Raw genomic sequence first — 112403 nt, forward strand, 5'->3', positions numbered from 1 at the left:
GTGTGACATTAGCCAATGCACACCTGTCTTATTGTCACATTGAGATTTCACAACTTAAAATGGTAATTTTATATTTTAGCTTGTAATGTATTCAACTGGAGCAGAGGAGTGAGTTGTTCAAGCAGTATGTGTGCTTTTTTGGTCAAAGTGTCAAAGCTTGAGGCAGAAGTTCCCCACATGTGGTGATCTATGACCATATTTCCCAAGCACAGTTCTAACCATAACCATTGCAAGCTAAAAGGCAAAACTGGTCCTGGATCAGCCTTGCTGACAGCTTTTTTTTCATGGATCAATATTAAAAACGTGTTTGTTTTTTTGCAGGAGAGACGATTGCACATGTATGTGGTTTACTGTCAGAACAAACCCAGGTCTGAGTATGTTGTGGCTGAATATGACGCTTACTTTGAGGTAAAGATATTTTTTATTTATTTATTTTTTAAACCAACACTCAACTCACAGAACAATGCAAATACATACTCATATAATTCCCCAATTAAATCACTGGGAAACATGTTTTAGAAGACACCAAGGGCTGTTCTCTGAAAAAGTAATTATTTAACTTTGTATGTAATGCATGTCTTTCTGAGGTCTGAGAAGTTTGATTTCTGTGAAGTGCTAGTATGTGTGTGAAAATGAACCCCAGGGAAAGTGTTCAGTTGGACACACCAAGCGAACAGCCCACGCAAGGCAGCCCACCCATAAATGCTTTGGAATGGCTATCCGAACATTCCAGAATCTTTCCCTGGGCTTGATTTTTTCATATAACAACATTTGCCTTCTAACACTTCGTAAATATTACATTGTATTGATGTCTCTTTATTGGAATTAATTTTAGTTCATAATTCCCTTCACAGGAAGTGCAGCAGGAAATAAACTCAAGGATGACCATTAGCGACTATCTGATCAAACCCATCCAGAGAATAACCAAGTACCAGCTGCTCCTCAAGGTAAACTGCCATGTCCTGATCTGACTGACAGAGTGGGTTTGTGGGGTTTAGGTTGTGGTTTAGGAATAGTTAGGAATAGTTTAGCCATAGTTTGGCTGAATTGCTTCAGAATCACCCAACTGTATAAGCTATGAATGATATGCAAACCTGAAAAGCCGAGGATGTCACCTGGTAACCAGATCAATGGAAAATACCAGTGTAGATTGTTGTGTGATCTCACGGGGACAACATATTGGGATACAGGCTACATGTGGTGTGTCTTGTGTTTCTAAGGACTTCCTGAAGTACAGCTCAAAGGCTGGTATGGACTGCCAGGACATTGAGGTGAGAAACTGGACATTTTCTGTGTTTGTACTATGTATTTGCATTTGTAATTGAATGGTGCTGGTGTCTCTGGACTCGTATCAGTGCATTGTCATACTAAATTGAGTCGCTGAAAGTTAATTGTGTTGATATTCACATGTTGAAGTGAGGTGTTATTTTGCAGAAAGCGGTTGATTTGATGTTCCTGGTGCCAAAGAGATGCAATGACATGATGAATCTGGGCCGCCTGCAAGGCTACGAGGTACAGTACTGCATGGGAGTCAGTGTGTGAGTCACTGTGCAGGAGTCAGTGTGTGAGTCACTGCACAGGAGTCAGTGTGTGAGGCACTGCACAGGAGTCAGGGTGTGAGGCACTGCACAGGAGTCAGTGTGTGAGTCACTGTGCAGGAGTCAGTGTGTGAGGCACTGCCCTGGAGTCAGTGCGTGAGTCACTGTGCAGGAGTCAGGGTGTGAGGCACTGCACAGGAGTCAGTGTGTGAGTCACTGTGCAGGAGTCAGTGTGTGAGGCACTGCCCTGGAGTCAGTGCGTGAGTCACTGTGCAGGAGTCAGGGTGTGAGGCACTGCCCTGGAGTCAGTGCGTGAGTCACTGTGCAGGAGTCAGGGTGTGAGGCACTGCACAGGAGTCAGTGCGTGAGTCACTGTGCAGGAGTCAGGGTGTGAGGCACTGCCCTGGAGTCAGTGCGTGAGTCACTGTGCAGGAGTCAGGGTGTGAGGCACTGCCCTGGAGTCAGTGCGTGAGTCACTGTGCAGGAGTCAGGGTGTGAGGCACTGCCCTGGAGTCAGTGCGTGAGTCACTGTGCAGGAGTCAGGGTGTGAGGCACTGCCCTGGAGTCAGTGCGTGAGTCACTGTGCAGGAGTCAGTGTTACAGTAGTACACAGTGGGAATCTGTTCTTAGAGATATACCATGCCTTCAGTGTATCTGCATGTGGATTTGATTACATGCAAGGACGTATTTACACTCACAGAGAGAAAGGACATATTTACTTTATTTACTGATTAACTTCATTCTTTGGTGTCGAGACAGAGAGGGGAACGATCCCTTTTATTCTTCAGTACTGAGAGTGAGAGAGAGAGAGTGTGAAAGAGCAAGAGGGACAATGTATTTGATGTTTTATTCTAGGTATACTCCTCAGTGTAGCGATGCAGAGAGAGGACTAATTCGGTTTTTTCTCCTGCTCTGAGAGCGGCAGACAAAGAGACAGAACCTGTTGAGCATTTTGTTCTTGTTAGTTTGGAGGTTCAGACAGTGCAGTCTGACCCAGTCTGTGCTCCGCTCCGCAGGGAAAGCTGACCAGCCAGGGCAAGCTGCTGCAGCAGGACACCTTCTTTGTCACCGAGCAGGACTCATCTGTCCTGTCACGCAGCAAGGAGCGCAGGGTCTTCCTCTTCGAGCAGATCGTCATCTTCAGCGAGCTGCTTCGCAAGGGCTCGTCCACACCTGGGTACCAGTTCAAAAAGAGCATCAAGGTATGCTGTGCACCTGGCTTACAGCAAACGCAGCCTGCACTGCTGTGATTGACAGCACGCTGGTGGTGAAACCCGATTGGTCAGGGTGCACAGTGGAGACTGAGCACACTATGTCATACATTTCAGAATCATTTAGTCAGCAAGGGTTAGAGTGGCAGGACGCTGATCAGGATGCCAGTACTGGCATTCTTTTGGTTGGTTATTGGCAGATATTTGTATGCAGACTGATAAGGTCACTCTTAAAGATCACCTTGAGGTGTTTCCTCAAACATTTCCAGGACTCAACCTTATATTCTCAATGTTCTCAACCTTATTTTCATTACAGTACTCATATAAGTCTAGCTTGAAGTAAAACGTATATTCTGTGAAGTATCCATTCATACTTGGAAATACAACCCAGGACGAATTTTTGGTGGGACACACTTAATTACACATCAATTAAATTCCCTTGACCACACTGGCTGTAATGCACCAACCAGACAAATTTTTCCCAGAATTCCCATGGGCTTGTGTTTATTGATTTGGCTGTTTGTGTGGGCCTGCAGGTGAGCTACCTGAGCATGGACCCCAATGTGGACAACGACCCCTGTAAGTTCGTGCTGTACTGCCGCGGCTCGTCTGAGCGCTTCACCCTGCAGGCTGCCAACCAGGAAATCAAGCAGGTGTGGGTGCGAGACATCCATGAGGTGCTGGAGGCCCAGAGCAACTTCCTCTCAGGTACAAAAAAGGGACTGTGTGGTGCAGGGGTCAGGGGCGGTGATGTAAAGTGGCTCAACAAGAAGATAACGTGAGATGCACAAGCTGAATGAGCAGTGGGAATTCCTCTGTATCCAGCCTGTGGTCATTGGAGACCTCAGCTCTCTGGTGATTTTAGCATAGACCTCCCTGGCTGTGACTCTGATCGAAGGCATTGTGTTGTGCTGGGCTTCCATCCACAGCTCTGCAGTCTCCGATCGAGTACCAGAAGAAGGAGACATCTCTGACCCGAAACCCGTCCGGCAGCGGCCGCCCCCCCCAGTCCAACAGCCGGCCCCATTCCTCCAGCTCCGGAGGGGCGGAAAAGCCCCCCCACTCAGGCCGCGCCTCCACGCCCCTCAAGCTAACTACCTCCAACGGCAGCCCCTGCTACGACCCCCAGAAACACGGCGAGCGATACCAGGCTGCCGGGGTGAGTCCGGGGGCGTCCCCCTAGGGTGACCACTTTAGTAGCAAATCACACCATTAGTGGCGATGCACCACAGAATACGCTTCTGAAGGTGTGTTATTATCAGCAGCGACGCACCACAGAATACGCTTCTGAAGGTGTGTTATTATCAGCAGCGACGCACCACAGAATACGCTTCTGAAGGTGTGTTATTATCAGCAGCGACGCACCGCAGAACACGCTTCTGAAGGTGTGTTATTATCAGCAGCGACGCACCGCAGAACACGCTTCTGAAAGTGTGTTATTATCAGCAGCGACGCACCACAGAACACGCTTCTGAAAGAGTGTTATTATCAGCAGTGACGCACCGCAGAACACGCTTCTGAAAGTGTGTTATTTTCGCAGCAACACCGCAGAACACGCTTCTGAAAGTGTGTAATTATCAGCAGTGACGCACCGCAGAACACGCTTCTGAAAGTGTGTTATTTTCGCAGCAACACCGCAGAACACGCTTCTGAAAGTGTGTAATTATCAGCAGTGATGCAGCACAGAACGCACTTCTGAAAGAGTGTTATTATCAGCAGCGACACACCGGAGAACACGCTTCTGAAGGTGTGTTATTATTAGCGTCAACGCACCACAGAACGCACTTCTGAAGGTGTGTTATTATTAGCGGTGACGCTGCCCCAGTTCCGCCCGTTCAATGTGAGACCGGGCCGCTGCTGTTCTCACTCGCTCATGGCCTTCAACCCTCGCAATTGTGCCACCGCCCCTGCTGCTGTGCAATGAATCACCTTGTCAAAATAAGAGCCGCTCAAGGAGCTTCTCAGTAACCCAGATACTTTTATTTTTAAACATCCTAGACTTATTTCCTTGGCCTGCTGTCAAGTGCAGCAAAGGTGGCTGGGGCGTTTATGTCCTTTCTCCTTCACCTGTTGTAGGCTGCTGAAGGATGCAGCCTTAATTTACCTGGGCAAATTAAAGGTGCCAGGTAGCACTCAAAAGAAATTGTACCAGTGTAGTTAGCATATCAAGCCATATCCTACGTACAAAGCTACTGAGTGTTTCAGCAAAATGTAGGTGAGTATAGAGGAAGGATCCCAGATGGATACTGTGTCTAACTGTGGGAATCAAGCCTGTCATGCAGGATGTGAGGCAGGGTGGAGACACCCAAAAACAGTGAAGGGAGGAGGGGGCACTTCCTCCTGCAGTCATGTGACCCTCGCTCTTCCTGTCGGCCCTGCAGCACGACGAGGCTGGCTGCAACGGCATGTCGTCGGCGGTGATGGTGACGCAGGACTACAGCGCGCTGAAGGAAAACGAGGTGTGCGTGAGCCAGGGGGAGGTGGTGCAGGTCCTGGCCACCAATCAGCAGAGCATGTGCCTGGTGTACCGTCCCGCCAGCAGCCGCTCCCCCGCGGCCGAGGGCTGGGTGCCAGGGCACGTGCTGGCCCCCCTCTCCAAACCGCTCGCCGACGCCGCCGAGGCCAACGTCAAGTAAGCGTCCCGCGGCCCCCGGCCCCGCCCCCCACAGCTCTGATTGGATCGAGAGAGACGCTGCACGCCGCCCCCTGCTGGCTCAACCCCTCCATGGGAGAAACCGAGTGGGTCCGAGCGCAGGGGAAGTCTCCGTAGACAGATCTTTTTGTGAATATGTGTAAAAAAAAAAAGAAGAAATAATTACTAAATAAATGACGTACATAAAAAGGCCGATAGTGCCATGGTGGCCTGTTCATGTAGAGAAAAGGAGAGACTGATCTCACGTCACTGCGGGACTGGCCGCACCAGACGCTCATTTCCGCTTCCTGCGTTTCTCATACCTTCTGTTCCTTTACACCTTTGGCAAAAAAAAAAGAATCGAAGAGGCTTTGTGACGATCCAAGGCCTATTTCTTCACATGGAGAAAATCTGTTATTGTCTATGGCAATTTGTTTGTACAGCTTGTATTTTTCTTTATTTTGATTTTATCTTGAAGGAATTGATTTTTTATTTGGCGTTATCAAATATGTTGGCAGTTTACTGTAAAAATTGTTTTCTGTTTGTTTAATATACTCTTTCCAGTACATTCCTGTACAAAGTCTTTTGCACTATTTAAGAAAACTCATATTAATGAAGTCAGGTTGTGCAATATAATGATAGTCACAATGTTCATCATTGTACTTGTAATGTAACTAATGATTTTAAATGTATTATTTTAAATATGTCAAATACATTTTTTTGGACATGAGCATGATTTAAGAAGAAGATGACAAAGTAAGTTGAACTTGTTCTGCTTGAGAAAAAATGACCAAGACAATGTTAACTGTGGTGGATAGTACTAGAGCAGTTAGGCAGCTTTCCCCCAAAATATTCGCAAGCGTTTTTAACTTTGGACACATCTAATAAACTGCTCTACTCTTATTTTAAATGGAGTAATTAAGAATCATCAGATCCATTGAAGTCATCCTGGAGTAACGTTGATTTGGATTTGTGAATCTCTAGGTGTTGAAATTAATGCTATTTCTCATTATCTGTATCTGCAATAGTTATGCTTTTTAGAGTGTATTGTTGCAGATGAAGTATTCCCCCATGAGACTAAGTTTAAAAGTAGTTATGTACATTTTCATTGTGGCTGAGCATTCACTTCCTTTAATGATGAAGCATTTCTAAATTGTGGACATTAAAGTTGATCATTTCTCCTCATGGAAATATGGTAGTGTTGTATCTTTTTGTATATGTAGTATGCAAAAGACTCTTTGCATGGTTATTTTTGAATCATCAAGCTGAAATGTTTTTTTTATTATTATTTTATTTCAAAAGTTTCCATTTCTCTTGGCTGTGTTGCAGTTTGTCCACTTATTTTGTGTCACTGACTGCACCAGTCTTCCATGGAGGGTGTTTGTCTGTCAGGGGGGTTCATTTATGTATGAACTGAATGCTCTTGGCTTCCGTCTGATTGGGAGTTTGAGTGTTGGGGTAATGTGTTTGACTGTGGGGTTGCTGAGTGTTGAGGTTATGTGTTTGATTGTGATGACATTGAGTGTTGGGGTAATGTGTTTGACTGTGTGGTTGCTGAGTGTTGGGGTAATGTGTTTGACTGTGTGGTTGCTGAGTGTTGGGGTAATGTGTTTGACTGTGTGGTTGCTGAGTGTTGGGGTAATGTGTTTGATTGTAACTGAGTGTTTGAGTTTCCTTTGCCTTAAGCCCGATTTTCCATGATGGCATAACAAATCTGTAGCTGAATCTACAGTTCAGACGAGGTTCACCTGGTGTTTTCCGGGTTCTCAGGAAAAAGTGTTAGTGTTTATATCATTCCTCTATTTAATGGTTTCTCAATAATGTTTTCTTAATGGTTTTTCAATTTGATTCAAGGTTTGTGGAATTTTCTACGATGTAACGTGAGATGTTTTTAGTTTTTTTTAATTACCTTTTTGTAAATTGATTTTGGTTTGAAAAAAAATGAACGGTCTCTCCTCCCTCCCCTTTCGCAGTGACCCAACAAACAACAGAAATCTCTCATGGCTTGTCCTGCTCAGAAACATTCCTGCTACATCACATTACAGCAGGGGCTCTTACCCAGAGCACTTACACAGCTTACAGGCTCTGTCTGACACAGCTGGGCGTTTGATGAGGCAGGGCAGGTTAGCAGTGGCACTGCAGGGAGAGGAACAGGGTTACCCCCGGGCCAGGAGCCCTGCTCCTAACCCCCTACACCACACTGCTGCCTGAGAAAGCCCAGGGAAGCTCAGCAGTAACGGGACTGTACTCCACCTGCCTCTCACCTGTATGCACAAACCCACAGAGAGAGAACTCAAATCCTGGATTTGCTTCACCTTCAGGTGATTATGGCATAATCCACTGAGCTGTGCTGGGTCAGAGCCAGTCTGTGTGTTTCTGGGTGGCAGTTTTAGCAGGATTATCAAGTCCCACTAAATTACTGTTTTTACACTTTTTACAATTTTATCGACTCACTGATCTTCAGTATAGAAGCATATGAGGTTTTTAAAATAAGTTATATTGATTTAAGTATGGTGTTATAATCTTAGTGTACATGCAATATACAAATCTCTCTTGAGGGAGCATAAGTAATTTCATGACTAATTGATTATTTAAATTTTACATTACTCTGATTGATCAGGTGTGGTATATTACTCTGATTGATCAGGTGTGGTATATTACTCTGATTGATCAGGTGTGGTATATTATTCTGATTGATCAGGTGTGGTATATTATTCTGATTGATCAGGTGTGGTATATTACTCTGATTGATCAGGTGTGGTATTTCTGGGCACCACATTGTCTGCATGTGGTGCCCTTTACATTTACAGCGTAATAATTGCTAATAAAAAAACGATGAATCATTTGTGATGTAAGATGCAGTGTAAGATATATAGAAACCGTAGAGATAGCAGCCATGGTAAGAGGGAAGATAACTGTGGAATCACCAATCCATGTGTTATATTCTTAAAAACAACCTGAAAGCTGGTCCTTGTAGTATTTTAGATCATTTTTAATCAAAGCCTGGTCCTCCAGTGGGTGTTTCTAGGCCTTTGATGTTTTCAAGCTCCTGTCTCCACTGTACTGCTTTTATTCTTCATGTCATGAGTCAGTGGTTCCCAAGCAACTGTTGTCAGGTGAATTCCTCTTAATTTCACACCTTCAGCACAGTCCTCCAATCAAATCTGACCACATGGTTAGAACATGGAGAGAGGGGGATAAGTCATTGTGAATTCATTGTTGTTCAGACCTTCTCTCTTGACACACTTGCAAAGTGCACAACACAAATCATTTCTCAAAAAGTGCCTTTCTCACAAAGTGCCTATCTATATACCGTACGATTCTTTACCCTTGTGATGACCTCTGACCTCCAGCAGGGGGCCAAAGCTCCAGTTGTAAGAAGCCTGCTTCTGCTTTCTCTTACCCTTAACCGACAGGAGTCTAACAGCTCAGAGGACTCGCACTGCAATGAAATGGACATCAAAGCAAGCCTGGAGTTAGTAATGTGTGCCATCCCATAATCCATGCTGCCCATGAGTGTGCCAGCCATAAGGGACCTGCTGAGGTCTGAATGCTGTCCCAGAGTTTTTATCTTCAGGCTCTCTGTAGAACCTCTGCTGTACGTCCGACCCTGCTGATCAGATCACTGGATGAAACTTTCCTGAGTAAAACTGGCGATGATGATGATTCTCACTGTGCCAGTATTGCACCTTACAGCTGTCATTAAATGTGTATGTATAACTGGAGCATGTTTCATTTTAAAGTTTCTGAAACCATTCAAGAAGAACAGCATTTGAAAAGGAACCACATGGGCAGTGTTTAGTTGGACATTGTAAGCATTCTTGGAGAGGCCCTTTCCTATAACATCCATGAGCACAGTAATCCAGACAGCCTCCCGTTGCCAACTGGAACCGGATAAATCAGGAAGGAAGGAAGGACGTACAAAGGATGGAAATAATGCAGGAGCTGAGTGACTGGCTATAACACTGAATATCTTCAGCTCTTACATCACGCTGGCAACACTGATATCAGTGTGAGCCCTTAGGAAGACATTAATATACCCTACTTGTATATCCTAATTAATGTATCCAAGTCAAAATGATTTTTATATCCTCAGCGATTTGGTTCGTTTGCAGATGCAAACGTCGCTGCCAGCATTTTAGTTGTTGGCTGATTAACACCATGCCAGAGAGAAAATCAGGGGTCCTTCAGGGATTTCCTGAATTAGAGGCAGGGATGCATGAATCATGAATCATTCATGAGCAGCAGACCTGTTTTTACCTGCTCTGAGGAAGCGCCCATCTTCTGATTGAGTGAAGGTGAAAAAGGTGCATGTCTGGCAAAAGAACCTGAACGATGTGAGAATGACAGCTTGCTTACCTGCTCGTTTATAGGGCTGTGATCTACTCTCCACTTTAGAGGTGCAGCTTTAGAGAGCCATAAAAACATTTATCAGCAACCTTTGAAAACTAGTCATGTTTAACTTTTTTTTTTTTTTCTTTCCCTGAAACCAGTTGAAGGTTTTCATGGACGGACGCTGTTTTGGTGGCACTCAGGTGTCAGGTGTTTGCCATTGGGCAGCTTCTGCTGTGGCGTCCAAGCTGGCAGTAGAGCAGGACACTAACAGCTGGTGTTGATTTGTGGTTTCAGTCTCACAAATACCACACAGGAGGAGAAAAACACTCTGCTGTCCTGAAGAAAATGTTCAGCCCAAATATATTCATGAATAAACGTAAAAACAAATCTCGCGTTCACAATATGCTGTCTGCTTGTCACACAACTTCCACTGAACTCTAATTGGTATGGCACCGTTAATAACTCCTTTATAATTTTATAATGATTTTATTTGGGCAAAGCAACCCATTGAAACCTAACAGCCGGTGTTGGTGGCGTCATGGAAATGACATTGTGTTCATTTTAGAGCTCTGCATGCTTATATGAGGAATAAAGCTGTTATTTGCCTCCATATTGAGATTTGAAAACAGACTCATAAGTATCTCTGTCCTCTTTTAGAGCAGCAGCTGAAGAGGAGTTCTCTTAATTAGCATTCATAACGCATTTTTTTATCCTTTTGGCAGTCCCTTGGTGCTATGCAATGTGCATAATGTTTATGTAATGTAATGTTAATGTAATGTATAACTCGTGTTACACTGAGAATCTGGGCATGTACACATTGTTTGTGCTACGTTAGACCTACTGTAGTGAATCCATGTGATCAATGTGGAACATTACTGCTATCTAGTGTCCGCATTGGTCATAAACGGTCCATTAAGTTTACGGATTGATTCACTAAAGGTTGGACATTAGGCCCTAATTAATCTGACTACACATAAGCTACCCTGTAGGCTGCTCTCCTAACTGACACTGGGCTGTCAAGCATCTGTCAGCTGGACTTCCTCAGTTAGATCTTGTTAGATAAATTCTCTTAGATATCTACAGTTAGATCAGTTAGATGCTTACAGCTCTTGCGAAATAGGACTTTCAAGTTTGTTTCAAACGTATTTGTAGCAATATGCCAGTGTAACTTTCTCCAAAAACATTTTGAATGTTTGCAGTGCTGATGTATTTGAGGTTCTTCCACATGTTGAAGCCTCGTTGACACAAGATTGAGATAAATTAATGTTTGATTCCACCATTATCATCTGAGTCTAATATGCATTCATTTGTTTCCATTTTGCATTTTACACAAGAAAGTAACATTATAAGCTCAATGTAATGTTATGAAAATTCAATTGTAATACTTCAAAAAAACCCTGCAATGTCATGAATTTCAGAATTTCCTCAAATGTTTAAGTGTGCTGTGGCATGAGCAGACACTGTGGTGTGTTCTACCATCTAGTGGTAAAAAGAAGGTACTGTCCTTACTTTGGGGATCAGCTCATTCGGAGAGCAAATTAACAACAGATTCTGAAGGACTCTAAATAAAATAAATGAAGGGTTCAGTGCGGCTTAATCACACATGTTTTGAATGCTTTCCCTCGCGAATGCGCCACTGGTCCTGTGTTGCTAATTCTGCACTTACCAAGCATCACTCTAAGAGGACCAACTCAGGACCTGGGAGTAAACAACAGGTGCCTGTCTGGGTGTTCTGTGGGAAACGCTGCTGCTCGAGTGGCTCCATCAGACACTGCAGAGGAATAATGATAATAAATTATTTTCATAAAGGAATCCTCTAAATTCTGTTCTCCTCTGTGGGAGGTCCATAACCCATTGGACAGACAAAAACCGGACAAGATCTTAATCTGAACAGAAATCACCAGTTTAAAGCTGACTGTAGTCACTGCAGCCGGCACTAGAATCCAGGCTGGGAGTCAACAGAGAGGAGCTGATGAACTTGTTGCTTTAACTGGGGCAGGGATGGAGATGCAGGAACAGCGTGTTCTAAGGAGCAGGTAGCTGGCAGGAGGGGGGCAGCACAGAGTCAGGGAGGCTCGTGAGTTTCTGCGAAGCAGTGAGCAGATTGTGGCCTTGGGGCCAATCACGGTTTAAACCAGGTCGACAGTTTCACCGGAGAGGAGCCACAGCAAGCGCCCTGTCATTGTAAACCAAGACGCGGCGATCGCTCTGGTGATCCGAACCCACCGCCACGCTGTGGGACCGGCCGGAGATAACAGGCTCCAGGGCAGGTCCGCGGAGGCAGGAGCTCAGGCAGAGAGGAGGAAACTGCAGGAAATCAGTAACAGCACCAAACATTAATGAGAGAAAGCTCACTGTAATCAAACATTAACGAGAGAAAGCTCACTGTAATCAAACATTAACGAGAGAAAGCTCACTGTAATCAAACATTAACGAGAGAAAGCTCACTGTAATCAAATATTAACGACAGAAAGCTCACTGTAATCAAACATTAACGAGAGAAAGCTCACTGTAATCACACGTTAACGAGAGAAAGCTCACTGTAATCAAACATTAACGAGAGAAAGCTCACTGTAATCACACAGTAACGAGAGGAAGCTCACTGTAATCACACCATCCCCGAGGACCACACACCATCTCCAGGGAAACTCATTATCTTCTTCATGGGATGTCTGTAATCTCCTACCTTTGTTGCCATTTTTTGCATAGTCTCTGAAGTATAAACTCTACAAACAGCTGTAGAAGGCTGGAGAGTAATTAAAGACCAGTCCTACAGACAGACTGATGGTCTTCCCAGCTGGAGAACATCTGCTCTTCAAATGTCGTAAAAATATATGATTTAACAACATACATATTTCATGTTAATTATTCCTTCAATGCCAAATAGCAGGTATATGTTTCAATCAACTTTCTATTCTACTGTGTATTCACATAGAGGATCCAGCTGTATGTATGAGGGCCAATGGATGTTAAATCATTAAGAAAGTATCTTAGCACTGTATTTCAGTAATGATCACTTAAAAATGTGTATAGGTCCCACTGGATGTCCACACTTGTAGAACTGCCCTTCGAGACATAAAGAAAACAGGCACATAACTTGGCTAGGCCAAAACACACGATTTGAGGATTGACTTTGATTTTATTTGACACGCTTCCTACTGTAACGCATGGCAAGTTACTCCTTTAATATAGACCGCTAAACATTGTTACTTCTTTTTAGAATATTCAGTTTAGCAGCTGCTCACATCCCCTTCCATCCCTCGGAAGTTTATTTTTAATATGGTGTCTTGAATTACTACTCACTACGGTGGCAGCGCTCTAAGGCAATTAAAAAGCACCCCTGCCTCAAATTCAATATTGAAAGATGGTGCCAGAGCAGTTTGCTGTAGGCTGAAGCTCGGTGTGCTGCTGTCCTGTAGCTTTCAACGCCAGGTCATATACAGAACACAAGGTTCAATTGCCAATCACCAATGGAGCCTTCACCTACAGAGGAAAATTGTTACTGTGTCAATTTATAAATGTTTTGTCTGATAAATTTGCTAGTAACGTGTTTTTTGTATCTTAAACGGAGTAAAAGTGATGAACTGCTTCAGCATGCTGAATTTCAGCCTGCCGCATGCTGCACTTTTGTTTAAAAATGTGCTCTGAGAAGCTTTTTAAAAATATGTTGTGAACACAATTACAAAGCCATTTCACCCAGTGAGAGCTTTTAAATCAATTTAGCATACAAGCTGCCATCTAAATAGGAAACAGCTTTAAATCAATTTCAATTGAAAGAGTGTTTGCTAAAATACAGCAATCGCTGTGAGCAACAATAGTTTAAAAAAGCAAAAGATAATTTCTGTACGAAACAAGTGTAGCATTGAGGTTGCTATGCCTGCATTGATCCAAACACCGGGCCGATTGAACTGCCCTGGGCACACCTGGGCCTGGCAGGACCTGCAGACATTGGTGGACCAGAATGCTCAGCACAGACCAACATGCCGACCCCTGAACGCACAGCTGTGAGAACGCTCGCTGTGCCTGTGGAACTGACTGCCGGGCCTTTCAGCTACAATATTGATTGTAATTCATCATTGTTTGCAGTGTTTTCTCAGTAGCACATGTATATGCATGACTCTGATTCACAGGCTTGAAATCATACAGTAATGAGCCTGGCTGTGCAAAGTAAACCTGTGCTGATTGTCTATTGTCTTGGTGAACCCATTGTTAATCCAACAATGAGATTGCGCTGTTGTCTGGTAAATTGACCAAAAAAAAATTCTTGCAGTGAATTAAATAATCATCAAAGGCATTCTCCTGATTGAAGTGCAAATGTTCAATTATTGGCCATGCTTGCAAACTGCTGCTTTGGGTTGCTGTGGAATGAACATACTTGTATACTAAAGGATAAGCAGTATGCATTATGAGCATCACATCACCTCACGAGGAAGGCTGCTTTAACATGAACCTATGCATACATGTTTAAAAATCCTTTCTTAGACCCCATGGGAGGCTGTCCGTTAGTTACTGACTGTTTAATTAAGTGCTTGTTACAGGCAGAAGTATTTCTCTCTGATCTTTTGGCAAAGAATCTCTGAAGAATATTTATCTGCGGCAGAATTCTGAGGTGAGTTTGCAAAACCGTACGTCACATTTCACGAAGGCTTTCAGAATGATGAGTTCAGAGGGTGGACGAGCACAGCCCAACCCGTCCACCTCACTTCCCGCCACAGGCGTGAGCTCACAGCCACTGCCTCAAAGCCTCCAAGTACCACTGATGGGAGGTAAGAGGTTTTGAGTCCAGAAATTTTCCATTTTTTCTTGTGACTGTATAAGTTCTCTGCTGTATGCGGTCCACACTGTTTGTGCAGTAAGGTGTGTATAGAGTAGTTGCCCCACCTTCCTTCAGTGGCTGTAGCTCCAGAGTGAGGCAGATCCTCCATTATTTTTCCTTGCTCTGTGTGTGTGTATACCATGCAATCTAAGCAGGGAGTGAGCCACAAGCTTCATGACCTCAGAGCCAGAGCCACAGTCGGCTTCATGAGCTCTGTGACACTCTCTCCACTGAAACGATCAGAAAGCCAGGGGGGGAGCAGTTCTGTGCCTCCAGAGCACGAGACCTACTTTACACTTTGTTGAGGTTACAGGTTTGCATCCTCAGCAGACCTGGATTCTGGAAATAGGCTATTGTCTGGTCTCAGTTTGGCAGGGGAACTGAAGCGTGAGGTACTGTCTAGACCGCAGATATTGGCCAAATGTGCCTAAACTGAAACATGCTGAAATATCAGTAACATCTCACAACATTGATGAATATACATACCAGAGGTAGGAACAGTCAGAGAGCAGGAAACCAGTCATTCAGAGTTAAACATTTATTCATTTAAAGATAAGTTAAAGATTTGTCACGGTCATGGCCTGCCTCTGCTGTAATATGTAGTGAGGAGAATTTAGCTTTGCAAGAGTGGTTAATAGAAAGATGGAAATATATTGAAAGATATAGAAAGATATTGCAGGATGTGGGTAAGACTGCGATGGAAGAAAGTAGGCAGAAGGTGGCAGCAAATCCAGTTTTGTTGTATCGGCTCAACAATCCCAAACGAAGCAGACGAACCGGAAAGGGAAGTTTTACCATTTTCAATTTGAACTCAATTTCCCACAGTCCTCCGCGTGTGACTGCCGCCTGCTTTAGAAATTTGGGAGGAGGCTACAAAGTGCTGCGGTCTCCATCGTGGAGGCTGACGTTAGAAAGTAAACGAGATGGAAAATATAGATGACTTAATCATAAAGTTGTACGAAGTCCAAGCTGTTAAATTTGGGACGTTCAAGCTGAAGAGCGGAATAATTTCGCCGATTTATTTTGATCTCAGGGTGATCGTTTCTCATCCGTCGCTTTTGAATCAGGTAAACACGTGTTTTGCGATCTGCGCGTCACCTCGTTTCGCTTGGTTTGCAGGTACAGTTGTTGCTCTCGTTCACTCCTAGGCAAAGCGACATACGCCTGTACATCCTAACAAGGTGGTTAGCAAGTAGTATGAAGGCATATCAGCATGTAGATAAGCCCATGTGTTTCATATGCAGCTAGTACTAGGTACTCTATCAAAGGCAACGACCATGCACAGTCGAACTAGATAGCTAGTTAGCGAACGTCAGCTGTCTAGGCAGCTAGGATTATCAAAGGCTTACTAGCGGTATCAGTGGCCAGCCCGTTAGCTATAAAATTTTTATAGTATAGTATATAAAGTTTTGCTCGTCTCTTAGGTAAACTCAGGGCTGTCAGCTCTCACGCATTCACTGTTACAGAGCACGCTTAGACCTTGAAAACAAACTTCAGCGATGCGTGAGTGTCATGGTGAATTCCTTACAGTTTGCAACTTAAACAGCAGAAATTGCGGGACGACAGTAATCATTAACGCATCATCGTAACCTTTCCGCAGGTATCCAGCCTCCTGTTCCAGTGTGCCCAGGATGCGGGGGTGCAGTTCGACACGGTGTGCGGCGTCCCATACACGGCTCTGCCGCTGGCCACGATCATCTGCTCCAGGCATGAGCTGCCAATGCTCATTCGGAGGAAGGAGGCCAAAGATTACGGTGTGAACCCGGTCCCTCTTGTAAATAAGTAGTCCAGCTTGTGTGGTTTCCAGGTCCAGATTACTTCTGGCCCGTGTTGTGTAGGTTGTATCTGCATACAAGTATCACGGTGTTTGGTTTCACAGTCATGGTAGCAGGTCTGCTTTACTACCAAACAGTGAAATTGTAGTTATTGGGAATAGTAAATTATAGATAAGCTATAGGTTAAGTCCGTGTTTCCCAACCCTGCTCCTGGAGGCACACTGTCCTGCATATCTTCTATGTATCCTTCGTGCTTGATTAAATCAGGTGTGCTCAGCTAATCAAAAGTGCCACTGATGAGTTCAGTCAGGTAGGTAGAGCAGGGATAGATAGAAGATATGCAGGACGGTGTGCCTTCAGGAGCAGGGTTGGGAAACGCTGGGTTAAGTTGTGGGTCTTGCTATCATCATGAATGTCATGTTGCTGGTTTCCGCGGTAATGCAGGAACGAAGCGGCTGGTGGAGGGGACGGTGAGGCAGGGGGACAGGTGCCTGGTGATCGAGGACGTGGTGACAAGCGGCAGCAGCGTGCTGGAGACGGCGGAGGTGCTGCAGAGGGAGGGTCTGAGTGTGACGGACGCGGTGGTGCTGATGGACCGGGAACAGGGGGGCCGGGAGCGACTGGCCCGGGAGGGGGTCACCCTGCACTCCGTCGTCTCCATCTCCAAGCTGCTGGAGGTTCTGACGGCTGCGGGACGCATCGAGGCGGACACGGCGGAGAGCGTACGCGCTTTCGTACGGGAGAACAGCACACTGGCGTCCCCGCGGCAGAACGGCTCGCCGGCGGCCAAGCGGGCGTGTGCACAGCTGAGCTACACGGCACGGGCGGAGCTCCCGGAGACGCACCCCCTGGCCGCGCGCCTCCTCCGGCTGATGGAGGAGAAGAGGAGCAACCTGTGCGTGTCGGCGGACGTGACGGACAGCGCGGAGCTGCTGCAGCTGGCCGACGCCCTGGGCCCTCTCGTCTGCCTGCTGAAGACGCACGTCGACGTCCTGCGGGACTTCACCCCCGACGTCGCTGACACGCTCACCGCGCTCGCCGCCAAACACCGCTTCCTCATCTTTGAGGACCGCAAGTTTGCCGACATCGGAAACACAGTCAAGCACCAGTACGAGGGTGAGTGAGTGCGGAGGGGTTACAGTCTAAGGGCATGTTAACGCCTCAGCGCTGCTGTGTGGTACAGAAACACGCTTTCCCTCAGCGACACTCCTTGTTGATGCTGCGGTTTGTGTCTTATAGGGGGGCTGTACCGGATATCCTCCTGGTCCCACATCGTTAATGCCCACGCCGTACCTGGCCCAGGTGTGGTGCAGGGGCTCCGTGACGTGGGCAGGCCCCTGGATCGGGGGTGTCTGCTCATCGCCCAGATGAGCTCCAAGGGCTCCTTAGCAACAGGAGACTACACCCAGGCTGTGGTAAGTGCTGTGCAATGAGAGTGAGGGCTGTTTACGCCTGGTACATGCTCCTTGCTGCCTGTGTCGTCTTTATCATCAGTCACTCCAGCGCACTGAGGTTTGCTAAACTGTGCAGTATTTGCAGTGCTCTTATCAAAGGGCGTTTCACCATATCGTGTGTCATGGGTTCATGCGGCCCTGCGTCTCGGCTGAGTGGCTTGTTTGTGAGAGGTCTGTGTTTGTGGGTTTCTGTTTTGCAGGTGAGGATGGCGGAAGAGCACTCGGACTTTGTGTTTGGGTTCATCTCAGGCCAGAAGATAAGCAGTAAACCTCAGTTTGTGCACATGACCCCGGGTGTGCAGATGCAGTCAGGCGGTGGGTGCACACTCCTCTTAACAGCACACTGATGAGTTAAACACACTTTTCTCTCACACAGAGAACAGTGCTGGAGCAGCTATACAAACAGATACTTATTCTTCATCAGTCAATGACAGATAACTGAACAAACACGAACACTTTATCTAAGTTAGGCTGCATTGGCGACAATGTTCATGTGCCTCAGAAATGACTTGGAAGATGTCAGTGTGTCCTTGTGTTGAGAAAACAGAGTTATCATGACATGCAGTGGTCACAAGGTTGTGGTGTATCACAGCTTTGATACAGAGAATATCCCACCTTCTGGAAATCTCAACACTTGAGAGAGAAGCGTGTGTCACTGCAAACCTGTTTCTGGACCCTTTCCTCTGTAGATGATCACTGTTCATCAGCAAGTGGCATTGTACAGAGAGATTTCTGCTCAGCTTAGTGCAAGGTTTTATACTGAGTACAGCCTTTTGCCATTTTTAATTTATGTATTTGTTTCAATGGCCAAATATGATCGAATTTGTTTTATTGTTGTTGTAAATGGGATGATGACAAATACGCTAGAGAGTGAGTAGTAATTAGTATTAAAATACATTTTAATCATTATTGTTTTTTTTATTTTTTTCCAGTTAGTAAGTTTACCATCATGGGTGTCATGCATTATATAACATAATAGAGTGAATAGTATTTTATGTTGCTCATCTATCAGATGTAATATTTTGAAGCACCATAAGAGGGTACTATTTATCAAGAAATTCAGTTGCAAAGCAGAGGTGCTGTTTTTTTATTTTATTTTAATGGACACACGTTCTGCCACCATGTACACAATAATTTCTTTCTTATGCTGCAGGAGATGACCTGGGCCAGCAGTATTCCACCCCCAGTGATGTGATTGGACGAAAAGGCTCTGATGTCATCATTGTGGGACGGGGAATTCTGGCAGCCGCAGACAGAGTGAAAGCTGCTGAGCAGTACAGACAGGCTGGCTGGGAGGCCTATCTGAACAGGCTGTCAGCGCCCTGCCAGTGAAGCCGCATGAGTTTACCGGTTTAATCTGGTTTAATGATTCCCTCCACTCAGTGACCTGGCCCATTCCACAGAGGGCAGCTGACACAACACCTCTGTCCTTTGCTCCTTTGCTTTTTGCCTTTGAACACGCTTCACTCCCTCTGCTGGTAACTGCAACAAATTTCAGTTTCATCCCTCCAGATAATTACTTCTTGTTTTAATGGTTGTATTAAAAAGATGTTTAAAATGAAATCTCTGCAAAACTACTAGTTGAGATTTTTTGTGACTTAAGAAAGATATGATACTGTCCAAATAAAATGGGAACATGGGAAAGATTAACTATTGATGTTTACATTTTTATAATATGCCAACAGTTTTGGGACCAAATACAAAATCACAGGAGGTTTATTGGTCAGTAAGGTTGGATGTTGCAGGGTGAAAGAATGCACTTCAGACTGTGGGTGGCAGATAGGGAGTTTTTCTCTTCATGAGAATATACATACTGTTCATGTAAACTGTGTAGTGTATAGGCTCTAGTTGCAACAGGATTCAGATTTGTTTTTAATCAAAGTCTGCTCATAGACGGTAAGATATGTCTCCATGACACTGATTAATACATTGGGGGTTGATTTGAGCAGAACGGTTATAGGATATGTCAAAGCAGATTGTGATGAATGGAAGAGGTTTACTGAAAGGCTTAACCCACTGCCCCCCCCCCCCCCATGCACCCCCTACCTGCATTGTCTCATCACTCCCATTGCAGGATAACCTGTATTTGATCACCATATTGGTCTCTCCCCCTGACAATGCTCAGTGTGACTCTCATTCAGTGTAATACTGAACAACAATGTAACTCACTCCGTCCCCCTCAGACCCCCTCTGCCTCCAGCTCACCTGTCAGTCTCCGTCCTGCCTGGGCTGTTGTTGGTTACTCCCTACTTGTATTATCCAATCATGCTGGGAGAATCTGAAAGCTCCAGGCTGATTGGTGCGAGGTTGCATGGGACACGCCCACTCTGAGAAAGCCCTCTGCAGTCTCCACCCCTACCTCAGAACATGCTCAGCCTTAGATTAATAATCAACGGGTTTAGATTCTCACCTAAAATCCTCATTGGCTGAAAATTATATATAATAAGTATAAATGTAGTAGCAATAATATTATTGATTTAATAATGATAATAATTTAATATGTTTAAGCCTTTGTTTATATACCCCACCTACCTGTATTTCGCTTACTTGCACGTTTCCCCGCCAGGGGGCGAGAAAGGGCCAGTTTGTGGGAAAAGGGTTGCAGAAAAATGATTTTCAGTACGGTGAAGAGTGGAAATGAAGCTGTAGCGCGTGAACAGACCGGATTTGGTCAGAAACCGGTCATTGAGCTGTCTTGGGGGGCTCATTACATCGGTAAATTTGAGCTTAGTCATTTATGTGAGGCGAGTTATTTTGCAATACTGGACGGTGGGATGTTATACTCCTGGCTTCAGCATCGGTAAAAAGGTCAATGTGGCATTAATACACCAGTGTGAATATAGCACTATATTGGTATAAAATCCAAACGTTCTGGAAAAGAAACACACAGCGAACAACTCATTTACTTTAAATTTTGTTTATTCCAAAATTGTTAAAAGTGTTAAAAAGTGTCCAAAAGTGTTAAAAGCTGTGCGTGAGCATCAAACTGTTTGTCATAAAAATCATGTTTTGTGCCATAATTCGACCCTAGTTGAGTCAAAGATGACTTGAATTTATGTCATTGTTCAACCGTTTAAACCGCACACAAATATAGTTTTTCATAACCTTTCTCGATAGTCAAATTCAGTACCTTGTAAACTCGTAACTATGTACCTGGTTTTGCTAATCTAGGGCAAAACAGTGTGACACTTTTGTAACAAACCATTTTTCACGGCATATGGAAATATGTGTGTAAATGAGCTGGAGGTCGCTGGAAAGACTGAGCAGGCGTCTGCTTCTGACTCCTTCAGTGCGGCCACATCCTCCCCTGCCCCGATCCTCTCACTTTCTGAACCGGCCCCCGGCCGCGGAGACCGGCCCATCCCGCACCGAGCGGACAGGTTTTGCATATCCAAGCAAGGTGGCGGGCTCACCGCCTCCCCTCGCCCAACCCACGTCGTTCCTGTGTCAATATTGGATCAGAGAAAACGCACCGGGCGACAGGTGTACACTACAGGATCCTGTCTTTAAATCCTACCTTTAAAAAAAAGATAAATGGAGGGGGTAGCTATTTATACGCCCAGTATAAAAACACGTCATTATCAGTCCAGGTTCAGTCCGCCTTCAAAGGTTTAGGGGAAAGGCGACGTATCTCGTCACCTGTGAGGTCCTCTCCATCGTCTTATGATAGCCGCTGCAGGTAAGTGTCCTTAATGAATAAACATCTGTGGTTTGCATCTGGAATATTATGAAATCTACTATAAAACTGAGTATATGTCTAGTTTTTAAGTGGCCACAATAAACCATACCATGCCAATAATTCTACTTTATTAATTTGGTTTTAGGCACGGACGGAACGCACCCGGGATACAGTGGACTTGGATGAAACAATTTGAGTACCTGTATCAAGCTTTCCTGAAGACGCGGTAAATTAAGAGGCGTGTAAGAAGAATTAAGAAATGCCATTTAGAACGGATGTAACTTCAGATCTGCTCTGTGCTTGCCTCACGTTGAGCCTCACGTACAATACCTGAAGATGAAGTTTTGTTCGTTCGGCTCGCGTTAAGCAGGTACAGATTTGCAACAAATCTGAAAACGGGCATGATGGAAACTTTTAAACATGAACAAATTACTTTTATTGGCTCACATGGTTTCCATTAATGTACAATCGCCGCTGGTAACACGCATTTGAACTACATCTTTAAAAACTTCATGTAAAGATACACTTACAGTATGTCACATTGTATTTAAAAATATATAACAGCCATTTACACAAACACGTTGCTATTTGTTTAGCGACTCATGCTAAAAATAAAGACATACATTTTTAAACAACAAAAGGTGACAATGTATATTTTCTGTTCAAGATCAACTATGATTAACTACGATGTGTAAAATAGGTTAAATGTTCTCTTTTATGCTTTTGTGTATTTCAAGTGGTGTTTATGTAGGCTTCAGGTTCTATTACATGAGGAAGTCAAACAACATCTTGTTGGCACCATATGGAAAACGTATTCAGTAAGCTGCCAAAATATTTTAGAAGATATGTTATGTTCAATTGTCAACAGCGTTTTTTGTGAAGCAACAGGAACACATCAATATCTGCACTAACATTTTTCATGGAGGACCATATCTCATTCGCTGCGACCCACATAAATATGAGCAGTTATTTAGCAGACGTCTTTGAAAAGGTATTTTTGCGTATTTTTGAGCTAATTCTACAAACTGTTTCAAAACGCCGACATTTTCAGACAGGTGTGACGGTTGCGGACACGGTTTCAGAAACGGTAGCGAAGGACATGATGAAAGGCACTCTCCTCTGTGAGGAGGAGGACACGCATTGTTCGCTTAATGAACACGGCAGTCCCAACATAAACGCTTGTATTGATTTGTAAATGTGTACATTGAACCCTCACAGTCCAAGACGGCCTTACGTTGCCATGAGAACCTGCATCCAGCAGTTTATGGCGTCACTTAATTCCCAGCGAACACCAGGACCACTAGACTTAATGAGCCTTTGGTGGAACAACGAGACACAGATACACAGCTTTGCTGCCGAGGGCCCTTCCCCGCTTCGCTTTACACCAAGTCAGGGGTCAATGAGTCAGGGCAAAAATTTCACCAAGCAAATGGCAAAAAAAGAAAAAAATTCAACATATAAATCAATATATCTGTTTTATTATTCGACATACAAGTCATGAATTGTTCCTGTTTAAAACACAGACCACGTGTGAAGCTGTCTAGGCGTGACGCCTTACTAACCTTTCCCTATAATCTGTGCCAAAACCGATCCTGCGCACATGATCAATGGTCCGGCGTGAATGGAAGGCTCTTACACCCACAGCAGTAGGCCCATGATGCATTTCATTTCCCCATCAGTTACAGCAGCTCCGTTTTTAACGGTCCACTCCGTCCTTTGGTACAATAGGAAGGCCTCTCCCCAGGGCCTCTCTTCACAAAGTCAAAACCAAAACATTTTTAGAAGCCATGTTCTATCCGTTCCAGTCCATCAAAAATGAGTGGTAATTCTGGGTAACATGCAAAAAGTGTCATGGGATGAACACGTCACAGGATAATACTGAATGAAAGACTGACAGCTCATTGTCTAACATTCCAGGTGACACCAGTTAGCATATATTTGCATACAAGAAAGACTGGTTTTGCAGGCACAAATCCAGACATGTTTCTTCCATCCACGCAACAAAGAAATGTGATGTTATACTTCATTTCTGTAGAAGTTGTAGATTTTTAATTAGAATCTGATATTCTTCGTTTTCACAAAAAGTGCAGGAGACGTGAGGGCAGCGGGGAGGGTGCTGTTGAATGATGCGTCTCTCGGCGGTGTGTTTGTTTGCCACGCCGTTATGTGACTGGATAAAGATGTCACGGCCTGTATCCTGGACACATCCATAACTGCCAGAACCACAGTAATTCTCTGCTCACTCCCGTTTTACTGAAATACACAGCGATACAGACGATCTGTAAATGCGAGGACGCTGACTTCAAGTATGTTGCAGTAGTGGAGTTTTCTAAGGTATGTTTGCAGTCGCTCAGGATGATCAGTGATAAGTTAATTATATCTCCTCGGCGTTAGTAAGAGCCAGCACACGCAGTGCGGAAATATAAACATTGATATGTGTAACGGTGGCATGTTAGGTCAACTGCAAACCGGAAAAAGCAACCTTTGGGGTTGAAACACTTTCTCTTCGCTAAGGCTTTGTCTTTGAGATTGACGTAACTTCCCTAATTTATATATCCGATTTTATTCAGAAAAACACTGAAAATCATGGTATAAAAATCATCCTTTTTATCTAACATGGAGAAGGCAGAGCGTTAGTTCTATCTGCTATCTGTTGAATAGTAAAAACTGGGCATTATATTGACAGACAGACGAAAACATGTGATCTGATTAGAGCGCGGAAGCTCCGTGATAGGTTACTCTTCTCCCGCATGCCGGTTACGTCTTCCTCCAGTCTGCTGGGTAAATTGACAATCGCTGCACTTGGGCCGTACGCCGAGTCAGACACTTGTCAAAAGGTTAGTAATGAAATATGCAAATCCCCGGCGGTGCGCGCTCGCTGCGCATTGTGTGCCGGCCGTGACTGCGCTCAGAAGAGGGGCGAAGGGCACCTGGAGCACTAATTTAAGCCTCAGGTAAATCCTCACCTGTGCCTCGCACCACGACGTAAATGTTCCAGAGAACAGATGCTGCCTGCCAGAGCCGTCATCGCCCATTCAGACTCGTCCTTCACGGGATTAGTTTCTATGGCAGCGGCAAACACGTGGAACAAGACATTTCGCCGTCCATTCACTGACTATTCAAATACCACGTCCCGGTGTTAAACGCGAAAACATTAAGAGCCCGCAGACGTGCGTGCTGGCAGCGGCGCTAGCACCAAACGAGGCATGTTCTAATGTGCTCTGTGTGTTTGCTCAAACGAAATGACCTGGGCATGTCTTTCTGAGCCATAACGGGTCCAGTCAGCTCCTTACAGCATTAGGCTACATAAAACAAATTAAAGAGTTTTGGAAAAAACGGAATGTAATGAATGAATGAAATGGAACAGTATTATTTGTTGATGAGTATGAGAGGAAGAGCGACAGGCTGAATGGGGTTTGTGTGCTGGTTTGGACTGAAAACGCTTTTGGAAGACTCGTAAAGTTCAGTTAAGTGTGCGCCCTAGACTTTGCATGAAAGTAGATGGGATCACAGCCACACGCAGATGAGAAATTTACAAGTGAAATGGATGTAACTGTTGTTAAGGTTGCAGGGCGCTGCAGTTCCGTCCTGTCCGTTACCGTTAGACTCAGAGATGTAGCAGAAGTCGGACGTTTTTAATCTAAAAAACGCTCTTCTTTTAATCATGTGAGACAGCAGGTGGTTTGTGAAGCTCCTGTGAACGTGGCATTTTGTGATTAGAGTAGACACCTGACCTGCTTTTCACAGCCCTGCCATCAGCACCTGACGACATACTGATGTTTATGCAGCGTTTCAGAGTAAGTGCAGAACAAGCAGGCAGAGAGAGACCTGCAACCATGGAGAAGCAGGATTCTGAGAACGAGTATGTCTGACACACCCATACACACACACACACACACACACACACACACACATCAATACACAGACCAGCATACACACACACACACACACACACACACAAACATCAATACACAGACCAGCATACACACACACACACACACATATATACAGACCAACAGACATGCACGCATACACACATGTGCACACACACACACACACACATACACAGACACACACACACACACACACACACACACACACACACACACACACACACACACACACACACACACGCACGCACGCATGCACACAGGCACACACATATGCAGACACACATGAAAAGGAACACATGTTTATTTTTTGAGCTCTGGCGGTTTTAGCTGCTGAAATCCTGCTGCATTTACCATTGCTCTGGAGATGGGCTGATGAACAGGGGCAATATGGTCTGTAACAATATAAGACTGCAGGCGGGGAGCAGGACAAACAGATGTGCAAACAGCTTTGTTTGCTCTGGGTGCAGATGGGTGCTGATAGGACGCTCCGTACAGAGCTTTCACCAGCGGCAGCCCCCACCAGCTGCTGCATAAAGACAAACACCGTGGCTGCTCGCTGTAATGCTACAGTATACCCGCCGAGGAGAAGGCAGCTCGCCGTAATGCTACAGTATACCCGCCGAGGAGAAGTCAGGCATACTGTAGCATTACACCGTGGCTGCTCGCCGTAATGCTACAGAGTTTACCCGCCGAGGAGAAGGCTGCTCGCCGTAATGCTACAGTATACCCGCCGAGGAGGTGTCAGGCCCGACCTGACAGCAACACACATGCTGGCTGATGCTTATCTGGGATAGATATCTTTCAAAATATCATTTATTATCAGAATACTGAGATGTCCTGTGTGTGTGTGTGTGTGTGTGTGTACAGTGTTACATTACTGTGTTACAGTTTTACATTATGTTTGTGGCTTTGGAAATGCTACCACTGTGGTTAAACAGGTTACAGTTTTGTCCATTCATACAGCTGGGTATTTACTGAGGCAGGTGTGGGTTAGGTACCTTGCCCAGGGGTACAACAACAGTGTACAGATTCCTCACAGTTCTCCTGTAGGGAGTCAAACCAACAGCCTTTCAGTTACAAGGCCTGCTACTTTCCACTGCGCCACCTGCTTCCTATGGTCGTACCAGAACTGAATTGAACTGAAATGATATTAAAAGTTCCAAACACTGAATAGCATATAAACACGAGTGAATATTGTACGTATGTAAACACTGGACTGTAGTTTTTCATCTCTACGCTTCGCTGAGGGAACAGCCCCTTCAGCCCAAACGTTCAGGAAGAATCAGATAAACTCTGAAAGGAAGAGCTGCCATCCCCCTGCAGCTGAAGAGGCCTTTGTGATGTGTCTGAGGAAGTGATAAAGATTCAAAGCAGAGCCATGAGCGAGGAGTGATGGGGGGGTGAGGGGGGGTTATGCAAATGAGCTGAATTTCCCTGTAAAATGAGGAGTCAGGTGACGTGTGCTGGAGATGGATCCAGGCATTTGAATGGAGAACCAAGGCCATTAGGAGAGCTCTGTGAGACTCCGCCTCCCACCTGGTCACCAGGGGTGACCCATCATAGGGTGCATGGGAGAGCACAGAGGCATACAGGCAGAAGCTACAGAGCAAACTCCAGCAAAACAACGTGTGGGATGTGTGGTCAGGAATGAAGAAGATTACAGGCTTCAAGGTGAAGGGGATCAGGCTGAGGGAAGCCAATGAGTTGAACATGTTCTTCAACAGGTTCAGCACAGGACCCTCAGCTGCCTCCTCCCCTGCACCCAGCCACACAGACCCCACACCCTCCCTGCACCCAGCCACACAGACCCCACACCCTCCCTGCACCCAGCCACACAGACCCCACACCCTCCCTGCACCCAGCCACACAGACCCCACACCCTCCCTGCACCCAGCCACACAGACCCCACACCCTCCCTGCCCCCTCAGCTGCATTCCTCTCACACCCCCCCGGTGATCAAGACCACGGACTCACACTGTGCCTCTCCTCACCCCCCAACCCCCACCAGGGCCCCATCAACACCTCCCCCCACGTCAAGAAACACTGAGCCCCCCTCTGCCTCCCACACCCACCTGTCTGTTTCCAGCACTCAGGTGAAGAGGCAGCTGCAGAGAGTGCGCCAGAGCGAGGCTGCAGGTGGGGGTGGTGGAGGGCTACCTGTGCGTTCACCTGGACAACAGACTGGACTGGAAACGTAACACTGAGGCTGTCTACAGGAAGGGACGGAGCAGACTCTGCTTCTTGAGGAAGCTTAGGTCCTTTAATGTGTGCAGCAAGATGTTGCGTATCTTTCACCAGTCTGTTGTGGCAAGTGCAGTTTTCTTTGCAGCCATCTGTTGGGGCAGCAGCATCAGAGCCGGCGACTCTAAGAAACCGAACAAACTGATAAAGAAGGCGGGCTCTGTGCTGGGGACTGCTCTGGAGCCCCTAGAATTGGTTGTGGAGAGGAGGATGTTGCACAAGGTGCTCAGCATATTGGACAGCACTACACACCCCCTACACAACCTACTGGTCAGACAACAGAGTGTCTTCAGTCGGAGGCTCCTTCAGCTCCACTGCAATAAGGACCGTTACAGGAGGTCATTCCTGCCCACCGCAGTAGCCATCTACAACAACTCCCCTCTGTGCCAGGAGAGCAGACTCCTCCACTCAGTGGCAATTTGCACAATGCACATTTTAGTTTTAATTTGCACATTCTATTTTTATTCTATTTGTTTATTTGTTTACATATATATATATATATATATATATATATATATATATATATATATATATATATATATATATATATATATATATATAATTCTGTGTTCTGTCTCTAATCTACCTCATTGAGTGTGTTTCTGTAAGTTATGTGTATTGCTACTGTAACACTGGAATTTCCCCTTGGGGATAAATAAAGTGCTCTATCTGTCCATCTATCTATGGGCGGAGCCGCACAGGTGGCAGCAGGACGGGGTCACCCTGGGTCCCCCAACATCCTCAGAGGGGTGATAGGTGAGTCTAGGAGAGACGAGACAGGGCCAGTGGTCTGAAATCTGCTTTACCAACCTGCTGTCTGCGATGGTCACACAGGTACTGTCATCCGGGAAACAGAACCAAGCAACAGACAGGTTCATTAGCCACACAGTACCTGCAGCTGGAAGACAGGTGGTCCTATCTTCCTCAAACCACAAACAGCTCACAGCAGGTAGAGGTGCAACGGCAGCTAACACACCAAACAAAAGATGCACCAACACAATCAACCCAACCCAGGGCAAACGCGTGTGTCTGGCCTTACTGTAGGGCTGCCTCCTACACCGACAGACACACAACGCCCTCTCTCACCTCCCTATGGCCAGCACGTGACACAGCCCCTGGTTACATTCACATGTGTTTAAGTCTAACAGCATTTCAACAACAATCAACATCATAATAAGAGTTACATTTCAACTATTACTTAACAATGGTTTCAAAGCGCTGTAAGTGAAGAGGGGGTGTAGCACCTGCCTAGGTGACAAAAAATCCACACCACACATCGGCTGAGCTGGATCTGACCGGATTTATCTGGCCAGCTCTGTTGGGGGATGATTGAATAGCCAGAATGAAAGGTCATGATGAGGAACTTGGCCAGGACACTGTGCAACCCATTACTCTCTCTTCTATGTATGGGATCTTAATGTCTACGAGTTGCTGTTAAAAGCAGAGTAACATTCATCATTCAAAATGTATTCATACTGTTTTCATCTGCCAGTGTAGTAAGCCATTGCACCACAAGATGGCGCTTGAGACATCTATTAGAGTTCACATGGTAGTTTCACAGTGTATTGTTATCCTGCTGATCAACAGATCCAGCCACAAAGAAACATAAAAGAGGTAACATAATAGGACTTTATTTTGCAGTTAAATTCCTTCCGATTTAACAAAGGCCTCAGCCACTCGTACTGTGTCATTTGTGGGTAAATGGAATTGACTGAAGCCAGAAAATTCCTCACTCCGAGTTGTGTTCAGCCTGTAGGATTACTGTCACACCATCCATGCCCTGTCAGAGAGACATCAGAGCAGAGCTGCCTCTCATGACTATCTCTCCTCTGTGCTGTGATTGTACCCTGTACACAGCATTCTCCAGAGTGACCTACTGTACGAACAGTTTCGATTTGACATTCAATCCTTTCCTTATTCCTGTAGTATTTCTGAGTATGTTTCAGCGTTGCTGTAGGCCACTCTGTATTCCACTTTTATACCGAATGCCGTTATGTTTGTATGTAGGAGTTATGATGCGCTACAGGAGGGGGTAACGGATGCTCAGACAGGATCCTCTATGTCCTGTATGTAACACTGTGTCATGCTACTGCATTTGTACTCTTAGTAACTGACTCTGGATAAGAGCGTCTGCTAAATGACAAAATGTAAATGTAAAAGTATGAAGTTGGATATATCCTGAGACCTAGGAACCTTTAACTAAGAACCTTTCTATAGGGGCAGCTCACCTGGGTTTAAACCTGCAACCACCAGACCATTCTGCCATCATTATGGCAAAGGTGCACCATTTATATTCATGTGGAGAAAATGGATAAACCTCTAAAGGTGATTCAAAAATGATTGATACTCCCACCCCCTCCCCCACGAACAGCCCAAAAGCATGGAATACGACTCAGAGAGATAAGCTCAGCACAGAAGACTGCAGTGATGGACTGACAAAAGCAGAATCCACAGAATTATCTAAATCAAAGCCAGAGAGGCCGGCTCTGCCACTCATGCTGGTAAGAGTCTGTTTACTGCGGGGCTGTGGCCTCCAGGCCAGCTGGGTGTAGAGGCCTGCCATGGGTGTTAGACAGAGGAAGTGGCAGAAAACGGCATTGAACAGGCAATGCAGAGGAATCAGAGGCTTGAGCAGACAGCACAGGATTGAACTTGTCTCTTAACTTAAAAAACTTTTATTTTTTAGAAGGACAGTTAGGTTCGTAGTGCTTACATATGAATCTGAACCACCTGCATACATTTGCATCTATTTAATCGTTGCCGTGAACTCACGTCGGCTGTTTTTGGCAGGAGTTCCCTCTCGCTGTGGCGTGCTGTGGGAGTCGGCCGAGGCGCGCGGATGAATGTTTTGTCGGAGGCGGCGTCTGCCCTGTGGGCCCGGCAGAAAGGCCCTTGGAGTCCGCCTCTGGGGTTAATCTCCCAGAATGTCGCCATTATCTCCCTGTACCAATCAAACTGTTGTGTCAGTCTGTTGCCATTGTGGGGGGCTGCCCGTGGAGCGTGGGGCGCGGGCCATCGTTTCGATGAGTCAGTGAAACTGATCCCCCCGACAATGGGCCCCGCGAGCGGCCACAAAGGCACGGCTAATGCCCTTTCAGCTGGCTGCTGCTGAGTGTGCAGACCTTGTGCAAATTCTGCAGTAAACGAGGGGCCCGGCACTATAAAAACGCCAGCAAGCGGCTGGTCTCCGACATTGATTTTACTGGATCTGTCCCACTTCAGTACGTAAGTATCGTTCTGCCGCAGTGACAGTGTGAGCATCTGATTCCTGTGCACTGAGTACGACACCAGAAACCCACGTCAAAGCGGGGAGGGTTCCGCAGCGCTTAGCAGTGGCTAATCGCGCTCCGACCGTTTGATTGGAGAGCTCGTTCAGTATGAAATCGGGGCGTTCACCGTGCCCAGGAATCGATCTTCACTCCGTGAGCTTGGCCGTTTTTTTCCTCGCAAACTTCGCAATTTAAGTCTGCTGTTCCTCTCACCCCCCACCCCATCCTCCTCCCCCCGCCCCCCCCCCCCGGCAGTAGCGAGAACAGTGGCCGCCGCAACCATGAACCCGCAACAGATGGAACAGATGGGCCAGATGGGGAAGTTTCGAATCACGGTCTGGGAGGAGGAGAACTTCCAGGGCAAACGCTGCGAGTTCATGCTGGAGTGTCCCAACATCATGGAGAGGGGCTTCCGCAAGATCCGCTCCGTCAAGGTGGAGTGTGGCCCGTAAGTCTCCGCCCGGGTTCGAACCCCTCCGGGGGCAGTGCCGGTGTGCTGGGGTCAGGGTTTGGGCTGTGGACTCCTGAACAGGAGGTGGTAGGTTTAAGTTCCCTGCGGGACTCTGCTCAGCTGTGACAGATCAGTGCATTTCAGCAGAATGGTGCCAATAGGAGTATGCCTACAATGAAAAAATATCCCTGGATGACCTCTGATGTGATATAACAAGTAAGCTATGAATATAATATGATCACATATTTATATAATTAATACCATGCAATTGCATGGGTATATCATCTGAATAAGCCTGGAAAGATCTCTGTAATTTTTTTAGCTTCAGTCGTTAAGAACTAAAACTATTTTCATAGGATATCGAAGAAAGGTTTAGTCCAGAAAAAAACAAAGGCACTCATATTAATTTCAGTCAAACTCTATTTAGAGTGATCATTTCATAATGTAGTAAGTGTATTTACTTACTTTATAATCATATAAAGTAAGTAAATACACTTGCATTTTAAACAGGTGCTGTGCTTTAACGTGCTCCTCAGTTACATAGGACTGTGTGCTGGTGCAGGGATGTAACCGCTGTGCATGCTGGGATTGCGTGAATGGTTAGCGCAGAGTCAGTGGGGGATTAGCGGGGATCTGCCTGCTATTCAGGCCCAGAATCCCCTGGTAGTGTGCGTTGGAAAGGCCCTGCGCCTGACCTGCCCAGCAGCGGGAGACTAATGACCTGATAATGGCTCTTTAGAGCACGCTGAAAGGCAGAGCATGTGATGTTTGCTTTAGCCATTGTACTCTGAACCGTGCCACTCTCCTCCACAGCCTTCTGTCTCTGCTGTTTACCATTTCATCTTGACATCTCTCTCTCTCCCTTTTGCTCTCTCTCTATCTTTCTATTTCTCTCTATATATGTTTCTCTCTCCTTCACACTCTCTCTACCACTCACTCACTCTATCTCTCTCTTGCTCCCTCTCTCCTCTTCTCCCCCCCCCCCTCTCTCTCCCTCTCTCACCCCCTCTCTCACCCTCTCTCTCTCACCCTCTCTCTCTCTCTCTCTCCCTCTCTCTCTCTTAGCTGGGTGGGGTATGAGTACCCTGAGTTCCAGGGGCAGCAGTTTATCCTGGAGAAGGGCGACTATCCGTGCTACGAAGCCTGGAGCGGTAACTGCGGCTACAGAACTGAGCACATGCTCTCCTTCAGACCAATCAAATGTGCTGTAAGTCACCCCTCAGACCAATCAAATGTGCTGTAAGTCACCCTTCAGACCAATCAAATGTGCTGTAAGTCACCCCTCAGACCAATCAAATGTGCTGTAAGTTGCTGTCAGCTGAAAAAATTTTTTTTTTCATTTTTATTGTGGAAATCCTTTAACAAATACATGAAGGAACCTCTTCTCTGATCTGCCCTGCACTGTGGGACACCCTGTGCTCTCACCTCATTGACTCAGCTTCAGCTGGTATTTGGCACAGTGCCTTCTCTGATCCAACCGCCAAATCTAAAGAAAACTATTTTCTTTTTGTTACTGATGACTCCCAAACATGACAAGGGGCAGAGGGTGTGGCGGTTTCTCTGTCAAACGTGTGACATCATGTGAGTGTGCTCACTGACCCGGGCTTTCCGTGCCTCCTCCCCACCCCTCCACAGAACCACAGTGACAGCAAGGTGACTCTGTATGAGTGCCAAGACTTCCAGGGACGCAAGTTCGAAATGTGCGACGACTACCCCTCCTTGCAGGCCATGGGCTGGTGTAACAAGGAGGTTCCTTCCATCAAAGTCAATTCCGGAGCGTAAGTCAAACCTTCATGTGACCGTCCTGCCGGTGACACCTTTCGCTAATCACAAATATCCACACTTTTGACCCCGTGGATAACAGATGAACCACCCATACTGACATGCCCAATGGCTCTCTGCAGGGTCATTGTATAATACACCTGGCCCAGCAGTAGGCTTAACATTTAATCAGTTTCTGATATGACTCACCTCAGAGCACAGTACACAGTATATGGGTCAATTGCCAAATATTTGTCGTGCACGGGGCTCATGAGATTGTCCTGTCAGATTGATCGTATTGCCTGAATTAACAGAATAGTGACAGTGGTTTTAATTAAAACATCTGTCTTTTGTGTGTGTAAAGTATTTCATGAATTTCCTGCAATGCCATTAAAAAAGGATGGTGCCAAAAAGTGCAGCCCGCTGCTCATTGGTGGACTTTTCTGAGTGAAAAATAACCCTGCCCCTCTCTTCACAGCTGGGTAGCCTACCAGTTCCCCGGTTACCGTGGATACCAGTACATCCTGGAGCGAGACAGACACCAAGGAGAGTACAGAAACTACAATGAGTACGGCACCCAGGCCCACACCAATCAGATCCAATCCATGCGCAGAATTCAGCACTAAGTCCAACCTGATTTCTCCCCTCACGGTCATCATGTACCTAACATGGTATAACATGTATTAAAATAGGCAATAAAGGCTTTATTCAAACTATGGAAAAGAGTGCTTGTGGCCATTCCTTGCTTTCGATAAGTCCCTCCCGAGCTCAAGACACGGACCTGCCAAACGAATGTTGCCGTGAGAGCTGGCAAATAAAAAAAAAAAGAAAGAAAGAAAGAAAAAAAAAACCTGCCGCAACTGCTCGTACTGTTGCCCCCACACCAGTTAATCAAGTCAAAGCGATTTCTAAACCAAAACGAACCAACATGCCAACTATCTGGAATATTCTAGCTTTGAGTATCCGTACAGAGTCTATTCTTTGTATCTAGTGACAAAGAGAGGTTGCATTGTTGGTAAGTTCATTACCATGAGAAAATTTAAACTTAATCAGCATTTTGTTCATGTTAGGAATAGGATGTATATTGTTCCTGTCAGATTGTACTTTATTACCAATAAACAAGAGCACGAGATCACTGTTGCTAGTGTTTCTACCCTTTGTTATTACAATGTTATATATGCTTTGTGCATTCCAATCCTAACTTAGGGGTGGAGCAGTACTGTAGACTGCATTTCAACAGTGTCATTTTATGTCTAAACATTAGAGTCATTAGACAGATATTGAGTGGTCGAGGAAGCTCTTCACTGATTCTATGAATTTTTATTATTTCACTTCACTGAAAAAATCTAAATCTCTCTTTAAATAGAACCATGACAATTTCTCCTATAATCTCTTAGAAGGAAAATGTATCTTAAAATTTAAAGCATTTCAATATATAATTTGATATAAAATTCTGAGAATCTATTGCAAAAACAAATTTAATGATTTAGCCTGATGTAATAAACCTGTACCTGCATGTTAATTAATTCACATCAGTCAGTTTTTTGTGCTCATAAAGTTTATTATATTTCCTGCCCGTGGTATTCAGTTTTTTGATGAAAGCATTGTTCCTATTTGAGACGACCACAGAGTCATTCCGTCTGAGTATATGAAGGCCTCCCCCACTCAGAATCTATTTACATTCATATTGTTTCAGACTCAGGATCACGCATACCCACTCACCTGCGACTTCTGATGTAGCCTAATAAAGAAATCAGGCACAACAGTCGCAGACCTATGGGTGGAATACGTTGGAGGATGTGCCAGGTTGCGGTTTGGCATGTTTTCGTCCAATGAGCTGTCCACGGTTCTGAACCACCCAAATGTTGGCTTCAGGATTGTGAGTTGAGTAGGGAATCCGGTTGTCACGAGTATACCTACCTATTCATTATTTGTCAATATTTATTTAACTCTTTAAGGCTCATTTAAACTGTTGGAGCTCATAGCGATGTGGTCGTTAATATGGTTATGGAATGCCCCCCCCCCCCCCCCGTCCTAGGCTGATCAGAAACATAAATTACTGGACCCTTGTCAGGTGGTTCCCTGAGATGAAAGCACGTGGCGTGTATAGAGTGCTGCTGCATTGGTTGCGTTCAGGCGGCCGCAGGTGTGTTCGCGTTGGAGCGCGTTAGTTTAACATCCTGCTCTGAATCCGTGTCCTGGTTCGCGTGGAGAGGAAGTGTTCTCTCCGCGTGTATTCCCCCTGCACACGCATGCATCGAGTCCGGCATCAGCCACAGCAAAGAACTTGCAAAAAACACGTTCCCACACCCTGTCCAGGATCTCCTGATAAATGTTCAACTATACACACCTTTCACAAATAGACTCTTCTAACCCGACAGATTAAAACGGCTGCACAGAACAGGAGCTGTTTGACATACTGCAACTGCACCGATCGGGCGGCATGGAGGAGAATGTACTATTCTTGGTATGATTTGAAGCCACAAAAAGGTAAGTTCGGTAATCTAACTACAGACAATTGTTAACATAGTTATTTTTTAAGATCGAATCCATGGTTTTCAAAGAGTTTAAAATGCCTGCAAATGTTTTTGCTGGTTCAAATATTTTTGACGAGAGGTATATTTTCCGGTCAGTGGGTGGTGGTCTCTATTAGCGTGTAACTGAGCATCACGGGAGTGAAAAAGCTTCGTCAGTCTATTGACAGTACCCTGAATCACTGGCAATTCCGTGACAACTTTAACTCAGCTTCTCAGAATAAAAACGCAAATGGAAAATAGCTATTGATCATTGAGAGAATCAATACTGCAATCGTGGTAAATACAGTTACAGCTCAATATGCTGTTCCCTGAAGGTACAGAGGAGGCACGGACACATTTAGGAATTTAAAAAAGTAAAATTATAAAGTTAAGATAAAAGCAAAGACCAGAATGTTGGGAGGAGCAAAATGGAAAGAAACAATGAAACTAGTCCTCTATTTTTGGTCATTTTTCAGTTATAGTTTCACTGAGTAGGCCCATGTCTTAAAATTAAAGCAAATTAAAGCACAAATATGACGTCAAACATAACCTGAAAACTGTCGTGCTTTCTAGGCTTGTTTTAAGTTGCCTGCGCTATGTTTAAAAACACAGGCAGCTAAAGCAAGTCTGGGACGCAGGAGACGACCGCAGCACGACGGACGCAGCGGTATGGGAGGATCTTAGCATGACAAGACGAACCCGCGCCTCCTTTGTTGTTGGCGGAAGTACGAGTGAAAATTAACACATTTTTTAAAATCAGATAAAAAAAAACTTTCTGAATTAATGTAAAAATTCTGTGAATGCTATTCGGACCGCACTGTTTATTTCAATTTTAACTCAGTACCGGTTCCAAGATTATGAGAAATAATCACGCTCATTTATTCCCTAGTGCCCAGTACAACCGATAAGAGTGAGTTTCATAATATTTAAAGAGAAATCATATCACTCCTCGGCCTTATCTTCTCCGCTCCCTTTATCTCGCCCGGCTGGGAACAGGAAGACCGATGAAGAAATATTACCAGTAGAAATATCATAACAGATGCTTTATTTTAATATCGCCTTGATGTATAAAAAAACAGACTATTCTGGCAAATTCTCAGGGATGCAGAACACACATGACTTGATTAATCAACATTGTAATTACAGCAGTGTGAAGCAAAAAAAAAAGATGTCATCCTCGGAAGAAAATTGTAAAAACTAGTAAATTTGCCCACCCATAGACTCAATGCAAAACAACACAGGGCGCAATCTATGTTTGAAGTTAATGAATAAAATCATTTTTTCCAGACACGGTGCGGTGGTTTATTTCCTGGTGCTGCTATATATGAGGTTTGTGTCTTTTGGCATTATTTTAATTATGATTTGTTTTTCAAATATTAAAAATATTACATCTTTATAATAGAAAGGATAAAACGATAGCTTTGTTTTTAATCCTTTTAAAACTTTATTTTTTGTTTATTTTATTTTTGGTGTAATCCTGCAGACTGACGTGCAGCGCATCGAAGTCAAGCCGGATCACCTGCATGACGTCCTTCGAATAGCGCCGCTGATTGGTTAAAGATGCGGACCGTTGAGTTGTGATATTCTTTTCATTTACGAAATTGATGTTAATAAAATTTTTTATTATTTCAGCGACGATTTCCCCGCAAGAGAGTAACGCTACGAGACCTTATCTAAAAATAATGGAAACAATTAAAATAGTAATAGTAATTTTTATATACATGCTCTAACTTAATATTAATGTAACCATTAATATACTTAATATAACTTGATATTAATTGAAACAGAAATACCAGAAACACAGTCAGACGTTGGAAAAATGAAATTAAGAAGACAAGACTGGATCGTGAGGTGGAGGAAACGAACGGAGGTTATGAGCGTACAGACGGAAGGCCTGGCGTACCTGCTGCTGGACTGGCCTCTGTAGGTGAAACTGTAAATACCTCACTTCCTCTTCAAATGCCAAAACCACATTTTATATTTATGAAAATCAAAAAATATATTTTTATCAGTCAACAACAAAATTATAATACTCTACCCTCAAGTTATGAAGTTAAGTTTTTAAATCTTGAATGATCTGGCTGCAGAATCTGTAAACACTCTGTTCTGAAAGCCAAACCGCAGACAGGTGAGACAGAAGGGCCGGAAGGAGCATCACCTGCCGGGGTAAGAACACAGGAATCCCTGCTGCATCACACCATATTCTACCAGGGTCTCAAATATATTGCAGTATTTGCTTTTCTGCTTCTGTTCTGTCAGTTTTACTTTCTATAGAACTTCCCCTCACAGAGGCAAATAACATCTATCATCTATATATCTACGTGTATATACACACACGCACACACACACACACACACACACACAGTACCTCTGATTAGCATTAGTTATATATAGGGTAATTTATCAGAGGCACTGAACTCAGTGTTTTAGAGTAGCATTGGAAATCTGTCTCTTTAAAAGTTAATAGAGAATTTCAGCTTTGCAACAGCAGAGAAAAAAAGCATGAGAATGCAACAATTCCCTGGCCCTGATTTGCTGGCCAATCAACTGAGCATTGGTTGGGGGCGGGGCTCTTTGCTTTTTAAATTCCTTCCCATGGCCTCATTTTTGTGTGTATTGATGGATATGACAGAGAGGGAGCATGGTTTAGCAACAGCACTGCTACAGGGAAGCTGAAAGCTAAAGAATTGTGTAGAATATGGGCTATGGGAGTAGGTTTTGCTGGGAAGGGTTGGCACCTGTAGGAGGGGCTCATTAGTGCTGCTGCCCCACCCTAAGGAGGGCTCTGGGCAGGCAGCAGAAGCCCACAGCCCTGATGTGCTGATCCAGCTGATGAAAGGCGGGGTGGATGGTCAACTAGCCTTTACCACGGAGTAATGCCTCTACAACTGCGGATGTGAGCTTGTGCTACACATGGGTGTTTAATGGTGAAGGCTCAGAGCTGATAAATGCCGCCTGTAGTGTTTACAGGCACAGTTAACTTAATATAGCCAGTGTGCTAAGGGTACTTTATATCTGGAATGTGTTTAGACAGAAGTCCACATTTGAAGAAGCAGCTCTCCCTTGTGCCTGAACTGGAGGTGATTCTAAAGTTAAGCACAATGGCATGGAACTGAGGCCTATTTCTTGGTTACATGATTTGGTCTGACTTATCCAGTTTGGTTTCTTGGTTTCTGTGTCCTTCCAAAAGCTTTTAAAGAAAGTTCATTTGATGGGGTTTGATATTGCTCACAAATCCAAAGGTGAAGCACACCTATGAGTTGAGGCAGCTCTTAAGTATTTTTTTCTTAAATAACATGGCATTCTACATGTGGATGCAAAAATGAAGCAAGGTTACAAATGGCAAAATTGAAATTTTCATGACTCTTTAAAGTTAAGAGAAAGCATCTGAGTAACGGTGCATGTAAAATCATTTTTACTTGAATAACATGTTTCAGAGGCCCCAAACTGAAGAGTGAATGACTTTTCTTTCTTGATCAGGAAGTGCATGTCAAAAAGTTCAAATATAAAATTGAATTCAGATGTACATTTGGCTAGGATAAATGACTGAACGCAGACAAGCTCCTGTCATTATAATTAGTTGGCAGTGATCATGATGAACTGAATGAAAAATGGGTATGGGAGATTTTATATATATACTTATATATATATAAGTTGTGAGCATTTATATGGTTTACTCTCATTCAGTTACTTAACACTGCCATGGCAACACATATTACACTCATTAGGAGCAGTAAGATCATAGACAGGGGACAACCAGAAACATGCTTACTGACCATCTAACTAAAGAACGGTGCTAAAAATTGAATATTAGTTTCACTGTTGACGATTCCTGACAACAGTTCTTTGATCATTTTAATTTTACAAATTCAGAAGGGTAACACCTTTCATCATTGAAATGTACTTTTGGTTCCTAAAAATGACCTGTAAGTCATATTAGATTACATCAGGTTTTATTCAGGGTTTGGAATATCAGATGAAGACTCTTCAATATGGAGCCAAAGTCAGCTTCCGCCTCCTAAACCTAAAAATGACTAACAAACATTTTAGAAGGAGAACGTAAAAACGTTTCACTCATACAGCGTCTAAACCTCAGGCTGACTTTTATTTTTGCTGCATCTGAAAAATTTGTCATCTAGTGAAACTTTTCTGTGTGGGGTCATGTTGTTTCTTATCAGATATGGCAGCATGCCAGATCGAACACAAATTTTAATTTCATTGTCGGCAGCTGTGTGTTAAATTGGTAGTTCAATTGTTGCAATGACAAAAGGACAGCTGCAGTGACCTGTTCCATGGATCAGAGACAAAGGATTGCCAGCATTATGCATGAGGGTGTGGCATAACTGCAATATAGAGGACAAAAAACATGCCCAGGGTCTGACTCACATAGCTGGTATATATTAATAATTTATATCAGAACAGGAACACAATCCAATTGACCAATTATATTAACTTTTATGGATTCTGAATTTTTTGTGTTATATTTTATTGAACCATTTCCTAAATTATTTACTCTGTTTATCTGTGTGTGTGTGGCCTAACCCATGGTACAATATATGGGTATAGCAGCTTGGCGAACATTAGCCTGGTAGCTAACAATACTGTATATTAGCTTGTACAGATCACCTTGATTTATCTAGCTTGTTCACCAAAATAAATCTGTCCTTTTATAAATTCTGACTCTGTGCCTCATTTCAAGTCTTCGGTTGAGAACTGCCCATCTAGCCAGCTGTGTGAAGTGACGAGCTGTAGGTGACGCACAGGTACGCCAGCTCTCACCTGCCCGGTTGATGTGCATGGCGGAGCAGCTGCTCTGAATGTGTGATAGAGCAATACATAGCAGGAAGGTTCATTTTTATTATCATTCAGAAAAATTATGTAAGCACATTGGAAAAAAAGATAAATCATCATTTTTATTAGTGACAAGCAAAGATGTCAACCTCACCTGAAAATCAAAATGAACCTGGAAATAGCTGAGAGGTTATAAATGTTTCTACAGTGTTCTAAAATGTTTTTTTTTCCTTACTGTGAAGTGTCTACATACATATCTCTGAATTACTGAGAACAGCTACTCTATGTGGAAAGTCATGCCATTCATTACAGGAAGTTGGCAATTGGCTCATCAGAGCTATTCTCCCCCTGCTCACTCCACTAAATATAGGTACATTTACATTTTTGACTATAATAGCAAACAGCTATTATAAATGTTAAACATTTTTCACAGACACATTCTGCAAGTTCAGTGTGGCATTTAGCACCAGTACACAATCTGACCATGAATATACACTTCTGAAACAAATTACGCATGCCCCCCCTCCCTGCTCTACGATATTCAGATTTATAATATTTACTTGGAATATTTGGATGGTTCGTTTTTTTGATGAAATGGAAAATGTTTTTATGGAGACAAATGTTCAGTCCTCAAATACTTATAGAAGGCCTTAAAAGGCTTCCAGAGCTCTGATGTTTAGGCTGATAATTAGGCTGAAAATAATGCAGCATTTTCATCATGTTTTCCTGCACAGTACAACTGATTCATACCAATAGCTAGCACCCACCCTTTTGAAAGGAAAAGGGGTAGGAGTGACAGGCCCTCCCCATTTGCTGAACTGGCTTATCTACAAACATATTAAACAATAGAAAGCATCAACTGCACCCCTACAAATGGTAATCATAAAAAACCTACACAGTAGTAAGGTAGGCCTCAGAACATGGCTGCCATTTTCAGGAATCCAGTTTATCTGAAACAGGGGAACTCACTCTGGAGAGACCAGTATGACATTAGTTGTGAGATTTGCTTTGTGCATGACTTTCATAGGGTTTAAGATTACACATTAAATCAAATACTGTTCAGAACAGGTCAGAATGTGGTTAATTCCCCAAACCTGTCCTTTACTGTAGGATCATTACCTCAAAACACCATGAAATCATAGCAAAAATCAATGCATTCAAATAATCCTACATAAAGTCATGAGGATGGAGCCGTTGCAGCGAGGGTCTTTGAGTTGGCTATAAGGGACGCTGCCACAATTATTCTGCCATCACTGATGCGTTCAGTGCGGCTCTGAGGTGCCAGTGGCGTCAGTGCTGTAAGAAACATTTCACGCATCCACCAACGACGTAGTATTTCCTCAGCATATGGTCTCAAGTCAATAACATCGTTTCACTTTGGTGGCGCATGATAACCAGCCGTAAATGCAAGGCCTGGAGATGCAGTTTAATTGTTTTGTAAGATGCACTGAAGCATGATTCTGAAGGTAAATATTTTACTCCATATATAGGTGCCGGAAGATTTTGTTTGCGAAGAGTTAAAAAGGCGGAAAACTAAGCGGATCTGCGCGGGTTTCCATGTCAAACACTCCAATTCTCCATAGAAACTCCGATCTTAACGCGTAAACTTTATTAAACCCCGATGGAGGGTTGATAAGGCGGAATTTCTATCGGAACCTTATTATTGTGAGGACAGGGCAGGATGACAGAGGTAAATTGCTCTTTTAATTAAAGCAATGCACCAAAGGAAATTGCTGTCTGAATATTGTCTCAGAGATGGGGCTAGTGACTGTTGCCTGGAAACTTCAATCTGTTTCACATTTATTCCAGATCATACTGCTGAGATAAACTTTAATAAAAATCGCGCCCCGGAATGAAAGTCGGCCCTTTCTGATCAAACAGCCACAATGAAACCGAACTGCGGAGGAAACCTTATGTTTAACATGTATCTCTCAGGTAGACGTCTCGTTTTGTCTATTTAAAATTGGGTATATTACTCTAAATGGCTGTATAACCAAAGGAAAAAGCTGTAGCCTTCGGTTGACAGTGGCAGCGCACCGACGATCGCATTGCTTTTTCAACCTGCCATTGGAACACCTCTCGTCTTTTGTCGGAAATCGGATTTCCTTTTTCCTGAACGCGTTTCCTGGCTTCACCGGTGAAGCGCGGGAGAAAAACGGAAAATGCATTATAACACCGGCTCGAGGAGCGAAACTGTAATGCGCTGCCACGATGCATTTGAACATTTAAATCGCATATTGCGTACTTTTGAACTGAAGAGGACGAAATAACACCTGCGTCACTTTACAGATATTAGCCTATTTAATCCTTACATTCATAATTACGCATTATCCATTATAAACTTGGACAAAAATTAATTCTGAACATAGAGTGCAATATTTATGAGACAGCAACCAAGAAATGTAGCTAGTTATTAATACTTGTTTTGGCTCTGTATGATGAATTGTTTTAGACCAGAAATTGTAATATGAAGTCATCATCAAAATGACTTAAAAACAAATTTTCTTTTCAGATCCAACAGAAAATTTTTTGAAAGAGGGAAAAGGTTCGTCATGGAATCCTATTAACACCGGGGTACAGAAAGGTAAGATGGAATTTTATTTATATTAAAATATAACACCTTGAAATGTTATACCCTAATGTGGCGGCAGTAAATCGCTTTTAATTCCACCGGCACAGACAGCAGAGGGTTCATAATTTTATTAAGTGTTTGACGTTTAATTTTGAACATTTCAAATTATTTTAGGCAAATTCACTGAATGTATTAAAATGAATAGTAATGAATCATAATAGTAAATCTTACTAGCCCATTGTCAGTAATATAAATGTGCGATATACACATCACTGCATCTTCAGCAGCTATAGAAGCTGCTCCAAATTCTATTTTTAATATAATGTCCACTATCGTCGAGATACATTATATGAAATTATTTTAGTCTAAATCATCTAATTTTGCAATCTAATAATAATAATAATAATAATAATAATAATAATAAATAATAATAATAATAATTTTAAATAAAGTACTGTTGAGAATACGAAACAGCCAACAATTCAGATGCCTAATAAACGAAAATATTCATATAATTCTAATATTCAATATTATTCGGAACCTGAAAATTATTTATATGATTATAACTTGTAGCACCAAATATGTCTCTGCAAAAAGTGCCATGCAGAAATTCCATTCCTCTGCCTTCCTTAATTTTAAAGTTCCTAGTGTAATTTCATATTCTACCTGCAGTTTGGCCGATAGCGGCATTCTTGCACATCTATCACTATAGGATATCCCGTTTGATTTCCATTTTTCATCATGGTTCAGGGACTTTTTTGATGAGACTTTATGGTTCTGATTCTGAACTAAATTGTAGTCGTGTGATTACATTTTTATTGGTAGTTATTTACGTCACGTCACGTATCCATTGTTGTTTTCTTACGGAATGGGAGATTTATATCCATGTGATAATAATACCAAGGAATTAATATCAATTCATTATGGAGATTATTTTCATATATTTCAATGAGAAATTGAGCTGAATATGGCACGGATATTTCAGATTTGTGAACTACTTTAAATTTCAATCAAAACAATTTTTGCGTTGTATGTTTGAAATTGTTAATCCCATGAAGTCTTTTCCAGTAGGCCTACAACTGACTCCGATAAAACGACATTTTTGCTTTAGAACATTATGCGTTTGATAAAACATGATTATGAGTAGTACTTAAATTTCCATGTACAAGGGATGTTGCCACACAACAAATATACCGCAAATGTCATACTGTTATAAACTAGCTTCAATTATAACGTTAATTCATTTCCAAGAAGACGACTCGATGTCCATGTTTCCCCCCGTAACGCAATCTAGGCAGCGGTCAAATTCAGCTCTGGCAGTTTCTGCTCGAACTCCTGTCCGACAGCTCCAACATGACCTGCATCGCCTGGGAAGGAACTAACGGGGAATTCAAGCTCATTGACCCCGACGAGGTGGCCCGGCGATGGGGCGAGCGGAAAAGCAAACCCAACATGAACTACGACAAACTGAGCCGCGCTCTGCGCTACTACTACGACAAAAACATCATGACCAAGGTCCACGGAAAGCGTTATGCCTACAAGTTCGATTTCCACGGCCTCGCCCAGGTGTGTCAACCCTCATCTACCGAACACGCTCTTTATAAATTTCAGAGCAATTTCGCTCCCATCCCGTTTTCGGGGATATCAAAGCTCAACCTTGTGGCGCCCGGCGTCGGTCCCTCCGGGTTCTCGTACTGGCCCGGCTCCCCTCCCACCCTCTACCACGGCCACAACCTGCAACCCCCGGGCCCGTTTGGAGCCGTGTCTGCATCGCACATCAGCTGCGTCAACAACATCAACAATTTGAATAACATAAATAACCCGTACAACTGAACTGCTCAGTCGGCTTTGTGCATATAACGGCGACTTAAAGAAAGCTATAACAATTGTTACGTGCTGTGCTTTGATCTCATATGATAATACAGCCTTAAATTCAGTAGATCCTTTGGCAATCTCCACAAAGGGGACATTCCGCTTTAAAGATCTACATCTTCCATTCCTTTTCCAATGTTCGAACGCAACTGTGGGCGATACACGCGAATAATTATAAATGTTAAAATAATACATTCTGACGTTACAGTTATTACGCATTCTAAGATGCACAATGGATTATTTTTGCTGTCAACTTGATAAATACCAAGAGGGCCATAGCTACCGTGTTTAAAAAGCAAAATGATACTCAGATGACAGACGAGCGGTAACGTGTGCTCGCTGCGCCCTCTGGTGATATGATATGAGGGTTTAGGAATCTGTGGACAATAATTGAACGTCTTAGGGTTCTAATTGCAATATGTTAACGATAAACAAGAGCACCCTTTAAAATGCCAGCTTATTACTGTGTTCATTTTTACGGCAGCGTAGTGTCGATTGTAACGGGTTGCCATTTGAAGTAAATTTGTCTGAATTTGAAGAAAGGCAGTGTTTTTTATGTTTCCTCTGATGTCTGACATGAATATTGGCAGGTTGGAGAGTAATCTAGGATCGTCAGACCTTGGCTTCTGTAACACAATGACCATATTATCTGTATCCACAGACAAGTTTTTTTTTGCATGCAAAGACAAATCTATCTTGTGCTATTTATTTGCAGTAACGAAAGTCACGTTTGTATTTACTGCTGGGATGCACTGGAAATAAAATAAACCTCTGGATTACCCCCACCATCAAACTGCAGACAAATAATTAAAATTTTGAGGTAAAAATATGTTAAAATTGACACACTTAATTTTGCACATTACTAATTTTTTCATTGCTCACAAAAGCAATGCAGTGTTATCATACATGATATTGAATAGAAATGATAATTAATATATTTTCCTATATTTAAAATGTGTACGTCATTATACATGTAAATATTTGCCATTTCATATGTGTAAATGCATGCATGCATTGTGTAATGTGTATCACCACTATAAATGATAATTATGCATATAGTTACATATGGAAGTGGCATTTGTAATGTATGACATCATTTGGCCATCCTACATGTTCTGTTCTTCATTAGACATTGTATTTGACTGTACATATTCCTTTCCAAACGGGAGGTTATCAATGTGGCGGCAGCGGTGTGTGTTCCTAGAACAGAAAAATAGCCTGTGGATCACTTGAATGTGTATACCTGTGTTCCTGTGTGACAAAATATTATAGCTCCTGTTTTGATTTTTTTTTTTGGTATTATTGGATTTAAAAGCGTTTATATTGATTTTTGTGAATGTGCATACGTAACCCTCAGTTTTTTTTTTTACTGCAGTGCATTTTATACAAGAGTGAGCTGTCCTCCTTTTTGTGTGCAATGTAGTACAGTGTGTTTGTTGTAAAATGTCATTCTGCAATCATGAAATCATTAAATTTTGGTTTAAATCAAACAGCTGCTACAATAATAACACAAAAGCATTCAGAGGATAGGTCATTCAGCCCCTTTAGGTCAGTCATTTCGCCTGTAGTCTAGGCTGGAGAGTAACAGCACTTCACTATGAGTTCTGAGAAGCTGTTCCATGTTGTTAACTCTGCATAAGTTCCTGCTGTCGCTGTGAAATTTTACCTGTAACTAGCTTCCAGCTACACCTGTGCATGTGACCCTTGGGACCTGCTTTCCTGGCCTCACCCATGAACCACCCTCCCAGCGTCAGATCACCAGCAGTAAACAGCATGTATTAGGGCATAACTCTCAAACACTGAAACGCTGAACTGTCCGATTGCAGAAGTTCTCTCTCCACAGATGCTGAAATGAACATGCAGAGGGAAATCCTGGTGCTAGACAGCTAGCTGGCTCATGAAAGCAACATACGGCATTTTTTATTAGTATTCCAGTAATATGAAATATAAGCTTAATATCAAGTCAAGCTGCAAAAACAGCAACCTTAGAGCTAAGGAGTTTGCAGAGGTGCTAGTTATCCAGCTATGAAGGTGTTATGAAGATTGAGTATATTTTCATCAATGGGCATTTTAACAGGTGAAGACAATGTAACTCAAGTAGGTTTGAGCAGTTGCCTTTGAGTACCTGCCCCTGAGCTGTAGTGTGAGATAAAGATATCAGATATTTGGCTGATTCTAATATACTTTATTGAAACAACATTACATGCAAAAATGTCACAAACTGTCCATATCAAGTAAAGAAATTGCAGGTGAGATAGATATAGGAGACAGGGCCTTTGCTACGCAAACAGTGTGTAATCCAGGATGTCAGATTTCCCTTATTCGTAAGATATCTGGCTACAACCCCAATGGTTCGGGGTGATTTGTAAAATATTGCTTCGAATATGGTGGGCTCATTGTCCCTTTGATGTGCAAGTAAATGGAACTTTGATAATCTTAATTTCAACTCTGATCAGGATAAGAATGGTATAAACACGCGTGTGCTTTAAAGTGATTTTTGTTTTTGTTTTCCCAGAATACTGTATTTCCTTTTCTGATTTTGCGTTGTCTGTGCTCACACTGATATTAGTGCTCATGTGTGAGTGAATATTATGTATGTAAAACGTGTCTGAAGATTCTGTGTGTCCGTGTATGTATCCTTTCATATCTGACTTTGTCAGGTGTGCTGGGTGAATTTCCTGTATGCATGGTTTAACGCTTCTAATATGTGTGAGATGTGTGAGTGGGAGTTAAATCTTAAGATCGATTATGTCCATGAAAACAAGGCTGACGTGCTTGCTGGGCTCGGCCGGGGGGAGAGTGTGACGGCAGTGGGGTGCGTCACAGGGCTGGCTTAAACTCTTCTGATCATTGTGGTGACCGTCGATGTGCAGTAGTTGTATTGATGTATGGTTCACACTTATCAACTGTAACAGAATGACTCACTGGCTGTGGTGTTGAGATTTCATATGTGACCTGGTTCCTGACCCCATCATAATGTTTACACTCCAGCATCTGGAAACTCTGTGTAACCATAGTGATTTAGCCAAGCAATGGTGAGCAGATAGCCATCTCTAATACAAAAATTCAAGACTGTGTTTCTTTTCAAGGAATTGCCTCAGTTTTGTAGCAGGGAATCCGTGTCTCTGTGCCTGGTATATGACAGATTACCACACCCAGATGAACAGGAGAATGCCTGCCTTTGCGTTATCGTGAATGTAAGGAGTAAAACAGCACACATGAAAAGGAGGTTTAGTTCATCTTTGTCCTGTCGTTCCACATGCTGTCTCCATGCTGATGGCATGTCTGCTGCTTCAGTCCAGGAAATTTGTGTTCATATTTTTCACAAACACCTGCAACCGGTTTCTATACCGGTTGGCTGCCTAGTGGCTCTCCTCTGTACTTTTTCAGCAGTGTTGATGTCCTTCTAAAGCATGGTGACCAGAACTGCACCTGGAACTCTGACCAAGGCACTGTACCACATTGACGTAATCTGCTTTGATTTATGCCCAGCACGTTTTGCTGTGCATCCCAGAATCCTCTCTGCCTTTTTACTGCTGTAGCAGTTAAAACAACAGTTGACTGTCACCTGTAAACTCATCTCCAGAGTGGAGATCATTCCTTTATTTTCACATAAAATATACTCAAATGGATTTGATATTCAATTTACGGTTTATACTGAAGCCCACTTTCGCATTCCTGTAAGATTTATGCTTAAAACATATATGGGCATGACTACAAAAATGATCTAATATAGATTTAACTTGATTTGTACATTGATACAGGCTTTACATGTTTGTTCTTGTTCGTTTATCGTTCTCCGTGGGAGTAAATTCTCAGAATATATTACGCCAGACGGGGGCACTGTTTCCCTAAAAGTCTTATTTCCTGGTCGTGACGCAGAGCCATTGAATGGGCATATAGTTCCGTGAGAACATACTGCCGGTTACTGTTTCAAGTGCTCAGTCGTTACGGGCTGCTGGATGGTCATTAATTCGTCTCTGTCCCTGAAAAACAACAGAGCATGACCTTCCTCTGCAGCTCTGTTACAGAAGCCCCGCCGATGCTACTATCGGCAATACGACCGCTTTCCCTGTTGAAGCCACGAAAATGATGTGCTACATATTAGTGGAGCTAATGCTTTGTTTGTACAATTCAGGTAATCTACTTATTCGTTATTACCACATTATTTTTTCAGAATGGCAAGTGTGCGATTGCGGGATACTGTCCACTTTATTCTATCAAACTTAAAGTGCCATAATCTACTCTACCCAGATATGCAGTAGATATACGATACATGCAAACATCAACATGAAAAAATTAAAACATCAAAAAGAGAAAATGACAGTTCCATCCCCAGCATAATAGATAATTATAGTTCATAGATAAATGTGATTATAGCAGACTGCCTTTCTGCAGTTCGGCACGACTCAGCCTGGTGTTTGACGAAGGCCCCAGCGTCCGGCACGGCTGTCCGGCGAGCTGCCTGTGGAGAGAGCGGGCAGACCGAAATGCACACAGCGGAGGCGCGCAGCGCTGTCTGCGGGTTTGACGTGGTCCCAGAGGTGAGGAGCGTCTCCAGCTCTGCTCAGGGCTCCGAGGAGCCGGATCAGACCAGATCAGCGTGTGTGACCCGCATCTCAATGAGGTCCCCGGGGCTGGGATCGTCCATCCACACCAGCGCTGGGCTAGAGAGCCCTTCCTCTAGAGGGTGCCAGTCAGCAGCAGCATTGGAACAGCAAGGCCTTTGCATTCAGGGAGAGCAAGGTTTAACAAACACATTAAATATTAACACACCAAATTAGTTTTTGACTGCATTTAGATTTGCACCTCAAATCACTCACAGCATGATGCTTACAGCTTTTGTTTTCTCTTCTGAAGTGAGGTAATGCAAAATCAGTATTACTTAGATTGAAGATCACAGACCAGCTCAGCTAGACTCCGTTTGTTTGATTTCAGTTATTTCCAATGTGTTAAAATATTAAAAGGTTAAACATGCCACTTGTTAACAATATATCTCATATTCTGATGCAAAAGGGTATACTATTGCCACTCATGAGAGATAGAAATGGTACACCTTATCAACAAAACCCCTCATATGTTGGATACATTTTCATCCTGAGGTGACATGGTAAATAATGGCCCGTTCTGTGCTGTGATTTGTCCTGATTCCAGCTCCTTTGTGTGCTGGTGATAAGCAGTGATACAGCACACACAGCTCACCCTCCTTCTGCTGTGATATCAGTGATCTAGTTCTTTCACAGTGGCACCACTGGCTGCCATGGCAACGCTCCCCTGACCTTTCCCAGAGGAGACAGGCTGAGATTAGCGCAGGTAAATTCATCTCTGATGACAGCTGTCAGTCACCACGACAGGGCGACGGAAACCAACATGAGGTAAAGGTCAATGATTTAGATTACACTGCAGATTGCTCTCTGGGGAGTCCTTTCTAATCAATGACACTATTAATAATATTGTAAAACTGAATCTCACAGCACAGGAGGTGTGAGGTTTGGAGATGTCTTGACAGAGTGAGTCATCAGATTTGCCTTTTATAAGGTGATAATGTTGAGAAGCATGAATTTTTCAGGGTTTATTGATCTATTCTGGCAGAGCCAGCCCAGGCAGACAGGAGCAAAGCAGTGTCTGTGTATCTGGATCTCTGTGTATGGATGGAAGGCACACTCGCTGCTGTGCTATGCTCACACACGTCCACTGGGGCCATGTTTCAATTAATGAGATTAGTTTCAGTAGCTTTAAAATTTGCCTTATTGAGCTTTCATTTCTGTGCAAAAGAAAAGCAGCATTGCTGCACCCCAGTGCCTCACAATAGGAGAACTAGAACATTCATTATTTATAGAAAATGATTTCAGATGCACAGTAACGATAAGAAAAAAGGCCCATTAATGTGCCCTTGCTTAAGACACAAAGGCAGGTGGTAGAGAAAAATCTGGCTGTTTCTCACAACAGTCTGACTCCGTTCAGTAACAATTAAAGTGCTTAGTGGCTGTAGTACTGCCATACTGTAATACTATAGTACCTTTAAGCCTGGACTACTGTAATACTGTAGTACTTTAATGGCAGTACTCTAGGGCAGGGACCTGAAAGTGTTGTAGTTATCTGACATGGTCCAAAGAGAGTATATCAGCTGAGCCGTAAGATGTGCAGAATTGCCATTGGCCATCAGGAGACAAACAGTAATACTGTGGCAGTGTAGGGAGGAAAAAATCTCACTCAAAGACAACATTGCGCAAAGAAATTGAGAAAGATCTATCGTTGTGTACAATGCACCACACCAATATAACTGTGTTTATTGGAAAAAATGACAAGAATGGAACGTGTGGAGCAAACTCAAGGATCTGGGTTGCAAGGCTTATGCAGCATCTCTGATGTGTGCCCCTGTACAGCAATAATATGTAGATCATTGCTGCCTATACAGAATGAGGTAAAGATGTATGGTCACTAGAGTTACCGTAGTTACTGTAGAATTTCGATGTCCTTGGCACTTCACTTCTTCTTCCCTTCTCAGAGTCGTGGTGCTTTTAGCCAGCGTCAGCATATTACATCAAACACAAAGCATGTCGTTTTTTCTCATTTAGGCTTGACATAAAGTGACACATTGGAAATGCTGCTGAATGTTGAACTGCATTATAGTGTCCCAAGAAACTGGCCAGCACTGCTGTGGCCAACAGTCACTGTAAGAGTCTCTGCCATGTGGTCTTCCCGAACTGTTTCTCAGCAGCAAGGCAAAGGCTACACACACTTTTTTACCTGTCAGGTGCTACACACAGGCTACATGTCTCTCAGCAAGCTATCAGATCAAAGTAATGCTAGAAGATTTATGCCTCAAGTCAGAATCTGGGCTTTAACATGTTTCTACACAAAGATGACAAGTCAGAATCGCAGTATGCTCTAACACAATACAGTTTTGTTCAAACGCATACAGAAGGTAGTATAAAAATGGGGAGGGAGCGTACAATAACTTTCGTAAAAAATCCGCAAATATCGCACTGGGACACTTCATAGCAGTAAAGACAGAAAATAAGTTATGTTTAAAACGACATTTTATCACCGGTATGAAAGAAAAAAATCAACACCTCATGAACATATTGGTCTCAAAGCCCCGATACGAATCTGAACATTGTTTCTGAAAGCTTTCTCCCCTCATGAGGTGTTGCAGAATTTATATTCCTAAACACATACACAATCCGTGATTGGTTCCCTCTAGGCTCCTCCGTCTCCAACAAGCGCCCTCTGACTCCGCGCCAGTTACGCCGGAGAAACGCCGTCACCCGTGGACAGTTGCGTAATTAAAACGAAGAGACGCAATTTCTCGGGAGGAAGCGCTTACTCCTACGATGACACCCTGCCTCTCATTACGGCTGTTGTGCTATGCAATACGCGCTGCGCTAGCGATGGATACCGAATTAATCATAAACCCCAATGAGTCGTCGGTTCTGACTAAAACGATTTGTAACGCCCAGATAAAGCTAAAATGCACTCTACACAATGAAGTAGCCTAGACTCAGTACTGTAAAGAATATGTTACAAGTCCCAGCATAGATCAGTACAGTGAGATCAGCACATCATTGCATAGGCTATTTCGTGTATTACATAAGTTAGGAGAACTGTATACTCTACTCAATGAGCTACATTTCTCTTAGGCAGAAATGAGTCAATAATTCAAAGCTGGCAACAGCACAGACTATCTACAGTAGTGTATATAGCAGGGCAGAGTGAACAGACACTTCAGTTTCACAGCAATGAGTCATTCTGTTCAGAGGCCAGCAGCATCTCGCTGGTTAAGCAGCAGAGCTAAGCTGTGCATTATCCTTGCTAATAGGAACTCATCTACCCTCATCTTGCATAACGTGCATGTAGGCGGGATTGGCTTTGTCTGAGTTGATGCTGAGGGAATGTGATATAAATACTCTGGGAGAATGAGCAGAAAGCACATTCCTTTATTTACTGCTGGTGCAACCTTTCAGTGACTCCATCTGCTGCGCCATGTTCTGTGCGTTCTCCTTGCCTGATGGAGCCATATGGGATGGTATAATTATTTTGTGAGAATCATCATTTCTTTTAATTTAAAATGTATGAGGTAATGAAACATGACAATACGTGATATGCTGCCCTTGTACTCTACCGTCTTACTAAAACTGCTAAATGCCAGTGGTTTGATACGACCACAGTAAATTCCCTCTTACTGATCTCAAAGCTTAGACTCACCTGATCGATTATACAAGAACACGGCAGCTCAAAAGCAGAAGAAGAACTTTTCAAAATAATAGTGGTGCCCAGCGGTGGTGGGCTGTGGTGGTGTGTGCTGTGAAATGATAGTGTAACTGACTTTGTCTCCTCCCAAGCAGGCAGCGGGTTGCAGGTTCTAAGCCATGTTCAGCATTTATTAACATTTATTTACATCCATGTCTTGACCTGCCCACATGGGAGCTGCGCTCTTTTCTTACACAAAAGACATAACCTCTTAAAACCACACTTAAAGAACATCTCAGAATCACTTCTAAAACTACAAAACTCAGGAAAGTGTTTTAGCTATAGACCTTCATCAAAACAGATAGACTGTGTCAAGGTTGCTCTTGCAGCTCTGTAACTCTGACTAACTAAGAAGTGAAGTGCTTGCCTATTGTATTATGCCATTTTTACCACATGTAACATTGCACTCAGAGTTTGGTTTGATTTTTTACATGGTATCAGAATGAACATTCCTGTAATGTAAGAGTCCCTGATCTTTAGGACTTGCCCGCCAGTGACATCATGTGTTCAGACACACCCTCCTGATAAGAGCCTCTCCCATTCATTCAGGCCTCCAAAAAGTGTCACCATTCTACACAAGGTGTCTGATTGGTTATTGTCCTGTCAGTCATACATACCTCCAGGAAAGGCCGGGGATAAGCCCAGACAAAGGAAATAAATCTGTTTTGACTGGACCATGACTCAGAATGGTTATCGTATGACAGTCATAATCAATGCCTGTCCTGTGTCAGAGTCTTAACCATTGTGATATAACATCCCAAACTGAAATTACGTAATTATTCTTTGACCGAGACGTGAATATGCTGAACTGTGTATTACTCTGCTGGATAGACTTTATTAAAACATTTACAAAGAAAATGTGTGGAAATAACCCAGGTCCTGACTGCAGGATGCAGTGAAACTCATGCACACTGTACAGCACCTGCCACAGGTGCAGTCCCCTCTGTCGCGGAAGAGCAGAAGAGAGCAGAGGAGGACAACCTTAATGAGGCCAGAAGAGCCCGTATTAAAGCCGACCTTACTTTCCCCCCTCATCCCCCAGCTGGGACTGGTGCAGGGAGGCCTGGATCTTCCTCAGACGGGACACCAGCCAGTTTATCATGTCCCTGTCTGCCAGGAACAGTAAGGATTAACGAATGGAAACCCAGCTATACATACTATACAGGACAGCCCGAATGTGGCACCCCGTCAGGATTACCAATGACTAATGATAAAAATAAAACTCTCAGAAGGTAAGGGATGGTTGCAAAATTAACCAAAGAGAGTGGTGTTTAGATTTGTGTTTGGAAGAGAGGGTGAATTACACTGATCTGTTGAATTACAGTTCAAAGACAAAAGATGCAAGTAGGTCACTGACTGATCAAGGAACCCAGGAAGAGTAATCACTCAGATCAAACAATCAGGAAGTATTCAGGCAACATGAAAACTCTGAGTGAAGTTTCATGAAATCAATGGCCAACAATGGCGATAACCATTTATGAGCTTGTTTTCCTTGCATTTATTAAAAATCCTAGCGGGGTGTCAGTTTTGTGTGTCTCTGTTCTCAGTGCAAGTTGTGCAACAGAATTAGAGCCATCACAATAGGCGTACAGGCATGGACGTACACAGTCCTGGTCTGGAAAGCCGAATGTACAATAACGCCTCGGTGGGGTTGGGCCAGCCTGGCTAATGGGCCCCGGATGTGTCTCCAGGAGGGCAGTAAAATGCACTCAGGGGCTCAAGTGTCATTTGGGGAGTCGCCCTGGGGCTCACTGCTCTGGATCCGTCTGAGTGATCGAATGACTCACTCCTGGTCAATGGGCTGCGGTAAGTAGGCCATTCTGCGAGCTCAGTCACAGCACACCTACCGCGGCTCCAAAAATAACCAAACACCAGCGAGGCGGCACCGCGGAGGAGACGCCTGCAACGAGGGGCTCCTTTTCAACCATATTCATCACATTCGACCCACATATGTTTTAATCCGAGGCTGTTCTCTTTTATTCAGAAAATAAGATTGTTTTTCACTTCTCCTCCGCTGGAAAATTTAGGCGTTACTTAGTTGCTCCCGTTTTCATAAATCACACAAATACGACAGAAGTTCTGTAACTGCTCACAATGCAATCTGAGAAACCTGTCAAAAACACAACAAAATAAAAGACAAACCACAAGGCTAGAGGACTGAATTCACGTTTGTTGTTTTTATAGCTTAATTAATAATTTAGGTCAATCATAGCACGTCATTTACAAATGCAAGTCTTTGTAGCGTACTGACGGTATCTGTTGCCTGTTACACTGCATTCTGATTTTACAAGGATATTGGGAAAAACATAAGTTTTTGTGAGCACATTTCAGGTTTTATGTGTGTTGTCTTCACTACCTCTGTAGAATAACTGCTTCTCTTTCTCTGTGAATTGAGGAAACTGGTCCAGAGATGCATTTACCAATTCCTTGGAGTGCTGGTTCTGAACCCAAATGAGTCCCAGGTGGGTTTGCAATGGGTCGAAGAGAGAGAAAAAAGCATCCATCATCCACCTGTGCACCAGAAAAGTATGCTGGCATGCAATTATGTTTCTGTCTCTTAAAACTACAGAAATATTCTAATCAAGCAATATGTGAACAAAAAAATTATTATAAGAGGTGTGTGCATCTATTATTCTGAAAACCATCTTAGAGCTACTTAAATGCAGGTTTGACTTGATGCTTGCTCTCCACATACTTAAGAGTAGTCTGATGGTAATGAGAAGCCAGTAAACTTTTGTTGTGTACGAGCCATTACCCTATAGTAATAACATTTCTGACTCACTGACTGAGCTAAACATGTAACTCTCACTGGTGGCTGCCAGCATATGCTAAGGGAAAGGTCTCTGTAGCCTCTGTTCACAGCTCTGAGCAGAGGCTTGCTAGCCCTGCTGGTCGCTAACAGTTTGATCTCCCACCTGGAATAAACCACCCATTGCTGCCTGGGGATAATGTGATTACCAGACCTGCATATAGCAAGAGCTGAGTGTCTTATAGTCAAGCTGGTAGCCACTGCTGAAAATAATCTTGTAGGGCAGATTAGTCAATGGTTATTTTAAGTGAAAAACAAAGAGCTGTAATCCTTCCTGGTCTGTTCCAGATTCCCTGCAGTCTCTGGGATGAACTTTGCTGTGCTTTTCATGTAGGCCATGCTGATCCCACGCTGGCCTGTAGACCTTTACTAGCCCTTTGAGAGTGTAGCTGTTCGTTGCTTACCACAGTAAGGGGAGATTTCATATTCACCAGGAGCAGAAGGGGAGCCCCACTGCAGTCCGGGTGTGGTGCAGCATGCTGAATGAAAGCTGATTACATGACAAGCTGTTGATTTTTTTCCAACTATCAATAGGTTTGCTGGACATCCGCTTGGAAATTTTGGCCATTTAAACAGAGCTAATTGGTTAAAATGTCAATGCGCGCCGTCAAAAGTTAAAATATGTCCACAAACATATCCGTAAATGAGGACAATATAAAATGCAGAATAAAAACCTGTGCACTATTTCATGAAGGCTAAAACTTTGTGTATTTTTTAGAAAATGAAGCAACCCCTTCCATTTCCTCAGTGAAGCTGGCTTCCATGACTTCTTTCTGAAATGGCTCAGGGAGACAAAGGTCTCGTTCTGATCCCGTATGACTCTCGGCCAGGTAAAAGGCTGTGACTGAGGTGTGCACAAACTGCATGAGAAGGAGAACGAAGCTACATCATCAGAGCTGTTGTTTAGTAAAGAATGATTTCAGCTTTACAGGCTGTTTAGGTGGCAGGAATCTGAAAGCATTCCCCATTGTCCACAGAGAATCATTTAAAGCATCTTAACACCTCCAGCCTTCCAGCAGCTTCTGATCCACAGTGTAAGATCTGCTTGCTGAGGAGAGCATGGCTGGGTTTTATTTTAATGTGACTAGCCCAACCCGCATGGTTTACTTTTCCCAAAGAGCACATTACTGGTCTGCTCTTCAATTCAACCTGTAGGGAAGAAAAGACCTTTTTGATGAAAGTTGCTCTTTTTATTACCTGTTCATATGTGAAATTGGTTGTGTGGCTCTGTCTAATTTTGGTAGAAAACAAAATGTACAAATTTTAATTTGTTCCTCTCCTAAATAATTTTTGTATTATCCTTTTTGTATGAATTTATGAATGTATGAATGAACCTGTAGCCTGTAACTGCATATTTTATATTTATCACTCTACATTTGTTTCATGTTTGTAACCATATAAAATGTGGCACCACTGGCTTTCTGACGGCTGCCGCTTTGTGGAAGACTGTCTCCTAATTCCTGGTAGAAAACTGGCGGCATTGTGCTCCTCTCCTCCTTTCAAGTATTCGTAAGCTCCACTACTGAAGAGATCCATCTTAGTCATCTTGGCCGTAGCCTCACCTGTAGTCATACCCATTTTTCTGCAACCAGATTTGGTGACCCATGACTATCGGTGGGACACTGTATATATACTGTACATGAGGCTCCTGTTATGACATCACTGGAGTGTGCAGAGTTAGTTTCACATAAGGACATAAGCCTGTGTGTGTGTGGGATCACATGTATGTTAAAATGTCTTTAATATCTGCTGTGCAGAAGAGTCCTGGCATATTAAATACCACTGTTGTGCTCTTCTGTCATCTTTGCTCCAGTTTGAAGTAATCCTTAACACTTTTGGAAACTTGCCATTATACATTAACAAACATTACAGCTTCTTCTTTCTACAGCATCTCTGCATCCCCCCCCCCCTTTGCCTTTTGCATCCTGCTGCTGATGTTGTCTCCATAACAACCACACTCTATGATATCCCTCTCAAGGCCTGGACTGCTGATGTAACCAATGCCTGTGCTTGGAAATATATCTACACCCTAATGTTGAGAATTATGACAAAATCTAATGCTTTACTTGACCTGAACATTAGTTCTGCAGAAAATCTTTGTGTTTTCTTTCTCCTTCTCTCAACATTTCTGCAAAACCATCCTCCTCATCAGATATAAATACAACGGTATAGTTCACGTTCTACCTTTTTTCCTTCAAGAAAATAGAAAATATTCACTAACTGTGTATACAGGATGAATTTAACTCATTTCGTGATCATACGACAGCTGGTCTCCAACATTGTCTCGGTTTACTCAGAGGTTTCAGCTTACAGAACTGCAGTATTGCACGATCCAGTATATCTGGCCCACGCTCGATGTGGATGATACTTTGTTGAAAGTGTATCAGTTGCCATGGAGACGAGAAGAATGCGCATGCAGTCTTGGATTAGAAATTCCTATGACCCAGCAGTCGGGCTCCGCAGCCTTCCGTCAGAATGACATTTCTAACAGACTGCACCAAATTCCAGCCAATCAACTATAAGAACACTCGGGACCACGTGCTTGATTCACAAATTCTGGGGGATTTCTTAATTCAAGCCTACTGCTCGGTGCGTAGGTAATCGTTTATTCCGTCCACGGCGATGACTCATACAACAGATTCGATTCAGAATTTGCGCAATTATTTAGCTTTCCTAATGCTGAAAATAATAATAAAAAACACTCTCTTTAACAAATCTGGATTTCACAATAACTGGAAATAAAGACAATGACAATGCAATGACAAACGCACCAGCATCTCCTTGGGCGAGGTGTAAGAATGCTTAAGGTTTTTAATACTACATTCAGAAACAGGCCTCCTCAGCGACGTAACTCGCCTGCATTTACATCCTTTTACAATTTCCAATCATGCATCATACATGTGAGAAATACCTTTTGGAGCTTTTGCAGATATGAACGTGACGACGTTAAAGATGTTACCATTGTGAAAACGTCGCCAAAAACATTATTACAATCTCATCAAAGCACAGGAGTTCAAAGCGCCGATTATTTTTTCAGCACCAAGGCTAGCGACCAAGAACCGGAGAGAATAAACGTTCCAAGGGCAATCATGACAATAACCACAAGATACACGAATTCCTGTTGTGTTCAATTTTATTGATCCACCAGTTGGTTTTACGTTTACCTTTAAATCTGAACATTGTTCACAATTGACAGTACACCAATGTACCTGCGTATATGTGTGAAAAAATCAGAAATGACTGCGCTACATGTTTTTCCTCAAGTGAAAATATTTGCTCTAAAATGCTATGCTTAGACACAGTGTACAAAAACCGTGTGTGGTGAAACAGCGTTACAATAAAACTCCCAGCAGATAGATTCGGCTGTACATTCGACTGCCCAACAAAAGTGAAAGGAAACGCAACCAATTTTTGTCGATTTAATTAAAGGATTAAGGTTAAAAGAGCATGACCTTTTGTCGTTTTAAGCACTTGCGTATAGTCTGACATAACGACACAAATCTTTTCTCTCCGCCTGTTTCACAACTTCACGTGTTAAAATTTGCTGTTGAACTTTACTAACACATAAACAGCGCTGGAAACCTTCCAGAAAGCGCCTCACATTGAACGATTCTTCATGTTAAGACTGCCGTAATTGGTGACTACGGAAAAGGAGAAACGACCGTCAAAGTTTATCTCCCTTTACTGACGTTTAATAAATTATAAAACAGCAGCACGGTTCTAAAATTAATGAAATATCATGAGGTTCAAGATTTCATTGTACTATCACGCGAGGGAAACTGCCAGCTTTGCCAGGTGATGTACACCGAGGGAGCAGATGCGGTATTCACATTCAACAAAAACCAGTTGCATTGGCTGTCTTTAGTTCCTTTTTTTTTCAACAAAAAATAAAAAATGGAAAATCATTTAAAATGCAAATACAGGGATTCGAATAAAATTCGTGTTCATGTATTTAGTTTTAAATATACGATATAAAACAATACGTTTTATACTATAACAATTGGCACATAAGACGGTAGAGTTACTTTTTTCTGTCGCTGTAAATGTATACATTCAAAGTTGAAATAGATATCGAGGTTCCACACACTACATGTGCAAACTGTCTGTTGAAGGCCAGCACCTTGGATAGCTCCACGCTCAGTGTCCTAACGCCACAGCTCCTTAGGCCTTAGTCCTCGAAATCTAAATATCTAAATAAATTACCTAAACATTGGCAAATTAGCTAACATAATCATTTCGCCATTGTGACCCTGCTCCACCCAACCCTTTTAAAAGCTACAAGGAAAGAACAATTAGAATACTTTAGGCATGCATTTAGACTAATGGACTGCCCCTTAATCGAACCCTAATGTACTGTGATTCACAGTAGCACGTGATATTATTTTACACTGTAACGACACGAGACATATCTTATCGGTAAAAGGGACATCCAAAGTCTGCTTTGATTCACCGGCTATAGTGCATGTTACCTTTAATGTTCACACCTGGACCCTACATTCAACCACCCTTTCACAACGGGTGATGAGATACATCCATCCGTTTGTCTTAACGGTCCAGATTATTTGTCCATTTGCCGTTCGTGTCCCTTGACTCCCCTTCGTTTTTGAGATCTTGGAATACCTCGGTGAAGAAATGCGGGTCTGAATTGATCTGCAGCATTTTGGCACTCATTTTATCAATGACTTTTAGAGATCGCTCCCAGAAGAGATCCTTGTTGGTTTCTACAAGAAAGGGTTTCAGTGGATAGGAAATCTCGTTACCCATGTACGAGTAAGCCAAGTAGAGGCAGGTCAGGAAGGTGGCTTGAAGTTCGTATTCGCTGTCGATGTCGTCGGTCACCGCTTCTTTGCACAGCAGGTAAACGAACACCAGGTTAGCGGGTGTAATGAATCCTTGGTCCTGCCAGCCCTGAATCAGCAGAGACCGGTCCACGTTTCGGAACCATAGGATGATCTCGTTGGGGCTTAACTCCTTGAGTTTAAAGCACCTCCGACATATGAATTCGCTCAGACAGCGCAACAGCTCCCCGGTTGACGCCTGCACAATAACCCGTCTTGGGGAAAGGAGAGAGCGGCTGCTAGGTTGTTTTTTGACCGATACGAGCTGTTTTCCGTTCTGTGAGACATTCTGGGTTTGACTGGAATGCAGGCTCTGGGTTGGAACCGTCGGCACCGGTACCGCGAGCGGCACTGCCTTCTGATCCCGATGAGACCCCTTCCGGTCGGCACCAGACTGCTGTGATTTCTTTAGATTTTCATTATTTAGCTTCTCGACTGGGTTGTTGCTGGTCTGCGTCGGCGGGGGGTTCGGGTTAACCTTCTTCGTGCTCTTTTTCTTGGCCGAAGCGGCCACCAGTCTCTTCCAGGTGAGCGCTGATATTATTACGGAATGTCGTTTAAGGCTTTTCTCCGGTTTGCCATTCGCCACCTGCGCCTTCTCCGTCTTCTCATCCAGGATGGCCGCCTTCCTTGATGTTGGAGATATTGACAGTGCCGTACCCATCTCTACCGCGTATGAACAGCCGACGGCCTTGAGGAATGCTGTGTCTTGCCTTGCCTCCCGGAGACTGTGCTGGTATGAGGCTTCCGAATCAGAGCCGCAGATTCAGTTCCATTGGTGGCGTTGGTGGACCACTGGGTTGGCAGTGGGGAGACGCTGCGAGGAATAGGACAGAAGTCAGTGGGTTGAAATTCCAGCAAACGGCGTGAAGCCCACACACTGCCGCTCCTTCCGCAGCGACCGGTTACTCCCGCAGCTCCAGACAGCGAGAGTGATGGGCAGGACTGCGAGGTTCCCAGACATGCAGCAGCAACGGGGATAAACCTGCAAAGCAGGGATTAGCCGTCCCTGCCGGAGTCAACCAATCCGAAGACAGTACAGGCAGATTGATAGCTCGGCGAACCAATCGAGAATGACTATAGTGACCCTGTCTTCATTTGATGGCAGGCCAGTTTTAGACAGTAAATAGCCCGATACAGTTTTCTATTTCCAGAGGATGCCTCCATTATATAAATCGCAATATTATTATTATTTTAAAAATCACAGAAGTATTTATGAACAATTTCAATATCGAATTATTATCTATAGAAATGTGACTGGTTTTCATTATAGCGAGGATAGAAAACCAGCGGCCCGAGCGCGTGCATGCATTTTGTGTGCTCGTTTGTTTTATGGGTATTAAAACAAAACCGTTTATCATTTCCGCTTTGTTTCAATACGTAGCCGTTCACTAGCATTTTATGAAATACTCTAATTATCGTCATCCTTTGTAACGTTAATGTGGGGTTCCAGGTGCCGTGTTGATGGACGTATGTCAGCAAAATGAGGGGAGCAAGCGTACTTGTCAAAGTTGTCTTATATAAAAATATTGTGTCGCAGTTGTAGCGTTCTATAATGCATACGTTGATTATGATGTTAATTCCAACCTTTTCATTAGAACTGTGTCGTTGAGATACAACTTGAAATTGCCCCCAATTTATTCCAGGCCAACCAAAACGAAAAGATACGTGTAAATGAATAAATTCATTAGCGGGAGCTTTGAATTTTGAAACGTTCCCGTTTCAGAGCTGTCTTTAATGATCACATTGTAGATCACAGATGCTGATGTGGTCTCGAAATGAAAGTGTCAATAACCAAATGGTTTTTTACTTCTGGCACGATGGTATTGCGCACGGTGACTGACATGTTTTATAAAATGTAAATGTATAAAAATAGCGATTCAAATCATTACCGAGCAATGATCACGCTTAATGGATAGTAGTTCTATTGACATTAAGTGTACAATCTATTGCAGCTTTAATTGTTTTAAGCTGCAGTACTTTTAATTGTATTCAATTAGGTTTCCAATTCACCAGAAATGTTTACTGACCGAACTGTAGTTTATAATGGATGTAACGTTAACGTGACTGTAAAACGCATAACAACATCACGGAATACCGGAGCATTTATCGGCCGTTACAGTGAAAAGGCGCACGTCCCTGCAGTGGAACTCCAAATCCAATTAATGAACAGGACTTTTTTCGACTTGGCAACGGGCTGCATGGTTACATGACTCGTGCTTAATGTTTCCATCCAGGAGTTCAGAATGGAAACTCACGTGTGTACAACCCAGTTTCCGTGCGAATGATCTGTGTGCTTTATATGGGCAGGGTAGTGGAACGTTTTTTCCAAGTTATTTTATGTAACATTTAATTCACACTTTATTTAACCAAGAAGGTCAATTTGGATATTGGGGTGACAGCTTGGGGAATTTAAGTGGGCAGGAAATGTAAGGATAGCCTCGCCAATTAGCTGTGAGATCAGCTTATTTGCTTAGTCAGCCTCGTTATCTAAAGCAACATAAATTACTGACAATGTTCATGGCAGTACACTTTTTACAGCTATTTTTTTTACTGATGAAAAGTGAAATCTCTTGTAAAATACTAAAGTAATGTCTCTCCTGGAAAACAGAACCTTCAAGTTCAGAGTCCACAGCCCCGAAGTCTACTGCACAGTGACTGTAGGCCTACCCCACACAGTACAGTACCACTCTGAGGATGGATAAGGCTCTGTGTTCAGTTTATTTCAAATATATCTCTCGGAGGTTTTTTTGTTTGAATGAGTTGAAGAGGTAGGCTTGTACTATAATAGGACTATATGTTTTCACTTCTGTATTCTCCAATATTAATGTCTCATGGAAATGGGCGGACAGGCAGTCAAGAATACTGATCATTTTTGAATAGACAGTTCTGGTGATGGAAAATTAGGAAAGATTTCTTTTGTTTAGAGGACAACACTCAGTGTATTCAGCCTTCAGTCACACCAATTCATTGTAATGAACTGCTCATATTCACGGTGCAATGTTTGTCCTGCCAATGCCGCCTCGAGGAGAGAATAGAAAAGTCAGGATGGCGTATATTTAGCAGCATGCAGACTTTAGCTCTCATTAAGGCTTCGTCTTCTCCTCTGTCCTTTTCTCGGGGAGCTAGCAGGCCTGTCTGTCTGGCCAAGTGCAGGCCCGTGCTGTGAGCCCATCTGTGAGAAACTGACTGACCGGCTGCCAGTGGTGGAGAGGGCAGCTCGCGTAACCCACACCGGAGCCTCCCCCAGCGCCAGCGCCGAGGAGCTCTGTGCTGTTTGTTCCCGGAAGGGGTATGTTGTTACTAAACATTGCACAGCACAAGGGAACAAAGTGGTAAATTACTGGGAAGTGTTGCACGGCTGCTCTTCCTGCAATGTAACACCCTGCGGTGATATCCGATCGATATTATTGACAACGGGAGGCACGATCGACCGCTTCCCTTAAAAAGGAGGGAAACCAGGCCCTTTCCTGAGCCCCCATGGAGAAGCCAGAGAGCATCCCTCCATAAAGCATTCTTACTCTTAACAGCAGAGGATCTCTGATGTGTCTGCTCCCGTTCCGTGGAGTAAAATGGAGAGCATGTTTTTCCCAGTTATGAATATGCAAATCACGTTTCACAGAGAAGCTCTAATCTCCGCAGGGCCAGGCGGAACCTGGTGTTCTGCTGCCACTGATAATTGGTGAGAAGTCCTGCCTGCTCACGGGATCACAGCGTGCAGATGGAGGGGGGGCGACGGGGGGGGGGGAGATCTCACACCGCACCTGTGCTCCAGGCTGATAGGGGCTCTCATTACGGCTGGAACCCCGCTTGTTGGGAGAACGACATCTCAGGATTGATTCCACATTCTGAAAGATTACCCACAATGCATGCCTCATTAATACACGATTCAGTTTATAAACGATCAGGACATGGAAATGTATGTCATGTCACATGTAAATGTTTACAAGCAGTGTCACAGATTGAGACAAGTGTAAAAGCACAATCACTCACAGGCCTCTTAATGTACTGCCACGCTAGTCTCTGAAACTACCTATATGAGCATACGTAAGCTCACTGTATGTATTGCAGTTAGTATGTCATGGATTTTTTTTTGTTCTGTATATGAGACAATACTGATCTGATGTATGGCATATTGATAGTTTATCCATGAAGTGATACTTTCACCTACTATTAATATTCAGATGCAGTGACATTTATAGAAGTATACCTCATACAAAGTCATACATTAGAACCTTTAGCTGAACATGGGTCAGTCTATTATTTGGAAACAATGTATTTCTAATGGAACATTTTGTTTTCCTGAATGTATATTCCAAATGATTGAGATAAGAGTAGGGGGTTTTTGCCTTCACTTTGGTTGAAACAGAGACATATCCAGTCACATGTGCACATCTGAACTAAATGCCATTTGGTCTTCCTTTACAGTTCATTTTTTTTACATGAAGACATTAATAAGCAGCGCCCCTCATAAATACCTTTCATGATTCTGCAGCCCATTTTCCACCATGCAGTAATGATGCTGTGCCACCTAGTGGTCAGTCAGTCACAGTGCAATCTGCTCCATGTTGCATTCATTCATACAGCCATCATTGTTGTCTGTTCATATACTGTATTCATTGTTTTTACTTAATATTTTGTAGCATAAGCTAAGGTGCAAAGTAAATGCATATATTTGAATGTGGGGTTTTCAGAATTTATATGCTACCTGGGAGAGTGATTCAGTCATTGGTTGAACACAGGGCCATTACCACTTCCCAAAGATGCAATGTGTATATTCCACAGTATATATTCCCCTTATGTCATGACTACCTACTATAAAATGGAAACCATTGTAAAACTGTTATCAGCTATTAATTATGATTACATGTGTTCATGCACCATGTTGTATTTTCTGTTTGTTTTATGTTTAAAAGGCAAGATCAAAGCTGAGAACAATAAAACAGCCTAGCTGCTGATAGCTAGCTGCATTTTACACAGAAGCTCTTGTGATGCTGTTGTGTGTAGCACTGCAGTCACAACACAAGGATGGTAATGGAGGGGAAAAACAAACTTTACTCCTAAGAAGTATTTTTATTTCCCTCCATTTGAATGCTTAATGGCTGAAGCTTTCAGTCAACCTGAATTATTAATTAATTCATTAAACTCTACAAAAACTCAATTATTTACATATGCAAGCAATTTTAAAATGTACTTGTTACTTGTTTCTTGTATCATAAGAAAATATTATTGTATTACTATTACATCATAGTAATGTTTACTACTACTATAGAGTAAAGCATTCCTCCTACAGAGGCACCTGTTTGACAAAGAAAGGCTTAAACACATTGACTTCTGCTGCCATGTTGGTGTGTCAAAACATTCATTTTTTTTATTAATATCATTAATGCAAGGGCCAAATTACAGCCTCACAAACTTTTGCTCAATGTCAGCAAATTTTTAACCTGAATGCAGCTTGTTCCAGTGTGTATCTGTGGGTATCTGATTATTATCAATAATTTTATCAGCAATAATCATATATTTTTGTGAAATCACCACCGCGAGTGATCAGTAGGGGGAGGAATTCTCCACTCTGAGGCACAGTCCAGCCTGCTGTGAGTGAGTGATTGCAGCAGTCTGGAGGCTGATGATCTGTTCTGTCAGCGACTGCCCTAACCACTTCAGCTCAGTATTTAATAACGCCAGGCCTGAGTCAGGGAAATGATAGACTCCAAGGCCTCTGTCTGGGTAATATTCCCCATCTTGACAGAATCCACATTTCAGCTGCTGTGTGACTGCCAACAGCCCAATCACAGAACAAACAGCAATTACGCCTCTCCAGCTGTTCCTGTAGGAGTAGCTCTTCATATTAAGGGCAGGTATTTACTCAATTTGTAAGCATTCTGTCTCAAGGACCTGGCATTGAAAATGGACGTAATGTACTGCAGAGGACAAAGTGCTCTCCTTATATTTAATTTTGCGGCTCTTTTCTTTGAGTCAATCAGGGCAAAAGCCTGTGATTGATCTCAACAGTAAGGACTGGCTCAGAGCAAAGGGGCCGTTAACGCATCTCCATAGCCGGTCCCTGTTTGAAGATCATAACTGAGGCACTGTTCCATGCACTCTCATGGCTTAGAGAGGTGATTGGCTGGAGGGTTTGAGCTACGTTTGAATAATTCTAGACTGCTATGGTTGAGTAATTGTAGAATGCCGATAAAATCCATGCACATCTTGTTTATAAAATGAAATTATGCTCATTCAGAGACAACAGTAGTGTTTGCTGTATTGGTGGCTTTGAATAGCAGCTCAGAGCCACAACAAATTTACCACCCAGTGGGTTGGGAACCATCCCAGACCCTGCAGAGACTAATATGAAGGATACAGGACACCGTGTTCCTGTCTTCCTTGCTATTAACCTGCTGGCCTCAGCGCTCTCACCTGCAGAACCTCACTCCCCTTTGCTGGGGAACACATCAAAAGCAGACAGAGACTGTGTTCCCTTATCATGAGACTGTCTATCAGGGCCTTCAGTGCAGCGGGGGGGGGGGGTACACATCCACAGCTGAGCGGAGCTGCAGCAGGGGAGAACGAGAGAGATGACACGCACAAACAAAATGAGCAACAAATGTCATAATACGTCATAAACGTCAAATATCATACAAGCAAAGTTGGAGTGTTGAGAAAGTTGAGGGCACAGAGGAAGTTGATGCTTTTATGCCTTTCTTTGTCAAAAGTGTAAATCTGAGTGTGATGAGCTCACATGTTTCCATGGTGACAGGGGCAGTGATTTTGCATTTGGGCGAACGAAAATCAAACAAACATCAGAAGAGGATCTCTGACCCTCTGTTCTAAAAAAAATCAAGCGATGATTTAATGAAGCAATTACATGAATGAATTGGCACTTCCGTTCTCTGTAAAAGCACCTGCTACTGATCAAAGCACCCCATCTGGAGGCAGTGCTGCGGACAAAACTACGCAGACGTGACGCCCAAAATAAATTTGGGAAGTGAGTGCTGTTCTATGGCAGAGTACAACCCAGGAGAAGGGTTGGTCTTATATACTAAACCACTGATCAGTTGGCATTGTACAGATCACTGGTTTGCCATGTGCCTTCTGCATCAGAATATGTGCCCTCATTAAGATTCATTCTCAGGTGCAGCCCAGGAAATTCAGGGTAATTTCCAGCTCCAAGTCAACATACTTCTCACAAAACAGTTAAAAGGTTATAAGCTGATCATTTTTTTTATAAAATGGCCAACAAAGGTGTTCATTTGAATCAAAACAGCATCATCTACACAGAACACATGCACCAGCAATAAGAATCCCATATGAAGACTAGGCTGCATTGGAAAGTTTTAGAAATTTAGATATTTTTATCTTTTAAAGGGCCTAAATAACCATCCACATCATTCAATATTCCCCTTTAATGATAATGCTGAATTTTGGCCTGTAAAGTCTGATTGAATGATTCATGTTTGTGTTTTTTTTGGAATGGAATGGAACCCATCTGGGGACACCGAGTTACGTCTGATCACAGCTCAGTCAAAACTAAACAGACACACAGGATGCATAGAGTCACTGGACACATTCTCCACACATTTCTGCAGCTTCCTGCCCTTATTAAGATACCTCTGAATGCATTTACCATTCCTTCCTGCAGAGGACAGCCCAGCGAGGGGCTGGCCAGAAGGAGGGAGGAGGAGAGGTAAGAGGCAGGAATCACTCTGTCCATGTAAGCAGCAGTGGAATCAATGCCTCCATTAGAGATACAACACTCCCACCTCAAGCTGTGCACAAACACTTCAATATTTTTATTATATATTTTATTATATATTTTAAAAATAATTTACAATAAACAATCAAATAAATAAATATAATTGTTTTCTTTTTTTTCCATTTTTCTTCAGTATGCGTACTGCATAACATATAAGTATATGTTGTATGTTGTTAACAATACATTGCGCTCCACATGTCTTTTGTGCTATATGAAACTTTGCTTTAGTTTTTTAGAGTTCATTTAGAAAAATAATTTGCTAATGATGAATGATTGAACTCTAATCTCATCTTTGCCTGTTCAGCATGAATGGATGTGAAATACAGTTAAAGTCTTCATGTATCTTGCAGAGAGCCAAAAGGCAACACTGAAACATGCTACACATTTGAGACATTTTGTCAGATCAGTTTGAAGTAACAGTTAAGCTCCAACTGAAGGAACAGCTAACAGGAACAGCACCATCTTCTCATGTAAGTGTTTGAAAACAGGGTTAAAGCTTTAGAGCTTCAATCTTTGAAAGTGTTTGTCCTGAGGTTTCCTCCCTGTGAAGGAACCCGAGCGTTTGTGACAGAAAGGATGCTGCTTCCCACAGGCTGGGTGGCCAGCGCTGCTGCTGATTGGATGATTTTATGTGACTTCTCTGAGCTGCATTTTCTCGTTGTTAAGAGTGTGGTTTGCATTTCTGACATTTTATGAGAGGAATTGGCAAGCTAAGTGCCTAAAAAGCTGTGACCAATGCTATGATGGCATAGATCGTCCAACAATTGTGGGAGTGGGGGGTGGGAGGGTGTGTGTGGCATCAGACTGTGGGAACTGGAACCAGCCCCAGCATAAACAAACAATGAAGACATTTTCTGCACATTATGTGTGCTTGCTTCATGCCATGAGCTCTGCATTTATGCAGCTCAGGCCTGAGTGCAGAACCAGATACTCTGAAGAAGCCCCAGTTATAATGACTCATTTATCTATTTCTCTTTCATTTAGGACACCTTTCCACCCTCAGAGAACAGGATAAAGCAGGTGAGAATAGATGGGCAGCGATACAGATGAAAATGGAACCATAACAATGTCTAATTTTGTAACAGAATCCCTGCCTGCGTCTCTGTACGCGTTTCTCAGAGTGACTCATCCAGAACTGTTTCACCAGCAGATGGCGCCATTGACTGCACTCTGCGGCTGGCTGGTGCTCACCGGTGAGGGTGAATTGGTCTCTGTCGGGCTGCAGTGCAGGGCCTTGGACAGGAGCAGGGCTAGAGCTCAGCGCTCTGCTGGTGCCAGGATAAACAGAGACCCCCCCCCCCCCTCCCCCCGCAGATTTCAGGAAAGTGGCTCATGAAAGGAGAACCCCCGCAGATGAATTTGTTGCTCACTCCTTCCCCTCGTTCCCCCCCGGCCTGTGAAACACCGCTGCGCCCCGCCCTCCCAAAAACAAACGCTGTTTCCTCTCTGCGGCTCACAGAGTCCCACTCGGACGTCCGACCGGCCGGAAAAACACTGCACGCTTCGTTTCCGGCAAGAAATACGTGCAGTGTGCTGCGTTAATCACCGGATGTCTCGCTGCTCGCCATTTATATGGTCAGAGAGTGAAGTGGGAGAGTGGAGCAGTGGTGCTGCAGGATGGGGGGGAAGATGCCTTCACTGCAGGCCGTCAGCCGAGTGCAGAGAGCATACGGCCCCCCTGTGAGTCCGTGTGTCTGCGAATACCCGTCAGCTGCTGAGCCAACAGTGACCTTCATCTGTGTGCATATCACAGTGAATTCCAGCCAGGACAAACAACTTCAGATAATTCATCAACCCCTCCAAGCTTTTCACTTGGACACCTATCCAGCAAAATTGTCTGAAAAACAGCCGATGTAGAAGAATGCAAAGGCTGGTCCTGCCGTGCAGGCATACGCTGGTGGAGTGTGGGAAATGTGCCTGGCCTTGATTCCAGGGCAGCAGCTCTGACAGGCTCTGTCTGAGGGGGTGCAGCAGGCCTGCAGAGTGTGGAATGGTGTTCGCAGGGTAATCTGCCAGATGGAGGTCAAAGCTGGCTCCCTCCTATCAACAGGTGGCTGCTGAGGTCCTGCTTTTGGGGGTGTATGCCCCCCCCCCCGATCTCCTCATGCCTGCTACCCCCACATGCCAGAGAGGGGGGGGGGGAGAGAGAGAGAGAGAGAGAGAGAGAGAGAGAGAGAGAGACCTCTTGTTTCCCAGTCTCACAGAGGGCCAGACACCTGGTCCAAAATCAACAGCGCATGTTGAAAGGGACTCGCCACTCTCTGCTCTGTGCCTCTATGATGTAATCCCGTACTGCTGCAGCAAAACACCGCGACTCATCAAATTCAGGGGAAAAAGCCTCAGAGAGGCACGTCCCCGCGGAGGTACGAGAGGCCACTGTTTTTCTGCCGAGGCTTCTACCGCCCCCCGCTGCCAGACATTAATGCGGAGGAAAACCGGGGAGAAGCATGACGAGCGATTAAAGCGGACCTCACAGCTCGCCCGTAATCTGGGCTCACTGCAGGCTGAGGGACGGGCTGCAGCTGTTTATCTTATAACCCAGCAAGCAGCGTCCAAACCTTTATTAAATATTCTCAGATGAATGTTGTCCGTCATCTGACCGGAGCAGAAGATGCAATCTTTTTTTTTTTTGCAAAACCGGTCAGTTCCTGACCCCAAATGAGGAGGAAGAGAAAGAAAAACAGTGCGCTGACGGCAGACACTGACGAGGGGGCTGGATGTTCCAGATGGGCGACTCGCATCACACTGACTCTGTGTATACTGTGCAGTTTAATGAGACGAGCAAGCTCATTTCGTCAGTCAGTGCTGCTCTTCAACTCTTGGCTATTTTAAATGCATTGCATCATTTACGCAGCAAGCGCATGCGATCCAAATCATGTGCAAATACCGCATGCAACTGAACTGTATTTATTTAAAATGTACTTTTCTTAAAATTCTAGTGAATGGAGCAGATGTGATGTAAAAAGTTAGATTTATTATATAAATAAACTCATATATATATATATATATATATATTAGTTCTTTTTCAAGGCTGGGTTAGCTTTAACCCCAGAATACCCACTGCTGTGTCACTTCTTTCAATCTCTGCTGCTCTGCGCTATACTGAGCAAGAGCAGGGATGCTCCCCAAATCGACCAACAGGGGGCGACACAGTATACCATATCTGCACTGTGCGCTGTCACAGCCAATCCCTAGCTTTCAGCCACCTGATCACCACGCTGGATGCTGCTTCTGTTATAAACCATTCATCCCAGCTACACTACCCATGCAAAACCTTTCCTTGAAGTTAAATCACTTAATCACAATTAAAAACTCACATTTAAAGCCCACAAGTTTCATTAGAAAAACTACTTTTCAAATGTGAAATCTACACCCCATCCTATCCCATGTGTTTAACCTAAAAGTGCATAGAGATTCTCAGAATATTATCTGCAGCTCAGGGCCACCATTTATCTCATACACCTAAAGTCATTAGCTTGAAATTAGTTTGACAGACATTTTCTGTAACAGATCAATGAGGATTTGAGAAGGAATGTGATTGGTAGTTCAACTGGATTATCCTGGCACAGACAGGGTTAATGACTCTCACGGGGCTGATTTGCACCGGCATCCTACACCCAAGCAAACACTTTCCCTGAGGTTCATATCTCTGTGCTATGACCCTAAGAGACATTAAATCCAAACCTATTAAAGTCTCTGAGATTCTCTTTACAGCATCTCTCCACACACTGATAGAAGACACCACTAACACTTATAGGCCTTTCACCTGCTATTTCAGAAATACCTGAATGGTGATTTTGTTTAACCTTCCTCTAAATGTCACTATTTTGCCTGTTATTGTCTTGGCTGCTCCTGCTCCTTGTTTTTCTTCTTTTTTTTGTTTTGTTTTGTTAAGACATGATGAGAGTTCGGTCTGAAAGTGATCAGCCCACCAGGAACATCTGAATCCTATTTCCAGCAATTAAAGAGAGAAACTATCAGCCCCAAACATAGCCCGTTTCCACGGTGTCCGTTCAAACATTCGGCACTTGCGCACATTCCCATAAAGTGACAAATTATTTCCAAATATATTGGTTTATAGAAAAAAAAAAGTTATACTTCCAGCCAGGGGGTTGGGGTGCAAAGGATCACTGAGTGACAGGGGGTAACATGCTATCCCAGCATCCTGACGTGGCCACCAGCACTGGGAGCGAGCACGGCTCTGTCTCCTGACACATCTGCTCTGACCAGCTGCTCTCTGTGTGGTCTGCACTCACTGGCTGATCTCTGTGTGGTCTGCACTCACTGGCTGCTCTCTGTGTCGTCTGCACTCACTGGCTGATCTCTGTGTGGGCTGCTCTCACTGGCTGATCTCTGTGTGGGCTGCACTCATTGGCTGATCTCTGTGTGGTCTGCACTCACTGGTTGACCTCTCTGTGCTACTCTCATAGGCTGATCTCATTGCACTGGTTGCTCTCTTTGGATGTATGTGCATTTGTGTCAACTCCATGATGCGAAAAGCAACAATATTCTTGTTAAATCCCATGCCTGATTGCTACCTGAGATTGCCTTTCTGTTCAGCTTGCTGAAAATGACTTGCAAAACCCAAACAGGTAACACATAATCCTTCACAGCATTGTTGAGGTCACGGGGTTGATGAAAGGAAAAAAAAAAAACACAAAAATGTATTAAAATCATTGGCCTGCCCGATGCTGCCGAAAGCGTTCAGCTAGCTGTGGTATGGGAAGATAGCTCAGCAGTCCAGGTTTAGGCTCATAATCACGACTCCATCCATCTGGAGCGACTGTTGAACTGTCAGCAGCCCCAGTCTGATCTGGAACAGACGCATGTGTCAGACAATGGGTTGCACACTGTGTGCCGTGGAGGAATACCGCGCTCTACACAGCGCGCTCAGGCCGCTGCAGCACCCGCGTCTTTCAATAACAGCGGAAGAGATGCGTGTGGGTCAGTCAGCGGGGGGTGGGGGGTTAGCGAGGTACTGCCGGGAAATCGACCGCCCCTAAAGGTCACCACGTTACAGCAGGAGGCGCTGGGAGACACTTTCGCAACAACTCCAGGAATATCCCGCCAGAGGGAGAAAGATTCCTTCGGCATTACACCGGTGTTTCTTGGCAACGATTGGATCTTAATTAACGTCGCCGTCTGCTGAAAACAAATAAAAGGCGCCAAGCACGGCATCTGCTGGTTCGTATATAAAAGCCAGAGAAAGCAACGGAGGAAGCTGCAGCTTCAGTTGGGTTGTTATTGAATATAACGTGAATGGAAACACTTTAGAAGGTTACATTAGTTAACACAAACTAATGTATTAGTTATCATTCACACCTTAACGGTGATTAAGTTATGAGAGTTGGTGAGAGTTTTTTAAGCATTAACTCACGGTACTTCATCACTTTTTGAGCACCTGTCGTAGAGTGACAATCATCCACACCGTTATGTTTAATTAATGTCTATTTCACAGTAATGCCACGAAAGCTTTTGATGTAATGGTGTAAAGCATCAGCCCAGTTTTGCTGCATTTGACATCAAGCGCACAGTAGTCATGTTTATGTATTTGTTAACTAAACGATGAGTCTCCATAAGCCCCATATATGCTCTGTAAATGTATCAATTAATAATATAATAGTTCATGCTGATGTACAATGTACTGTGAAGTGTTACCACGTGAATACTTTTCAAACAGCGTTACTGTTAGTCTATACAGTGTATATATAATATTTTGTACAACACCTTTTGCTTAAACATAGGCCGTACTTTACTGTTAATTCCCCTGGTATAAACAACACACCCCTTCATCTCCAGTAAAGTTACAGAGTAATATTCCAATGCTCGTATGAATGAATGTACCGCTACAGACATATATTATTATTATAATTCTGTAATTAAATGAATACTTTTCTGGGCACGGTATATTCATCTAAATTGACCATGGTCTTTTCATTCTTTTGTGTGCTAAACCTGCAAGTGAACCCTGAGACATAGTGCAGGTTAAAATGTCGTTATAAAAGTCGATGCATCCCAGGCCGCCCCTTCGTCAGCCTTCGGCGGAGTGTATCCGCAGATTAGCGCACCTGCAGTCTGAAACACAGAGGTTAAGTGCGCTGATACCTTTGAAAACAAAATTCAAGTAGTTGATGGCTGGTACATGTGGGGGGCCTCGGTGTCCGACGTCATTGGGACTAGCACCATTTATAATGATTTATAATGTATCACCGTCTCAATCCGTGGAATGATCGCATTGACGTACAATTTACGCGTTACACGAACTCATGTTCTGCGTCATGACGACTGTCGCATGCGCGCCTTTTACGGCCAAGGCGCGTAATTTTCACATGTTTGCTCAGCAGCGAACTTGAATGAAAGTTGCTGAAAAGTGTAGACGGACAATGTCCATTGCAGAGCAATCTGTTTCTGAGTAAAAATGGCTTGGACATAGCAGTACAGCCAAACAGGCAACAGCTTCACAGTGTAGCCAAATTAGCTATCTTGTAGTTTAGCTAATGTACAGGCCAGTTTGTGTACCGCAGTCTACCTAAAAGAAGCAATGGCGGCTCCTCAGTGTCGGCGTTTGCGCGGCCTACACGCCGAGCCTGTGACCTAAGTTGGTGTGTGTTTAAAGTTTTCACAAACGCCGTCACTCTGAGTGAAATGTTACCAGTTAAACGGCGGCGGGACCAGCCAATTTGCAGAACCATAAAGAAAAAACTATGGGGTCAAATATGTCACTTGTGGTTGAGGTAAATAACGCCTATTTTCTAGTTTTTCATGTGTATTACGTGTAATGTGTTTGTTCTGTTGTGTGTTTATTAAATAGACCGGCAGCGTAGGTAGACCGTAATGACGAGTCCGCTGTTCCTAACTCCATAATCGCCATCGGCCCTTAGTATTGGCAAACGCGGGGATTTCCAGGGACATCACCCCTGCGGTTGGAGAGGGAGTACAGCTAGAATTTCCGCCTGTCTCCTTCATTTCTAATCTTACAAAATGTAGCTGAGGTTTTTCTCCCTTGGCTAGAAAATTTGGAGATATTCCTGACACGTTGTAATCGCATTTTTTGACAATAGCATTTATGAGCTGAGACACAGTAAACGCTCTTACCTTTTAACAAATTCATTGTTGTGTACAGATAGTTGCATCTTGATTTTTTTTTTAAATTAATTTGACTGCTGCTATCAACTTCAGATCACATTCTAGGATTATAGTGAATTAAAGAGTCCTGGGTCTCTTAAAAGATAAAGAACAGCACTTGTGCATTTGGGCTCCACTGTCTGAATTACATACACCTGCTATGCAATACTCCTATAAACAGAACCAAGTAGCTGAATGAAAGATTAAGTTAGTTACCTGAGATGTAATTTATGGATCAACAATAGTCAATAGACCAATTCTGTTGCAGTGTTGAGAGTTTTAATTGTTGTACACTAATAGCTAAACTCTTTCACTTGAAAATGCACTCAGGATGGGTATTTGTATTGAAACTGTCTTTTTAAGTAATAGAACAAGGTAGTTTGAAATTATTGTGTGGTTCAGAGCCCATTGTAATGAAAGTCTCAGTTAAACCCCAGGACACATTTCTGATTGGGTAAGAAGAAGGTTCGCGAACTACCTCTCCTGTGCATGGAGAATCAAACCACTCTCCGTTTCAGCCCAGATTTTATGAGAGCATAACATCTCCATGAAAAATGTAAATGGCTTGATAGGTCTACAACAGCCACTTGAACATGCTTTCAGCACTCATCTCACTTGAGATTGTAAAAACATTGACTTGCTGCAGGTAGACTGGAATTAATTATCTTTTCACTGGTAGCAAACAGGAGAGGGAGAGTTTCAGGGTGCTGTCAGATTGGGTGTCCATTGATAAGGTTTTATTCTGTTCATTTTGACCCCCATTACATTGTCGGGACCAATGCAATTGGTCTTACAGTTTAATTGCATTTAATGTTTTACTGTGGCTAAAAGAGTTTGCAAGACTGTGTCACCACAGTAAAATCAGATGCAGGTTTGTATGCACAAAGTACATTCATTAATACATAGATTTATCATTTCTTGTAATATAATGTTCCAGACCCATTAAAGGCATTTTAACTGAAATATCAGGGCCATCACATCTGACCTTAAAATGCTCAGGCTTTGTGTCTGGCAGCTGCTGTAAGTTATGTGAGAATGACCGTGCTTTCTCTCCGGCAGAGAGCATGTAAGGAGATGAGCCGAGGGAAGGAAAGCTTGCACAGCACCAGCCGGAGAACAGAAGTTCAGGGCAAACTCCGTGACGCCCTCCGTAAGTCATATGAAACAGATTTCAGTGTGTGTAATAGTCTGTAAGAGGCATCTCACTTTCCCATGCAGTCTAACACTGGATGGCAGAACTGTCAGAAGCTAGCATGCAAACATGGGCTGATTCTGGTTCATCTTTAGGGCAAGTAGCCTGAAGCTTAGTGCCTGCATTAAGCAATGGTCATGCTCCACATATCTTGAACCAGGAGAAAATTAGAGCTAATTTACTGCTTACTGAGTGATAGGCAACAGTGGTGTACAACTTCGCACATGCTTAGACACGTGTCTACAGGAGGGAGGTGCTACCCGCCAAAGAAATGATTTACACTGGAAATATGTACTAATTCAACAGAAGAAATGAATACAATCATTTCTTACAGGTTAGAGGTAATCTATTTAAAGTCTCATACACACACATACACTTTAAGAAAGCATTTTGAAACATTAAATACACAGGAAAGGTTCAATGTTCCCAGCTGATGTCAACACCAATCTCACTGTGGCGAGAAATATTTTTCCCCAGGTAATGACTAACTTTCCTTAAGAATGAAAGGGTAAAGGATCTTTTCATCTTGATTAAGTCACTACATGGCATGTCAGTGCAATATGACATGACTCATAATATAACAAACATGCATATGATTCATATAACAAATGTAATGTAACAAACTGGATCTGGTAGATGCCATTGTGGTTCTGTGGACGTTTCTGATGAACCCCCACCTCTATGTATCCTACCTTGTACCCTAAGTTTTCCTTGTTTCTCTGTTGCTACATCATGCTATGTGATGTAGTTTTATGCGGACAGAAACCCCAGTCTAGATGTCACAATCAACAACCTTAGGCCTCTTTGACAGAAACTGCCAGTCTTTGGCCCAGTGAAAAGTCAGAGAGCTTTCTGCTGGAGCATGTTACCATTCTCAGGGTATTGTCTTCAGCAGGATAGATTATGGATTGTTACTGATGTCCAGCATTTAATGCCTTTGATTTAGTGGTATTAGTTCACAGCGCTCAGAAATATAAATGGAATAATTTGAGTAAAAACTATAGTGTCACGCTGTTGAGTAAGAAATATAAATATATAATTAATAACTCACGGTAATATCTAATTCTAGAAAAGAGTGCTCCAGTGTTGCCTGGAAGGTCACTAGTAGATTGATTGTGGACAGCAGAGAATCTGACAGGCTTCATTTTTTTTGCATTGTGTTTGTTTGTTTGTTTTTATTGCCTCATATTTTTTTATTCCAAAGAAAAGAAAAGAAATGTTTGTCAGGATGGCAGTCCTGACACAACCAACAGTGCAGTTGGTGTAGCTGTGGATGTAAACTGGCATAATGAAACCGCAGCATAGAATCACAAAGGATTCATCAAATACAGCTGGTGTGTGTTTCTTTCTTTCAGGAAAGCTTAATTAAACACAAAATGAATGTGTCAGGCCACCCACATTTCACAGCGCTCCGTCGCCTGTTTCTGTTTAAAGAGCTACGCTAATTGATTCATTTGACTTGTCAGAGTCCCAGCACATAAATTGGAAATCACAAATCTTGTAAGATAATTTGTGTTTATAAATTTTTCTCTATGACAAATATATGGTCTGAAGATTTGCAAATTGATATATCACGCTATGTAAAAATGAGACACTTGTTGAAATGATGATGATGTATTGCAGTCTCTGTAACTCAGCTTGAACCACCTCTACCTGCTGTTCTCTCTGGCTTGGAATATCCTTACTTTAAGAAATGCAATAATTCAGGTCAAATTCAATTTTCACTTTTTTTGCACCTGCAGTCTGTTGCCTTTCTCTGGACCGGTAAAATGTAGTAATGTGGCATGTGATACGACCGAGTAGACCTGATACTGAGGTGTGTAAGCCTGGGACAGAACACCCATCATGCTTTGCAAATGGAGAGCTTGTGGCACGGCACTGTAGAGGAGGAGTGGAGAGGCTGAAGGGTACAGAGCAGTTAAAGCCCTGCAGAGGCGGATTTCTGTTAGCAAAGCCGTCCAATCCCACTGCACCCTGGGCCGGCGAGATGGGAGCTTCTGTTAGACTGTGGACTGAAAACAACATTCAGTGACAGCTTGAAGGGAATCCACAAGAACGACTTGTTTTCCAGCGGTCGTGGTGAGGTGGAGCGAGGGACGCTAACATGCTGTTGCAGTTCTGTGGGGTGAATCCAGCGTTGCTGCAGGCAGCGTATTCACTTGCCCGTAAACATGTGGGTGTTGGTAAACACGTGCAGAGTGAGCGAAGTTTCCTTCGTTCTGGAGTAGTTTGGGTAAGCCTTGTGTAGGAGGAGCTTAGCTGATGGATCTCTTGAAGGTTTAGATTCTGAGAGAAGCAGCCCAGCCCATGCCTTCATCTTTGCAGTTTGCCTTTAACTGAACTATACATGTAAGTGTAACTTTACTGTGTATTGCAGCATTTGTAAAATACCGTGGTGAGTTGCCTGTGCAGGGCAGTCACCTCACTATGACAGATGGAAGTGCTCTCCAAGAAACCTTGGCTAGGAGCCTCTGGGGTCGTCCATCTCTGTCGACTGGCCCTGTCTCACTGACCGCAGGGCCCAACGCTGGTGTGACCCTCTCTCAGAGAGCACAGCAGCAGCCCTGTAAACGAGGTCATTAATGAAACCTGGTTCAGCGTTGAACAGCAAGGCCGAAATGGGGTTCACACAACAGCAGCAGGGGTCATAAATCTGCCCCCAGGAATGAACGCGGCTCTGCACACAGTCACCAGCAGTGACCGAGAGTGGTCACTTACAGCGACGTTAGTAAGAATAGCCACCTGTGTGTCCAGCTGAGATGACCAGTGCAGCTGGAGGGAGTGTTCTGTAGGTGTTAAAGGAGCACGGAGAGTGACTTTGATGCCTCATTGGTGCTCATGGCTGAATGTGCTGACATTTACCCTGAATGTTCCAGTGTATCTCCACAATGGCTGTCTGTTCCAAGCCCAGCCTGGCTATGGCACATGCCATGAAAAAGGCCCAGGAGTTTTTTTTTTCCCTGACTAAGCAGTATGAACGGTTTGATGCTTCTAACGCCCTGTCCTCCCCTGGGCATTAGTTCATTCTTCCCCAATATGAATATGCGTGATATTGCGTCAGTTTTGCTAAAATAATACACAAATCCACTTCCAATGTGTTTCCAGAAGTATTATGTGGACAGTTCCTGGAACTGGTAACGGCATTCAGAAACTGCTTAGATTTAAGTTCAATTTTTTTATCCATATTCACGCCCAAATTACCCAAAATGACATTTATCTCAAAGAAAAATAGGACAGTTTCAACCTCTCAGGATCCCTAAGGATCCCTCTTAGAACCGGTCTTGTATTAATAGGTCCCTTAAAAGTATACTCCCCTCAGCCTAAACATATCCTTTAGCATATATATGTAATCAGAACAAGGTGTGTGACTGGATGAAGCAAGCCAGTGGCCCTTCCTGGGGTGATTCATGAACATGAAGACAGACGTCTTATGAGGAGAACAGGCTGTTCAGCTCACCCAGGCCTGAGTCTAAAGCTCATATATGGATTGGTTTTTGTTTGTGCTTTCATAACAGGTATTCGTGGATTTCTGTCCTAACCAAAACCTTTCTGATTTATGGTTGAGGAAAGGTGTTGTACAGTTATCACCCAGAGCATAGATAAGACTGGCCTGAGGGTGTGAGCATACCTTGATGTAATCTCAGAACACTGGCGCGGTGCTACATTGCTGTGCTGGTCTGAAGGTTATTGACTGTAGACAGAGACAAGAGGTCTGTGTTTGTCTTACATATTTATTTTTGCATTTCTGAATTTTTGCAGTTTTGAAACTAAGACAATGATCTGATTGGCATGCAAGTAGTGGCTGCTTTTCACACTACAAGTCACAGAGTGCAAAAAAGTGGGCACCGGTTGGAGGATAGAGCATCAGCCAATCAGCTTGCTGGAACCTGGTGAATGTGTGAGCTGCAGTACAAAAAATATAAAACCTTTTTTTAGATGTGTGCTCTCAGATGATAGAGGTGTCCATGTTAATATCTATCATATGCCTATTATTAAATCTTTCAAGGCCACATGGTACGCTGAGTGCTTAACTCCAGACACACACAGTCTGAAGCACCAGTGGATTTGTGACAGGATTACATTTTTGACTCCTAAAACGGTTGTGAGATGGTTTTCACTGGGATGCAGTGAGAAAACAGCTTTAAATGATAATCGTTGATTCTCATCCTACCCCGAAAGGACACATAAATTAGGGCTGATCATTGGCAGACACGCAGTGTTTTGCCATCGACCGCAATTATCTATTAAGCAGCGTCGTCCGCACGGAGCTAATGGATTTACGGCTCGTTTGCTCTGTGCCTTATTGACTGTTGGACGTCACCCACTGTGTTTCTGCCGATGTGTAAATTCCTTTGGTCCCCCGGGAGAAATCGTAACCAAACTGCACATGAAGCTCTTGGAGGTGCCGATGTGTTTACCCCTCCAGAGCACTGTGTGCGGTTTGCAGCGTCTCCAGAGAGCCAGGAACCCTCGGCGCTTCCACAGGCTCTCGCACGCCATGTCTCCGAGGAACGCGCGCCAATGTTTGTGTTCCTGAGCAGGAGGTGCTGCTCCGCAAGAATCCAAGTCTCATTCGAAAACCTCAACAGCGGCGAATTATTTACTAAACACTAACGTTACGCTAACATTCATGCTACGCTCACTGCAACAAAGCCAAATACGTATCTGTTAATAAATGTAGATGTGTATGTCTGTGAGTGAATGAGTGATTATATTATCATTAATAATGCTTCAATGTTTTAACTAAGTATGAATGTATAACTGTGTTTCAGAGGCCCCTGTTTCACCCAGCGCTTTCCCCCCCTGTCATTTTCATCTGTGTCAGGGTTTCGTTTGCATGGGAATGTGTAGGGCAGGTAATTGGTTAATTGATTGTTGGCCACACCGCCAGCAGGTAGTTTTTTCCTTTTTTTCTCCTCGTTTTAGCCCTGATTTTAACCTTTTTATCCCTTTTACTGGTGCCTTGTGGTATTTATTTGTTTTTTTGTGATGCAATAACTCTCATTGTGTATTGTATATACATATATATACAGTGTGAATATATATATATATAAATTATGAAAGAATGTACCTCTATAAACATTTTATTTTTATGATTCTGTAATTAAATGAATACTTTTCTGGACACGGTATATTCATCTAAATTGACCATGGTCTTTTCATTCTTTTGTGTGCTAAACTTGCAAGTGAACCCTGAGACATAGTGCAGGTTAAAATGTCGTTATAAAAGTCCACGCATCCCAGGCTGCCCCTTCGTAAGCCTTCGGCGGAGTGTATCCGCAGATTAGCGCACCTGCAGTCTGAAAGACAGAGGTTAAGTGCGCTGATACCTTTGAAAACAAAATTCAAGTAGTTGATTGGCTAGTACATGTGGGGGTCTCAGTGACCCACGTCATTGGGACATTGTTTATGTGTATATATATATATATATATATATATATATATATATATATATATATCTAGCTTCAGGTCATTCCCTTAAGAAGATAATAATACGGCATCATTCAGTCGTTGATAATAGGGACACTTGCTAATGAACTATGCAGACACATACAGCTTGGTGAAGTCACTCTTTTCCTGCTTAGTGAGAGAGTTCTTTTACCTTCATATTGGTCCCATTTTGTGAAGACTTTCCTAATGTATTCACAATGAAAATGAGGGACTCGTTCAACAGTTTGGTGGGGCTGGTTGCCACATGATCATCAGTCTACACCCCCATTTGCCAGAGCCGTGGAAATCAACCTGTATTTCTTTGGGGTTTAGCTCATAGACCAATCACAGCAAGGCAAAGTGGCTTCCAGTAGTGCCTTTAGATGGAAGCATTGGAGTTCAGTCTTTGTCCTCTAGAGGGCGGGCGTCCCCAGGCTCGGCTCTCCCTCCATAGTGACAGCTGCCTCCGCACCTGCGTGCCAGATGTCAGGGAGGAGAGAATGATTTTGGCGTTTGTGGTTTAAAGGGAGCTAGTGTTTTTTTTCCTCCCTCTTTCTATCATTTCTGGCTGGCTGCTGATATTATTTCTTTTTCCCAAACCTGTGTTTACACAGTCGTCTAACCTTGCAGAAGGTGAGGCATAGGAAACTACACCTGATGTGAGTGTCGTAAGGGAATCCCCATCACTGCACTGTCTCCGGGGGCACTCCGGTCAAGCTACACCAAGCGCTGCTTATGAACCGAGTCGCTGGGTGCACACTGAGATGGGCAGTTTCATGATGTCATTTGTGCCGGTAATAAATATAATACTGGTTGTACCGTATTGGGGCTGTGGGTTGAGCGAAGGTTTTGTCTCAGACCGCAGCGCCTCTGCGTTCTGACACGCAGTGAGAGGAACGTGTTCCCGTTAATTTTCACAGTGGCAACATAAACACCAATTAATTGCCAAGGATGACGCTGGAGTCGGCGTTTCCTGAAGGTAGATGTGTTTTTATTACGCACGAGTGCAGCGCGGATCGGCGCTTTCATGTAATTAGCTCCTGTGACGGGAGCCAACGTGCTTGCAGGATGGGCCGATTCCGATGCCGCTCCGCGGCGTTTCGGCTGGCGGGCGGGGGGCGATGCCGCGCCGATGCCAGCTCTGCCCTCTCTGGCTCTCTGCCGCGGTACCTGCGGGGTACCGGCCCACAGCCACAAACACACGCACCATGCCTACGCCTGTCAGACGCTTCAATCGAGACACCTGCCAAAAAAAGGGCCAGAACTGTTCAAAACGGTATACGGATAGATTAAAGAAGAGAAAGCGAACATCGTCTGGCAGAGGTGAATGTTCATCATCATCACAGCAGCACAGAGCAGCGCTAAGCTAAGTGTTTTTTTTTTTTTTTGAGGTAGCATTGAGGATTGCATGTCTTAAAATCACTTCAGTATGACAGCGTGGTGTGACAGACAGGCAGGCTGATGGCTAACCTCAATGTATGCTAACACAGGAAGTTAATGGGTGAGTATATAAACATCAATACACAAATGGGGCCTGCTGGCAAAGGCCTATATAGAAAACAAGGGCAGAAACTCATGTATAATTTCACATGATCATATACTTTATATGGCCACTAATTTTCCTTGATAAAGGTCGCTCCCTTTTGCTTTTTGAACTTAAGGGTAAAGGCACTGAAATGAATCACACATTTTAGGGATTTGCAAATTTGTGAATGTAACGGCATGCTCACTATAGCTGCCACCATAGGTATGGCCATACCGCTTTACAGTGACAGATGATGATAATATCAAGCATCCGCAAAGATTCTCATAAGTTTCCAAACACATGACAAGAGTGTGTGTGTCTGTGTGTGTGTGCGTGCATGCGTGTGCGTGTGCGTGTGTGTGCGCACGCACGCGCACACATGGTGCAGGGCCTTCATGCATGTGCAGATTTGTGTAGGGTGAGGTAATCCAGACAAATCAAATAAAACTTTGAACTTGAACTTGAACAATGAACTTGATGGAAGTTAGGTTAACAGGTTACAAATGAGTGAGTGCATGACCGCTGCGTGGCGCACGCAGTGAGGAGAGACCGTCCCGAGGAGAGCAGTACTCTTTAATATCTGCACAGGAGGCCGCAGAATGGGTGTTCCCTCATGGGCCAGTGGCAGAGGCTACAGTCTATCGCTCGTTTGATCCTCCAAATGGATTCCCGGGAAAAAGGCAAAAATTTTCCCGGAGTTTAGGCACTCTGGGTCACAGGCTGGAAGCATTACAGTTGAGTCAGCAGTGGAGCAGCTCTGATTCACTTCAGCTGTGTGCCGGAGAGACCCCACATGTGTCACTGCCATGGTTTACAGAGAAATGCGTCATGTGACGGGCAGATAATGCCACGCTACTAACACTGCCATTTTAAAACTAACCCCTGAGCCAGAAGCAAGTTGAAATGTCTCCAAGGGGAGCTGGTGGCCCATCAACACAGACACGCTGTCAGTCAGGAAGGAGAGAGGGTGAGAAATTCGGAAGGGTAGTCAGGTACGTGCTGGCGTTTGCGTCGGTGAACACGGGCCTCTGTATTCCATCACACACATCCGTCAGCCTGCAGGTGTCTCCTGCCACCTGTCTGTGCTCTCACGCCTGGGCCTGGTGGCTGTTTTGTACAGTTGTTATACATTTTTGTTTGCAGGTGAACATTTGTGTTCTAAACTCTATGGAACTCCAGTGTTTTTTCGCCAACTGGAGCAGGTAATGAGCGAAGAGGGAGAACCAGGGTCTCAGGAAACCCTGTCCCAGGTGTCACTCGCCTTGGTCTCATCACCCCACCTAAATTCTCTCTCCTTTTCCTCTTCTGACTGTCAGAAAGTTATGAGATTAAAGTTTTATGAAGCTTCTCATAACAGGCAGAATGGTAAGGTCCTGCAGAGTTAAACCTTTATGATGTGTTCAGATGAAGTATAACTCTACAGAGTGAATTTCTTGTGTTAGGTAGAGGGTGAGAGGGTGACCGCTCTTTTCATGGGAAATCAAATGAAATTCACACGCATGAGAAGTGGGAAGATTGTGATAGCGAGACACTTCTTACTTTTATGAGTGTTAGAAGCCATATGCAGACACCCGAGGAAGCGCTGGATGCTGGTGAGAGGAGGGGACCTGGCCCACATTCCCACCCCCTTCCTTGGCGGAATGTAGCCAGCTGCTTCCGGCTCTCTGGGCTCTTGGTCATCATCAGCTGATGATATGGCTGGGATCGAACTTGGACCGAAACAAAGAGGATAGCTTGGTCTAAAGACAAGCGCCTGAATGACTAAGCTACCTGGGAGCCCTGTCTCTGTCCTGTTTGATTATGTACTCTGCGATTTTGATATGAGAACAAACCAAACAGTGCAATTAATTGAAGAGTGCTGCAAAACAGTGGTTTTTACAGCAGTGTCACAGCGGTGGAAAACTGCTTGTGAACAACAGCTAGGGCCAAAAAGAAAGTAAGAAAACAAAAAAAACAAAAAAACATGCCATAGTCATGCCAGGGTGAGGGGGAAACGAACATCATGTCTCTCTCAGTAGCGTCCTGAGTAATGGATCATGTGCCTCAGGATCTTGCTGCTGTTTATGGTGTCTTTTCGCCTGCACTTGTTGAGTGCTGCGTGTTTGTTGGTGTTTTGGTGGCGTGCGGGTGCAGGCTGATTATTCCACCGTAGACGGTGGAGTTTCCAGGGAAGGAGGCGATCCCACCGCGGAGCTGCAGAATGGTATGTGTGGGACCCAGAGACAGGTCGTTAATCACCCTGCTGAAGCAGGAGAAGCAGCACTCTGTCAGAGCTGTCTCTCCTCGTGTGACTCCTGCCCCGCTCACCCTGTTCACCGTTCACGAAGCCGGTAAATTTTCATATCCATGAGTGGGAAGCCTCAGCCAGTTTGCATGCCTGCACAGTGAATTCCTGCAGGTTGACACCGGTCCTCCGGCGGTGGCTTGGAGAGGAAAATCGTGAGTAAGAGAGTGTGAAGCGCACCCACGCACACACACATACAGTGGATGCAACTTTTATTCTTTATTCTTACTGTCTTCCACATTTTAGAGTAATAATAAAGACATCAAAACTATGAAATAGCACAAACAGAATTATACAGACCCCAAGAAAGTGTTATAATTTTAGACCCTTCAAATATAATTTTATATTTTAGATCCTTCAAAGTAGACAAATATTTTTTAAAAATATTTTTTTTTTGAAAGACATTCATACATAGGAGTCAACTTCACTATTTATATTTGTCTAAGAAACACATTTCAAGCATTTAGATCAACATGTCTTTGAGTACATGTTTCCCATTATCTTAATCACGTGTCCTAACTTTTGAGTGTTACCACTGAGTAGTAAGATTTATGAAAAAGCCACTGAACTCCTAGTTAGACTAGCAAAGTTAGAAAAACTGTCTATTATGAGGAAAAAGAAAACAGTACTACTAGCCGGTGCCCTCCTTGTTTGTTCATATCTGTTAAATTCTCTCTCAAATAGGAGCATAAAACTATAAAAACATTTGCAAGCAGATGTTTCTACTGCTTATTAGCAAATGTTATACTTAGCAGCATTGCAAAGAGGAAAGTTAATAATTGAACATTTGTATTTTTTTATGCTTTTTACTTGTATATAACCCTGTGTGAGGTTGACAGCGTTATATAGTGTTATATTATTAATATGGTATAACAGTGTTATGCTATGTTAATCTTCAATGACTGCAAGAACCTCTGCATCTGTGCAGGAAACAAGATGCATACAGTTCTCCAATACACTCACACTACAACTCCCAGAGTGCACCGCAGCAAAGTGGGTGCCAGGTGGATAGGTTCTACTCCACTGATGTCACCCAATCAGCAGGTGTCTGACCACTCCCAGGGTGCTCTGTGCCCTGCCCTTACAAAATGGGTTCGTTCCGCCAGTGTGGGCTCTCAGTTGTTGTTGGCTGATGTGACTGATATCGAACCTGGGGCCGAAGGACTCCGCTGTGACTCAACTGACTTGCCAGCGGTCATTTAGCACCCAGCACATAACATTTTTTGAGCAGAAAAAATGTCAAATGTGTCATTTTTTCTTTTCCTCTCCTAAACAGCTAGAAAGCATTAGAATTAGTTTACTGGCATTCTCCTGTCAGTTCCCATGTTAAATGTGCTTGGAGTAAGATCACAGTTTGAACATTGTCCTTACTCCATGAATCCAGATGTAGAGCAATGCAAGACACGTCTGTACAGAAAACCCCCTCATTTCACTGCTTAAAAAGATCACCTTCATTTATATATCAAAAGGTCACATGCACCTTTCTAATGCTAACAAGTCCCTCCCTGCAGACGTATTTGCCCTCCACATCTGTTTTTCATTCATAATACCAAAGCTTTGCGTTTATGACTAAGGTAACCTCTGAAAGCAATAAGATTAAAAAATACAGCTCTGTCTCAGTTATTGATCTAATCCCCCTTTTGTTTTCTGTGGATTCATCCATTGCCATTAACAGAGGTTGGGTGATAAGGCTTTGATAGTGTCACACGTTTCAAAATGTTTTATTGTTTTGCCTGCATCGGGACACATTTTCCTAATATTGTAAAAGAGAGGACACGCAGCTTATGGCTAAAAAAACAACATCCCTTTGAACTGCTGTCATCGCCCAAGGTGACAACCCATCACTGACACTGTGTCTTTGGGCTATGCCGACGTGACAATATTCAAATTCAGCAACTGAATCCAAACTGAATTTTTTAGCTGTTTTTTAGCACATTTTCTGCAAACGGAGTTTCCTCTGTGGTGTAAACGTTTTGTCTGCAGTTTGATCCCCTGTGTTTCTGGCGTTAATATATATGCAGACGGGTTCCAACACTGCGTCTGGGATTATCCTCTGAGGCAAAAGCAGTGAACAGGTGTGCTGCTCTGGCTAGATACATACCTGCACAGGAGCCCTGACACACTGGAAGCTGGCATGGCTGCTGTCCAATGCAAATTTATGAAATATTCAAATGACAACATAGCTTGTTCAGACACGTCAATCAAAACGTGGAAATAACAATAACAACAATACTGCTACTGCCATTATTATATTACTGCATAGTAATGCCCTTATTTGGAAGTCGCCCTGGGAAAGAGCATCTGCTAAATGATGTGATGTAATGTAATGTACTACAACAACAAATAGTTAGAAATAACAGTAATAAACTAAGGTCAAGTGAAGAGGAATGTTCATGTGGATTAATTCTGTGTAACTGATGTATGCTATATGTATGTAGTATATATGCTTACACATAGATTAAAGGAACAGGGAACGTGCTCATGTGCAGTTTTCTCGGGTGTCTGATTTTCTTGCTTGGATTTCTATGTCCTTCCCGTGTCTGTCAACTGTTACCCTCTGTTACTGTAGGATTTTCATGCTTATGACCCAGTGTGGTCTCTGCTCTCAGCCTAACCTCCCTGTACACCGAAGGTCACTGGTTGTTGTAGATAAGATCTTATTCTAAATTAATGAATGTTGATGTAATGTAATCCTGTACCTGGTGGCAGCCTTAACGGGCATGCAGTGGACACAGCAAACGTCTGTGTGAGACAGTGGTTATTTCCAGTCACTACCTGTATCTGATCATTTCCATTTGTCAGCGTGATTCCATGGAGTAAACGCCTGAAAAAGCAGAGGCTTAAACGGCATAGTGTAGTGCTGGTTGAGCGGGTGTGGGAGAGACCTGCTGCTCAGCGTCCGCTGATCCTGCCTGTAGGGTTCTGATGCAGGGCCCCTCTCTGGGGCTGGGGATTAATGCCTCTGTGCTGTGATTAATATCTCCGCTCTGAGGTCTAAGTGGATCTGTCAGGTCTGCATGCTGAGCTCCTAAACTGGCACCATGGAACACATGTGCCTCTAAAGATGGCTTATCATCTGGATACAATTGCATCATTAGTATGTCCCTCCGTCCGCGAGTGTGGGCAGTCTAAGTACTCCGATTAAAATGCCCCCCCTCCCCCGGACTGAGGTTGAGTTATGCAGCCACACAAGTAGAGCGAGCAGGAAATGGGGTACCCTCCACCTGACCGACCCCCCACCCCCCCAACCCCCCCGGGACGACCTTGCGGTGAGTTAATGCTTGCTGTTTTCACTTCTCAAAACTCCCAGGCGCTTTCCGTAAGCACGCTGTCATTCCTTACCGTAATGCCATAATTGGAAGAAAGGGGAGGCAATCAGATCCTGACAATGGCTGCTTAATGACTGAAAAGGTTGCCCATAGCGTATAACTACACGCTGATTCCAGCAGACGATAACATGCTTTGTGTCTGAACTACCTTTGGGAGATCGTGATGCAGCAACGTACCATTACAGTTGAAATAAGCCGACTGTTCTAATGACCACACAGGAATGCAGGACGTCTGCAGCTGGATCTCTGATATAGTTGTTGGGATTTGAAACTGCGTTCACCGCTATCAGACACTTTGAAGTTTCAGTTTTGTTTTCTTCAGTGAACTTGGAAAATAAACGAGAGCACTGTCTTTGATTATGGGGTCTTACTTTGCAGCTAAAATTGTTTTTCTTTAGCAAGCAAGGTTTTTCTTTGTTGTCTGTAAGAAATGGGTACATAATTATGGCTTTGAAGTTAGCTTTTTTGTTTACAGAATGCAATATCACATTTGCAACTTAGTCTAAATTAACCTTAGAGTCCTCCTTTTATTGCATCAAAGACGTTTGATACTATGTCAGCATGTACATTTGAAAACAAAAATACAATTAACACATTTTATCTGTAGCTAACTGTCTGCCATCTGAAATTATTGGTGTGTAGTTTTACAATAAATTCAATAAAAAGACACTCATTGACAAGGCTTGTAAAATCATAAGCAAAATGAACAGTCAAAAACAGAAATGTACAGGTGGCCCTATAAATAAATAATGCATGATGACCATTATTAATAATTACAATGATAATTTTATTTTTGTACCCTTTGATTACCATAAGGATATATTAGATGATCTTGGAAACACCTCAGGGAAAATGTTGGTGATTATCCAATTCGCAGTGGACTAAGACGCAACCTTTTAATCTTAACCACATAAACATGTCCTATGTGTCTGGTGGTTTGAAGTCTCACCTGAGCTTTGAATCAGGTAGTCATTACCTCATCACAAAATACTAAGGTCTGTCCCTGTCATTGGCTGGTGTTTCTAACCACAAAAGGAGACTGTATCATCGGCTCACAGGAGTCATTAAACCACCTTGTTTCTGTCAGTCCTCACTGACAGCCACTCACTCACCTGTCCTGAGGTGAGTATCAGCCTGTCGCTTCACCAGACAGGTCATCCCACCTCGTGCACAGGTAAATTTAACCCTTGGAAGTATTTTGGGGTGATGTGGTCACTCGTTAGGTCAACCTCAAAAGGTAAATGAGAACCAAAGGACGTTTTGTAGTTTGTTTGACAGGATCCTCCAGGAGGGCACGCCTACTTTGCTGTTTGTTCTTCTGTACGTGGCCTTTAATCTGTATCTGCGGAAGGTGTAGGAGTCGAGTGGGATGGGAACCAATTAGAAACGCTGTGTGGCCGAAACTGAACGAAATGTGTGGTCTGGTTCTGCAAGCAGAGCCCACTTGAGGCAGTGCTGATGGATGCGTCTACAGGAGCTCCTGTGACCGGTATGCACGCTCCTCGCGCTGTATTCATTAGACTAACAGAAACTGCAGAAACGGCTTTATTTTGCAGACTGGGTAATGGGCACATGAACATGTGAGGGAGGTTATTTTTCAATCGCACAGCTGGCTCTCCCCTCAGTAACGGTGGCTCTGTGCTGTGCGAGGGTAGTCTTCCTCTGCTGTTCCTGGCTGCAGCAATAAACTCGTCAGACCCCCCAGGTCCTCCTGCTCACCCTGGGAGGGAGAGGAACACCGGGCACTGCCGTGGGCTGCTTGGCCACCTACCTCTCAGATCAGGACATCAAATTCAGGACATGATATCATAGGAAACATGCTATCAGGCCTTCGTTGCTTTAATGGACACTGAATCTAGTGGACGAGACCACCATGCCCCAATCACACAACACCTACAGAGAGGCTGTTGTCATTGGCTGGAATTTCTCCCCACAAAGGTCTGTTCTCTTAGGCACATAGAAGGTGCAGCTAAAAATTATATACAGACATCAGGAACCGTGAGTCGATGTGGAGAGAGTTAATAAAGAGAATGTTTGGGGGCTGCTACTCATGTTGACTGTACCCAGTGCAGCTGATCAGGCCTGCAGAAGCTATGATGGCACCCTGTAGGGCTTTTAGGCCGCCACCGTTCTGGGACAGTAAAGCTTGTTGCCTTGACGATCACCCATGGCATTTTCTCCAAGAATGGATGTGTATGAGGGTACTGCTTTGCCTTTACAGAAAGTGTAACTCATTTTACAGCACCATCTTTTATGCAATTTTCTCAAAGGCCTGGTCCCAAACCTTGGCTCCAACCCCCACAGCAGCCACAGAGTGTTCTGATGGCTGTGACGTCCATCGTGTGCAGAGATCCGAGATCTCAACGCCAGCCGAGCGGGCGGGGCCGGTAACAGACCACATTGACCGCGGTTGGCAGTGCTGATGACACCATCTGACCCAGAATGCCTTTTTACTAATATATTCACTGAGAACTATATCCGGTTGGAGAACGCTTTCAAACACCTCTCACTTCATCTCAGCTGACTCATGAAATGCAGATGTATTACACCTAAAGAATACTTGTGAGAATATACAGAAAAAGTTTTATTCATGCCAATAAATGAGCTGTAAAAATGTTTACGGTAGTTTCAAAAGGCTGCATCATGTCATATCCAATTCATATATAGCTGACTGCTTGCGTTTCTGGGCACTGATTTCACAGCTCATTTGGTGTTTTTGCAACAGTTGTTTTAAATTAACCTTTCAAGTAATTTCAAGGCCTGTTTAAGGTGGCAGAGAGTAGTTCAGCCAAGTTCAGACTTCAGAGACGTGAGTGATTTTAATGGAATAGAGGTAGCAAGACCTGATGTACAAGACATGAGGTACAGGTTTTGCCCTGGGCCCCGCCTTCTAGCAAATAGAAAAGACTGCAATTACAGTCTGCTACAAATCCCTCTCTAAGCCAGTCGGCCACAACAGCAATGTGCTGTGTTATTGCTTAGGATAATGAATTAGCCGATTTCTTGAGGTTTTCAAGCCTGAATCTGGTAAGAGGATAAACAGGCCTCCATTTACCGCTCACAGCTTCCGGCATACGTAAAAGCAACAATTACTAGCGATAAATAGCCTTTTTTTCTGGTTCTTGTCTGTGCCGTGTGTTTGAAATGATAATTGCCTGAGTCAGAAGCAGGTTTATGATGATTTGTAGGAAATTCCCCCTTTGACTCTTCATGCACCTGTTTGTGCTTGCTCATGGAAAGGCGAGCTCAGAAAATGGTATAATTGGGTATTATTGCAGTCAGGCATCAAGCTGAAGACCATAAATAGCTGCAGGTACATTGGAAAGTGATTGGACGTTTGGATCAGTCATTTGGCAAATACTGTTATTAACATACTCCGTGTGGCCACAAGCACAGGAGAAGGAAATAAGTCTTTGTTGTTTCAAATATCCATAGCTTGCTACATGCAAGTGGAAGTTTTAAACATTTTCAAGGAGTCCAGATAAATCCAAAGTGTCATCCAATCCATGTGACCATACACAGAGCAGCACTTCTGTGTGTGTGTGTTGAAGTAGCATCTTTATTTCTGTAAATTTATGAGGGAAAGTATAGTAAGGATATCTCTGAACACAAGCACTGTTAAATGCAGATGATTCTTACAAACAATCCTCTGTGGCGTACACACTGTTACTGTTTCACTTTTTTTCACATTCTTCTCTTGGCTCACTACTTGCGCTGTTGGATATGCATTTAAAATTTCCTGATTGGTAGAGTCTTCAAATGCTGTGTCAAAGCGAAAAAATATATCTCTCTCAGACTTGTCACCACAGGCATTCAGATCCTTGAGCTGTGTCGAAATCTTGTTCCAGACTCCTGCTACAGGACCTTCCATCCTTCATAACCATGGAAAAAAGAGTCAGTTAACCATGGAGTATATCACAGCATATCAGCTCGCTTGCAGTTACCATAGCACTCTTTATGATTTGCAGGCTTAGATGTGTTCTGCGATTTGGGCCATCTACAGATTAATTTTCCTGCGTCCGGGGTGATCAGATAAGGCCGAGCACGCTGTGTTTGAGCGGAGAGGAGCTTGGCGTGTCCCGAGGGGACGGCAGGGGGGTGGTGAGGAAGCTCTGAGGCACTCTCCACTCAGATGTGGTTTTGGGACGGCCAACCAGCGATCAGAGAGAAGTCTGCCCTCGGTCTCAGCCCCGCGGTGAGCAGGAAGCTCACAGTTAGAGACTCATAAAAGCGAGAACATTGCAGAATTTAACCCCCGCATTTATGATGCTCATGGTGTCAGAGAAGGCTGATGGCTGTGATTCAGGGGATGTGGGCTGTTTCGTTTTGCTTTTCCAGCCTTCATAGCCGGGGCTGAAGTCTGCTTTTAGCGCCGGCAGTGAGAGGGGCAGCTTCAGTGACGTGCAGCCACCAGCATGGAGCTGGAGAGAGTCCCTTAATAGAGCGGGAGCCCAGGATGGCGGCGGCGCTGCGCGCACTAATGCAGCCAGCATGCAATATGCATGCGGGGGAGCTGAGAGAGCAACAGGGAGGCTCCCGGGGGCTGCACGCTCGGGCGTGGCGGAGATCAAACGCGCTGACCGCGGCACCGCTGCAGATGTAGACCGATCGCACCACTTAACCTTCCAGGGGCAGGATTTAGCATCCAGAGAGTCTCATCCTCTGCCTTTTAGCTTGCTTCCGAGGCCTCTCAAGTGGGCTTTTGTAAGCCTGTATAATTAATGGGGCCGTGTGCGCATGAATGATGGATGGCAGGAGAGGGTCTGGAGTGTGTCACAGCGGCCGTACGCCGCAGGGATGCCACTGGGCTCGTGATTAATAACCTCACATAATCTCACTGGCAGAAATATTGCATTGCATCCAATCACTCATTTTTAATTTAGTGCTAAAAGCTTTGACTCAGAAACCCTCCTGAAAAACTCTGCCACCAGCATGCTGCACGGCTCTCTCCCTCTCTCTTTCTCTGTCTCTCTCTCTGTCAGGTGCTTCTGTAAGCACTTTGATATCAGATCTCTTTTGGACATTCTTTCAAGCTATCAGTCTCAATTATAGCAGTCATTACTTTTCCTTCTGTGTTATAGTAATGGCTTTATTATATCACATCTTTAATATAATTCAAGAAGTTAACATGATATCGTATATGCTATTAATAAAACCAAGATGTTAATGTTATTCATAAAACCAAGAATTAATACCTGTAGTTTGTCTACGAACATTTTGAACTGCCTCCCTGGAGTGATGCTGAAGCTTGATGTTGATTTTTGCCGGTGTATTGATTTTGGATGGACGTATCTATCACACACCAGGACAGCCATAATGCAGAGAAGATTATCCAGGCTGTGGCTCCCTGTTAGTCAGTTAACTAGTGAATGAGGCTCCTCTTCACCAACTAGGATACCTTAATTGTGGAAATGTATGAATGTGACATAAAGGCAGAAATTTACAGTAATGCTCCACAGGTTGTGTCCGTGTAATTCTCAGCGCTAAGGAGCCCATTGCTTAATTTTGCCTGTATGTTGCAGCTGCAAATCAAAACAATTGAGCTCGCCTCCCATGCTCAATTAGAAGAAGTCGATTGTGTTGGTTTGCAGATTGAAAAGCCGAATTAGAGGGGGGGGGGGGCGTAGTGTTCGCTCTTCACTCTGCCGCTGGTGTGACGGTACCGAGGCCACGCTCAGAGCGTGGCAGCGACAGCGTGGCTTCAGTCAGCCCCAGAAAATAACCCGGTCTAAATCCACGTTCCTCTCGCTCCCTAATGGCAGCGACAGCGTGGCTTCAGTCAGCCCCCGGTCTAAATCCACGTTCCTCTCGCTCCCTAATGGCAGGGACAGGGTGCCTGGTGAGCGCTCGTCCCGTTAGCCTGCAGCGTTTGGATTGGGGCATTCCTGCGTACCAGACCCTGTAAGGAAGCCTCTCCCAGACTCCTGCTCTCTCCCCCCCCGCACCGCCCCGCCCCTTGGAAAGTCCCCCGTTGGAGAGCGAGGGGGGTGGAGACGCGTCTCGTGCAGCTGTGCGACCACATTAGAGGCCTTTCTGGAGAAACGGGCAGATAATGAGGAGCTGGGTGCTGTGAGGCGCGGCCAGCTGCTCCGGCGAGATTAAAGACCCGCGATTACCGCCCTGCTGCGCTCCTCACGGGGCTCCGCTCGCCCTCGGTGCTGTGGGGCATCTCTCTCTCTCCCCCGTCCCCCATTGCCAACACCTCCTCAATCCCCCCTGTGTAAAACGCCCAGCCGTCCCGATGCTGTTCAGGGCCTCCTCACAGGGACACCCTTCCCTGCTCTGTGCAGATGGGGAGCGATTATCTTTTTGCCACCTGGATTTGTTTAACCCCAATTTCCTCAGTCTGGTGGCCATATATTCCTCTTGGCACTGCTTTGCAGCTCTCAGGGACTGAACCCCATCGTTCACAGAGGCACAGGCACCTGGGTCTGCCCTAGCCGAGGGCTTCATGGTGGGTCTAATAAGAACTCAGTTAGCGTTTTCAGTGTCTGAATTCCTGCACAGACTCCACTGCCTTCAGTCTGAGGCAGACCACATTCAGGCTCTGTGTCACACTTTGCTCCTGTGTCTTTAGGTTTTGTTACCAGTACATGCAGGAAGCATTTTTTTACTGTCTGTTTCTTACAAAATTTCAAAAGAATGTGCGGTGATTCGCCCGTCTTCATCTGAAGCCACCAGGCCGGTGTTGGGGGGGGGGACTCCTCCCCTCTGAGGGCTGTGTAATTAGCTGCCTCCTGCACGGTGCAGGGAGTGTGCTCTGTGATGGCTTTCAGCAGTGCGTAATCCAGCTCTCACCACATCATCAGCCGAGACATCGCATAGCATCATCAGAGAGAGCCGCCCGAGATGCCGTCACTTACACCACAAACGGCATTCTGGGTAAAAGAGAGAGGCACACACACACACACACACACACTCACAACCACCAAAGAAATGCAACACCGCAGAATTGACTTTATTATTTTGTCCCCCGAGTCAAATGCAAAATGAAGCTACATCAATTAGGCTAAATGCATTCCATCCGTCAGAGTCATAGGATCCTCCTGGCAGTTCAGTCACGCCTTGCACCTTTGGATGAAGAGTATACTCGTGACACTGTGTGTTTGCTATGCCTTCCAGCTAGTCTGTTTGGCCTTTTGTATTTTTTAATCTTTGTAAAACGATACCCTGATGTCATGGCCCATATAAAAGCTCCTGATTCAGGATGTCCTCATACTGTTTCAAAGATGTGGCAGACGTCACCACTTTGGCAGCTCACCTCAGCGAATGCCACTCCGGAGGAGAATTCACTTTGATTTGCTTCAGTTCTGCTCTTTTTTAAACCTTCCCTGACATGCTTATCCTGCTGACTGAAGCTATCATGGACGGCTGCTCTTTCAGAAGGTCACGTGACCTGCTGGGTCATGTGATAAATTCACTGTCCCATGCGGACTGACTGGGTCTGCCGGATAGGTCTGTCACTCACCTGTGGGCCCAGTGAGGCGTGAAACCTCATCCTACAGATATTTTGACAAATCAAATTAAAGAAGATAGGCTTGGAGGCGAGTCAGGCGCTGTCATGCCATCGATACCTGAGTTCAGTTTGGCACCTGCGGATTTAGGGAGAGGATCAGCCACATTCCTCGCCCACGCTCCCCCGGGTTCACTAACGGGACGCCTCTTCTCGGTGCCCGTACTGTCAGTGTGGAGGCCACTGGGGGTGACGGGAGGGGACCCATCCCCGAAAGCGTGACCCGCCTGCCTGTTGCACCTCAGGAGCTTTCATTCCGCCCTGACAAGGACAAATCCACAGCTCGTCTGCCCTCAGGACCTCACCTCACAAAACCAATCATCATCAGGAGGTGGAGTGCCAAGCACATACAGGATAAAACCCCAGGCGTGGGCCTCTGCTCGATGTAACTGCACTGCTCTCAGTAAATCATTTCAGCAAGAGCTCCTCTTTTCTCTCTGTCACATTTTTTGTTCAATTCTCCAAAGTTTATAGTTTGGACTGGCAGCAGGCTTTGGTCAGGGTCCTTGTCCTTGCTTTCTTGTACCAAAGTTAATAGCTGCCTCACTTGCTGAAATTGCATCAGTTCTAGGGCCTTTGTGTGTGAAATAGCAGCAGTTCACCTTGCAGTTCAGTGATTAGTTTGGAGCCCTAAATCGATTAATAAGTATTATGAAATGCATCAATAATCATGTGAAAATGATGCCAAAGGAAGGTGCTTAGCTGGACAGACTAGATGAAGCTAACACCGTGCATAGTACAGACTTAAATAACCGGAAAATGCTTGTTGCACAAAACTATACACCTTAGAGGGTTTTCTCGCTCTCACACAGCAGAGCCAGCCTTGTTAGCAGCTGCGTGAGAGGAAGCCATGAGGATGTGTTCTGCACCCTCTCAGACAGGCCGTCCTCAGCGCGAGTCTGCAGGCCATTTCAGAAGAGTTAAATCAGAAGCCGTAAAACACTCCACAGGAGCGCAGGTCTTCAAAGACACAGCCTCGCTGCTGCTCGGGAAACGCACTTTGAAAAATAGACTGGCGCTCGGTCTGATAAAGCTGCTTGCGTAACGCACCGGGAGTGAGTGTGCCGTGTTTTACAGCGGGATCAGGTGGGAGGGGAGGGGAGGGGAGGGGAGGGGAGGGCAGGGTGGAGACCTGTCAGGAACGATCCCTGCGCTCCGATCTGCAGGTCTGAGCAGAGGCTTTTGTTTAAGGCGGCAGCGTGTGCCGGGAGCGTTCTCTTTTTAACAAAGGCCTCTTACTATCGCCAGCCCGCCGTTGAACCCGTGTTTAAGACTCTCTTTCTCACCGCGCTCGCTCGCAGTGTGTCCGCTCACCCAATCACACACCGTTCTCAGGTCTGTTGGCCACACAGGTGCCAATCACACACCGTTCTCAGGTCTGTTGGCCACACAGATGCTCCTTATTCATCCTTTAGAGTGGATTCTGAAACAGCTGCTTCTCCCTTTTGCCTGCCAGATATTTCCTCCAGATCCCCTCCTTTCTGTTGTACAGACACCTGCGTTATGCAGGTACATACAGACAGACATGCAGAGGGCAACACCTGAATAAGCTGTAAGGGAAACAGTTTTACAACGTGAGTCTTACAATGGAAATGTAGTATATAAAAATGGACTGCGCTGGAGATTAGAGGCACAGAAAAATAAGCAAATAGCTGAGAGCTACAGCGGCTGCCACCCTGCTACTACAACAGAACATGAACAAAATTCACTGATGGCTCACAATATGCTGATATACACACAGTGTACTCACAGCGTACACACAGCGTACTCACAGCGTACTCACAGCGTACTCACAGTGTACTCACAGTGTACTCACAGTGCACTCACAGTGCACTCAGCGCACTCACAGTGTACTCAGTGTACTCACAGCGCACTCACAGCGTACTCACAGCACACTCACAGCGCACTCAGTGCACTCACAGCGCACTCACAGCGCACTCACAGCGCACTCACAGCGCACTCACAGCGCACTCACAGCGCACTCACAGCGCACTCACAGCGCACTCAGTGTACACACAGTGTACACACAGTGTACACACAGTGTACACACAGTGTACACACAGTGTACACACAGCGTACTCACAGCGTACTCACAGCGTACTCACAGCGTACTCACAGCGCACTCACAGCGCACTCACAGCGCACTCACAGCGCACTCACAGCGCACTCACAGCGCACTCACTATGCCAGTCTGGCCATGCTGTTTATTTAGTGGCTTAGTGTAAAAGTAAATTCTGCTACAACTGACAATTTGTAGTTCTTCAGCTACAATCATGAACCAGTGTGGAGCTTTCTAACATTTGATATGGTGAGCTTGTTTATGTGAATCAGGACCCTAGTTTCAGTTTTCAGTTTGGGACTCCTTGCAGTAAAGGTAATGTCGGACCTTCGGCGGTTAATTAAAATGGACACTTTGTTCCACAGTCTTGTTGATAACTGTCAGCTGGCCTGACATCATTTCTGAATGGCTTAGCCTCACTGATGCCAAGCGGCCTCGGGAACAAGCTGAAAGTGAAATGAAACACAATGGCATTCAGTCCAGTTCTGAGGGAATGTGATCTTTTTGAATAAATATGTCGGGCTCGTTTAATTCAGCCCTTTACTGCGCGTATAATTAGCTATGTTGCCTTGCTTCTGTGCTCATTTGGGTGTCTGGATGCTGTCCAGAGGTGATCGTTTCGGTTATGACATTGTTCCGGAATGCGCACGTGATATCTGCATTGTTAGATCTATGCACGTTGTGTTGCAGGCGATTTTTGAACCCAGGGTTTTGCATAGCAGCAGATAGCAGCACCAGGCCTGTGAGCCGTGCCTTATCTCCCGGTGTCTGGATGCCTGCTACGCTGCTTTGGCATTGATAATGGCTTCAGTTTTCCGTATCACTGCCCCAGTCTGCCACAGTGTTCCAGCTCAGAATTTCTAGATCCCGGTTTGTTGAACAGCAGCCCTTCTGGGGCTCGTCGACACACCCAGAAAGGCTCAGTCTCTTTGCCATCCTGCCCTTCCCTTTAAGATCTGTCAATAAACCAGATTTCCTATTTAAAGCACAGTGATTTAATAGAAGGCAGCCATGAACCACATCTCTCGGCCAGGGTAGGTCTGGGTCAATGACTAAAAAAAAAAAAAAAAAATTAAACACACACACACTGGAGAGCCCAAGATTAAAGGGTAATGTTTCTTTTACGTTTTATGTTATTAATGCTGAAATTGCTAATTATACTCTTTAGAAGTTTTGAGGGGTCGGTTGATGATGCAGCAATTTAACTCATTTAGGGCAGATAGCCGTGATCAAAGCGGCCGCTGTCGGGGTCAGAGAGAGGAGAAGCGTTGCGGCTTAGGAGCTCGTTTCAGCCGCACAGGCACGGACATTGCGTTGCCATCATGGCCGAGTGTAAACAGGTTTAAAGGCTATATTTAAAGCTGCTGGGACTTTGGATATGTTGGGGGGGGCAGTCCTCTGCTCCCAGCTGCCAGCATCCTAACCCCTGCAGAATGCAAGACAGATGCCCAGGGGATGCATCTAAACTGGGGATAGAGGCTAATCTGAGTTACATTTATCACAACGTCATGGCAGCAAAAATTTAAATTCCATAAGCACGATAATTCCTCTTTTCGTTAATGCTTGGTATTTACTTAAAGATGTAGTGTCAGTGTACACATTCTCATGCAGCAGTAGGGTTTATTTTTATTTGATAATGTATCACTTTTATTCATCGTTGTACAAAATTCATTGTAGATTAATTGTAGAAAGAAACACTGTAGATTGAAAATCAAAAGTCTGAGCCTTGAGTATCAGATATTCTGTATCACTGGGGACAGTATATTTATTTCCTCACTAATGACATCAGTGACATCACAGTGCTACAGAGTACGTAACGGACCCAAACGGACGTAATGAGGTGGGGGCTGGGCTTATAACCGGAAGGTTTCAAGTTCAAATCCCAGAAGGGATACTTGTGCCTTGAGTCAGGCTCCTACACCAGTGTGCTTCAATGAGATATTCAGCTGTGTTACTGAGTGATATGCTGGTTTTGCTGGTCTGGATACAGAGAAAATGCTAAGCACATATACAGAGGTATAGTTCAAATTAAATATTATAGTATAGTACATATAGCGCCATATCAAAGCGCTGTGGTGTAGGGTAAAGCTTCCTGAGGTGAGGTGTGAATTGAAGGAAATTTATGATATGGATTCCAGTCTCCAGTCTTAGACGTGAGGACTGGTCGCAGAAGTGCAGGGAGCTGGATCTTTGCAGAGAGGTAACAGGCTGAAATCCACATCTGGCCTGATAAGGTGAGCAGAGTCGACAGACAGGTCAGCTGAAAACGGTGTCGGCTGTTCAGTGGAAAAGCGTCTCTCCCTCGCTGTATTTAATTTCAGCGCAAGGTCATATCTGTATGTTTATTGTAGTGTTTTCGGAATGTTTTTTTATTTCAGCCTTGACACCACCATAAGGAGGCTGAACACTAATATTTATAGGCTACAGGACAGGTTCAGCCGGGAACTGGAAGCCAGTGTGTATGAATGAAGCTGTAAATATTAATACTCATAAAATAAGGGGACTGGGCCACATAAAGCCCATTAATCATTACTGGCCCAGGGGGAGTCTCAGACTGGACTCCCACAGTCACCCACCCTATCTACTGTCTGCATGGGATTCCTCACATTTTTCAAAATTATTGCGTCTCCTTTCCTTATCTGTTTAATGCCTTTACCTTCAACTACTTCCTTCTTGTTAGAGATTAACCTTCAAAGTCCATATTCCTCAAATATTCTCACTTGTAAATCACTTTTGATAAAAGTGTCTGCCAAGTGAATAAATGTAAATGTAAGTATTTACTGCTTGGATCTTGGTGCGCAATATTACAGCAGAATGATATTAACCTTTAGATGGAAACTTGGGCTCTTCTCTGATAAATGATGAGGTGTGTGAGGTGAGATTGATGTTAACATTGATAGGGTGTAGTGTAAGTCACCATACTGTGAAATTTAAAATGAGCTTGTTCGTTGAAATATTTTCATAGTGCAACGAAAAGAAAATGTTCAGTTGGTCGTACCAAACACATCAAGTCAAGGTCCAACAAAACACTTTTTCATTAAAATATTTGACAGTGTATTCTTCAAAGCATGTTTGTGCTTGATCTGTACCTGAGAACAGCATGTCTTGTTTGAAGAGTGGAGCAAGCAATCAGAGTTTGACTGGGGATCAAAATCAAACAAAACAATATCACACATGTAGAGGCCAAGCTGAAGGTGGTCTCAGTCGTACAGGGGAACTTGGGGTGACTGACTTTAGGTAAACACCCTTTCTGAACAGAGAGAGGGCCCAGCTCCCTCACATGCAGGAAATGAACCAGACATTTTGAGCCGAGATTCAGGCTAGCTATGTGTCACATGCTTTTAATAGTGGAGAGGGTGCTAATTAACCAGCTGCTGTTTTGCAGTTCCTGTAAACTGAATCAAACTGTGCACTCAATGTCAAGTTGTCATCTGTACAGACAGGATTGAACATTTTCATAGATTAATATAAAAAATAATGCATGAAAAAAATGACGTCCCATTACTGGACCATGCTCTGTGTCCTATCTACATTTTGTTTTGTGCACAATTAGTTTAACGTCCATTCGCTCAAAGATGATCACAGACCTGCTTCCTCTGAAAGCTTCCAGCAGGCTCCTCTGTGGCCAGGTACAGCAGACCCTGTGCAGCATTGCAGAGCTTCAATGAGACCTCTGTGATGCTGGGCACCTTAGACTCTGTGCAGTGTTTCAGAGCGTCTGTTAGACTGGGTACATTAGACTCTGTGCAGTGTTTCAGAGCTTCTGCTGGGTGTGTCAGACTGCATCGTTTTAGGCCTTCTGTCAGTCCTCTGTGAGGCTGGGTACGTGATGTTCTGAGGGAGGGGCAACAAGTGCCTTCAGCTCTGCTGTCAAGGTGCGCGTGAAATATTCAGGAAGTCGCCACGCGGAGGCTGCACTTAAATAGAGGATAGATTTGATCTAATGACAGAGGCTGAGCCTGGGGCCTGGCGTGGGCGAGGGGATGGGGGGGGGGGGGGTGTCAGAGACGGAGAGCGAAGGGAGACCCCAGGAGGGCTGGGACACGAGCTCCATTTTTAGCACAGCTGGTTAGGAAATATTTAACCCCGCTGATCAATATTTCAGCAAATTGCTCCCGGTGTCAGTCCCATCAGTGAGCCTGTGTGTGGGCGTGCCACCGAGCCGAATCCGGGCTAAAGTGGAGCAGGCTCTCCGCAGGCGAGGCCTGACGAGGCCCGCCGCCCCCGCCGCCCCCGCCGCCCCTGCGGGCCCTGCCGCGCCCCGCCATCGGGAAAATGGGTCCGAATCCAGCGCCGGTGTCAGATTGGGTCGCCCCGACACGCTGTGGATGGTGTTAAAAGCTCCTGATGGCCTGACCTTAATGTTTCATAGCAGAGGCCCCCCTATGCAGACTGTACTCATTTCCCTCCAGTTCCCTCCTAGTTTGCACGCTTCTTAAAAAAGTCATGAGGATCCGATTGTAATGTTAGCAGAGATCAAGTATTCGTGGAGAGATGTGTGATATATATAATGTATATATAATGAAGTACGCTGAGCTGTGAGGCTTCAGTGGCAGATGAGTGTACGGCACAGATGCTTGCAATCAGTGACACACTGGATTTCGTATATGAACGCTGATATCTTGATAACTTAGGTATCTGTTGTCATGTCAGATGTGTTTAATCTATCAATCAGAGGGCCATGTCTATGGTTATGATTTTTGGGCATTTATTTAATGAATGCCATGGGAAGAGTAATCGCAGTTAGCAATAAGTGGCATGAAAGTGCCCACCTGTTCAGCCTTCGAATGCAGCTTGATGTGAACACACCAGCTGAATAAGGGAAACCAAGCAAAACAAACGAGATCCAAATGAACCAAAACCGCTTTGAAAAAAAATTAGGAAAAATGGAAACCTTACCCCATGCTCAGCTACTGAAAATCCATATTACATATACTACATTACATTTAGTTATTTAGCTGACACCCGTATCCCTAGGGATTCACAAAGAGCCAGAACAAAGGGGCATGAACCACAGCTTTGTACAGAATACTGCTGGCCATGTACATGCACCAACCCCTTGCATGGCCCTATGTAACTACTGCATACATACATACATGTGCTCTACACATAAATGCAAGTCCACTGTTCCACACAGCCGCCAGAGCTGAGCATTTAAACAGGATGTTGTCCTTTTAAAGCCCATGAAGAGAAGTAGAAATCTAATGGCTGTGAGCCTTCCCTGTTTTGGGACCCTCATGTCAGATGCTCCCAGAGGGTGAGACTGAGATGTTCTTACTGTTTCTTTTATTTAAGTGGGAAAGGTCACCTCTGGTCTGACTCAGACTGTTGCATCTTCTCTCACTGGGGTTTGTTTGAGACTCCTACACATCCAAATCTGCCCTTAATCACTTCATAGTAATGCTCATGATAGCATGGCCAGAGCACCCAATAAAGCTGTACATCACTGCTCTCTTAAATGGTATGTACCTGTGTTAGAGTGGGATCCCAGAGGCCCATATGAGTGTCAGGTTGGCTCATCTTGAATGGTTATAATAAGAAATCATCATGAATGAGATTTGTAACCTTTTTTAATGAAGTAGTTGCACTTTAATAGTTAGCGTAGGCATACAAAATGATATGATCAATAAATAATTTTATTTTAAACATCCCTGAAAGGCAATTTCATTTCAAAGGAAGTTAATGTGGTTTCACTGTACATGATCTAATTATTATAAAGCCCTGTGGTTCTCCTACGGTAGATAACACATACAACTCTGGAAAATGTTTAAATAATCATATTAGATGATGTTGGATTCTGATGATATATCATGTCTTGGTTTTTAATAAAAAAGAAAAGGATAGAGTCCAGACCTGCAGGAAATAATTAGGCTACAAATCAAGCTTTCAGGGTCACCTTAACCAGTACATAAAACTGAGTACACCTAATTGATATAGAATTTTTGTCAAACGTAAAGGTATAGAGTAATTGGAACAGAGTGGTAAACAGTTTTGGATTTTTAAAATGAATGTAGGTGCCAGACTTGCCGCACCCCAAGGCTCTGGCATTGCGATCCTTGTAGGAGCGTACATGTCGCTGTCTTCATCCCAAGCGCTGTGCTGTCGCGGGACGTTGGGTTTGGAGGCGTGGTGTTCTCCAGCATCACGAAGGTTGAATTTACGTTGCCTCCTTGACTCCCAGAATGGACTCCGTCTAGTTGGTTAAGGTGAGGTAGGTTTTGAAAAGCTGCCAAAAAATACGCAGAGCTCTGTGAACACTTGAAATATGAAAATGAATTTCTTCATAAATTTTCAGTGATAATGCTGTGATCTTGCCAAGGCTGGGCCAGATCGTTCCGCTCTTTTCCCACCAAATATAAGACCTGCCAATCATCAGAGACCCTCCTTGCGTGTCTGTCTCCCGCAGAGATATCTTGCACAGGACTGCTGCTGAACTACCCAAAGTACCTAGCCTGACCTGGCCTGTCCAACAGGGCGGTTTTTATAAGGGTATGCTCAGGTCCTGGGAAACTGCCTTGAACATTAAAACAAATTGCCCACTCCTATGAATACGTTCACTTTCACTGGCCTGATCTGTTTTCTCCAAGGAGCCAACCTCCTAGAGCCAACCATTCTGCTCCCATCAATGCTTTATCTACTCATGGGAGAAACACAATCAAGTGAACAAAGACAGAAGCCATTAAAAGATGATATTCTTTACTATGAGCTCTATTTGCTCTTGTTCCTGTTAGTGAAGTTATAAGTAGCTTCTTTAATGCACCATTAATTCCATTAACAATTTTAAAAACCTTTCCTTTTGCTGAGAATGAGATTAATGTTGAGTCTGTCTTCATTAATTAAGGTATTTGATATCTGGAACTAGTCTTGTTGCCCTTCTCTGAACTGATTTTTGTTCAAACCACTGCTCTTGATACTCTTATTCAGTGACTAAACCTGTAAGTTGTAATTTCCTTTGCAAATATTTGATATGGCATGTCAGCTTGTAATGAAATCTGTAAGCAACAAAATGTTTGGCACTGCAGTTTTGTGTTGAACATAAAGTATCCACATAATGACATAATCAGGGCAATTGTGCTTCCATGGTGACAGCACACTTGAGACTGCAGTTCCCTCTGGTAGCTTCGTTCAGGTGAAACGCGTAAACAGCAGGTGGAAGGATATATTTTTTGGCTAAAGACTAAACAGAAAGCCCGAGCCAGGACTGCGCTGCTCCATCAGCTGCACGAGCAGAGCTCCTGTTCACGTCTGAGCCGACTGGCGAGGGCCTGCAGGGCATGGCTGAAATCCCTGCCTCTCCTCTCTGCAAAGCCTGCGCTGAACGATCGAGTAATGAGGGCAAAAGAAATGCCGCCCACACGAGACTTCAAGGCCATTTTCAGACTCCGAAATGAAAAGGAGGCTCATGCCACTCCACATCATCTCTGACATCTACCCCAAACGCTAATCCGACGGGGCGGTTTGTTAATACCTCCTGTGCAGTTTCCCCTCTTCCACAAACTGCGCTCTGAGGCCATGATTGCATGCGTTTGAAAAAAATTTGGAAATCGGTAAATATCAATAATTACAGTAGAAGGTGTTTCACACAGTGCCTCATGGACCTGTGCATGAGCAGTGAGCCTGGTTTCTCCCAAGTCCAAATATGTAAACCCTGAAGCTTACGAGTGTCAGTATCATTTGGTATTTATATTATGGCTGTCAATCAATTAAACAATGGATTGTATGTATTGGCACAGTTAAAATAAAAAGATCACAATTAAAGATCACATTAAATGGCTTAAAGTTAATTAAAAATAAATGTAGCTAAATTGGTAAGTGGTATTTAAAATTCCATCATTAAGCACTGCGTTAACCCATGAGAGAGTGTGGACAAAGATTGTAATAAAGTACACTTTGACTTTGCAATGGAGGCTTGACACTGTTATGAAGCCAGACCTAGACCTCGCTTTATTACAGTTAATAGGAGAATGGTGTCCAGATTACAGTACATAGCAGTGTATAATATAAAGGTACATCCTTTAGTATTGGCCCAGATTTTGCGACCTATTTTGCACTCATTGTTATGTTTGATTCACTGCTGAAGTTGTGGCCAAGAGTGAGGCTGTTTCAGCAGGACTCCCTGGATCCACTCTCTCCCCTGTACTGGAATCAGTATTCATCCTACCTGCAGCTCCACACTGATCGCGGCTCCTGATCGCGGCTCCGGTCAGGTACAGTCCATCTCCTGTCGGCACCCAAAAGGGAAGCACCTCTCACATGGGATAATATCATTCCCGGAACATAACCTAAACAAAGACCGTAAAACAAGATATTCTACTACAACCAGAGCAGATCTCCCTCTGTGATTTAACAGAGATGATGGCAAACCTCTGACCAGATTCCTCCTGCCTCCCAGTCTGTAGAGCATCATATACCCTTCCAGAGTGAGCAGGAAGCACAGTGAGATGGACTGATTGCTTTCCTTATTGATTCTTTGTAAAAATGCTCACCAGCTCATTCTCTTCTCATTAAACAGCAGAGGTCCAGGTTCATGACTCCATTGACCAGGTAGACTCCATTGACCAGCAGGGACCGCAGGTTCAATCACAGTGGTGATTGAACCTGGGCTGTAGGGCTCAGCTTGCAAAGTGAACACCTTCAGTGAGATACTCAGGAGGCTTCACAAGCTTCAGATCTACATGGAAGTTTTAAGCCACTGAAGAAACTAAACTGAAAACAAATGCTGTTCTTTCTTGTTTAACTACAGAATTCTTAAATCCTTTCAGGAATACAGAAATAATACAGTGTTTATTTCCTCCCACACATATCAATGGAATGAACATTGAAGAAGGACTCAGAACGTGCTTCTGCACTCACATGTATAAAGATATAAGGGGGACCTCTAAGACAAATGCTAAACTCTAGGTCCTGTTTCTGGTTAATTTCTGTTTCCCCTCTGGGCTTTCAGCATTTCAGTTTGCGCCCGGATCTCGCCCGTGTCAGACTCTGTAAGTGCGAAACCCTATCCCTGCCGCAGTGCTCACACGTGTGGTCTCTGAGTTCAGCACTGTTTGCCCACAGTTAATTAGGGGAACAAGCTGGAACCGGGTCTCCGCAGATTGTTACTCCTTCGAAAAGGTCGGGTTGCCCCTGGACAAACGCGTAACGCCTCCAGGCTCCCGTTTGTTGAGCCTTCCGTTCGGCGCGGCTCCTCTAATTCAGATCTCAGAAAAGCTGGCTCAGAATCGGGGAGGTTGTGAGCGCCTTCGGTGTGTTCGGTACCCTGCTTGTATGGACTGGCTCGCGTGGTGTGTCTGACGTGATCTGCCCCTGGGGAGAAGCGCTCTCAGAGCCTTCATTTCACATCAGGCTCTGGCAGCGGGATGCCTGCCTTTCCCTCTGCTCCTCTGCCCAGCTCTCCGGCTGTCTGGGCTGCTCTCCTTCCCCCTTCTTTTTCTTTCTTTTAACCACAAAAAGGGCAAGCTGCTCGATTTAAAAATCCAGCCAGCATTTTCACTGGCATTTTATATTTAGTCATTTAACCTCTTCATAAAAAAAAAAAAAAAAAAAAAAAACTGTCCTACCTCTTAAAATATATGACCGGTAACACTGAGCCGTTTGGTAATTTAGTGAGTTAATTTTGTGTGCTAAAGTATGACGCACTGTTTACCTCACAAGGTCACAGGAGGGGCAAACCATTTATGAACACACAGATATATAATACACATATAGCATATATGTACATATATCAGGCCATTAGGGGCCATGTTCATATTTCACGCTGTGTTATCATGTTCTTGGGAAGTTGTTGACAATGTTGACAGTGTAGGACATGAAACGTGAGAGGGCATATATTCTGCCTGTTCTTCAGCTGCGCAGAACTGCATCCCTGACCAGCGCATCCATCCTGCTCCTGCCCAGGTTATGACAGTGAATTTCTGCACCAAGCAGCGAGTGGCTGAAACTGCCGGCAGAAACGGTGCTGCAGTGCTGTGCTCAGACGAGCTAATTCTCCTGCGTCGAACCGGTGCAGATGTATCAGTTACGCTGTGTGTGGGAGATGTCTCATGCAGGCAGTGTGTTTTATATATCATTGATAACAGATAATAGATGCAGTGTCTACACTGCCGTGTTGTCTCAGTTCGTGTTATACAGCTGGTGTTCCAGTAGGGTCTCAGACTCATGGCAGGAAGATTAGCGATGTTCAGAGCCTAACTCAGAGATATTCCTTCAGTGAGGGCTTCAGCCCGTGCTTACAGCATGTGGCATCCTCGTGGTTGAGAGGCCTCGTCTCGATGGCGTAGCTTTCCAGTGGCATCAGTTCCGCTTTGTAACAGCTATTCCCCTGCATGAAGGCCACTCTGTGAAACTTGATTATGATGTGTCACTTTACTCTTACACTGCTGTAACACATTGCACAAGATGTTGGCTGTCAATGTCTGCTTGTTTGTTTCTTTCTTTGTTTTCACCATTAACAACACATTGGCGATTACTGTTAATGCTAGAATTGGTGATTTAAGGTTTGACTGGATTGATTAAGATGGCACAATCTATGTTCCACTGGGGCAGTATGTAGTGGTACACATAGGTTCATTTGTGTGTGTGTTTTTGGGAAGTCTGTTAGAGTATGAGTTTAAATAGCTGTTATACCAAAAATGTGCATCTGACCTGCATATTTATACCTACAAAGTTGCTAGTATCCAGCAAGGAAACCACATGTAATTTCTGTTGTAAATGAAACTATGACAAATTTGGAATGTACAGAAATACAGGGGAAAAAAGGTTTCTTACAGGACAGCTTACTGTCAATCAAAATGTCCAGGCTACCCTAAGGGCCCAGATCCTGTCCATCAACATGTTGGAGCACATAACTTCAGATAGCAATTGAACTAATTGTAATAATAATTCAGACACGGTGGGATAACACGCAACTGAATATGTGTTCATGAGCGAAAAGGTATGTTATGTTGGTTTGTGCCTTGTGGATGGAAGGATATGAATTTTAGCACAAGGAGTTTTAGAAAACAAAAGGTGTGCCCCAGTCAGTTATGTGCAGAGTTTGGTCTCACTGAAGAATATCATTTCATTTAATAAATGATCAGTCCTTGACTCTCAGGGGACATAAACTACAAGGAATCTCAATCAGCAGTTGATTCTGTGGTAGTGGTTTATATTTGGATTTGTTTTCAGAGATAATCCCACATAGTCTTTAAATAAACTCTGCAAGTCATGACTCAGAGGAGGAATCTGTGTCGGGTGTCAGTATTTCAGCGGATGATTGATTACTGGCCATTTCTCCCACTTTGCTGCGTTTGCATGGAAAAGACTGTAGGTTTAAAGGATATGCCATCTTTCTAAGCATGTTCATAATTCATACAGCCATGACATGGGCACTTTCAGATGGATCAAAGTCAGATTTGACCAGAAGCAAGCAGAGAACTTGAAGAACCTTACGTGGATACCTTTCTTTTTTGTTAATTTCCCGCAGTGAATGTTTATATAACCGCAGAAATGATCAGCTTGCTGCAATTTGGCCGATGTTGAAGTTTGCTGTTGACTGCGGCAGGCCCCGGGGATATCTCTCTGCCTGTTGCAAAACGCACATGTCAGACGTCAAGCTGGGTTTTGAAGGAAGGACGTGTTCTCACAATTCGAGCAGTCATAAAAAAGAACATGAGGTCTGAAGGCATTCTGTGCAATTTGCAATGCTGTCAAAGCACAGCGCAAAGGGAAGCCTGGGCTTCAGCTTGCACAGTTAGAGAAGATTATTTTTAATAACATTACACAAATATATGGTTGATTTATTTACTCTGAGAGCATCACACAATCACATGTTAAATAGGACTTGGTGATTCCATCCAGCTCTTGGGAACAGATAGCTTGCACAATGTTGAAATTAACGACACTGTACTTTAGCTACACTACAAATAAGAACAAACATGGCATGCAGGAATTTTACAAGGGGCTGAAACTGGACCAACATGTGCTGTTTGTTAAAATCATAACCACAGATATTCTATGCATGGACCAGCTTTGTGTGCCTCAGACTGAAAGAGCTGTCTAACTGTGGCTGAAGCTGTAAGTGTCCTGCTGGCTTCTTATGAAGGTTTGTCTGAAATGAAACATCTGTAACTAGGTCAGAACACAGTGCACCAGAGCCTACTATTATCAACAGGACTCTCCTAAGCAAGCAAGTGTGGAGGGCAGAGGGAAAGCAGGAGTTGAATATCTGTATGTGATATAGAATATCTGCCACCAAATCTTTGGAAATTTGAATTTTGACCATTTGCAGTTCTTCTCCATTTTCTTTCAATCACACAAAATGAATGTGGGAATGACCAGACCTGGAGTACGCAAATCCATAATTTAACAATTCATCTGGAGCTGCATGACATGATACATATATATCTGACACACAAAGAGATTTCAGGCATATCAGACACAAGATGTGTGCAATAAAAAATAAATATTGCGATGGCATTTCAAATCATTGAAACATAATTTGTTTGGTAAACAAGTTTTTTTTCCAAAGCTTTATTATTTAATAAAAGAAATATTATATTTTCTTATTTGTCACCATTAATCCCTTTCATACTTAACCTTTTTTGTATACACATATTAAGTTATTCACAAAAATAAAAATAACTTATATCATAAATCATCTTTAAACAAATGTATACATTTAAGTAAATTGCATTCTGTTAACTCCAAAATGCTTATTCCATCAGTCAATGTCTTCTGAAAAAATGCCTGTGCAAACTATCCAAACTGCCTACTTTTGGCTGCGGCCTGAAAGAGCAGACATACACTTTCTGTTTTCGCTTCCTGCAGTAACTTGCATTTTACTTCCAGTTGCTTTAGGAAAGCTAGACTTGCTTTGACCTTCAGGACCGTCCTGTTTTTATTTGTTCGAAAGTGATACAGGCTAACCTGAATGTCTTTCAGGCCTCAAGGTGTACAATAGCACTGATAGACTTTCACAAGTGTCTGGGAGTAGCAATGGACAACAATTACACCTACACATATCTGTATGCACTTGGGCGATAGTTTTAGCATTGTTTGAAGACATTTACATGTTCCACCCAAAAAATGATAATGCCAGTATTAATGTGTTGCCTTTTACCCTTAATATATTTAGGCAAATATTTTCCCACACTTATTTTTTTTTTATTAATTTCCGGGAGCACAGGATCCCTGGTTCTCGGTAGAAAAATAATGCAACCAGCAATGAAACAGGATTGAGTCCAGGTGAAAACATGGTAGTGCGTTGTTAGATAGTAAATGCTGAAATATTATCTGCAATATTATCTATAATCATCATCATAAACTGACAGACTGAAGTGCAGCACTGAGGAAGGGGCGAGGGAAGGCAGGTCTCATGGTGGCTTTTTCCCACCTGGTTCTTGTCAAAGTACCAGAATGCTGTGCAGCTATCCCATGCAAACGTTTACACTGAGAACAATACGATCGCTTCGTCATCACTGAAACCTATTTAAATACTAACGAGTGCT

The 112403-nt window shown here is 43.9% G+C and overlaps 5 protein-coding genes and 1 long non-coding RNA gene across 8 annotated transcripts in view; 5 read left to right on the plus strand and 1 right to left on the minus strand.

The window, feature by feature from the left end:
• Window positions 1-5497, plus strand: part of LOC118788763 (kalirin-like) — a 160240-nt gene extending 154743 nt beyond the window's left edge. For 2 of the 3 annotated variants that reach the window (XM_036544812.1, XM_036544813.1), the window contains 8 exons: window positions 322-408; window positions 855-947; window positions 1221-1271; window positions 1435-1512; window positions 2555-2740; window positions 3286-3457; window positions 3679-3908; window positions 5131-5492. In XM_036544812.1, coding sequence (XP_036400705.1) covers window positions 322-408; window positions 855-947; window positions 1221-1271; window positions 1435-1512; window positions 2555-2740; window positions 3286-3457; window positions 3679-3908; window positions 5131-5385 — 1152 coding nt within the window. In that variant the 3' untranslated portion in view covers window positions 5386-5492. Of the gene's footprint in view, window positions 1-321; window positions 409-854; window positions 948-1220; window positions 1272-1434; window positions 1513-2554; window positions 2741-3285; window positions 3458-3678; window positions 3909-5130 lie in introns of all 3 variants that reach the window. The other variant, XM_036544814.1, reaches the window with a different exon arrangement.
• Window positions 5498-15400: 9903 nt separating this feature from the next.
• Window positions 15401-19320, plus strand: umps (uridine monophosphate synthetase). The gene is made up of 6 exons (XM_036545744.1): window positions 15401-15599; window positions 16133-16286; window positions 16752-17423; window positions 17547-17722; window positions 17962-18076; window positions 18915-19320. The coding sequence occupies exons 1-6, from the start codon at window positions 15456-15458 to the stop codon at window positions 19091-19093; spliced, it is 1440 nt and encodes a 479-aa protein (XP_036401637.1). The 5' UTR covers window positions 15401-15455; the 3' UTR covers window positions 19094-19320.
• An 11804-nt stretch (window positions 19321-31124) lies between these two features.
• LOC118789103 (beta-crystallin A2-like) lies at window positions 31125-33681 on the plus strand. The gene is made up of 4 exons (XM_036545419.1): window positions 31125-31291; window positions 32360-32501; window positions 32930-33072; window positions 33534-33681. The coding sequence occupies exons 1-4, from the start codon at window positions 31125-31127 to the stop codon at window positions 33679-33681; spliced, it is 600 nt and encodes a 199-aa protein (XP_036401312.1).
• A 1805-nt stretch (window positions 33682-35486) lies between these two features.
• Window positions 35487-38605, plus strand: LOC118789285. The gene is made up of 3 exons (XR_005005452.1): window positions 35487-35545; window positions 36859-36900; window positions 37055-38605. It is a non-coding gene; the product is annotated as an uncharacterized LOC118789285 (long non-coding RNA).
• Window positions 38606-42248: 3643 nt separating this feature from the next.
• fev (FEV transcription factor, ETS family member) lies at window positions 42249-44767 on the plus strand. Its single transcript, XM_036545629.1, has 3 exons — window positions 42249-42297; window positions 42875-42946; window positions 44229-44767. The coding sequence occupies exons 1-3, from the start codon at window positions 42249-42251 to the stop codon at window positions 44765-44767; spliced, it is 660 nt and encodes a 219-aa protein (XP_036401522.1).
• Window positions 44768-58991: 14224 nt separating this feature from the next.
• On the minus strand, window positions 58992-61678 carry LOC118789101 (cyclin-dependent kinase 5 activator 1-like). Its single transcript, XM_036545416.1, has one exon. It carries the CDS (start codon window positions 61368-61370, stop codon window positions 60414-60416), a length of 957 nt encoding a protein of 318 aa, XP_036401309.1. The 5' UTR covers window positions 61371-61678; the 3' UTR covers window positions 58992-60413.
• Between the last annotated feature and the right edge of the window lie 50725 nt (window positions 61679-112403).

This window comes from Megalops cyprinoides, chromosome 14 (genome assembly GCF_013368585.1).
Source record: "Megalops cyprinoides isolate fMegCyp1 chromosome 14, fMegCyp1.pri, whole genome shotgun sequence".
Taxonomy (NCBI): domain Eukaryota; kingdom Metazoa; phylum Chordata; class Actinopteri; order Elopiformes; family Megalopidae; genus Megalops; species Megalops cyprinoides.

Bases quoted from the DNA above. Each gene is read 5' to 3' on its own strand.
- umps (XM_036545744.1), top strand. From the start codon at position 15,456: ATGGAAAATATAGATGACTTAATCATAAAGTTGTACGAAGTCCAAGCT. The intron at 15,600-16,132 runs GTAAACACGTGT...ACCTTTCCGCAG, and splicing joins ATCCGTCGCTTTTGAATCAG to GTATCCAGCCTCCTGTTCCA. The intron at 18,077-18,914 runs GTGGGTGCACAC...CTTATGCTGCAG, and splicing joins TGTGCAGATGCAGTCAGGCG to GAGATGACCTGGGCCAGCAG.
- LOC118789103 (XM_036545419.1), top strand. From the start codon at position 31,125: ATGAACCCGCAACAGATGGAACAGATGGGCCAGATGGGGAAGTTTCGA. The intron at 31,292-32,359 runs GTAAGTCTCCGC...TCTCTCTCTTAG, and splicing joins GTCAAGGTGGAGTGTGGCCC to CTGGGTGGGGTATGAGTACC. The intron at 32,502-32,929 runs GTAAGTCACCCC...ACCCCTCCACAG, and splicing joins TCAGACCAATCAAATGTGCT to AACCACAGTGACAGCAAGGT.
- fev (XM_036545629.1), top strand. From the start codon at position 42,249: ATGAAACCGAACTGCGGAGGAAACCTTATGTTTAACATGTATCTCTCA. The intron at 42,298-42,874 runs GTAGACGTCTCG...TTTTCTTTTCAG, and splicing joins GTTTAACATGTATCTCTCAG to ATCCAACAGAAAATTTTTTG. The intron at 42,947-44,228 runs GTAAGATGGAAT...AACGCAATCTAG, and splicing joins TAACACCGGGGTACAGAAAG to GCAGCGGTCAAATTCAGCTC.
- LOC118789101 (XM_036545416.1), bottom strand. From the start codon at position 61,370: ATGGGTACGGCACTGTCAATATCTCCAACATCAAGGAAGGCGGCCATC.